The 144,179-nt window shown below is 42.2% G+C and overlaps 2 protein-coding genes across 5 annotated transcripts in view; both read left to right on the forward strand.

Moving 5' to 3' along the window:
- Positions 1-1,914, forward strand: part of EPCAM (epithelial cell adhesion molecule) — an 8,156-nt gene extending 6,242 nt beyond the window's left edge. For both annotated transcript variants that reach the window (XM_038395851.2, XM_043511900.1), the window contains exons 8-9: positions 134-175; positions 1,365-1,914. In XM_038395851.2, coding sequence (XP_038251779.1) covers positions 134-175; positions 1,365-1,406 — 84 coding nt within the window. In that variant the 3' untranslated portion in view covers positions 1,407-1,914. The remainder of the gene's footprint in view (positions 1-133; positions 176-1,364) is intronic.
- A 17,034-nt stretch (positions 1,915-18,948) lies between these two features.
- Positions 18,949-113,385, forward strand: MSH2 (mutS homolog 2). Of its 3 annotated transcripts, none has more exons than XM_043511901.1 (16): positions 18,949-19,337; positions 28,003-28,157; positions 29,338-29,616; positions 31,205-31,351; positions 33,665-33,807; positions 37,237-37,377; positions 63,536-63,735; positions 74,012-74,121; positions 88,288-88,411; positions 90,362-90,512; positions 93,991-94,088; positions 96,649-96,894; positions 99,136-99,340; positions 99,729-99,976; positions 103,000-103,172; positions 113,003-113,385. In XM_043511901.1, the coding sequence occupies exons 1-16, from the start codon at positions 19,100-19,102 to the stop codon at positions 113,171-113,173; spliced, it is 2,829 nt and encodes a 942-aa protein (XP_043367836.1). In that variant the 5' UTR covers positions 18,949-19,099; the 3' UTR covers positions 113,174-113,385. The 3 variants fall into 3 exon arrangements, with proteins under 3 accessions (XP_043367836.1, XP_043367837.1, XP_038252834.1); XM_043511902.1 differs by lacking the exon at positions 113,003-113,385 and adding an exon at positions 100,088-100,200 and having other exon boundaries at positions 33,665-33,814; positions 37,244-37,377; positions 103,000-103,154; XM_038396906.2 differs by having other exon boundaries at positions 18,969-19,337; positions 33,665-33,814; positions 37,244-37,377.
- The last annotated feature ends 30,794 nt before the right edge of the window (positions 113,386-144,179 follow it).

Consider the following 144,179-nt stretch of genomic DNA (forward strand, 5'->3'; position numbering starts at 1 on the left):
GGGTAGCAGAATTTTTTCTTTCCCTTCTTTAAGGACTCAAGGTTTGGGAAACTTTAAAGCACAGAGCAGGCTTGAGGCTGAACACTGAATTGTGATGCTTGACTTAATTGTCTAACCTATCTGTCTTTTACAGGTTATCACTCGGAAAAGGAGAAGCAAGTATGAGAAGAGTGAGGTAAGTTCTAAAGGACTCAAAACACTTCATTTAGAAACAGACTTGTGTGGAGTTTCAGTATCCTCAGGATTTTTCTAGGGGGAAAGATTTTTTTCAACTAAGGCAAAATTTGCTTTTGTATGGGTTGCAAAATGTCAAAGATTTGTGTCCATATACAAGTGACTCTAGTTGCAATGACTTAGTGTGGCCAGAGCTCATGGTTTTTAATGCTTGGTGGCCGCTTGTAATGTAATAAACCAGTTATTGGAAGTCTGTATTTCTGTTTAGCTACGTCCTTTCCTAATATCTACAGGATTATGACTATATACAAGTAATGTACTTGGTGCTAGGGGCAGTCTGATGCCAAGAACTTTTGCCTGGTACTTCTGTATCTTAAGACTGAGGCCTCAAATGAGGGAGGCACAAAGCATCTAGCTTTAAAACTTCTGCTCTCTGCCAAGCAGAAGGGAAAAATTCAAATTTTGGGTTCCTTGAAGTAGTACTGGCAAGCCTAGCATTCTGTGATGTCGGTGGTGGTGGTGGTAGCAGCAGCAGCATCACCAGACTTGACTAGATCTCCTGGTTGCAGACTCTAGTCTATGTACTGATGTCTAAAACTCTTTTGGAAAAGGGAGGAGTAACTCTAAAAACTTGTCATAGCATTGTGGCAGACCTCTTATATGAGCAAGGTTAATGCATATTTGGTGCACTAAGCCCAAACATTTATGCAGGCATTAAGTTTCTGCAAAAAGAAAAGGAGTACTTGTGGCACCTTAGAGACTAACAAATTTATTAGAGCATGCTCTAATACTCCTTTTCTTTTTGCGAATACAGACTAACACGGCTGCTACTCTGAAACCTGTGATTAAGTTTCTGATAACTGAGTTAAGCCCATTCATAATTGTTTGCAGCATCTACTAACAATAGTTAAGTTAAGCCCCTGAGTAAGTGTTTGCAGGAGGAGAATTTTATTTTCTGTTCGGCTGAGTGAAATGAGGCCCTACACGGTGCATGTCAAGCTATGGCCATGAATTATGTAACCATGGGATGACAATGGCTGGCTATGATACGGTGTTTGGGGCAGTGGCAGAGCTAATAGGACAGGGGAGTGACTGCCACCACCTCCCTCCCCACAGTGGCCTTTAAGGTAAATATAATTGTCTTCCAACATCTGTACCATTAATATTTTTCTCCTTCCTTCCCCCTCCAGGCAAAGGAAATGAATGAAATGCAAAGAGAACTAAACCCATAACTGAAGTCAGTAGAAGACCAATTGTGAACTATCGAGACGGCAAACAGAACTGAAACAAGACTGAAAGTGTGGATTTCAATTTGTATGTTTGTGGTCTATGGGGAAAAAATTATAGTGATCTCTCAAATTCTAATGAGCATAGATAGGATAAGTACTAGTACCACTGTCGCCAATCTTGGGGGGAGTGGGTGGGATACAAGTTTAATTTGGGAGCTGGCTAACTCTTCAAGAGATTGTAATGATCTGAACTGCAGAAGTGTTGCAGTACCTTGCACATCAGAGTATACACTTATTACAAACTTCCTACTACAAATGGAAAATCTAAATACACTTTATTTTTTTTTGAGGCTGGCCTTGTCAGGATATAGCTACAGAACTCTGAATACCTGCTATCTGGCTCATGTATAGTTGAATATGGCTTTGTTTTTAAGGATGTCTGTATGTACACTGTCTTTGATACATTTGCTGTAACTTTTTTGACTTGAATTTAATAAAATTCTAAAACAAATTGTCAGCTCCCTCTTTATTGACTTTATATTCTGCTAGTCTAATTACATTAATCATGCAGTACTTCAGTATTGTCCTCTGTGCTCCAATTGTAAAAATATCTACAGAAGAAAGTAAGCAACCCAGACATACATGTGCTCTAATCTTCCCATAGATTTCAGAGTAGCAGCTGTTAGTCTGTATTCACAAAAAGAAAAGGAGGACTTGTGGCACCTTATACTAACAAATTTATTTGAGCATAAGCTTTCGTGAGTTACAGCTCACTTCATCAGATGTATTCAGTGGAAAATACCACACAAACTTCCTTGTGGCTGGACTTTACTAAAACTAGACAAGCCATTTACAACACACACTTTGCTTCCCTACAAAAGAAAGGACACTAAATTATTTAAACTACTACATGCCACAAGGGGCCACAACAGTGATTCCCTTAACCCACCCAGCAATATTGTTAATCTATCCAACTATACTCTTAGGACAGATTCTTCTGCTGGGCTATCTCAGGGCCTCTCCTTCTGCCCCTCCACCCCACAAACATGATACAGTTCTGTGGTGACATAGAATCCTATTTTCAATGTCTCAGACTCAAGGAATATTTTTGAACATACTAACCCACAGAGACCTTCCTATCAAGACTACAAGATTATTCTGGGTGGACTCCTGAAGGTCAAAACAGACTGGACTTCTACATAGTGCTTCCACCGATGTGCACAGGCTGAAATTGTGGAAAAGTGGCATCACTTGCCCCATAACCTCAGCCATGCAGAACACAATGCGATCCACAGCCTCAGAAGCAACTGACATTGTAATCAAAAAGGCTGACAAAGGAGGTGCTGTCATCATGAATAAGTCGCAATATGAACAAGAGGCTGCTAGGGCGCTCTTTAACTCCACTTTCTACAAGCCATTACTCTTTGATTCCACTGAGGGTTACCAAAAGAAACTACAGCATTTGCTCAAACTCCCTGGAAAAAGCACAAGAACAAATCCGCACGCACACACCCCTAGAACTCCAAGCAGGGGTATTCTACCCACTACCCAAGATCAATAAACCTGGAAATCCTGGATGGCCCATCTTGGGCATTGGCACCTTGGCAGCAGGATTGTCTGGTATGTAGACTCCCTCCTCAAGCCCTGCACTCCCAGCTATCTTTGAGACACACTGACTTCCTGAGGAAACTACAATCCATCTGTGATCTTTCTGAAAACACCATCTTGGCCACTATAGATGTAGAAGTCCTCTACACCAACATTCCACACAAATATGGTCTACAAGCCGTCAGGAACAGTATCCCTGATGTCACGGCAAACCTAGTGGCTGAACTTTGTGACTTTGTCCTCACCCATAACTATTTCACATTTGGGGACAATGTATACCTTCAAATCAGTGGCACTGACATGGGTACCTGCATGGTCCCACAGTATACCAACATTTTTATGGCTGACTTAGAACAACGCTTCCTCAGCTCTCGTCCCCTAATGCCCCTACTCTACTTGCACTACATTGATATTGTCATCTGGACCCATGGAAAAGAAGCCCTTGAGGAATTCCACCATGATTTCAACAATTTCCATTCCACCATCAACCTCAGCCTGGACCAGTCCACACGAGATCCACTTCCTGGACACTACGGTGCTAATAAGCGATGGTCACATAAACACCACCCTGTACCAGAAACCTACTGACTGCTATGCCTGCCTCCAGCTTTCATGCAGACCACACCACTCGATCCATTGTCTACAGCCAAGCTCTCTGATACAACCGCATTTGCTCCCAACCCCTCAGACAGAGACCAACACCTACAAGATCTCTATCATGCATTCCTACAACTACAATACCCACCTGCTGAAGTGAAGAAACAGATTGACAGAGCCAGAAGAGTACCCAGAAGTCACCTACTACAGGACAGGCCCAACAAAGAAAAGAACAGAATGCCACTAGCCATCACCTTCAGCCCCCAACTAAAACCACTCCAGCACAGCGTCAAGGATCTACAACCTATCCTGAAGGATGACCCATCACTCTCACAGATCTTGGGAGATGAGCCAGTCCTTGCTTACAGACAGTTCCCCAACCTGAAGCAAATACTCATTCACCATCAAGTACTCACCACACAACAGAACCACTAACCCAGGCACCTATCCTTGCAACAAAGCCTGTTGCCAACTGTGTCTACATATCTATTCAGAGGACGCCATCATAGGGCCTAATCGTATCAGCCACACTATCAGAGGCTCGTTTGCCTGCACATTTGCCAATGTGATGTATACCATCATGTGCCAGCAATGCCCATCTGCCATGTACATTGGCCAAACTGGACAGTCTAAGTAAAAATAAATGGACACAAATCAGACGTCAAGAATTATAACATTCAAAAACCAGTCGGAGAACACTTCAGTCTCTTTGGTCACTTAATCACAGACCTAAAAGTGGCAATTCTTCAATGAAAAAACTTCAAAAACAGACTCCAACAAGTGACTGCTGAATTGGAATTAATTTTGCCAACTGGCTACAATTAACTTTAGGCTTGAATAGAGACTGGGAGTGGATGGGTCATTACAAAGTAAAACTATTCCTCCTCTTTTCTCTTCCTTCCCCTCCCTTCCTCAGATGTTCTTGTCAATTGCTGGAAATGGCCCACCTTGATTATCACTACAAAAGGTTTTCTTCTCCCCCACCCCAACCCCCCCCACTCTCCTGCTGGTAATAGCTCACCTTAAGTCACTCTCATTACAGTGTATATGTAACACCCATTGTTTCGTGTTCTCTGTGTATATACATCTCCCCACTGTATTTCCCACTGAATGCACCCGATGAAATGAGCTGTACCTCACGAAAGCTTATGCTCAAATTTGTTAGTCTCTAAGGTACCACATCTTCCCACAGAAATTCAAGTGCCATGTCTTGTGTGTACCTAAACATTGTTATTGTATTGGCCAATCACCTTTCTGGCTGGGTGCAAACTGTTTAAGCTCTTGTCTTCTGGGATGCTTGTTGCAGACATGATATCAACATGGCAACCATTTCCATTTTAAATGGATAAATTGTATCAAAGCCAAAGACTACCCAGTTGTTAAATACTAACACAGTAAATGCATGTGTAGCTTTGATTTGTGGGGAAGGGGGTCTTCATGTGCATATAATTGTACAACTGCATTAAAAAATTCAGATTCCTATGACATAAGTTCCTCAACCCCTGCTCCTTCTCAGTAAGGTGTTCAGTACTTTATCTGGACTTGCCCTTTTCATACATTAATTTAGCTGTGCCTATCATGAGCTTGCATAAATCATAAGCATGTAATAATCTTTCAAGTGCCAAAAATCTTGGGCAGGATCTAATATAAAAATGGCTGTCAAACACCTCAAAATGAAAAGTTTTAAAAAATGTCTTTTGATTAGTAATACTTAAGGTTAAGATTTTTGTCATGGTTATTTTTAGTGAAATGCAGGGACAGGTTGTGGCAATACACAAAAATTCACAGAAGCATGCGACCTGTTCTTGACTTTCACTAAAAATAATGGGGGAGGGCTGACCACTGGGGGGAAATGAAGCCTGAGTTGCTGCTATGGGATGGGGGGGGGCAGATAGCTCCAGTCCCTGCCCCCACCACCACCACTGCAGTGGACACTAAAGCTGAGGAAGTCAGAGGTTCCTTAAAGTAACAGAATTTAGTTATGAATTCTATCCTTGGTAATAATCAACACTCAGCAGAACAATGGGGGGTGGGGTGGGGGGGAGAAATACCATGGGGAAATAGTTTTACTTTGTGTAATGACTCATCCATTCCCAGTCTCTATTCAAGCCTAAGTTAATTGTATCCAGTTTGCAAATTAATTCCAATTCAGCAGTCTCTCATTGGAGTCTGTTTTTGAAGCTTTTTTGTTGAAGTATAGCCACTCTTAGGTCTGTGATCGAGTGACCAGAGAGATTGAAGTGTTCTCCAACTGGTTTTTGAATGTTATAATTCTTGACGTCTGATTTGTGTCCATTCATTCTTTTACGTAGAGACTGTCCAGTTTGGCCAATGTACATGGCAGAGGGGCATTGCTGGCACATGATGGCATATATCACATTGGTAGATGCGCAGGTGAACGAGCCTCTGATAGTGTGGCTGATGTGATTAGGCCCTATGATGGTATCCCCTGAATAGATATGTGGACAGAGTTGGCAACGGGCTTTGTTGCAAGGATAGGTTCCTGGGTTAGTGGTTCTGTTGTGTGGTGTGTGGTTGCTGGTGAGTATTTGCTTCAGATTGGGGGGCTGTCTGTAAGCAAGGACTGGTCTATCTCCCAAGATCTGAGAGAGCGATGGCTCGTCCTTCAGGATAGGTTGTAGATCCTTGATGATGCGTTGGAGAGGTTTTAGTTGGGGGCTGAAGGTGATGGCTAGTGGCGTTCTGTTGTTTTCTTTGTTGGGCCTGTCCTGTAGTAGGTGACTTCTGGGTACTCTTCTGGCTCTGTCAATCTGTTTCTTCACTTCAGCGGGTGGGTATTGTAGTTGTAGGAATGCATGATAGAGATCTTGTAGGTGTTTGTCTCTGTCTGAGGGGTTGGAGCAAATGCGGTTATATCGTAGCGCTTGGCTGTAGACAATGGATCGAGTGGTATGATCTGGATGAAAGCTAGAGGCATCTAGGTAGGAATAGCGGTCAGTAGGTTTCCGATATAGGGTGGTGTTTATGTGACCATCGCTTATTAATCACATAAACACCACCCTATATCGGAAACCTACTGACCGCTATTCCTACCTACATGCCTCTAGCTTTCATCCAGATCATACCACTCGATCCATTGTCTACAGCCAAGCGCTACGATATAACCGCATTTGCTCCAACCCCTCAGACAGAGACCAACACCTACAAGATCTCTATCATGCATTCCTACAACTACAATACCCACCTGCTGAAGTGAAGAAACAGATTGACAGAGCCAGAAGAGTACCCAGAAGTCACCTACTACAGGACAGGCCCAACAAAGAAAACAACAGAACGCCACTAGCCATCACCTTCAGCCCCCAACTAAAACCTCTCCAACGCATCATCAAGGATCTACAACCTATCCTGAAGGACGAGCCATCGCTCTCTCAGATCTTGGGAGATAGACCAGTCCTTGCTTACAGACAGCCCCCCAATCTGAAGCAAATACTCACCAGCAACCACACACCACACAACAGAACCACTAACCCAGGAACCTATCCTTGCAACAAAGCCCGTTGCCAACTCTGTCCACATATCTATTCAGGGGATACCATCATAGGGCCTAATCACATCAGCCACACTATCAGAGGCTCGTTCACCTGCGCATCTACCAATGTGATATATGCCATCATGTGCCAGCAATGCCCCTCTGCCATGTACATTGGCCAAACTGGACAGTCTCTACGTAAAAGAATGAATGGACACAAATCAGACGTCAAGAATTATAACATTCAAAAACCAGTTGGAGAACACTTCAATCTCTCTGGTCACTCGATCACAGACCTAAGAGTGGCTATACTTCAACAAAAAAGCTTCAAAAACAGACTCCAACGAGAGACTGCTGAATTGGAATTAATTTGCAAACTGGATACAATTAACTTAGGCTTGAATAGAGACTGGGAATGGATGAGTCATTACACAAAGTAAAACTATTTCCCCATGGTATTTCTCCCCCCCACCCCACCCCCCACTGTTCCTCTGATATTCTTGTTAACTGCTGGAATTAGCCTACCTGCTTGTCACCATGGAAGGTTTTCCTCCTTTCCCCCCCCTGCTGTGGGTGATGGCTTATCTTAAGTGATCACTCTCCTTACAGTGTGTATGATAAACCCATTGTTTCATGTTCTCTGTGTGTGTGTATATAAATCTCTCCTCTGTTTTTTCCACCAAATGCATCCGATGAAGTGAGCTGTAGCTCACGAAAGCTTATGCTCTAATAAATTTGTTAGTCTCTAAGGTGCCACAAGTACTCCTTTTCTTTTTACTCCAGGATAATGTGTGAGGTGTTTAAAATGCTCACAACAGCAGCGGTGAGCTGAGAAACCTCCATGCTTGCCGTGGTATGGCGTTTGCATGGGTAACCCAGAAAAAAAGGTGCAAAACGATTGTCTGTCTTTGCTTTCATGGAGGGAAGGAGGGGTGACCGACGACATGTACCCAAAACCACCCTCGACAATGTTTTTGCCCCATCAGGCATTGGGAGCTTAATCCAGAATTCCAATGGGCAGCAGAGACTGCAGGAACTGTGGGATAGCTATCCACAGTGCACCGCTCCGTAAGTCGATGCTAGCCACAGTATTGAGGACACACTCCATCAACTTAATGTGCTTAGTGGGGACATACACAATTGACTGTATAAAATCGATTTCTAAAAATTAACTTCTATAAAATTGACCTAATTTTGTATCGTAGACATACCCTTAGGTGCCACAAGGACTCCTCGCTGTTTTTATAACGAAGCCTGTGTTTCTTTGTTTTCTTAGGGATTGTTTACACACATTTGCTGTATAGTTTTAACTATTTTGATTTAGAAACACAGAGAATTAAGCCCCCTAATGTAGATGCAGTTATACCGTTATAAAGGCACTCATATCAGTGTAGACAAAGATAAGCTATGTCAATGAAAGCACTTTTAAACTAACAAAACTGCATCCACTCTAGGGCGTTGTATTGCTTTAACCATATCTATTTCTAAACTGAGATAGTTAGAATGGTACATAACCATTTAAAGAGCTGATCTACACACAGTTTATTTGCATTGTTCAGAACTGTTTCAACAATTGCTTTCTACTAATCTCTTTTTTTAAGCAATTGGACTGGGCTTTACCTAGTTTTGTCTCTTTACTAAGCAAGCACTTGCTAGCAAATGGTATAATTATATACAGGTTAATATGTGTAGGGATGAGGGAAGAAAGAAACCAGAAGTGAAAGTGCCTGAGTCCTGCAGCCATGCTGAGGCAAACCTCAACAGGACTGTTCTTTCTCCTCCCATCCCAGTGTTTACATCTATGTGTTGGCTTTTAGCTTAGAGAGACTGACAAACAGGCTTTTACATAAAAGCCAATGAAGCCAACAAACTTCAATATAAGGTGTGAGGTCATGCGTTACTTTATGCACATTCAGACTTTTCATGCTTCCTTCACGGTAGTTTTGAAATGCTGGAAGAGCTGTTTGCTATGGAAACATATCTGAAAGATGAGTTACCAAAATATCGAGTGTCTTCCATTTTAGCACTTTCTGTGCCTTAGCCTAGTTTAGAAAACTTGTTTCCTTATTTCCTTTTTTAAAAGCTATACTAAAAGATTCTAATCACCATATCCAGTTATATGACACACATTACATATTATCTTAATTTTCCATTTGCACAAGTTCCTTGGGCTCGGGAGCATGTATTTTTAAAATCTCTGTAAAAAGTGTAAAAAAATATGATATTTTATAAATCTTTTTAAAATAAAGATTAAAAAGGTTAGATTAGGACAAACCGTAAAGCATGGGTTTTTTAAAATTGGTTAATTTAAGCAATGCTGTGTTTTGCTCCAAGCAGAAACATAATTAAATATATAGAACTGTTATGGTATGGCTGGAATAGCAGCCCCTTGTGGAACTTCCCAGCAGCCTGACAGGGCCACAGGTATTTTGGATGCGGGGTAAGGGAATGGAGCAGGAAGTCTCTGTCCCCTGCATCCACTGAGCATTCCTACAGTCTTAACCTCTTTGGTGAGCTGGAGGAGATTAGCCCCAAAATGTTCCCAAGCAAAAAGTAAAGTCAACTCACTATTGGGGTCATTCCCCCAGTGTCCAAAATAGTCCCTCTCTCCTGGGGCTAAGTTCTTCTCCCTCAGTGGCTACCCTGACTGTCAGGCCTGTTTCTCCTCCAGCAAAGCTCCCTTCACACAGATAGACAGAGCTCTATCCTGTTGTCTAACCAGTCAGACCGAAACTACAACTATTTCTTGGATTTTGTGGCATAACAGACTCATTTCTGAGTCTATGACCACCATCCACTGTACTTTATATCTTGTTCATGACTTAAGAGTCTCGCATCGGTACTCTTAAAAAATTGCAGAAGAGCTTTTTATATTGGGCCACATTTTCCTTTTATTCTTGATAAATGTTACAAGGAAAATGTTGTTACTTTAAGACGTCTGAGTTTTCTATATAAACACCTCCTTTCAGTGGTACAGTTTATACAGTTCTAAAGGATATGATCTATCATTTCCTGGACCTTACATATTATGCATAATCCATTTTATGTGTTAATTAGAAATTAACTACTATTTAATCCATTTAGAATTGTAAATAAAGCCACTTCACTCTTCCTCTCAGGCCTTGGATTATATCAACATTTTCAAATGTTGGGCGTACTTCTCGGAAATTTTTGCCCTTTGTTTCATTTGCCTAGAGTTCTTGACATTCCTTCCTTAGCTCATTTTTGACTAGGTGTTTAAATTCCAGTTTTCTTACAGGGATTCCTAGAACAACTTATTCATGGTTAATAGTATTTTTTACCTGTGTGTCCACCAATTCATTGCCTGTTATCCCTATGTGTGCTGGGATCCATGCTATTATTAAGGTTATATCCAATTGTGCCGGTTTGATTGTTAGCAGCAATATTTCATTAAGAATATCACTTTTGCTGGCAGACATTATAAATTGCCTACAGCCCTGCTAAGGAATCAGACAGGATGGCGGCAGCTGGCCATACATCTAAAGCCCAATTTAGTGCTAGCATAATTCCTGTTAGCTCAGCGGTAAAGATGGATACAGAATTAGCTAACCTTATGAGTCCCAGTGAGGTCTTCTCCTTTTATTTATTTCATTATATAATTGCATGTCTATCTCAGGGGGAATGGTTTTCCAGTGCTAGAGTATTTTCCCATAGCTATAGATTTTGGTCTCTTTTAATCCTCTCTTTTCATTAAGATCCTTTATCTACTTCTGTACGCTGCTTACATGAGAAATTTTAATCATCTCTGACTTCCTGTTTTTTTTCTAGACCATCATTTCAGCTGGGACAGACAGGGAAGTAGCGAGCCCTGCCCTTCAAACCTCCCTTCCCAGCCTTTTTCAGAGCCATGAGTCTGAGCTGTCCCTGCCTTTAACCATGGGGCCCCCTCCATTTTTCAGTTTAATGAGGAAAGTCATATTATCTAGTTTCTGTCCTGTGCCCTGTAAAGCAGTGGCTTTCAACCTCCATGTAGTTCCCAACAATCATTACATACTAGCTTTGTGTTGTCAAATTCACTATTAACTAGTACTTTGGCCCAAAAGATTAAGTCTAGGATTTTCATTCTAAGAGTCATGGGTGTTTCACTGACTATCTGTAAGTACACACAGAGGTGAAGTAATGAAGGCACCATGTGCAATACATAATGCCCGTGCTTGGTTATAATCAGTTTTTTCAGATTTGTGTTGACTGCTGACCCGAAGGCCTGGCATCCATATGAGTCAATAATTTGTCTAATTAGCACTCTGTAGACTGTTACCACCATTTTCTTATCCACTCCCTAGGATGTTCCAGAGATACTTTTAAGTAAGGTACTTCTACTTTTGCACTTAGCTTTAATATTTTCAGCTGAGTTTGATATCAAATATCACACTTAAGAATTTGTAATTTTTCACTATATTTATAGAACTATAGGTTGTATAGCAATAACTTTGCATCTTTTTGGATTGTCCTTGTTGTGAAGATCATTCCCTTAGGTTTGTCTATAGAGAATTTGAGACCCCACCTGTTTCCCCATTCTGCACTTCTCTTAACAACATCATTGATTCTTTTGGCGGTGCTTTTGGTTCATATGGCACAGTCATCAGCAAATAATGTGATCACTATTCCTATACTCATCTCCTTAGGGAGACTTATTATGATGTTAAAGAGGATTGGGCTAATTACACTTCCCTGTGGAGTTCCATTTGCAGTTGCATATACATTGGAAAAAGCTTTCCCTATTTGGATTTGTATAGTTCTTTTGTTTAAGAAGTCCCTTATCCATCTATACATTTTTCCTATAATAGCCATGGAGGCCACTTTATGAAGTAGTCCCTCTCTCTATATCGCATCGTAGGTTTTTTTCTATGTCCACGAAGGTTACTATCATGAATTCTTTGGTTCTCATGCTTTTTTGTGTTTCTAGCTCTTTCCTTACAATGTGGACAATTGCACTCCTTCTGAACCCACTTTGTGTTCCATCTATGAACCTATTTCTTGCTAGGTGTGCTAATAATCTCTCCATTACCAATCTTTCCATGGTTTTACCTAAACATGCTTTGAGGGAAATTGTTCTGTATGCCTCAAGTCTTGAGCACAACTTATTATGTTTTCTCACTAGGACAGTAATTGCATGTTTCCAGTCCTTAGGTATCAGCCCTGAACAGAGCCAGGTTCTCTCCTTTTATTCCACCTCTAGGCTTGTCATTTGCTGCACGTATAGCAGTGTGGGGCTAGCAGGGCCCAAAGGCTCTCTTCAACATCTCCTCTGTTGGTGTGAGACCTCTCTGCTCCATCACACATCTCCACACACCCCCATTTGTGGTATGCCCCTCCCCCATTGGGTCTTCCTCACCTCATGAAAAAAATCAGCATTCAGGTGGGTTCTTCCAGCCATGTGATGGATGCAGAAGGAGAGGGACAGGAAACACCTCATAATCAGGAGATTGATTTCCTTCATGATGTACAGCCAATATTGTGGGGCATGGTTGGTGACTAAGGTGACGTGACCACCCAAAACGTAGTCCCATTACACTGCCAATGCCTCTCTTTTTTAAATTACAGAATAAACCCTCTCCCTTGGAAATAACTTTCAACAAAGGTAGAGGATAGGATGTTAATTTCTTTCCACCACCTGGAATAAAATGGTTTCTAATACCACATCAGAGGCAGACTGTAGCAGGAATTCTCTGGTGAATTCAGGGTTATACAAGACTGGTTCTTGGCAGAGGTGGGCCTTAAGGGTTTGAAAGGCCTCATCACAAGCCTTCAACTACTGGATCTTCTTTGGGCTATTATTTTTAAGGTGATCCATAACAGGGGCTGTAATCCATCAAAAATCTGGGAATAAACCGTTGGTAGTATCCTGCCAGTCCTAAAAAGTGGCTTACCTGTTTCTTTGAATTGGGCAAGAAGCACTTCTGGAGGGCCTGGATCTTAGCCACCAAGGTTTACATCTTGCCTTTTTCCAGTGTGTACCTGAGGCAGGAAGTCTCATTCTTGCCCAGGTGATATTTAGTGGTATTTAGTCTCAGACCGGCCACCTTGAGGGGTTGTAGTATAGCACTTACATGTTCTAGGTAGTCTTCCCAGCTCTGACTATAGATCATGACGTTGCCCAGGGAATAGGTTGTCACCTGAATTCTCCAACAATTTTGTAATGGCATGGCTGGAGTAGTGCCCTTGATGGACCTTTCCAGTGTCCTGAAGTGGCCGCAAGTGGCCAGCAGTGGGTGGAGAAAGTTTCTGTTCCCTGTGTCCACTGAGTGCTCTTCCAATCTTAACTCCTTAGAAGGGCGATAGGGGCTTAGTCCAGAAATGTTCCCAAGCAAAAAGTGAAGTCAGCTCACAACTGCATCATCACCAGTGTACTAAACAGTTTCTTAGTTGAGCATCCCTCTCTCCTGGGGGGTAGGGGCTTACAGAACTGTAGGACGGTTAACCACTGGCTGATCCAGAGGCAATAGGTTACAGCCCTCTTTCCGGAACAGGGCATTTGCCACCATATTTTCTTTCCTCTTTATATAGAAAAAACCTGTTTTATCACCTTTGTCTGTTTACAGTCTTCAGAACATAATATCAGAGGAAATCCATAATTTCACCTACAGAGTTATTACAAATATTGACCAGTGTGTTATTAGATTTCAAACAATATATTATGTCACCTTTTAAATAAATATCACCACCGCTTTGAAGCATGGCTTTGAATATCATCACTGCTTTGAATCCTTATCGAGCAGAACCTGTCATTGGCCTGGATGTATGTCCTCTGGAATGGTGGTTGGAGCATGAAGGGACATATAAATCTTTAGTGCATCTAGTACATAAATATCTTGCAACTCTGGCTACAACAGTGCCAGGTGAACACCTGTTCTTACTTTCAGGTGACATTGTAAACAAGAAGTGGTCAGCATTATCTCCTGCAAATGTAAACAAACTTGTTTGTCTGAGCGATTGGCTGAACAAGAAATAGGACTGAGTGGACTTGTAGGCTCTAAAGTTTTACATTGTTTTATTTTTTGAGTGCCGGTTTTTTTGGTACATAATTATACATTTGTAAGTTCAACTTGCATGACAGAGATTGCACTACAGTACTTGTATTAGGTGAATTGAAAAATAGTATTCTTTTGTATTTTTACAGTGCAAATATTTGTAATAAAAATAATAATATAAAGTGAGCACTGTACATGTTGATTGTGTTTTAATTGAAATTAATATATTTGAAAATGTACAAAATATCCAAAACTATTTAAATAAATGGTATTCTATTATTAACAGTGTGATTAATCGTATGATTAATTTTTTTAATCACTTGACAACCCTATTTTTCCCTAATATTAGTTTTTGCATTTAAAACATATCTGTATGCTCTTGTAGAAAGAGACCCAACCCCTTTCCTTTCCAGTAATAATAATACATAGCATGTATATAATGTATCACACATTTAAAGTATGATATGGTATACTGCTACTTATTCCTCACAGCTCCCTGTGAGATAGATGGATAAGTAGTATTATCCCCATTTTACAGATTTGAGAATCTGAGGAAGAAAGATGAAGTCACTTGTTCAAGGTCACACAGTGTGACAATGACAGACTTCTTAGAAGGGAACATGGGTATAGCCTACCTTGGAAAATATTTGAAAATATGGTGCATACAAAATGCTGTCTTCCAAAGACAAACAAATATGCTCTTTAGAAGTAATCTAAATTGTATTAAGGCCCTCTTCCCTAATTATCTTCCTCACAGACACAACATAAGAGAGAAACTCTTCAGATCATATGCATCAGGAATTTTTGTCTCATAAGTGTAAATGAGAAACAGGCCTTAGTGCGTTTTTTGTAAAACCTTTTGATGTTAATATGGTTATTATTAACAGGGTCAAGCATGATGAGATTGGTAAAGTGAATGAGTTGCTTTCATTGTGAGCCATGATTTATCTATTTCTGTTTTCACATATAGTGGACTCTGATTACCACACCCTGCAGCAGTACTAGACTCTAGACTGCTTGACATATTAAAAAAACCACCTCTAAGAGAATAATATCAGTGCTAGCAATTCATTTGGTGCAAGATAATGGGTGATGTTTATCTTGCCCTTACTAACAATTCCCTAGAGCAGTGGTTTTCAAACTGTGGGCCGCAACCCAATACTGCGTCATGGAATGTAAGGCACCAGGTTGTGGTGGCTCTGGTCAGCACCGCCGACCGAGTCATTAAAAGTCCCATTGGTGGTGCTGCCTGGCTAAGGCAGGCTAGTTCCTACCTGTTCTGACACCGCGCTGTGCTCCAGAAGCAGCCAGCAGCAGGTCAGCTCCTAGGTAGGGGGACCACGTGGCTCCATGAGCTGTGCCCGCCCCGAGCACCAGCTCTGCACTAGGAGCCGGACCTGCTGCTGGTTGCTTCCAGGGCGCAGCGCAGTCTGCAGTGCTAGAACAGGCAGGAAGCCTGCCTTTGCTCTCCCACTGCGCCACCGACCAGGAGCTGCCCAAGATAAGCCCACGCCTCAATCCCCTGCCCCCCCTCAAACCCAGAGCCCCTTCCTGAATCCCAAACCCTTCATCCCAGATCCTGCACCCCCAGTCCCCTACTCCAGCCCAAAGCCCCCGCCCACAACCTGAACCCCTCATTCCCAGCCCCACCCTGCAGCCCTCACCCTCGCACCCCAACCCTCTGCCCCAGCCCTGAACCCCTCCCACACCCCAAACCCCTCATCCCCAGCTCTGTTGGGTGGCGGGCATCAACAATTTTCTTCAACTGGGTCACCAGAAAAAAAGTTTGAAAACCACTGCCCTAGAGGGACAAGGTGCCTGTGCCTGTCTTACAAAGGTGCATTTAGCCCTACCATGTTATCTTCTTTTTTTAAAGGTTAATCCTTAAGGCAAGTTTAACAATTTAATTGACTTTTCATTCTTCTTTGTTTAATATTTGCTTTCCTGTCACATTGGACAATAAATTAAGATTACTTCATTATATTTTGGGGCCCTGATTGAAAGATTGATTTGAAACTGACTAAACATTAAAGTCTCAGTTTCATTTTCTGGTTCTCATACACTATTGTAATGCAGCAAAATGTGTGCTGCAAACTGTAGGGGATTTTTTTATAAACAAAATTTAATTTCATTGTGATTTTTTAAAAAAAATAATTGAAATGTTGGTTTTAGAGTTTGTAAAAGCTTGTTTTTACCAGACTTTACATTTTGGGCTGAATTAGACCTGTCAGTTTCCTTTAACTATGGTTGCCATTTAGCCCTTTGTTAGGGATTATGCTGATTGTCAGTAATTGTGTTGGCCTCCTCAACTGGGGATTACAATGGACGAGAAGCTGGATACGAGTCAACAGTGTGCCATTGTTGACAAGAAGGCTAACGGCATATTGGGCTGCATTAGTAGGAGCATTGCCAGCAGATCAAAGGAAGTGATTATTCCGCTCTATTTGGCACTGGTGAGGCCACATCTGGAGTATTGCGACCAGTTTTGGGCCCCCACTACAGAAAGGATGTGGACAAATTGGAGAGAGTCCAGTGGAGGGCAACAAAAATTATTAGGGGGCTGGGGCGCATGATTTATGAGGAGAGGCTGAGGGAACTGGGCTTAGTTAGTCTGCAGAAAATAAGAGTGAAGGGGGATTTGATAGCAGCCTTCAACTACCTGAAGTGGGGGTTTCAAAGAGGATGGAGCTCAGCTGTTCTCAGTAGCAGCAGATGACAGAACAAGGAGTAATGGTCTCAAGTTGCAGTGAAGGAGGTCTAGGTTGCACATTAGGAAAACTATTTCACTACGAGGGTGGTCAAGCTCTGAAATGGGTTACTTTGAGAGGTTGTGGAATCTTCATCCTTAGAGGTTTTTAAGGCCCGGCTTGACAAAGCCCTGGCTGGGATGATTTAGTTGGGGTTGGTCCTGCTTTGAGCACGGTGTTGGACTAGATGACCTCCTAAGGTCTCTTCCAACCCTAATCTTCTATGAATCACTGAGCAGATAGGTGACCATGTATGTTTGAAGAAATAGAAGACAAAGCTTACTTTTACAAGACGGTATCTGTATTAGTTTATTTATGATGCAAACTTACACCCTGTATAAAATTATGTATTTATACATAGGGTATGATTATGACCCTGTGCATGGTTACTGTTGTAATATGGGCAAAGTACACCCTACTGATAAAGGATATGGGTCATTGGTTTAGATATAAATATTAGAATATACCTCAGCATGAGCTTATGATTGCTCTCAAATCTGATTCAAGATCAATGCAGCATGTACTGGTATTCCCATCACCTGGTACATATGCAGCATGGTGATACTGGCTATGGCCATGTTAGCTCTTGCTGCTGGTTGTTTTGTAGCAGACATTCCCTTCTGTTGCCAACTCTTGTGAGTTTTGCAGCCAGTCTTGCAATATTAAGCACTCTTTTTTTAAAAAACTCCAGCTCCTGAAGTTTTCGGGAAGTTTTCATGGAAAATAAATGTAAATTTCTCATCTTCATGGTTGTGGTGCAACACTTGAAAAAAAAAAGCCTTAAAAAAAGCTCAAAAAATCAGAAGTCAAATTAAAAGACCGTAACACTTACTATTTTTTAAAAAGAAAAGGAGTACTTGTGGCACCTTAGAGACTAACAAATTTATTAGAGCATAAGCTTTCGTGAGCTACAGCTCACTTCATCGGATGCATCACATCCTTTTCTTTTTGCGAATACAGACTAACACGGCTGCTACTCTGAAACCTGTTACTATTTTTTAAAACTCTTTGATTATAGAATGCTTGGGCTTGGCACTATGGGCTCCCGCAGAGCCATGGGAGTTTCATAGATACTAAGGTCAGAAGGGACCATTCTGATCATCTAGTCTGACCTCCTGCACAACGCAGGCCACAGAACCTCACCCACCCACTCCTACGAAAAACCTCACCTATGTCTGAGCTATTGAAGTCCTCAAATCGTGGTTTCAAGGAGCAGAGAAGCCTCCCTCAAGTGACCCGTGCCCCCTGCTACAGAGGAAGGCGAAAAACCTCCAGGGCCTCTCCAATCTGCCCTGGAGGAAAATTCCTTCCCGACTCCAAATATGGCAATCAGCTAAACCCTGAGCATATGGGCAAGATTCACCAGCCAGATACTACAGAAAATTCTTTCCTGGGTAACTCAGATCCCACCCATCTAATATCCCATCTCAGGGGATTAGGCCTATTTACCCTGAATATTTAAAGATCAATTAATGACCAAAATCACATTATCCCATCATACCATCTCCTCCATAAACTTATCGAGTAGAATCTTAAAGCCAGATAGATCTTTTGCCCCCACTGCTTCCCTTGGAAGGCTATTCCAAAACTTCACTCCTCTGATGGTTAGAAACCTTCATCTAATTTCAAGTTTCAGAGTAGCAGCCGTGTTAGTCTGTATTCGCAAAAAGAAAAGGAGTACTTGTGGCACCTTAGAGACTAACAAATTGTCTCTAAGGTGCCACAAGTACTCCTTTTCTTTTTGCTAATTTCAAGTGTAAACTTCCTGGTGGCCAGTTTATACCCATTTGTTCTTGTGCTGACCTGAGGTCTCCCGGGTCTCAGGAAGTGGGGGTGCCAGGCACGAAAGGATCTCCTGGGCACAAACGGGGGCCCTCGGCTTGCTGGGGGCTGGGCAACACTTGGCAAGAAGGTGCTTCTATGGCAGCAGGGCCAGAGGTACCGGGGCGGGGAGGGATGGGGGATAAGCAAGCGGGGAGCAGCGCCAACCCGGGCGGCGCCCCCGCACTACGGTCCCGGCAAAACCCTCCCTGCGGGAGCCAGCCCCGCCCCCGGCGGCTGCCGCAGGATAACACGGAGCCGACCAGGGCTCCTCCCCTTTGATCGCTGAGCGGCCGGAGCACGTGGATCGGCGGAAGCTCCGCCCGCCCCGGGGACAGAACGCGGCACGCGGGCGACGTACGTGCCGGCCGCGCGGTGATTGGCGGAGCCGGGCGGCGGCCGGGGGCGGCGCTGGCGCTGGCGCTGGCGGGAGATTGCAGCATGGCGGCGGCGGCGGCGGCGGCGCCTGTGTCCGCGGGGGAGTCGCTGTGGCCGGAGGGCTCGAGCGCCGAGGGCGGGTTCGTGCGCGCGGTGCTGGCGCTGCCCGCCAAGCCCGACACCACCGTGCGCTTCTTCGAGCGCGGCGAGCATTACACGGTGCACGGCGGGGACGCGCTGCTGGCCGCCCGCGAGCTCTTCCGCACCCGCGGCGTCATCCGGCTGCTGGCGGGGGGCCCAGGTACTGGCGGGGGTCCGGCGGCGGGGGCCCGGCAGGGCGGCGCTGTGCGGGTCGGGGCGGCAGCCGGCCGGGGGGGGGTAATCTCCGGGGGGCCGCTTGGGCCAAGGGCTGGGGGGCAGGGTGGGTGTCCCTGTGCTTGGGGACGCTGGGGTCTTGTGTGTGACTGTAGCCATAGGTTAGGATGTGCTGGGCTCAGCCGTAGAGTCTCCCCGTGCGGGCGCTGCTCACAGGGTGACTGTGAAAGGACGTGGGGGTGGGTGTCCTGCCTAATGCTTGCCCCCAGGTCAGTCCTGGGCTGTTCTCTGCTGGCCGCACAACTCCTACATACCCATTTTTCAGAGTAGCAGCCGTGTTAGTCTGTATTCGCAAAAAGAAAAGGAGTACTTGTGGCACCTTAGAGACTAACAAATTTATTAGAGCATAAGCTTTCGTGAGCTACAGCTCACTTCATCGATGTGATGCATCCGATGAAGTGAGCTGTAGCTCACGAAAGCTTATGCTCTAATAAATTGGTTAGTCTCTAAGGTGCCACAAGTCCTCCTTTTCTTTTTACATACCCATTTGTTATCGTTATGTTGTTACTGTAGCACTGTGCGTCCCTCCCGGCACCTCACAGATTAAGTGAACGTGCCCCCTTCTCGTCAGGCGTGGGTTTGTTTTTGGCTCTTAAATGTGCTCCAGAACCTTCTGATTAGCTGCCAAGGCCCCAGATTTGAACACGCCTGCTGCTGGTGCATAGGATTCTGGGTCGTGGTTGACATTTGAGGGACTCTCTGTAAGAGAGTGAGCAGAAAGTGTGACTTCAGTTATGTATGCATTTTTAACTATTTAGGAAGTTTCAACAGGACCACACATTTTTGCTGTGTCAGTATTGGGGACTAGATAATCATTACAACAGTGAAAATTTGTTAGTTAGCATTATACAGTACTGTAATCATCAGATCACTTTTTTATTTAACTGCATGTTGCCATATTGCAGAGTAAGCCTCTTCACCGTTTCTGCCATGCGTTGCTTCTGGTGAATTTATTAAATTGAGTGAAATCTCAGATTACACATTTAACAAACCACGTATGCAGTGACCCCCATTTAAAAGTACAACTGAGGAAATACAGGACTGGACAGATTAGTTGGAGAAATGAGAGCAATGTGTTGGGGGCTGGCTCTAAGCAAGAAATGTATTGATGCTTTGGGTTCAGGAATGAAAATCTCTTGTATGGTTGCTTAAGGGGATAAGACTTGTGGTTTAATTATGTTCATTTAGGTTTAAAACACTTCTGAAAGATCTTGTGGGCCCTGGTTCCAAACCTGTATTCATATTAGTCACACACATTGACATTAAAAGTCTAAGCACTTGTTTTAGACCAATAAGTGCTTATTTATAGGACTCAAGTATTGGGGGGTAGCTGTGTTAGTCTGTATCCACAAAAACAACAAGGAGTCTGGTGGCAGTTTAAAGACTAAGAGATTTATTTGGGCATAATCTTTCATGGGCTAGAACCCACTTCATCGGATGCATTTATAGATCTCTGGGTTGCTGTAACTTGTGCTCACTGGGTATTTCCACAGTGGACCGCGGGTCAGCTAGGAATAGCCAAAGTATGACACGCTCCCCCCAGCCTTGCACCCAGGGTTGTGGGAAGGGATGTTGAAAATTGCTGTACTGGCTCTACGCATGCTTGGAATTTCCCTAATCTGAGCCATTTGTGGGTGGTTCCAGTTCCCCTAGGTCTGCAAAGTAAGTGTAATGGGACAGACTTCCCCTAAATTATTGTGTGGCACCTGACCTATTTGAAATAAAATGTTTAAAGGTTGGATACCACTGCTTTAGGTGTTTAACTTTAGATACCCAAGCAAGAAAACTTTGTCCTAAATTCATGTAAGCACTCCTCTTTGCCTTTCCCATAATCCTAGGGTGATAGGACACTTGGAATTAAATCGTTCCTAATGTATCCAGCCAATTGTGTAGTGCAATGTTAAACCATGATTGGCAATATTTTTAATGTCTTCCCCCCTCCCCCAATTGTAATAACTAACCAACATGCTTTGAGGCATAGTGCAGTCCAGGTACTGTTGTCTCTAGTGACTGTAACTGAATTCCCGTTTGTGAATTGCATTAGGCTGTTTGCCAAGTAATGCCTTGCAGCAATGAATTTAGCATGTTAATTATATAAGTGCATAATTTTTTTTCCGTTTCCTTCCTGTGTTACTTATATTGTGAGCATCTAGATAAGCCCAAAGAGAATGATATCCAGAAAAATGCTGCAATGTGAGAGGAAAATTTAGGCCATGTCTACACTGACGGTTTTTTTTACTGAAAGTTTGGTTGACGATCAAAAAAGTGCTAAAAAAAAAAATCATTGTTGCGTGTTCACACTGTCTTCCTTTGTCAGCAGAGTACATCCGCAGTTGGGGCAGTAGCATCAACAGTGAGAGTAATGCACGATGGGTAGCTATCCCACAGTTCAGCTGTCTGCCTTCTGCCGCTAGACCTTGTGGGAAGGCAGAGTGGATTGCAGCACATCATGAGTCTGGGCTCAGTGTCCCATGATGCACTGCTTTCCATCCCAGCATTCCATGTGCTTCTGTCTTTGGCTCAAGGCATTTTTTTAATGTTGCTTGTTTTCTGCTCGCCCCGCCATCTGTCTGAAAGAATGGATCCTGCACTGCTATCAAATGCTCTTCTAGCTCTCAGTAGCACATTGCGAACGGCAGTGCAGTTAATTGTGAAGTTCTGATCTGAGCAGGATTCACAGTTGCCTGACCTGCTGTGTGCCATGGATAGAAGCAATACCACATAACTTTTGGCATTCACGGAACCACTGAACACGGTGGACTGTTGCTTTTGGGCAGGGGAACACAGCACTGCGTGGTGGGATGGCATTGTTATGCAAGTCTGGGATAACGAGCCATATCTGCACAACTTTTGGTTGAGGAAAGCCACCTTCTTGGAACTGTGTGCTGAGTTCGCCCTAGCCCTGCGGCGCAGGGTTACCAAATGAGAGCTGCTCTCGGTGGAGAAGTGCATGGTGATCACAGTGTGGAAGCTAGCGACTCCAGACTGCTACCAGTTGGTTGCAAATCAATTTGGAGTTGGGCAGTCAACTGTTGGGGCTGTGTTAACACAAGTGTGCAAGGCCATTAATTGCATCTTGCTATGAAAGACCGTGACGCTTTGCAGATGGGTTTCCCTAACTGTGGAGGAGCAATATATGATGCACACTTTGTAATTTTGGCACCGGACAACCTTGTGACAAAGTACATCAATAGTAAGAGGTACTTGTCCATGGTGTTGCAGGCACTTGTGGATCACTGTGGGCATTTCACTGACCTCAATACGGGGTGGTCTGGAAAGGTGCATGACGCATATATCTTTGGGAGCACCAGCCTGTACAGAAAGTAGCAAGCTGGGGCTTTCTTTCCAGAAAAGAAGATTACAGTAGGAGATGTTGAAATGCCCATAGTGATTCTGGGAGACCTGGTATACCCCTTAATGCCATGGCTCATGAAGCCTTACATGGGAAACCTAAAGAGCAATAAGGAGCAATTCAACAATAGGTTCAGTAGCTTCAGGATGACCATGGAATGTGTGTTTGGCAGATTAAAGGTGCGCCGGTGATGCCTTTATGGCAAGTTAGACCTCAATGAAGATAATATTTCCACGATCGTAGTTGCGTGTTGCACGTTGCCCAATATTTGTGACGGTAAGGAGGAAAAGTTTGCTCAGGGGTGGATTGCTGCTTTTGAGCAGCCAGATACTAGGGCTATTAGAAGGGCTCACAACAGGAGACAGTTCGAATCAGGGAGACTTTGAGGCAACACTTCGAAGATGAGAATCAGTAATGTATGTTGCTATGTTCTGGACTACAATGCTTAATGAAATCAAGTTTTGCAAGGAGGAACTTGTGATTTTTTTGGCCTATGATTCAATATAAACTAATGATTTAACTGCTTTTTTGTTTGTTGCTGCCATGTGTTATCACAATCTGCAGGAAACAGAGTTCATATAAAAAAAAAACCCTTTGCTTTTCTTGCACAAAAAAATACAGCACCACCCACAATTGCTGTGGGGAGAGGAGGTATCAGAGGAGGGCCGACTTTCAGAGCTGTGCATAAGTCCAGCTATCATTTGAAAAGATGTCTGGGGGGGGGGGTGGAGTGAGTGGGAAAGCAAGAAGTCCCAGACAGCGAAAAGGAATTCATGGGTGGAGTTTGGAGAAGTCATGGGAAAAAGTTCTGAATATGCTGATGGGGAGGACAGACAGGCATCTGCTCATTTTGGAGCATTATGAAGGATGGTAGCATCTTGGTTTGCTTCTCCATAACTTTTATCATCCTCTCTATTGCATCCCTGTTGTAAGCCTCATATTCTTTTCTGTCCTGCCTTTTGATTTCCCTCCACTGCCTGTGTTCCCTGTTTTTTGCATATGAGCATTGCATGACCTCCTGGAATGTCTCTTCTTTTCTCCATCTTGGGTGCTTTCTTATCTATTGGAGGTGCTCTGCTGGTGTGTACAGGGTGCCTTGGAAGGCCAGAGCACAAAGAACAATACACAGAAGCATGATTAAGTACATGCAGAGGATTGAAACAGTACAGTAAAATACACCTCTACTAACACACAAATCACTTCCTCACTGACCAGCATGGTGAATTTACCCCAGGGGGAGGGACATTCTACATCAGGAGAAAATCAATATGAAAGGGTCGCAGTGCAGTTGACTAGGGACAATATTCTAAATTTCACACCCTTTTCCACAGACGGGGGTCATTGTAGCAGATACCTCACTCCTGAGAGTGAGCAAGCGTGCATCTATTACACACTTGCAGATTCCGTCCCGGTCCCTATGCCGCTTGCCTGTGTGCTGCTTTTGTCCCTGCGCAAGTGTTTGCAGAATGGCATGGGAAAATTTCCTTCAATGGGGGAAGGAACACAGAAGCTCTGCCAAGGAACCTTTGGCAGAGGATTGGCGAGTACATCCAGGAAAGTTTCCTAGAGATCTCCGGAGGATTCCCATGAAATCTCAGTGTGCATCAGCACCTAGTTCTGCCATACTGCTTAGCTGCACAGGGGAATATCCAGCACGCAGAAATACAGCTAGCCTTGTACATTTCTATGCCCTCAACCCACCTCCGTGCTTCACAAAGCAAAACCAATTACCAGGGGTCTCCTCTCATCCATGGGGCTACTGGTGGTGAAGGTGGGGTCGCCGCCGAAGATAGCATCCAACTCCTTATAAAAATGGCAGGTCTGGGGCACAGCACCGGAGTGGTGGTTTGCTTCCCTCGCCTTCTGGTACATGTCTCAGCTCCTTGGTCATTGCTCTATATTGTAGCATGTCCCAATCATAGCTCTTTTTGCCCAAGCTTCATGAAATCTGCCCGTAGGAATTGAAATTCCTATGGCTGGAGCACAGCTGGGACTGCACAACCTCCTCTCCCGAGATCCAGCAGCTCCGCAGTGGTCCAAGTGGGAGAGTGTCTGCTGTGTGGAACAAGGTCAGCTGGGAAGATGTGATGTGGGCTCTCCATGCCGAGCAAACAGCATGTTGAATTTCAAAAATTCCCAGGGCTTTAAAGGAGGAGGGGTGGACAGTTGCTTTACTGGCTGTAGGGCAGCAGTGCTGGAACTGCTGACCAGAGCGGTCGGGAGGGGAATTGTGGGACACCCTCTTGAGGCCAATTACAGCAATAAAATAAAGTGTGGTGTCTATACAGGCACTTTGGTGTCAAAACTTTTGTGTAAAAAGCCCTATGACTCTTTGAGGTGGCTCTGCTTTGTTGCCGACAGTGGCATTGCAGTGTGTAAACCTCTACTGTTTCATTACCAAAAGCTGCCTTTTGCTGACAAAACTGTGCATTATAGACCGGGCCTTAGTATTGTGCTTGATCAGGAATTGCTTTAAGTACAGTAACTCCTCATTTAAAGTCATCCCAGTTAACGTTGTTTCGTTATTGATCAATTAGGGAACATGCTCATTTAAAGTTGTGCAATGCTCCACTATTATGTTGTTTGGCTGCCTGCTTTCTCCACAGCTGGCAGCCTCCCTATGCGGCTCCCCGCCCCAGTGCCTCCCGCCCACCGGCAAATCCTGTGGATCAGTGCCTTCCCCCTCCTCCCCTGTCTCCTGCCCGTGGCAGTCAGCTGGCTTGCAGCATTTAGGAGGCCGGGGGGAGGAGGGAGGACTTGGTGCGCAGGCTCCCCCTCCCTCCCCTGCCTCCTGAACCCCGCAAACCAGCTAGTTGCCCTGGGCAGGAGGAGGGAGGGGGAGCCTATGCGCCAAGTCCTCGCTCCTCCCCCACTCCTTCCTGCCTCCTAAACACCGCAAACAGCTGATTGCCCCGGGGGGGGGGGAGTGAGGACACAGCATGCGGTGTAAAGGTGGGGGGAAAGAAGAGGCGGGTTAAGGGTGGGGGTTTGGGGAAGGGTGGAGTGGGCGGGCCGAGGGTTGAGCCCTCCGTCCCTGGTGCTTGCAGAGTAGGGGAAGCTGCTGCTGTGCAACGTGCTTCTCTTAGCCTACCGCACCTTTGTCTCGAGTGCCAGTGGGCTGTGCCTGTGCGGGGTAAAGCAGGGGCACCTCCCAACTATAGTACTGTACGTACAGTAAGTTTGTAAACACACAGCAGGTGCACGCTACACCCCCACCCCACCCCAGCGATTCACTGTTGCTTTGTGGCCCGACGGCCCTGCTCAGGAGTAGGGCTCTACACCAAGTGCTTGCGACACCACCAGCTGCCTGCAAAGCAGCTGCGGGTGGTGCACAGCAGAGGCCCTACCTTACTGTCTTGCTACAGAATAAATAACGTTTTATCTGCTCCCCCCTTGGCTGGAGGGAGGTAAGAACACAGAGGGCGGCAGCCCGCCCAAAGCAAGTTACAGGAATAGCGTTCCAGCGCCTGCTTCGTGGGAGCAAGAGGGAGAAGTGGCATAGAGATGCACAGAACCTGGCCCTGCTCCCATGAAAGTCTGTGAAATGCACAGGAACTTTGTCATTCATTTAAAAAAAAGGGGGGGGGCAGGAGGGAAGCAAAACAATAATTTCTAGATGTTTTTTCGAGTTCAGCAAGAGGAGCAGCCAGACAATCCACCTTCTTCCACTCTCTGACTCCACCACCTCAACCAAGCTTCATACTCAGCAATGATGATTGTAGTATTAAATTGCTTGTTTAAAATGTATATAATGCCTTTTTGTCTGGCAAAAAAAAAAAAATTTCCCTGGATCCTAACCCCCCCCCATTTACATTAATTATTATGGGGAAATTGATTCGCTTAACATCGTTTCACTTAGTCACATTTTTCGGGAACATCACTACAATGTTAAGTGAGGAGTTACTGTACAGTGTAATATTACTAGTTCACATTCGGTAAAATAAATCTGAATGGCACAGTCACAATAGTGATAGTAATTTTTCCCTCATTTGTATCAAGAGGGAAAACATTGTTCTGTAATACATGGCTAAACTTTGATTTTTTTTTTTTTTTATTTGCACTGCAAAGACTTACTGATCTTGACAGTGTATTACAAATTCTAAAGCTCATAAAGATTCAAATCCAGAAGATATTAAACATGCATGCATGCATTTATATTCTTCCTTAGTTCCAGGTTTAAACTTAACCAAAACTTAACTCTTGAGTATCAGCTATAGTATTCAAATGCCCTAAAGTATAACTTTTATTTTGAATGAAGGTGACATGTAAAATTTTATTCACACATTTGTCATGTGCTGATAACCTCTTCTAATTATTTTAAAATCAGACTGAACAAAATACTAAACATCATGTTGTATGAGCAATCCTGCATTGGCAGAGAGAGAGCTTAACAGTGTGTGTTTCCATTTCCTCTGATTCGAATGTAACTCATTTGTATGGCTATTTGTTTTCTTCATTCAGAACTCAACCATCTAAAATCCTGCTATAGTTGTAAGATTTGTAGGATAAGTGGGTGGTATACTTATTAAAGATACAAAAAGGAGAGAAAAGCTTCAAATTTGGTGGACTTAAGAGTGAAACCAAGAATTTTGTCAGCTACACATAGTTTCCTTAGGCTAGTGGGCTTTATGGTGATGTACAGGTTTTTTTAAGTTAATGTACATGCTCTTAACTCTTCTATTTTATTTCATTTTTTTTATTGTGGCAGAATTCAGGTCACTATATAGTAGGAGGCTGTCCCTTGAATTAATGTGGATAACAGACCTTTTTCATGAGTTGGTTGATGGAGATGAGTTATTATTAGTAGTACTCCCCTGAAGAGAAAACTGTAGCTTGTTTCCACTGTCCTTGCTCAGTAAGTCTATTGTGTAGTGTGAAAGACATACTAGTAAATCTGAGGGTAAAACCCATATCAAAAGGGAAAAGTAAATCAATTTTATAGATTAGTGAAAATTTTTGAAATTGATTTGATTTCTTTCTGGGTCAATCAAGTTTTCTACAGAATCTGTATCTGTTCTTAACACTTGGAAATCTGCATACTCTTTACAACTAAGTGAGATGTTTTTATTTTGGTTCTTGGAATTTGTGCGTGCTTCTTCCTTGCTTGTCAAAATAACTGTATCCTCTAAAGGTTATTAAATTTATCCTTTGCAGAGCTCTCAATTACAGAATATATGTAAGAAAACCAATAGCTACGTTTATCTTGCAAATATTTTATTCACTTTTCCTCTTCCTGTAGGAAATCAGAAACTCGAGAGTGTTGTGCTTAGTAAAATGAACTTTGAATCTTTTCTGAGAGACTTACTTCTGGTTCGTCAGTACAGAGTTGAAATTTACAAGAACAAAGCAGGAAGTAAATCTACCAAAGAGAATGACTGGTATTTGGCATACAAGGTACAATTTTCTATCTCCATATATGATTGAAGTGGAAAAAATGCAGATGTTTACTATGCTTCTATTCATCCAGTTTCAAACTTCCTTACAGACTTTCAGTGCCTCCAGTTGGCCATATGATTGTGGGGAGGTGGAGGTGTATGTCCATTTTTTTTTTCTGTATGTCGCTGCATTTCCCTGCTACTCCAGGGTGGCTGGATCCTGCACTGCAGGTGTGCCATATGATGCTCTAGGGGGAGCTTCAGGACAACTGCCTTACTATATAGCTAGTGGTTTAAATTCATATTTTTTTCCTGCAAGTATAGTCTTAATAGTTTGAAAAGTTAGAACCCTGTCCATTTTATGTACTGTGAGCATGCAGTATTTCATTTGTCCCTTTGTGTCTTTAAAAAAAAAAAAAAAGCATGTATATACAGCATATTATATTACTATGTTTTACAGCATCAAAAAATCACTATACTACAGGTGTCAAAATGTTTCTATCCTCACACTCCAAAGACAACATTGTATTAATCACATTTAGGCTTTCTTTGCAACCATTAGGACAAGAAATTTTTTTAAATCAAAAGCTAAAACTGTAGAATCTGAATGTCCTGTGGTCCACAAATTACAGGCTGGGTGTTTTGACACTTCTGGATTAGAGTAACATAATTTGAGACTAGAAAGGTAGTTCAAATTAATCTTAGTTTGAATGCAGTGTTGTAGTTGTGTTGGTCCCAGGATAGTAGACACACAAGGTGGGTAAGGTAATGTCTTTTATTGGACCAACTTCTGTTGGTGAGATGCAAGGTTTTGAGCTTACACGGAGCCTGAAAGAGATCTACAGAAGAGCTCTGTGTGTATTCAGAAGCTTGTGGCTCTCACTAACAGAAGTTGGTCCAGTAAAAGATATTACCTCACTCCCGTTGTCTTACTTTAAAAGCAATTTCAGATTTCAATATAGTTTGGGAATCCAATTGCATTGGGAATGAATTTTATTGGATACAAATTTATGTAGTTAGTTATCATATTTGCTTTTATTTCTATTTCAGACTGATTTTAAAGTTTGAGAAGTCTTAGGGTGCTGATTTCACTGAAATGCAAAAAATCCCCAATTTGTTCTACTAACCTTGACAGTGTTTGTTCTGCAAGAGATTAGAAAAAAATTGTAGTGCTGTTCTAAGTTTTCTTTCTCAAATAGGGTTCTCCAGGTAACCTTGCCCAGTTTGAGGAAATTCTCTTTGGCAATAATGACATGTCGACTGCCATTGGTGTTGTGGGTGTTAAGCTATATACTGCTGATGGACAAAGAATAGTTGGAGTTGGGTATGTTGACACTACGCTCAGGAAGCTGGGTGTCTGTGAGTTTCCAGATAATGATCAGTTCTCAAACCTTGAAGCTCTGCTGGTTCAAATTGGACCTAAGGAATGTGTGCTACCAGGAGGAGAGACTTCTGGAGATATGGGAAAACTGCGACACGTAAGTGGGGTGAATATGTGGACTGACTGATTTATATTTGTATTAATTGAGAATGGGAAGAAAAAGCTCTGAAATAAGTTGTGAACTAAGATCGATAAAGGCTAGGAAATGAACAGGATTAATAAATTAACTTGAGGGAATTCTGGATGATAACATGTAATCAACAACAAAAGATACTGATAATCCTGGTCTACGCTCTAGAGTTAGATCTGCGCAAGGCAGCTCATGTCAACGTAATTCTAAGTGTCTAAACTAAAATGTTGCTCTTGCTGATATAATACCCACTATGCCAACTTAATAATTCAACCTGCGTGAGAGGCGTAGTGGTTAGGTTGATATAGTTAGGTCGACGCAGTGTCTGTATAGACATTGTCCTTACATAGACTATTGGCTTACATAGACTATTGCCCAACACTGACAATTAAATTGGTGTAAGCACTCCTGGTGGGGACATGCACCAATAACACATGGAGTGTAGTGGGGACATGCAAAAGTATGTACTTCTGAGGGAATTTTGCGCCCCCCCCTCCAAAAAAAAAATTTTGCACATTTTATTTGTCAATAAATAAATGTGGCTCCAGCATGGCAGTCGGGAGCACAGGCCCCTGGCTGCACAGAGGTGGGAGATCATCCTACAGGATCCAAGTATGGGGGAATCCATGTGTGGGTTGAGAGTTCTGTGTGGGGGAAAATGTGGATGTGGGCAGCTTGGTGGGAGGTGTGGGTGCCAGGGGGATCTGGATGCACAGGGGCTTTCTGGGAGGTTGTGGCGGAGGGGGGGGATGTTGGGTGGAGCTTGCGGGGCTGAGACTCGGTGGTGGGGGGTCCAGGTGTGTGAGGCTTGGTGGAAGGGTTCTGGGTACGGGGTGTGAGGCTCGACCAGGGTATGGATATGGGTGGGGGGGTCCACATGCACAGGGGTTGGGCAGACAGGGGCATAGCTCCCTGCAAAGTGACCCCTCCCCTGCAACTGAGGAAGGTTGGGGGCAGGAAGTGGGTGGGGTATGGAGCTTGCTGCAGCTGGGGAGGTTTCTGGGGGTGGGTCTGAACCAGCCTTGGCAGCTCCTTGCAGGGGAAGAGGAAGTCCTGTCCTCCTCCAGCCCAGCTGGGACTAGCAGCTCAGCCTGGTGCAGGGTAGGAGCCACAAGCCAAGGTTACCCCAGACCTGTAGTGATTGACATCTCCACCGGCTGCTCCGGGTCCCAAGAATGACGCACCCTCACTGCTGAGGGAGGAGTGGGGGGTGTGACTGCTCCTGTGACTTCCCTTTGCTTCTCTGTGAGAGAGCCATTTCTCTGCGGGGAAGCAAAGAAATCTTCAGGGGACATGAATTCTGCATGCATGCAGTGGCGCAGAATTCCCCCAGGAATAAAGTGATTTAATTACTGCAGTGGCTGTACAGTGACATAATTTAAGTCAACATAATTTTGTAATGTAGACATACCGTTAAAGTAAAAACCTATCTTACGTCCCCCTGTATAGTCTAACAGTTGAATACAGATTAACAACTTGTCTTTGAGACTACTCTCAGTAGTTCTTTCACTCTCTTGAGAACTGGAAATGACTTACTATAACTTATACACAACAGATCATTCAAAGAGGAGGAATCATGATTACAGACCGAAAAAAGGCTGAATTCACAACAAAAGATACTGTGCAGGATCTCAACCGCTTGCTAAAATCAAAAAAGGAAGAGCAAGTGACTAGTGCAACATTACCAGAGATAGAAAAACAGGTGAGTAACTTGTAGCTGCTGTAGATAGAGTAGCAATTGATAATGCGTATTTTTTTAAAAATGGAACACTGTCAGTTGTTGACTGACCACTCTGCTTTTACTATATTCCTTTCTTCCTGACTTTGTTTGTTAATGGGACTGTAAACTCTTCAGGACGCAGACTGCCTTTCTGTTTGTCCAATATCTGGCATATTTGAGCACCACCAAAATGTGAACAATACTTTTTAAATGAGATATAGCAATAGTGTATAACTTTGATTTCACTGTACTGGTGTCATGGCTTTCGTAATGCCAATTGTTTAGAGGGGAAGCTTGAAGTCTGTAAGATTCTTTTAAACCTTTCCCTGACTACTGAAACTACATCACCTTGTAGTTGATTCTTTAATGGTCACTTTTTAAAGGAAACCCCACTATTACTAGGAACTACTAAAGCATAAATGAAAAGTAGCTTTAAATTTGCCATTGTGCATTTACAGTTCTGTACATAAGATGGTTATTGAATCCTACTCTTCTTCATGGGTTTATAAGTGGTTTTAGGTACTTATTCCTATGGTCTGAAACTTATCATAGAGACCTCTAAATTAATGCTCTCTGTTTTGGTTCCCCATGGAATAGAATCCCATTTTAAGGTCCTGATGTGACATTCAAAGCTCTTTAAGAAATTGGGCATAGCTGCGTGACAACACATGTGCCCTCATGCTGACTTGCATAACACTTGCTCTCAAGGAAGCAGTCACGTTTTTATAGGAGGAAGCTTGTCATTGCAGGAGAGGGCACCTTCCCAAGAGTTGGAATTAGATTATAGAATTCTATCCCAGAAGGAATAGGAGTGACTGCAGGCCTTGTGCCTTCTTATCTCATTTCCATGACTTAATGTTCCTTAAATCTTTAATTACACATTTAGGTTAGTCATAGCAAATGGAATCGGCCAGCCAGTCCAGTTTCTGCATGGCTGACCTCTGCATATGTGAGAACATCCTGTGTCTTTTGTGCTGTGGCAGCTGTACAGTGACCTTTCTAGGCAAAAATCTCATGGGAGGGCCAACTTGCCTGTCACAGCTAGGCACAATAGACTATAATGCAGGTTAGGAATGGTAAGGGTGGTAAGGAGTAAAATTCTGCATGGGTTACTTAATTTGTTTGTGACTTTTTGCAATAGGTCACAAGTGGGAGGGGTGGTGATCTCATGTTCCATTAATGGCTTCTTCAACTTTATGGCATCTACGTGATGGGTCTCAGGGTCCCCAGCCCTGAGAGTCACCGTGTTACCCTCCTGCCTCTTTACATAGTATCTATACATACAGTTCACAATAAGTTTAGTGATCAGTGTGATTCTGGCTTTCATTTAATCTTACATGACCTCATATCTGGATAAGCACCATGAAAGTGGTGTGCTAGGTATAGTGAGTTTGTCAGGCCTCTTAAGAGTTACTGTTACAGAACAATGAACACTTTGCCTGTTGGCACTGAGGGTTTCGTAGGGTCACTGTTCATGTGTTAGGAAAAGGTATGGTTATTTCTGCTGCTTGGACAGCCTCAAGAGACACAGAAGGGTAGTTCTTTTTGGGTGGCTCAGGGAGTAAACGTGTGTGAGGGTACCATGGGAGCAGCAGTAACAGCTTCTTCCATAGTACTTCAGTGAAAACAGATGCAGACTTAAACACTTGTATAAGCATATGCAGTATTAAATAGTTTCTCACAAAAATATTCCATTCCCCTTTTTGGTCTCATTTGGATTTGAGATGGGAGCCAGGGATAGTACCTTTATCTCCTACCTAACTACTTCAAGGTACTCGGCTTTGAAAGCTAGATGCACATGCAAAGGGTACGTACTTACTTGCCAATCGTTCTTCTCAAGAAGTTTAATCATGTACTTTATTTCCTAATTTTTTTATGGTTTGTTGGCAAACAGCCATAACAAATGTAAATTTTTTTTTGTTTCTGAATATTTTGAACATATATTTAGCACATGCTGTATTTATATACTAAAATACTTTGTATTTTGTGATTTCTAAGGTTCCTGGTAACCAGTTCTGTGGAAATGCATGAGACACATAGGCTTTATCTTCACATGTACTGGATTTTGTAACTCCACAGAGGTTTGATGACCCTGAGTGTAACCCAAGGTCCTAGGGCATTATGAATTCCTGTTTTAGGCTAAAGTCTCATCAGATAATCAGAATTTTTGTCTGCTTTTTGATATTTTTTAAGTTGACGTGGCTCTGAGATGCTACTCTTGGATATTGTCATTCTATAAAAGCATCTGTTGTCAGAACTAGTTTGTTTTACTGTAACACACCTTTGTAACTTTAGGTTGCGATTTCATCCTTGTCTGCCGTTATCAAGTATTTAGAGCTCTTATTGGATGAATCTAACTTTGGACAATTTGAATTGACTAGCTTTGACCTCAGTCAATATATGATACTGGATAATGCAGCTGTTCGAGCTCTTAACCTTTTCCAGGTAAGAAATAAACGTATTTAAACTAATGAACTTGCTTCCAGTTTAATTCAGAAAAGTATACACTTTGCTACTTGGAAATACAGACTACCCCAAAAATCCTTTATAGTGGTGGTGGTGCATAATTGAAGATTCTTATTTTTGGTTTCTATTTTTTTTGTGTGTTTGGCCACTCTAATACTGTGTAATTCCCTCAAAGTCCCCCACACAGCTTGCTTTTTTCATTTCCCCCTCTCCCCCCTTAAAATGCAAATTCGCTGAAGTGGAATGTTTCACCAAATCTATTACAGATTTCGCAAAAGTCTTGTTGAAACAGATAGGTTTTCTATTGGAAACTTGCCGGTGTTCCAGGGACCCTGCTGAGGCTGGCACTCAAGGCTTCTGAGCTCCCATTTTCAAGCCTGGGCTCCCAGGGTCCCTGCTGTGGAGCTGGGAGCTTTTATTCCTAGAATCAGGTTCCAGAGCCACAGGTTTTGGGACAGCCCTGCCATACAGACTACACCGGGCCAGGCATTCTCAGGGCTTCCAGCTGGCCCAGGAGATTGGAAGTGCTGGGGTCACCAGCCTGACGCAGTCTGCATGGTGGGGCTGCCTCTGGGCAGCAAACCCTGGGAATTGGTCCTATGACCTCCAGGCTCACAGTTTAGTGTCAGGGACCCTGGTGACCAGAGAATCCTCGTTCAAACAGGGAGCCCATCAGCCCCAAGAGCTCCAGGGCTTATTGCAGTGGAATCCTTGTGAGTTTCATATCTAGGATTCAGTGAATGACAATGTAGGGGCTTGGCTACTCTTGCAAGTTAGAGCACATTAAATCAGCCCTGGGTGTCCTAATGCCTGAGGTGTTCACACAGGCAAGGCATGTAGCGCGCCTGGACTCCACACCTGGAGCGCCCCTGGTAATCCTCCTCCACAAGAATCCTAGAGCTTGCTGTGTCCTGGCGGAAATGCTAGGGTGTCAATGTGGATGACAGGTTGCATTACTGCACTGCGATTGGCCTCCGGAAACATCCCATAATCCCTTGAAGTCAAGTGGCCATTCTGGTCATTGTTTTGAACTTGGCTGCAGGCATGTGGATATCCCCTTTCAAAGCTCTGTTTCTGACAACTGGCATGCTTATCTGCTCTGGGACACACAGCAAACCATTACTGTGCAATTCCGCTGCTGCAGAGGGGTGGGGGTGTGTGTGTGAGAGAGAGAGAGAGAGAGAAGGGCGGGACAGTGGGTCTGATGTTGATTTTTCCCCCTGCCGCTGGAGCACACCATATTTTGGTTATTCCAAAATAAAATTTTGATCTGTGGCTTGCCTAAAACTTTCAGTAACTTTGCTTTAATTCCAGATTGGAACAAAAGCAAATGTGAAACAACTTCTCCCTAACCGAACACCCTGAGTTCCTGCCAGCTTTACTTGCTATATTCCTTATTTCTGTTAGTATTGCAGAGCAGTATATCTTTCAGAGAACAAGATGGATTCTTTTGTCTTTTGCATCATAGTTGGGGTTAACCAAACTCCCAACTGTAGAATATTGTGACCACCCAAAACACGCAGCTTGTCGTACAGATTTGCGGTTGAATTTGCAGAATGTCAGAGGAGTTGCCTCTCTCTTCTTGTAAACCAAGCAGATTTGATTTGAAAAACACCTAGAAGATTTCACACTAGATCACACTAAACAAGAATCTTGGATATGACAGTTTTCAGATTAAAAATGTGTTTTAAATACAATTTAGCTATTTCTAAGACTTAACTTGTAAGTGATACATTAGCTATAACTTCAGAACCAGAGTAATTACAGGGTGAAAACAAAGCAGTTCAGACAGCAAAATTAAGAACTTCACTGCTTTGTTTTTTCCCTCTCTGTACTTGCATCAGGGGAGCACCTTCAATCCATTTTTCTTGGGATCTTTTTTACCCATGGTGCTCAAAGCTTTGTCCTGGTTCTCGCTGCTATAATTTTATTAAGATGATGTTGAAGTAAAAAGAAAACGGTACAGAGTTTAGGCATAGAAGTTTCTGGTTATCAGGGAATAAGGTACAGATTATCAAGGGGTACGGAATTCAGTTTAGGAGCGGGTGGCGTAAGGAATACATAATCTGCAATCTCCCTGATTGGGGTAAAAGTTTAACGGGTTCAAAGTACAGACATTACAATGCAACATGTTGAGCTGGGATTGACAGGGTGTGTCTAAGTAGGTAAAATGAGTTGGAAATGGCTCTCTCCAAAGACAATGGATGGGACTTAATAAACAGCCTATGCATTTGCTGCCTTATGGGTAAGGCACTTCCTAATCTGTCCTTAGGTTTGTTGCCAGCCTGGGAACAAAGAGTCTGCCACATGGCACTACTGCTTGAATGTCAGGCTTTTCTCTCTTGACTAGTGTTTCTTCTAAATAGAAAATCTGTTATGAAGTCTGCTCTTACATACTTTACAATTTGAGTCGATCACTCTGTGAGGGGGGGGGGAAGTTTCTGACTCATAGCGCAGCTGATGTCATGTAGTTCCACATGCTGCCTGAGCCATACAATTGTAATGTAGATTGGCAAGTGCAGAAAAATAAAGTTTGCGAGGAAACTTTTGAAGAGATGCAAAACCAAATATTTGTTCTGTCGGTCAGTTGACTAGTTATGTATTTTTAAACAAACACTTTAGCTATTACATACAATAGAGTAAATATTTCATATATGTGAAGTGCCAGTGTCTATTATAACAAGAAAGTAAACTGTTATATAAAGTATTTTGGAGTTGACATGACTAATTTTAAAATAGTGTTAGGTCTTGGGTCTGCTTGCACTCAGCTTGATATTTCATAGTAGTATACAGTTCTCCGATATGTTGACTGTGGCTATTGTACTCTGCCAACATAAGGTTCTCACTTCCCAGCATTTTAAACTGATATTCTACCTAGCTGAATTCCATTTCTCTCTTCTGGATACTTTCTCCATTACTATAGGTGTGTCTCTCTCCGATAGTGAAATCAGATCTGAGACTGGATTTCCATTTGAAGCCGTTTGATTTTAATTATAGGTGTGCTTGAGAGGGTGAGAGAGAAGAGATCAAAACTATAAACCCCTCCACCCAAGCTGAAGGCCTTGAAGCAGATGTATCAGCTATTTTTGAGTGTTAAATGTGTCTGTGAATTTCCTGCTGGCTGAATTTTGTATAGCTCATTTAAAAATATAAAGCTGTGCGGGTACACACGGCAGGTCTGCAGTTAATATCTAACCAGAGACTGAAGATAGTGTACTATAATCTGAACAGACCTGGTTTAAAGGTTGTAGCCTATAGTACCACAAAGTGCCATTATTATGCTAAATTTCATTGGGTCAGAAATGTAAAACTAGAAAACTCAAATGTTCTAGCAAGCTGCAGTCGTTTTTTTTTTTTTTTTTTTTGCCAGGCGCTCTATTTTTAAAATTTCTACTTTTTTCTTTCCAGAGTTCTGTTGAAAATGTCAACAGTACACAATCATTGGTTGGGTTATTAAATAAGTGCAAAACTCCTCAAGGACAAAGACTGGTTAATCAGTGGATCAAACAGCCACTTACGGACAAGAACAGAATAGAAGAAAGGTAAACATACATATTGGTATGCATCTGATCACTTCACTGCAAATCCTTACACTATAGATAGGAGTCTGGTCACACTTTTTTTTTTAAGCCAATATATTAATATTTAGCCATATATTTATCAAACACCTTTTCAAGGTTGAAGTGTTGACTTTTTATTGGAAATAGACTAACGAGCACTTAGAGATTTCTGTAGAGGATAATGTAAATTTGTTTACAGAATGTGTTAGGTGGTGCATTATACTTGGAGCAAAGGGCTTTTTTTCTCTAATCGACTTGTATCTAATAGAAGGATTAATGTATCGGGTCACTAAGCTAGACCCTCCCAGTTATAATCCTTTATACTGAATCAAATATCACAAGTTACAGGGGCGTGGAGCCACAGTAGGCTTTACAGTTTTGAACGCTTGAGACTTGGGCTATGTAAATGCAGCAGCCACTTTCTTATCTAAAAGTAAATTGTACACAGCTTGAATACTCCGGTCTCCCAGCCCATTCTGAAAATGCCTCCATTGTGTTAACAGGACATTTAGACACCCGAGTGATCACTTATATAGGATGGCACATCTAGATCGCACCGTTAGGAATGTTACCTTCTGAGTGGAGGGACTTGTCCATCTTTTATAGATGCTTACTATGCAGATCAATACTTATGCAGATCAAATACTCCACACACATAAATAGTCCATTCTATCTTGGGGCTTTATGCTGCAGCCCATCACCATGGTATCTGAGTGCCTTCTATGTAAAATCAATAATAATATCAAAATCCTTGGAGTACTTCATGGAGCTTTTGGCACACTCCCACTCAGTGTGAATAGTTAGTTAGCTTTTATTTCCTCCTAGACATACAGATTGAAGGTCAGAGGATGTGTTTGAAAAGTAACTTGTTTGCCTTGTGACATCTTGTTCATAATCTTTCTATAAGCAGACAAATGAAATTTTTGACACTTCCTAAAATGACTGAGTTATCCTTTCATGTTCTCAGATGGATAGCAGGTTTGTGTGTGTATATGTATATTTTAAAATTATATTGCAAAGCACAGAAAGGGAAGCCAGGAAATTCCGATTTTAACTTTGAAATGGCCCCAGAGGCTGGCTTTCATATGGTGCCTTGCCGATATTGCTTGACATACTTATATAAAACACTGTATATGCTGCAATTAGGGCTGTTGATTAATCGCAGGTAACTCACGCAATTAATTCAAAAAATTAATCACAATTAAAAAAATTAATTGCTATTAATCACACTGTTAAACAATAGAATACCAATTGACGTTTAATAAATATTTTTGGATGTTTTTCTACATTTTCAGATACATTGATTTCAATTACAAAACAGTATACAAAGTGTACCCTGCTCACTTTATATTTTTTATTACAAATATTTGCACTGTAAAAATTATAAACAAAAGAGATGGTATTTTTCAATTCACTTCATACAAGTATTGTAAGTTGCACTTTCACAATAAAGAGATTGCACTAGGAATGTAGATTTCTGTTTTTTGTTTTGTTTTGTTTGTTACATAACTGCACTCAAAAACAAAACATGAAATTTAGAGCCTACATTTCTTGTCCAGCCAATTGCTAAGACAAGTTTGTTTACATTTATGGGAGATAATGCTGCCCACTTCTTATTTAAAATCTCACCAGAAAGTGAGAACAGGCGTGGGACTTTTGTAGCCAGCATTGCAAGGTATTTACATACCAGATATGCTAAATATTCGTAGACCCCTTCATGTTTCAGCCATCATTCCACAGGATATGCTTCCATGATGATGATGCTTGTTAATTAAATTTGTGATTGATCTCCTTGGGGGAGAATTGTATGTCTCCAGCTCTGCTTTACCTGCATTCTGCCATATATTTCCTCTGATGGTAGTCTCAGATGATGACTTAGCACGTGTTCGTTTTAAGACCACTTTCACTGCAAATTTGACAAAACTCAAGAAGGTACCAATGTGAGATTTCTAAAGATGGCTATAGCACTCAACCCAAGATTTAAGAATCGGAAGTGCCTTCCAAAATCTGAGAGGGATGAGGTGTGGAGCATGCTTTCACAAGTCTTAAGAGCCACACTCCGATGCGGAAACTATAGAACCCAAACCATCAAAAATTAAAATCAGCTTTCTGCTGGTGGCATCTGACTCAAATGGTGAAAATGAACATGCATCGGGCCGCATTGCTTTGGATTGTTATCGAGTGGAACCTGTCATTGGCATATCCTCTTCAACGGTGTATGAAGGGACATACGAATCTTTAGTGCATCTGGCATGTAAATAACTTGTAACACCGGCCACAACAGTGACATGCGAAGTCCTGTTCTCAATTTCAGGTGACATCGTGAACAAGGTTGTGGGCAGCATTATCTCCCGCAAATGTAAACAAACTTGTTTGACTGTGCGATTGGCTGAACAAGAAATAAGACTGAGTGGTACTTGTAGGCTCTGAAGTTTTATATTTTGTTTTTGAATAGTTTTTTTGGACATAATTTTATATTTGTAACTTCAACTTCCGTGATAGAGATTGCACTACAGTACTTGTATTGGGAGAATTGAAAAATACTATATTTTGTTTTACAGTGCAAATATTTAATCAAAAATATAAAGTGAGCACTGTACATTTTCTATTCCGTGTTGTAACTGAAATCAGTGTATTTGAAAATGTAGAAAACATCCACAAATATTTAATTAAGTGGTATGCTATTATTAACAATGTGATTAATCGTGATTGATTTTTTTAATTGCTTGACCACCCTAGCCGCAATGTCTTTAGAACAAGGGGTAGTATAACTACATGGAGTAGTATAAGAATGAAAGTTCTAAGAACTCTTATTTTAATAGAAGAAGTCAGACCTCCAGTGTATGCTGTCTAGGAACTTGCTTAAAGCAAGCCTCCTTCATAAAAATGTTGTATTAAATATCTGTCTGAAATATTTGTCCCTAAGTTGCTTGAACGTCAGATGATTTTCATAGACTATTTGCATGAATTTAGGATTGCACCTATAGCTGAAACCTCATTTTTATTTTGGCCACTTGCAAACCAAGATCCATATTGACCCTTTGGATTTGTGTCCGTTTTAAGAATGGTGGTGCCAGTCACAGTTCTATAGCTAAGGTTGAATTCCATTTTGCACTGAAAAAGGCTAAATTCTTTTTTTGTCTGAAAGACTTTCCCACACGCAGGCTGAGTACAGAATGACTTTTTTTCTGATAATATACAAGCAAATAGTTGAGTTAAAATTTGATATTTTAAGGAATTTAGCATCTATGGGAATCTCTTCTTTGCCTGAGTGACTCTAATGTAGTGGTTCTCAACCCGTGGGCTGCTTGTGCCCCAATCAGCACGCGGCTGTGGCCCATGTGACATTCTCAGGGCCATACAGATAGTGTGTGTGTGTGTGTGTGTATATATTGTATGGATGCGGTCCCACATAACACACAGAGAGCTGCATATGCAGTCCACAATGGTAAATAGGATGAGTCATACAAAGATACTAAGAGCTAATACAAAACTGATTATAGTGTGTAACATTACTAATTATAAAAATAGCCTGTGAAAGTCCTTGCTGTTTGGCAGACATTTGAAATCCCGAGAAACTAGAAATTCTGCTGACTGAAAAGTAGAGGTTGCTGCATCATGCTTCTTGGTGAGCTCTCATACATGGTATATTTGGCTCATTCCTTGAGTCTGGGGTGCATCCACATCTTTCTGAAAAATCTCACTGTATAATTTCTGTTCACCTTTCTTAAACAAAAATGTTGATTCCACTGACCTATTCAGTCCTATATGCGTATTGTCTTATTGTGGTAGTCTCTGGGACTTGATCTGGGCCCTATTGTGCTAAGCATTGTACAAACACATAAGTGTCCCTATCTTGAAGAGTTTAGTCTAAATATACTGTAGAATTATGCACTTTTAATATTGGTTACCTGGCTGGATTATTTTGAGATGCTTCTAAATTTTGCTTTGGTGCCTCTGTAGTTTACCTTGGTTAGGGAAATTAATCCCAGCTCTAGCAGCCTCAAACTATTGTTAATCTGACTACTAGATGTTGGAATTTTATACCATTCAGGGAGATTTGGATGATGAAATCAAGGGGTTCAGATAGAATTTCCTTGTTCACTGAGCTTCTAGTGATTCATTCAACACCTTTTCTAGACTAAAAAGGTTTTTAAAATTTTTTTCTAAACTAATGGGTTTTATTTAAGGGTTTAAAAACTTGTTGCTACCTAGTGCAATGGGTTTTAACACCTTTCAAAGTATTTTAACTAGTCAGGGCAACACTAATGGTTTTATTAAGATACTATGAAGAAGTTTTCTCTTAAACTTTCTCTCAGGACAGGAAAACATAATTTATCCCTGCAAAGTATTGACAGTTAACACTTCTGCTAGCCACAGTGATAATGTAACGATGCTCTGGAACAGTTGTCAGTCAAGGTTGAAGTTGGAATCTTTCAATTTTCGTTTGAGATCAGCCGTCAGTGTTGAGGTTGAAAGGTATTAGCCTGCATCTACACCACGGGGGGGAAAAAATCCTGGTTAGGTTAGAGGTAGCGAACTCTGACCTAATCTTAGACCCCTTTTGAATTTGGACAAACCCTGAAAGTGCACCTGATGGCTACAGAGAAGTTTCCAACATATAGATTGATCGATGGACGTTTCACATCAGAACGTGACTTGTGATTGGTTTACAGTACAAGCTACTATAAATAATGCAGGTGAAATGAGTGGTCATTTTACTGACATGAATAGGACTTGCTGGCTTTTGCAATAAGCCTCTAGTTTAAAATATAGATATGCATTTTTATCTGATGACAAGGTGACATAGTAGCGCTTAAAACTGTTTGAGCATTTGTATTATAAACCCCTTTTCAAGAATGCTTAATATAGTAACTCCTCACTTAACGTCATCCTGGTTAACGTTGTTTTGTTACGTTGTTGATCAGGGAGAGAACATGCTCGTTTAAAGTTGCACAATGCTCATTTATAATGTTGTTTAGCAGCCGCCTGCTTTGTCTACTGCTTGCAGGAAGATCAGCCCCTTGGAGCTGGCTGGTGGGGGCTTGGAACCAGCCTGGACCAGCAGCCCGCACTGTCTGCTCCCCTAAGTTCCCTGTGCGGCAGCCGCCAAGCAGGCTATCAATTGCTGGGCAGTTCAGCTATTTCCCCCCCACCCCCCCGCCATGTGCTGCTCCTGCTGTCTGCCTTGGAGTTGCTCCCGGGAGCCTCCTGCTTGCTGTGCAGGGGGTGGGGGGAGGGAGAGGGGTGCTAATGTCAGGGTGTCTTCCTGCTCCTGTACCTCATCTCCACAGAGTGGGGTTGTGGGGGACAAGATACAGCTCAGGACCGAGGGAGCTTGCTTGCAGACGCTGCTGTCTCAACTTGCTGATCTACTTAAAAAGGCAGTGTACTTGGAGTGGGGTCAGCATACTTAAAGGGGCAATGTGCATCTCTCTCATGCACAGGCGCACACACACACCCTACCTCTTCCTCCCCCCCCCCACAGGGTGTATGTCTCTGTCTCTCTCTGCCATGCTGTATCTCCTCCCTACATTCCTGTTGCCTTGTGGAGTATGAGGCTACATTAACAACAATGACTTAATCCTTGAGGGCTCAGCTGAGTGCTAGTTCATCATTTAGCAGTAAGGCATTCCCTGAGAAATATTCCACCCTCTTCCACTCTGACTCCACCACCTCAGCCAAGCTTCACAATCATCGTTCCTGTGTACAGTATTGAATTGTTTGTTTACAACTTACTGTGCGTGCGCGTGTGTGCGTGCGCGTGTGTGTGTGTGTGAGTGAGAGAGAGAGAGAGAGAGAGAGAGACACACACACACACATCAATGTAGCGTTTTTCAGGAACATAACTACAACGTTAAGCCAGGAGTCACTGTATTCTAAAAGTTGCTTCAGGGTTACTTACATTTTCATTAGTTGGTTTTTGCTTCTAAAACCAAAGTTTAAGACATGGACTTCAAGTGTTTTAAAAAACAAACAAACCGCCCCCCTCCCCCCCCAAACAAAAGCTTCATCAGCCCAGCACAAAACAGATCAAACTAGTCACTTTTATGACTGTCCTTTACAAATCACTGATTTTAATTTTTCCATGTGCTACACATGGATTTAACTTTTTTTTTAAATGATTGTCAAGTGATTTTACCTGTATTAATTTGGTTGGACTGTAATATTATAGGGAATAAACAAATAACTTTGAACAGAGACTCCTTCTAAAACCAGTAGTTTGTGCCCAAGGGACACGTATCGGTGTTTGGGTTGGATATATGCCTGAAAGCTGTTTGCTTATCCACACTTATCCAAACTACTTTGGTCCAGAAATTAGATAGCCAATTTGATTTAACTTGGGTGGGAAACGCTGTTAATTTATCCAAGTAGACTTGACCATCCTTAGTATGACCCTCAACACTTCTAATTTTGTTAGGCTTTCAATAGTATTTTCATGAAAGATGTAAATGGAACACTTTAAACATTTAGTATTTTTGATTGTGCGCCAAAATGAATAAATGAAACTTTTTTAACTTAAAGCCCCAAACTCTGAGTTAAAGTGTAAATTGTCTTGACTTGTCCTCTTGTTTGATATTTTGTACAAAAGTAAATAGGGTTGAATTGTCTTTTTCTTAAAAAGCCTGATAGCCTAAATAGGTACTATGACATGTCCATACCCAACCAATATTGAAGGATAAGCAGACTTTCATTGAGATTTCCTGTTCTAGCATTGCTCAGTACATGCCACCACTTCAGTAGCAGGTAAAAGCTAATAGAACTGTATGAAACTAATGGGCTTCATTTCAGAAATTCAAGTAAACCTTTTTTCTCTTTTTCCACCCACGCTGTTCTGCACCTGAGTCTGAGGTTCAAAGAAAATAAAACAGGAACTTGGCTGAAACTGTCAGGTTTTTGTCTGGCTTTTAGGCTTTGTTATAAAAATTTCACACATCTTTAATAGACTAGGGACATCATACTGCCCCTCTTCTTTTGTTCCGGCCTTCCAAGGTTAAGGTATAATAACTTTTAAAAAAAAAAAAAAATATGGAGGCTTTGCTTAAGATTTGTTTCTAAGAAACCAGGAACTAAAACAGACTTTGAACGCTCCTGCCCTCCCTTTCTTGAATGACAGAAGTCTCCAGTTAACCTTTTAAAGACTGAATGACTTAACTGCATGTCCAAATAGTAAACAGTAATCATTCAAAGATAATTGCTTTCTGTCATGGTGTCCTTTGTGATTAGAAATTTGAGCTCATTCACTTAATGTAAAGGAATAGGAGCCCTGCATAGTTTATAGATTATTGCAACCACTCTGTTTAATCAAACACTGAATGAAAGTTTGAATATCATAAGCAACCTAGAGTTGCCAGTTAATAGGGCACTGACAAGTAGTTGAATCTAGATTACTTTTAATTTTTATAAGTCCTGATATAAACATTTTCATTAAATCTATGAACCAAAAAACCATTCTCCTCTAGGATTTGCAATATACATATGGAAACATTGTGCTAGTTCAGTAAAACCAGAATCTGAATCTGGTTAGTTTGTTCTTAAATTGTACAAGCTCAGTGAAGTGCAAAGAGTAAAAAACAAAGGTATGCATCCGATGAAGTGAGCTGTAGCTCACAAAAGCTTATGCTCAAATAAATTTGTTAGTCTCTAAGGTGCCACAAGTACTCCTTTTCTTTTTGCAAATATGGACTAACATGGCTGCTACTCTGAAACCTACAATTATCCTTGGAGAAGTAAATTTTAGATTAAAAGTCTAAAGTGCTTTGTTTAGTAATACAAGTGTTTCAGTGACACTTCTTTGCAAATCTGTTTCTCTAAACCGTCTCAGCAGTTTGAAGAATCTGTAGTTATGATTTTGTTATGCTTTAGTATTTACCTAAATGAAAACTGGCACAAATCACCAGGAGTCCTAGAAAAGTATGATATTGAGAACCAGTTTCAACCGGTTCAGGATTTTTGTGAAGGGTTAAGGATGGCGCAGTTTCAATATGTGAAATGATAAACTGGCTAGTTACTATACAGTACTTCGCTGCTTGGTTTTTTATTGTAATTATGGAGAATAAAAATAGTCTCTTCTGTTTTGTCATATGAAAAATGTTGCTTTTAAAACTACTAATTTTTTTTTTTGTTCTGTCATGAACATATTTAGGTTTCAGTGGACAGGCAAACGTTATTTAGGTGTTTCATTTAACAGGAAACTGTCTTCCAGTCAATAACTCTCATGCATATCTAATAGTTTCATGTGTATAAATTGTTCGGTATTCAGTGGTTGGGCTTCAATGTGAAACTGAAGGCTCTTCGCTTGAATCCTAAGTATGATGACGACAATCTCTGCTTTTACGCTGTTCAGCAGTACTGCCCGCAGCAGTCCGTATTAGTTGGTGGTGTCATAAGCTAAATGAGTAACACTGAATTATATAAAACTCATTTATATTACTGTACGTGGTTCATAGTATAGCGGGGGCAGCTTACATTTCCATGGTAATTTATACAAATTTTCAGTCATAAAAACTGAACTGTTGCATCAAGAACTTTTTATTGTTTAAATTAGACATTATTCCTGGTGGGATTCTGTGCCCAAAAAATCAAAATTCTGCATATTTTATTTGTCAAAATGTAATGTAATATCATACCAGTTTCAGTTGTTTTGGTAATTTATTTAAACTACAATACAGAAAAAAATTCGCAATAAGTATTTAGCATTTCCTAAACACATGAAAGTTTAAGTTACAAACATTTGGTAACTAATACTCTGCATTCCAGTTATAGTCCTGCATTTTCATTTAAATTGCGGAGTATCAAACAGCACAGGGGGGGAAAAAAAAGTAAATGTCATTTTAAGTTGCTCAGACTTTCACACATGAAAGTCATAGTTTTGATAATCATTGTCCTGGACCTGGCTGGGTACCTTGGGAAGTGCTTGGTTTTGATTGTCCTGACATTTTGACTGCTGGTAAATATTTTATTTGCCCTCAGTCTTTTTTTTTTTTTTTAAATTTATTAAATGGGTCTCTAAATTAAATCCTGAGCTGTAATCTCACCCCATTGTGCCACTTTGGCACAGGAAAAAAGTGATAAAGCGCATAGATCTTCCTATCTGAGTATTCCCTTACTGTCATTTATAATAAGGCTCCTTTACATCACTCTGGCAATGTAGGGGCCTTAAAAGTTTTACAGGTTTTATGCTCCTAGGAGAATTGACTGAGAATGGGAATAGCTAACAGTGTTACTACACAGGCAGGCTGCTAAATTTCTGCCTGCCTTGTGCATAATAGTTATTTAAGAAATATTTTATTATAGTAGTCTGGAAACCCAGATTTCAACAAAAACAAATAAAATTTGTTTCAATAAAACAAAAATTTTAAATACCTTTTCTTCCCATCCTCTACCCTCAGTAAGAAATTAGTTTTATTGAAGACTTTTTGGAGAAAAAGGTTGGAATGAAATTTTCATTTCCATAAAAACCAGATATCTAAGTGCCTAATATAAAATAATTTTCTAAATCTTGCAATTTACATGTCAATACAACAATATAAGGAGCCTGGGGGATTACAGTGGATGAGAAGATGGATAAATTGTTGGATATGTTGTTGCCAAGAAGCCAATGGCCTATTGGGCTGAATTAGTAGTTGCAGTGGCGGAGGTCTAGGTTAGATATTAGGAAACACTATTTCACTAGGATGGTGGTGAAGCACCTAGTGGTGGTGGAACCTCCATCCTTAGAGGTTTTTAAGGCAGCTTGACAAAGCCCTAGCTGGGATGATTTAGTTGGTGTTGGTCCTGCTTTGAGCAAGGGATTGGACCAGATGACCTCCTGAGGTCTCTTCCAACACTAATGTTCTTTGGTGGTAGAGTAGTGGGATTGGAAAGTAGCCCAACAAGTAGAGCCCTGTGCGATTGGCGATCTGCAAAAATGATCCACAGATAACCACATCGGCAGATTCCAATATCTGTGCATATAAAGCAGATATCTGTGGATTTCCAGGGCTCTACCAACAAGAATGTTCTGAAATTACTTATTTGCTTTGTATCGTATCATTGGAGGATACAGGGTTGATGTAGGAAATGTCTGGTTTTTATATGTTGATAAAGAAACTGCGATTTAAATATGTTCTTGCTTATTGAGATGTCAGAAATCAAGCTTACTGTTCAAATGTGTAGAGGAGCCTATCACTGTGAACCAAGAAGTTAGCTGCTTCTTTCTTCTCCCATACCTTTCATTCCCTTATCTGCCAAAAAATATCATTTGGCTAGGGCCCTAACAAATTCATGGTCCATTTTGATCAATTTCACAGTCACAGGACTGTGAAATTTCAGGGTTTCAGATATTTACATCTGGGGGGGCGATCACGGTATTGCCATCATTCTGCATGGCTGTTTTCAGAGCAGGGTAGCTGGAGAGCAGCAGGCAGCGCAGACCCAAGGGTCACATGGGCGGGGGCGGGCTGACCTTATGGGTGGGCGAATGCCCTGGGTTCAGGCGGTGGTGTGGTCGCTCCCCAAGCACAGCCAGCTCAAGGCCCTTTTACTCCCCAAGTGCTGGACCAGGAGCTGGGGAGGGACAGGGCTGGGTGCCAGAACCTTTGTAAAAGTTGGCGGGGGAGGACACCGGTGCTTGAACTGGGAGGGCTGGGGGACATGCCCCCCACTTTTAAACATGGGTGTAGTTTGGGAGTGCGGGAGCAGGATTGCCCTCCCAAACTGCAAGCCTCGGGTTGGCATAGAGTAGTGCCAACAGGGGCTGCACCGTGCAGCAGCGTTGTCCCTCCAAATGGCAATCCTCAGGTAGGTATGGATTGGCACCTGCAGGGCTGTGCTTTGTGCTGAGGGAGCCGCACAAGGCTTGCAGTTTGGTGGGGGTGAGAGGCAGTGTTACCCCCCTGAACTACACCCATGTTTTAAAAAAAAAAAAAAAAAAAAAGTGGGGGGAACTTGGCCCCCTGTCCACCTGGTTCTGGTGCCATCAGCAGGGGGCGCTCCAGCAGTAGTTAAGTTTCTTCCTTCCAGGAGGCATCACACACTAGCCTGCAGATTTCCCCACTTTCCAGCCAGAGTTTAGTTCTGTTGTCTACTTGTTTGGACCTTCCTGTACAATCACCTTGTTTACAAGCTGCTCCAGAGTGTCTGCCTGTCGTAGCTATCACTGGCCTCTTTGCCAGCGACGGGCTGCTTCTGACCCCAGCTCCCAAGCTTGTTTGGGTTTCTCACCACAGCCAGTGCCTAGACTACTGCCTCCAACCTGCTCTGACATAGCCTCGCTGTGTTTCTATCCTCCTGGACCAGGTATACCCAGGCCCTCTCTTGCCTCTGGCTGTATTCTATTTTTCTGTGCTGGAAGGATTATGAAGTCCTCTGCTGGTACGAGTTAACACAATGCCCAGTAAGGAGCTGGCATGTTCGTAACAATTCGATACTTGCAGTATACTATGTTAGAAGGGTACATTCTGTCAATGAAATAGTCTGTTACCTTGGTTTAAATAAAGATTATTTAAAATATCTGGGTTTAGCATGTATCCATTGTAATAAATCACATATTCTATATAAATGGCAAATTTAGCCTGTGTGTGTATCTTTGTTCATCAGCTTGTAAATGAGCTATCTGGTGTAATTTGAAGCATTTTTAGCCTAGAGACCAACACCTGCATTTAATGAAAAACTTTCATGGGAAAAAAACTTTCTGAATTTTCTCTGATAGAGAGGCCATATAGTTAAACTGTATCTAATGATTAATGACCAGTGTTATTGCATGTGTCTTTAATGCTGTATTTCATTAGCTGAAAATTAATATTTAACACTATTATCCTGCATTTATGATTTTGTTATTGTAGGATTACTTTAGCTAGTTCTTGGTGGTATTGACACTTGGCAGTATCTAGTTGGAGGGTGGACCTGAATAAAACACATGGTCTTCTACAAGCCTTTTTATTTGAGGAGTGGAGGAGGAGACTATTGTTTTCTTCCTCCTTTAGTGCATCCTTTTTTTCCAGATTAGTTCAGGTCTGTCTTTGTATTAAAAAAATTACTTTATCCAGAAAATTTTTCAAACCTTCTAGCATTTATTATCACAATTCCCATTCCTCCAGCTTTTTGAGATGAGGAAAGTGAATCACCTTCAGATTATAGTCACAGAAGCTACAGTGGATGGAGTTAGTGATTTTTGCAGTGTCACAAACCCATAGTTTCAAACGCCACACCTATAATAGCATACTTTAAACACCCAATTCCTGATTTATTAGTGCATATGTTTTCTTTGTTCTCTTACCTTGCTTTGTTTTTCAAAATTGTTTTCCCTAAGCTAGTTAAGTCGTCTTTCCTTGACTTTTCTTACATCATACTAGTGGCATTCCCTGAAAATGGGAAGAGGACATTGTGTGCTACAAAAGCACTGGGAATTTCAATCATGAGCTGGGGAAATAGTGGTGACCTTGTAGTAAGAAACATGCTAAACTAGGAATGCAAGTTTTTTGAAGACTTTTATCTCACTTAAGACAGTTTTGATCAAAGCCTTGAGCAAGTGTGTGGGGAGCGGGGAATGGCAGGAGAATTTTGTGGGAAGAACTTCGACGGTTTAGAAAGCTTCTAGGAAAATTATGGAGTCCTAGATTGCACAAATTGTTCTACGGTAATGCCTCTAGAAGGGAACTTTATTTACCAAGGTGCAGCCTGGCTGAGCAACCCCACTGTAGGATGTAAGACTACTTATCCTCCCACAATCATTTGTATCTACATGACACAAAACATGGGCCAACACATTAAAGAGCTTTAGAGTGAACTGAGAAACTGCTCTGTACAAGCTCAGCCCTTAAGGATGCACAACTTGAGAGACTAAACTTCATATACTTTTTCTTTTACTTGCATAAGTATTTACATGTCAGTCTATAGACACAATATAATAACTTTATCTTTAATGATGGATTCTCTTAGTGCATACTGAAGAATTTTGTCAGCACTAATGAAATTTGGTTTTAACTTCCTAAAGTCTTAGAGGCAACATTTTGATATCCTAAATTGACCATGTAGAGTGTATTTAGAAAACAGTATTTTCAGTTGTTGGTATAAAAAACTTAAAACAAAAAACCTTAGTAGAGAACTAATACTCAAGTGTTTCATCTTGAAAGTACTCAAATAGCTAATTGATACTATATTGTAAATACTGCATGAGGCTGATTTTTTACCTTTTATGTAAATGACAATGTTGCCCTCTGCTGGAGATTCCAAACTCAATCAGAAATTAGAGAAACATATTTCAAAGCACAAAACTTTAGATGATATTTTAAGGACTGACTGTAGCAGCATAGGTGATGCATAGGAGTGCTTCCCTCTGGTTTGAAATGGTTTCTATCATATACAGGGTTTACATTTTGGTTCAGTGGCTCTCAGCACTCTCACTGTACAAATTGTTCCAGCACCCTGTGTAGCAGTGGTGTCACAGGATAATGGTATAAAATCTATTGGCGTCACACAACAAATTGTAATGATTTCTCTTGTATTGTTGCTTTTCATACTTTTTTTTTTCTTTGTAGAAAATAGCTTCTACATACAGGTCTAAGACTGTCAGTGTTTTGTTATAACTTGAATTTATAAAATATTCTTTGCAGGTCGTCATTTAAGACTAAATGATTACTGATTTGGGATATTAATCAATCTTTTAAGATTTGTGCATTGGTTTTGTATGGGACAGGAATGAAACCTCCCCTTAATATATGGGCTGAAGCATACTGCACAAGCGTCATTTTCCAAATATTCCCAAAGTGGAGTCCCATGTAGCGTGTATTATGGCAATCTGTGCATTGGTGCATCTCTCCTTTGGGAGATAGGGCCGAAAGGAAAGGGCTGTGTGTTGCTCCTCATATTCCTTTCAGTAATTCCAATCAGTGCGCCTGTGAAAGAGGCAGGGCTGTGGTGTGTCTGAAATGTTTGTAAATGTGCCATTTGTCTAGAAATCTGCTCTCCCCCCCCCCCCCCCTTCCCCATTACACATCTGTGCACTTTAGATTCTCATGTTTTTTAAATTTAACTGTTGGGATGATAATGGACAAAATGGCCTGGAATGGACTATTCTCAGTTGCTTTGAGCTGTTAACACTTGCAGTATGTTCACCCCAGTCTACCCAGCAAACTGACTACAGTTTAATGGCAGATAAAACTATTCTTGTGTATAGTTTGCAGATACATTGAAGTTTGTAAAGCACATTGGGATCTACCAGGATGAAAGCTGCTTTATACATGTAAGCTTGGTGTATACTGCTTATTCAGAAGTTTAACAACTGGACATGGGTTCATTCTCTGTGCTGGTTTTTCAGTTTGTAGAGTGATAAAATAGCAAAGTACAAAACATCTTGGCTGTTTTAAGACTATATTTACGTCTATTTCTGGATGACTCACAAAAAAATTGGTTGGGTGCAGGTGCAGCGAGTTCATGGAATAGCTTGTGATATTTGCTGACAGCTCAGCAGAAATGCAATGTTCTGAGGTAAGTCATGTTTGAAAGAACTAGCTTATGGCAAAGTCATGCCAGTTTAAAGAAGAACCCTCATTCAGTCTGCCATACTTATTGACATGAGAGCTAAAAGTATTAACCACTTAATTGCAAAAGTGTAAAAACCCTTAAATTCTCAATGCTAGTCCTGTATTTAAAGATATTCTCCTATTGCCTTCTTAGCTTTGAATGAACTAATCATTAAGATAGTTGAATACATTGCAATGAAGAAAATATTCCCTTTACACCTGCAAAAGAGGCTACTACTATTGAACACTTAGGTTTTTTTAAGCTCTAACTGCTTGGTCAGTGACTTCAAACAGTTCAGTGGTTTGACTTTCTTCAGAACTTAGCAGCAAACACGTATGGCTTATTTTTGATGTGTTGAAATTGTTTTAATAGATTATAATTTAGGTCTTAACATAGGTTGCCATAATTTCAAATTTCATTTTAAATACGCTTATTTTTTAAAAAGTGTTAAATTTAAATCACTTACTTTAAAAAATCTGATGTGATTTTCCTTTTTTTTTTTTTTTTTTTTTTTTTTTTTTTTTTTAAATCACCAGTTTTTATCTACCTTGGTCAAGCCTATTAAAGACTGTTGGGCATTTTTTTTTTTTTTACCAGACACTTCCACATGTGCTGCTTTTTACATTCAAACAGAAACCCACAGTATCTATTACTATTATCTTTATTTCTGTAGGCAGTCTTTTTAACCTTGTGTTTCTGTAATTTGGTTTGCATACATATCAGTCATGCTTAATGCTTTCCTGTCAAATTAAGAAACCTTATATCAAACGATAAAAGCTTAGAAATTGTGTTGAAAGGTACTAACAGGTTATGTCAGCAGTGAGTCTTATACCATCAACCTTGCAATTAAAAAAAAGGCCCATTGGCATAGCAACAGAGGAAGCAATCGTGTGTGTAGGGAGAAGCTTGCAGACCTCCTCTCAATTGAGACAATCCATAGAAAAGACATGGAAATAAGCATACTGAATTCATCATGTCTTTTCATGGTGTTCTGTGTTTAAATTAGTCATGATTTTGTAGTGGTACATCAGAGTGGTGTGTTGTAGGAACAGGGGTGAAATGGTGGCAGTTGAGTTGTGCCAAAAAAGTGGAGATACTGATTTCCTTTAGAGATCTATAAGATTAGTACCTATTGATATTCAAAATAGAAAGAATTAGTTTGGACTAGTGAAAGGGAAAAACCTGTGACAGAATGGTGCTGAAAGCCCTTTTTAAATTCAGGGAGAATGACTTCAGTTTTCCTTAGTTAAGGGTATGGACTAATGTGACTTGAAGATTGTATTTAAAAAACAAAGAAACATTCTTCTGGTTGTTGGGTTTTTTTTTTAACTAAAGGTAAATAAACCACGAGCTAGGTACCAATGCAGGATGTGAATTCTCTGTTTAGTACCTTTTCCTGTTGAATCAAAATTGTTTCCCCAGCTCTGTGGTGAGAAACATGGTTTCACCTGCCCTCCGCCTCTGAGGTCTGGTCTGCACTACAAAGTTAGGTCAACGCAAAGTGGTTTATGGCAACCTAATGATAGTCATAGTCATAGACTTTTTAAGGTCAGAAGGTACAATTATGATAGTCTAGTCCGACCTTCTGCACAACACAGGCCACAGAATCTCACATCATCCCCCCCCCACACTCCTGTAATAAACCCCTAACCTATGTCTGAGCTACTGAAGTCCTCAAATCGTGGTTTAAAGACTTCAGCATCTACACTACAATGTTTCTCCCGCTGATGTAAGTCTTCTGCTACATCAACTTACCACCACTTAATGCTTAAGTCAACATAGTTAGATCATCGCAGTGATTGAGAAGGCACTGCGTTGCTTGCATCGACTTAAGTAGCTTCCAGGAGGCTTCCCACAATGCCCCATTGTGACCACTCTGCTCACTGTTTTGAGCTCTGCTTCCCAGCGGCCAAGTGTGCAGAAACGAGCCCCATCCCTTTTAAGGCCTACACATTTTTAAAATTCCATGTACTGTTTGTTCAACATGGAGAGCTCACCTAATAACTGTCCAGCATGCCAGTTACAAGCTCCAAATGTGAACCTGCCTGGGTGTACCGGAGGTGGTGGATCTTCTGGGTCTGTGGGGAGAAGAGGCTGTGCAGGCACAATTCAGATCCAGTTGTAGAAATGTGGACATCTACGAGCAGATTGCTTGGTGTATGGGGGAGAAAGGCTACAAGAGGGACCCGCACCAGTGCAGCATGAAAGCCAGGGAGCTGCAGCAGGCATACCAGAAGGCCAGGGAAGCAAGAAGTTGCTCTGGTGTGGTGCTGCAGACATGCCATTGTTACAAGGAGTTACATGCTATCCTCTGTGGTGACCCCGCCACCACTCCCAAGACCTCTGCGGATACATCGGAGGAGTCAGAATCACAGGCCAACACTCAAACCTGAGGACGCGAAGGGGGACAGGCGACCAGGGAATCCAGTGTCGTGGCAAGCGAGGCGCTGTTTTTAACCCCAGAGCAGTCCAGCTACTTGCAACACTCCAGCATGGCGACCATGATGCCAGGGAAGGAACTTCTGGTAAGTACGTGGTTTGCACTGATATTTCGGGGACACATCTTCTCATTTACTAGTTTTTTATTTATTACAAGAGGTAGTGAAATAGCTACTCTACCTCCGCTGGTTACCTGCTTCTCATTGTCTGGCCAATTAGGCAGAGGTAGCCCTGTGAAATATTTTGTTTGTGTGCACCGTGATGTCTCCTGAATCCTCCATAGAGATCTTAAGGAGACTTCCCTGGAGGTACTCAGCAATCCATTGCCAAAGGTTCTGTGGAAGGCTGCCTTATTTCTGCCACCGCGGTAGGACATTTTCCCATGCCACTCAGCAATTAATTTGGCAGGCATCATTGCAGCGCATGAGCTAGCGGCATACAGACCTGGTCTGTAACTGGACACATGCAGCAGCTGTTCCCTTTCTGCCTCCATTACCCTCAGGAGTGAGATCAGCTAAAGTTACAGCTGCCTGTGGGGAACGGTGCCAGTAATCAGTTCAGTTGCCTGAACCTCAAACACTAGTGCTCTTGTGGCTGCTTCCCCTTCACCCCCGGCTTGTGCCAGCTTGCTCCCTCCCCTCCGGGCCATACTCGCCATGGCTGGGATAGCCATCACAGTCTATAAATACCTGGTTGAAGTGAAAATGTACTGCATTAAACTTGCATGGATTAGGGAGTGATTTCAGTATAGCAGGTCTTCCATATACCTTGACTATGCACTCACACTGGCACCTCTGTGCATTCTCTTTTGCAGCTGCAAATGTGGCCTTCCCCTCTCCTTCCACACTAGTGAAGCGACTGAGCCAGATAAGGAGAAGAAAGAAGAGAACTCGGAATGACCAGTCTCTGGAGCAGTAGACATTGAGCAGAGGGTGTGGAGGATCACACTCTGATGAAATAGACATGGACATTGAGGACAGAAGAAAAGTTCAGAAGAAGGAGTGATGTACAGCAGGAGATGATGGTGCTTCTGAAGAAGCAAACACGTGCTGAGGAGTCTGGTTGACCTTCAGGTGCAACACATTCAAGCTCACTTCCCTCTATAGCCTGTCAAACTGTGTTCCAGCACCATCCTATTCTTCGCCCTCCCCCCCCCACTCTCTCTCTCTCCATGTCGTTTCAGGGGCTGGTACCCTATTTCAACCATTCCACCCCGGGGGAGAGTACAGACTATCACAGCCACACATACTCTGATCTGTGCCAGGCGTGGGGGGGTGTGTGTGCGTAAAAAAGAAATGAACTTGGAATAGGAAAGCACATTTGTATTTGTAAAGTTTTTCTGTTGTACATATATTTGTTGGCATGTATTTGCACTAAAAATCCATTTATTGAAATTGAATTAGTCTTTATTCAAAGCACAGGGAGAAAGGGTGTGTGTGTGTGTGTGTATGTGTGAGAGAGTAATTCGGAGTCAATAGCAATAGGTGCATTTGCAAGGTTATATTACTCCACACACAGCACTCACAGCAAGGTTCAGACCAGCGTGCTAAAAACACATTGACAGGCACAACACAGAAAATCAACTGAGGCTTATTATTAAAAGCCTCGTTGAGCCATATAGCTCCGCTATTGAGCTCTTCTTGTAGCCTTGGTATCTGGCTGCTCAAAATCTGTGGCCCAGCCAATCCGCCTCCATGCCAGCGGAAACTTCTCCCCCTTTGCTTCACAGGTATTATGAAGTGCGCAGCAGGCAGCCATAACTATAGGGGGGTGGGTGTGTGTGTGTGTATTTTTTACTGAGGTCTAACTTGGTGAGTAGATTGCACCAGTGCCTTTTCAAATGGCCAAAGGCACTTTCAACAGTCATTCTGCACCTGCTGAGCCTGAGGTTGAAGCGCTCCTTGCAGCTCTCGAGGTGTCTGGCTTGATGAGCCACGGGAGTAAGGGGTAGGCTGTGTCTCCCAGGATCATTATTGGCATTTCAACTTCTCCAATGGTGATTTTTGGTGGTCCAGAAAGAAAGTCCCTGCTTGTGGTTTTCTGAACATATTCTTAAAGATGTGTGTCATGCTCCTTCCTGGACCATCCTGCGTTTGTCTGTAAAATGTCCCCAGTGATCCACCAGTGCTTTCAACACCATAGAAAAGTAGCCCTTTCTGTTGATGTACACGGTGGCAAGATGGTCTGGTGCCAAGATAGGGATATGCATGCCATCTATCACCCCACTGCAGTTTGGGAATCCCATCACGGCAAAACCATCCACAATGTCTTGCATGTTGCCCAGAGTCACAGGCCTTCTTGGCAGAAGGCAATTAATGGCTCTGCATACTTGTCACAGCAACCCCCATGGTGGATTTCCCAATGCCAAATTGGTTGTCAACTGATTGATAACAGTCTGGCATCACAAGCTTCCACAGAGCAATCACCACTCGCTTCTCCACCATCAGGGTAGCTCTCATTTTGGTGTCTCTGCACTTGAGGGCTTGGGCAAGTTCTGCACACAGCTCCAGGAAAGTGGCCTTGCACAACTGAAAGTTCTGCAGCCACTGCTCCTCATTCCATACATGCTTCACAATGTGATCCCATCAGTCAATGCTTGTTTCTCAGGATCAGAACTGGTGCTCCACCATTTTCAGCTGCTCTGTGATTGTCAGCAGCAACCAGGAATTGTTTCTTTCCATGGCTTCCAGCAAGGCTACTTGAAAGGAATTGTCATATTCTGCATAGCGGCTCTGGAAATGCTTCAGGATGAAGTGCATTGTGTTCTCAATGCTCACCACGATAGTGTATGCAGGATCTGTGCTTCTCTAGGGATGGCAGATGTGCAGGTTTGGTTGGCTTTTGAAAAGAGACATGAAATATTATGGGACGTAGATAAACTTAGGGAAGGGAAAAAGTGCATCATGGGTCATTCATGCCATGTTCCCAGTCACCCCTGCCTGAATGTTCTGCCCCCAGGAGGCATTGCAAATGCTTCCCAAAACATCCTGCGCTAGATGGTGGTGAGTTGCACAGTGGGATATCTACCCACAGTGCACTGCTCTCTGCATCGATGCAAGCGCTACTAATGAGAGCACACTGCTGACACAAGGAGTGTAGTGTGGACATGCACAACCGACTGAATTACTTTGGCAGCTGTATGCCAACATAACTTAAGTTGACTTAATTTTGTAATGTAGGCATACCCTTAGTGGGAGACAATATGTCCTACTTTCCACTTTTCCAGTGTGCCTGAACACTGTTTTCTCATCTGGATCAGAGTAATGTCCATCCACTTGAACAGTCTATCCTAAAATGTAGATCTTTATTGAAATCCAGAAATTTTCACTTAAAAATGTTGGCTGTGGAACCTTTGTGTGGGGGCAGTGCTGCTCTTTTGGATGTTTAGTCTTTACCCAGGAGCAGATTGAGGCAATCCAAGACCCTAGACACATCTGCCCCCATTAGGAGTAACAGTGGCAGAATTTCCCCTCCCCGCTTTTCCAAGAGGCTGGGGCAGCGGCATGGGGATCCCTTCTTCTCCCTCAAGGAATCAAGGGAACCCTTTGTCCCTCAGATAGAGGTGGCAGCAGGGGAACCTCCCTTTACTTACACCAGGTGCTGGGTCTGCTGGAGACGAAGATAAGACCTAATGTAGGGGGAAGATCTGCCTACTATGGGGTTCTTGTACCTTGCTCTTTAGCAGGGGTGGCCAACGTGTGCCTGAAAAGGAGCCAGAATTTGCCAGTGTACGTTTCCAAAGAACCACAGTATTATGTCAGCAGCTCCCCCACCCTGCCTGCCAGCTGCCCCGCTGATCAGCGCCTCCCCTCCATCCCTGTGCCTCATGCAGCATGCAGAAGGCTCTGGGGGGGGCAAGGAGAAGAGTGAGGGCGTGGCAGGCTCGGTGAAAGGGATGGGAAGGGACAGGGGCTTGGGGGAAGAGGTGAAGTGGGGGCAGGTTCTGTGGCAGAGGCAGGGGTTGAACAGTGAGCATTGGAAAGTCGGCACCTGTAGCTCCAGCCCTGGAGTCGGTGCCTATGCAAGGAGCCGCATATTAACTTCTGAAGAGCCGCATGCATCTCCAGAGCCACAGGATGCCCACCCCTGCTGTTTAGTATCTGTATTAGCCGCTATCAGACAGGATATTGGACTACATGGACCTTTGGTGTGATCCAGTCTGGGGTATCCTATGTTCTGAAGAGTAATTCAAGTAGGAGAAAAGTCATATAGCATTGTGTAGTGGTTTATAACATGGGCATGTTTTCACTTGTGACACTGTAGGATAAAATCGCCAAATTAGTTTTCAGTTTTGACTTAAGCAGGAATTTTTTTACCTCTTGTAAAAGGACAGATTAATGTATCCATCTCATGCCCTCGCTTGTATCCTTAATGGTGGTTTTTATGAAGAAAAGCTCAGCATTAAGCTAAAGCTGACACAGCTTCCAGATTAATGCATATGAAAATGTTTGTTTTGAGTTCTGTCTACTCAAACTTTATCATTATAGCACAGAGGTGGGCAAACTATGTTCCGTGCGCCACATCCGGCCTGCGGGACCCTCCTGCCCGGCCCCTCCCCTGCAGCCTCACTCACTGCACCGCCAGCGCAATGCTCTGGGTGGCGCAGCGGGGCTGCAGAGCCCCGCCTGATCCAGTGCTCGGTTCCGCACGCTAAGGGAGCAGATAGGGTTGGATAAAGGTCATGGGAGTTCAGGGGAGTGGTCAGGGAATGGACAGGGGTTGGGGCAGTCAGAGGGTGGGGAATAGGGGGGTTGCATGATGGCAGGGGTCCCTGGGGGGTCAGTCAGGAAGGAGGGGGGTTGGATGGGGTGGTGGTGGGCAGTCAGGGGCAGGAGTCCTGGGGGGCAGTCAGGGGACAGGGAGAAGGGGGGGCTGAATGGGTGCAGGAGTCCCAGGGGGGCAGTCAGGGGACAGGGAGAAGGGGGGGCAGAATGGGTGCAGGAGTCCCGGGGGACAGTCAGGAATGAGGGGAGGGCTTGGATGGGGCGGTGGGGGGGAGTCAGGGGCAGGGGTTCCAGGGGCGGTCAGGGGACAGAGAGAAGGGGTGGTTGGATGGGGCAGGGGTCCCCGGGTGGGGGAGGGCTGTCAGGGAAAAGGAGGGCTGGATGGGGCAGGAGTCCCCGGGGGGGCTGTCGGGGGGTGAGAAGCGGGGGGGGAATAAAGGGGAGGGCTGGCCCACGCCGCCCCCCTCTCCTAACTGGCCCTCCATACAATTTTTCGAAACCTGATACAGCCCCCAGGCCAAAAAGTTTGCCCAACCCTGTTATAGCAAGTCAGGTTAATTCTTAGAGTAGTGACAGATTTAACAGAGAGACCTTAATGGCTCCCAGTCTACTTCCCACTGTGTCTGGCTACATGCTTCAGTTTTTAACCTGGGGGGGCGGGGGGAAATGACCATGTAATTAACTGGTTTATTTCTAAATAAAAAATGTGAACAAACTTCCCCTGTGTATCTCTTTCCAGGATATCTAAGAGCTTGTCCTCATTTAAAATCTAGTGGCCTAGATCTTAAGTCATTACAAATTTATGAAGAGTAATAGTTGAGTCAAGAAATAGAAATGAAGGTTAAGATGTATTCCTTAAAATGGCTCATTGATTTTGTTCGGTATAACACTTTGGCTTTATAGGAACACTATGGATAGAACGCTTCGTACAGCACACAAATATCTGCATTGAAATCTTCAAATACAAAAATTAGCGATGTCGAGCGATAAATATTAATCATGCGATTAAAAAAGTTAATTGCGTGATTGATTATGCTGTTAAGCAATGATATAATACCATTTATTTACATATTTTTGGATGTTTTCTACATTTTCAAATACATTGATTTCAATTACAACACGGAATACAAAGTACAACTGACAAGAATGACCCTCATTTGTGTGACTTCATTGAAGCATGAAGGGACATATTAATCTTTAGCGCATTTAGCATGTAAATATCTTGTGATGCCAGCTACAGTGTCATGTGAACACCTGTTCTCACTTTCAGGTCACATTGTAAAGAAGCAGGCAGCATTATCTCTGAATGATTGGCTGAACAAGAAGTAGGACTGATTGGACTTGTAGGCTCTAAAGTTTTACATTATTTTATTGAATGCAGGGTATTTTTATACGCAAGTCTACATTTTGTAAGTTCAACTTTCATGATAGATTGCACTACAGTATTTGTATTAGGTGAACTGAAATACAATTTTGTTTTTACAGTGCAAATATGTCATCAAAAATAAAGTGAGGACTGTGTCTTCACTGCGGTGAGTCAACTGCTGACACTCCCCCGTCGACTCCGCCTGCTCTTCTCATGGCAGTGGAGTACAGGAGTTGATGGGAGAGAGCTCGGGGGTTGATTTATCGTATCTAGACTAAATGCTATAAATCGACTCCTGCTGCTCAATCGCTGCCCAGCAATTCGGCGGGTAGTATAGAAACACCCTAAGACTTCTGAAAGCATGCTCCATACCTTGTGCCATCCAAAATCCGAGTGGGACTTCAAATTCTTAAATCCTGGGTCAAGTACCGTAGCTATGTTTAGAAATCTCACACTGATATCTTCTTTGCATTTTGTCAAATTTGCAGTGAAAGTGTTCTTAAAACTAACAACATATGCTGGGTCATCATCCGAGACTGCTATAACATGAAATATTATAGAATGCAGAATGCAGGTAAAACAGAGCAGGACACACATAGTTCTCCCCCAAGGAGTTCAATCACAAATTTAATTAACACATTTTTTTAACGAGTGTCTTCCGCATGGAAGCATGTCCTCTGAAATGATTGCTGAAGCATGTGAAACTTATGAATCTTTAGCTCATCTGGGACATAAATATCTTGCAACGCCAGCTACAATAGCGTCATGCGAATGCCTGTTCTCACTTTCAGTTGACATTGTAATTAAGCGGGCAGCATTATCTCCTGTAAATATAAACAAATGCGTTTCTCTTAGTGATTGGTTGAAGAAGTAGGACTGAGTAGAGTTGTAGGGTCTAAAGTTTTACATTGTTTTGTTTTTGAGTGCAGTTATGTAACAAAAAACCTCTATTTGTAAGTTACACTTTCATGACAAAGAGATTGCACTACAGTACTTGTATGAGGTGAATTGAAAAATCGTATTTCTTTTATCATTTTTATAGTGCAAATATTTGTAATAAAAATATAAAGTGGGCACTACAACACAGAATACAAAGTGTACAATTGAAATTGATACATTTGAAAATGTAGAAAAACATCCAAAAATATTTAATAAATTTCAATTGGTATTCTATTGTTTAACAGTGTGATTAATCATGATTAATTTTTTGAGTTAATTGCATGAGTTAACTGCGATTAATCGACAGCCCTAATAAAAACCTATATTCCCTAGACCTTGGGTTTTCCAGCAGCTCTTGCTCTAGAAGCTAAGCTTTATTTAAGAAAGTGACATTTCTAATAATGCTAGCTGCAAAGATATCTATTAATATGTAATTCAAACCATTATAGTCTGTTGCAAGCCTGCAAAGCACTAGCAATAATACAATGAAAGTTCTGTTCCTTTCTCCTCCCACATGCCTCCTAAAGCAGTATTAATGCTGAAGTCTAGTCACTGCCCACTTGCATGTTGATATGATTTAACAAGAAGCTAGGACAGCTGTGTTTTGTTTCAATGTCGAGTCCCTATAAGTAGTTCAACTCTCCTCTTACGTAATATAAATAAAATGTTACATAGTTCAAACATATTAGAGCAAAGAATTATACCTAACATTATTAATGTGACCAATGAACAGTTCGGTGTACAGGGAAGAAAAATAGTTTTTTTCATTGCAAATGTAAGAACATACAAAATATGGAAAGATGTTAATGGGGAGTGACAAGTACTACAGTAAAAACTATTCTCAAAAGGAACTCATAGATACTATACTACCTTGTGTAGAAAAATATAACTCAGTACTCCATCACTTGTCATAAGATGGCAGAACCTCTACTGGCTTTACAGCCCAAAAGAATATTTTACATATTTTTACAAAATTTCAAAAATCAGGGGAAAAAAAGGAGGAGGAGCTGATTTTTGGAATTTCATTTTCTTGTTCCCAGATATTGTGCTGATAAAAGAGGATGGAAAATGCTTAGTTACCTTGCTGATTTTCCAAGGGTCTTGTATGAGTACATGTTAATTGGTCGTGCTTTAAATGAAGACTGCTGTGACAATAACAAACTTGTCACTGGACATGCTAACTTTACATAGTTGAAGTGTGTGTCAGACTAAAATTCTTCTTATGTGAATGCAGTTAAGCTATTATCAAATTTAAATCTCCGAAAAAACAGCTCTTTTGCAGATTAAGGTTCTGTAAAAGCTTTGTAAAAGGATTTTCCAAAAAGGGGATTGTCTTTGTTCTGCTGCTTTGTTTTATAAAGAAGGCTTAAGTTTTGTTTAGTGTTCAAAGTGGCTTTTTCCCTGCTTATTAGAAATATTAGGAATGGCAAGTCTTGTCTTCCCTAATTTTGCTGGAGGACTACTTTTGTGTTTTTGTGGGAGTAAGGGTTGATCTCAGGTGTATTGTGAGCTTTCTCACCTTTATTGCAGAGAGGGAATCATAGGACTGGAAGGGACCATGAGAGGTCATCGAGTCCAGTCCCCTGCCCTCATGGCAGGGCTAAGTATTATCTAGGCCATCCCTGACAGGTGTTTGTCTAACCTGCTCTTAAAAATATCCAATGTTGGAGATTGTGGAATCTCCTTGGGCAATTTATTCTAGTGCTTAACCACCCTGACAGGAAGTTTTTTCCTGATGTCCAACCTAAACTGCCATTGCTATAACTTAAGCCCATTGCTGATTGTCCTATGCTCAGAGGTTAATGAGAACAATTTTTTTCCTCCTCCTTGTAAAGACCTTTTATGTACATGAAAAACTGTTATGTTCAAGGGTGTTTGAATCTCTAAAGAGATCCCATCTTTCAAACATTTAGTAGATACTGAATTGTACTTTTTTAAAAAGCAGTTTGGACTAAAAAAAAATCTCACTTGCTTAGCCTTTGTTTTATGTAATGTTATAATTTCACTAGTTCTTCTGCCACCAAAAGAGTGTTGGTATTGGGTGTCACTAAACTAAAAGAGCCTTCTACACTTCCATTTTTGCCGTTCAGTAAAGCTTTCCATTATGACCTACTAATAACGAAGGCGTGCCAATTTGCAATAATTCTTCTTTTGATCTTTTATGTAGGTTAAATTTGGTTGAGGCCTTTGTGATAGACACAGAGCTACGGCAGTGCCTTCAAGAAGAGCTTCTACGTCGCTTTCCAGATCTCAATCGGCTAGCCAAGAAATTTCAAAGACAAGTAGCAACCCTGCAGGACTGTTATCGAATGTATCAAGCTATTAACCAACTGCCTAATGTTGTACAAGCACTGGAAAAACATGAAGGTAACATGCCTTCCGCCTCTTGTTTTGAACGTTTTATGTCTTGTGACATACTGATATTGGCAAGAAGTAGAGAATGGATTTCAAAAGATGACTATGGTAGCCTGTTTTGATGAAGGGAGTAAAACTGAAAGGGAACTTGAAGTGTGTTATAATTCTAGAACATCAGAGATACTTTTCAGATGAATTTAGCAAGTGAACAGAAAATAAAATGTCTCAAATGGTGTAGTATCCCTTTTGCAAAAACACTATATAACTGATAGGTAGCCAAGATGGAAAGTTCAATCCTGTCTGCTAGGGAGAAATATCCCATAAGCCAGTCGGTCTTTAGAATTCTCTCTTGAAATATAAAAATAAATAAAAGAATATAAGTTTTCTTCTTTGAAAGTAATACTGTAGTTAATTTATTGTTGACTTTTTTGAAGGAAATATTTTAGTTGTGGAATGCAGTAACTCTTTAATAGTCTGTGTTTAAATCCAAAAATCAGTTTCCCAGGAACTGAAAATGTTAGTGGAATAACTGGTAACAATTTTTTTTTTTTTTGCTTTCTGTTAAAAATTAGTGAGGCAACATGGTAAAGCTTTCCCACATCTTAAGGCAATAACAGCTGGGTAGGCAGTCTCTGATTTTTATTAGAATGGAATCTTTTATTACTTCAGGCAGAAAATATGTCTACTAATGGCATAATGAATAAGAGAAAAATGAAATTGAGTATTTCTATCTGATTTTAGCTGAAGTTCAGTACCCATAAACAAAAATAGGTATCTTTCTTGATAAATTGTAGTATTGTGTGAAAAGGGAAGGAGAATACCATAAAATAAGGTATATTGTCACAATTGTGGAAAATGGGCTTCCAGATATGAGCCTAGCATGCAGTGTAAAATGTAATCCATGTAAACCTCTGTACGAGCGTAGAAAATCCATATTGCTACTAAAAAATGTAAAATTTGATTATATAGACCACCATATATAAAGGTAGGTTTTGGCTCAGAATCTCACTAAAAATGTCCTTGTTACAGAACAAGGCCTTACAAAATGGTGGTAAAGTCCTTGTAATATGTATATTTATGCATACTGTAGAGGTGAAAGAGGTGTTTTGTTTTTCAAAAATGCTGAATACCAAGGAATTTTATCCCCAAAATTACTAAAAATCTGTAGTCTGGAAAAAGGAGAAATAGTGGGCCAAATCTTAATTGCCTCTATTGATTCCAGTTAAGGGATGTGGCCCCAACTATTTTAATCTCATGGAGGTCTTACCATGCCTTATGGGATATCATGACTAAGACAAGTAAAATGCTCACAATTAAGTGAGTGTTTTAATAAAGAAAGTAATAAAACCAAAACACAAGTAAGCAGTAAACAATGTTTCCAGAAGAGTTACAATTTCTCCTGTATGTCTCTCTGTAGAGAATTTTCAATAGAGATTACACCTTTGAGTGTGTCTGCCCTGGTGGGGACATCCTTCTCTAGGTAAATTTAAGACCACAGTATATTATTCCACAAATCAGTTGTGAGTCCTATCTTAGTTTATCTTAGAAAACAGTTGACAGAAAAGTTTCCTAGGAGTTCCTTTAATTAGCTTAAATATCTCATTTAATAAAATAAGCAACCAAAAACAAGCATCTGAGCTATTATTCTCCAAGTAACATGTGTATGAAAGTAACTGTTTTTACTAAATTTTAGGAGATACTTAAACAAGTTTGTAAAAAACTAAAATTACCATAATAAATTATATTTTTTATTAATAAAATCATTTTTGATCAAAATTTTGGCTTCTTAACCCCCACAGTACACGCACAGATCAAATTGGGGGGGAAAATAGTGCATAATCTCTTCTACAAGGTCTGTCCATAACCCAAGTACTGCCAAAACTAGATACTGGATTTGTGGTCTTGGCCCCCTCTGGCAAAGATCTTTGTTTCACTTAAAGCATGTGTGTATTAAGATGAACAAGTAATGCTTGTTAACTTGTTTTAAAATAATATTAAGCAAATTTAAATCTCTGCTAACTTCACGTCAGTTTAGATTGTATTTAGTTTACACCCCGTAACCAGATTTTTCCTCCCTAAATTAGAGGCGCTGTACTTGAGCCTTATATTCACTTACAAGATACTGTAGCAAAATATACTCTCAATGTACTATGCAAGAACTAAAAATGGAACTAAATATTATTCAGCACTATCCAGTCTAAAACTGTTGCTCTGGCTGAATTTACCCACCTCTTCCAGGTGCCACCTCTTCCAGGCTCTTCAGGCACTTACTCTTTATTCTAAGGATTTATTCCCACCTCTGGATGTAACCTCAAAGTTAATGTTGACCTTATTTAGCAGCCTGCACTTTCCCTTCTCCCTGGGATGGAGCGTGCCTTTGCCTAGACTGTCTGTCAGATGTAGCTTTCATCCGCTTTGAATACTGTAGTTCTGTGCATTCTGTCACTGTTTTATTTTTGTTTTTCACTATTGGCTTTTTCTTTGAATCAACAGTATTACTCTGACATCATTACAGGTGAAAATCCATACATATGAAATCAATTGAGGAGCAAATTATATGGCAAACTCCCATATCTACTAAAACAACAAGGAGTCCAGTGGCACCTTAAAGACCAACCGATTTATTAGGGCATAAGCTTTCGTGGGCTATAAACCACTTCATTGGATGTATGGAGTGAAAATTACAGATGAAGGCATTATTATACTGACACATGAAGAGAAAGGAGTTGCTTCACAAGTGGAAAACCAGTGTTGACTGGGCCAATTCGATCAGAGTGGATGTAGTCCACTCCCAATAACAGATGAGGAGAGGTCAATACCAGGAGAGGCAAAGCTGCTTTTGTAATGAGCCAGCCACTCCCAGTCGCTATTCAGGCCCAAATTAATGGTGTTAAATTTGCAAATGAATATTAGTTCTGCTGTTTCTCTTTGAAGTCTGTTTCTGAAGTTCTTTTGTTCAAGTATAGCTACTTTTAAATCTGTTACAAAATGTCCAGGAAGATTGAAGTGTTCTCCTACTGGCTTTTGTATGTTACCATTCCTGATGTCTGATTTGTGTCCATTTATTCTTTTATGTAGGGACTGTCTGGTTTGGCCAGTGTACATGGCAGAGGGGCATTGCTGGTATATATATCACATTAGTAGATGTGCAGGTGAATGAGCCTCTGATGGTGTGGTTGGGTCCTATGATGGTGTCACTAGAAGAGATATGAGGACAGAGAAAGCAATGAGGTTTGCTACAGGGATTGGTTCCTGGGTTAGTGTTTCTGTGGTGTGGTGTGTAGTTGCTGGTGAGTATTTGCTTCAGGTTGGGGGGCTGTCCGTAAGCGAGGACTGGCCTGCCTCCCAAGGTCTGGAAGAGTGAGGGATCATTTTCCAGGATAGTTTGTAAATCATTGATAAAGTGCTGGAGAGGTTTTTAGCTGGGGGCTGTACGTGATGGCTAGTGATGTTCTGTGGTTTTTCCTTGTTGGGCCTGTCCTATAGTAGGTGATTTCTGGGTACCCGTCTCGCTCTGTCAATCTGTTTCCTCACTTCCCCAGGTGGGTATTATAGTTTTAAGAATGCTTGATGAAGATCTTGTAGGTGTTTGTCTCTGTCTGAGGGATTGGAGCAAATTTGGTTGTATTTTAGGGCTTGGCTGTAGACAGTGGATCCTGTGATGTGTCCTGGATGGAAGCTGGAGGCATGCAGGTAAGTATAGCAGTCAGTAGGTTTCCAGTATAGGGGGGTGGTTATGTGGCCATCACTTATTTACACTGTAGTGTCCAGGAAGTGGATCTCTTGTGTGGACTGGTCCAGGCTGAGGTTGATGGTGGGATGGAAATTGTTGAAATCATGGTGGAATTCCTCAAGGGCTTTTCCATGAGTCCAGATGATGAAGATGTCCTCAATGTAGCGCAAGCAGAGTAGGGGCATTAGGGGACGAGAGCTGAGGAAGCGTTGTTCTAAGTCAGCCATAAAAATGTTGGCATACTGTGGGGCCATGCGGGTACCCATAGCAGTGCCACTGACTTGAAGGTATAAGTTGTCCCCAAATCTGAAATGGTTGTGGGTGAGGACAAAGTCACGAAGCTCAGCCACCAGGTGTGCCGTGGCCTCATCAAGGATACTGTTCCTGACAGCTTGTAGTCCATCTTCATGTGGAATATTGGTGTAAAGAACTTCTGCATCCATAGTGGCCAGAACGTTGTTTTCAGGAAGATCTCCAATGCATTGTAGTTTCCTCAGGAAGTCGATGGTGTCTCGAAGATAGCTAAGAGTGCTGGTAGTGTAGAGTCTGAGGAGAGAGTCCAAATAGCCAGATAATCCTGCTGTAAGAGTGTCGATGCCTGAGATGATTGTGCAAAAAGTTTGATTGTTTTATATGAGAGTGACAGCCATAGGATATTTCATTTATTTGCAGCATACCTAAATAATCATTTGTAGTAGGTGACATTGTTCTAATTTTTCTCACTACTTGCCTGCCCTTGGTGAAAAATATTGGTATGGGCCTAATGATTGCGGATAGGTATAATTCTGTTATGATGTTGTCATTCAGTCTTGATCTTATTATTTCCTATCCATTTGTTTATTGAGACTGGAAAAGCTTTTAACTCATTGAGAGATGGAATGTCAAAAGAGTTTCTGGTAAGTTTGAGAATCTGACACATTTCAGGACTTTGTTTCCTGATTAATGGTTCTTGGGAAGTATATCAACCATACCATTAAGTTGGCATCAGTGACTACTTTTCCCTGGAGGATTTCTTTATATTGCTGGTCTTACTTTTATGAATTTTGTAAGTTATATAATAAATGCTGTTTCTAGCAGCAAAAAATTTAATTTCTTAATATTTCAAGATTTGAGATGCAAAGTGCTCTTACCTTTCAACTTTCTGTGTAGTAATGCAGTATTTTTAATTTTGAGTTAATAGGTATAATAAAACCTTTTGCTATAGTAAATTGAAAATTGTGGCAATCGTGAAACTGTAGTTTAATTTAAAAAGATGAGAGCAGAGGTGGGTGTTGCAATGGTTTAATTCCTTTCCTTTTCACCTTTGGAGATGTTATAGGTCAATTCTTCTCTTCCTCTGTATGTGCACAGCTTACTTACTTTAATAACAATGGGAATTACATGCAGAGAATATGTTGATAGGGTCATAAAATGAATGGCCTTTGAAATGAAGCTGTAAATGCAACACTGTGACAAAGAGTTTAATTTGGAGCTTCTTGATAAAACTTAAAGAAAAGGAGTATTTGTGGCACCTTAGAGACTAACAAATTTATTTGAGCATAAGCTTTCGTGAGCTACAGCTCACTTTATCGGATTCTATCACTGATTCATTAACATGGTGCGTTATGCATATAAAGCAGTGATTCGCAAACTTTTGTATTGCTTGCTATTTGAAAGGGGTCATCCTCTGAGTGCGACACCCCCCCCAATTAAAAGCACTTTTTAAATATATTTAACACCTTTAGAAATGCTGGATGCAAAGCGGAGTTTGGGGTGGAGGCTGACTGCTCGCGACCCCCCCATGTAATAACCTCGCGACTCCCGAGGGGTACCAACCCCCAGTTTGAGAACCCCTGATATAAAGAGTGTGCATATGAAAACTCAGTGTTCACCGGGTCTTAAGCCTTGTATCACTATGCCTTAGATTTAAGTAACGAAACTAGAATGAAAATGAATTTTCATTTAAACTAATTTTAAAAGTATCTGTTTTGATATGATTCATATGCAAAAGAAATCCAGTATTTTCTTAATCTTAAATTTGACTTTTATTGTAAAATTATATATTTTTTGCATTTAGACTTTTGGAAAACATGCTCATCTAAATTCATTATTTAAGTTGTATCATTAAACTTTCTTCATTCTTTTAAAGAAGGTGAATTTTTACTGCTACTTAAATTAATTACTATCATTTATCAAGTAGTCAGGTATGTCTGAGATTATTGCACTGTATATGCCCCAGCTCTGTTAATCAGTGCATGAAAAACTGATGAGTCACTTTCAGAGAAGAGAAATTATTTGACTCTATTTATCTAATCTCTGCCACCTCCTTAGTGGCAGCTCCTCTTCCAAATTAGTTCAGGTTTGTCTTCGGAGTTTTCTCTTGCATACTAGATTTTTTTTTTTAATCACAATTCATATTCCTTCAGCTCTTGGGAATGAGAAACGTAATTGCCTCCATATAAGTCATACTGTGGGTGGACTGGAATTTGTGACTTTGCAATGTCACAAATCCACAATTTTAAACTCCACACCTAAAATAGTAGCTCACTTCATACTTCCAATTTATTGGTACATATTTCTTTTCTCTTTTCTGCTGTGCTCCCCTGCCTTGTTCTTCAAAGTTATTTTCCAGAGACTAGTTAGATTTAAAATGACTGTCTTCCGTTTCGGCAGCTTCAGCAGTCTGCTAATGAAAGGATTTAATCTTTTACTCAGGAACAGATATTGATCAATTTTTTAAATCAAAAACCAAGCAAAAATAAATCCAGAAGAGAAAAAGAGAACAAAAAAACCCAGCTTTCCGTCTGTCAGTTATGAAACTCTAGGATTGAAGGCAGAATAGCTTAATCTGAGCCCATTCTATTCTTGGCCTGCCAGTGAGAGTTGTGTTAGTGATGGTACTTGATGTAGCCATATGTGCACTGAGACCAACAATTTATTTTGCTTAGCCCATTAAATAGCCTTCAGATGGAAATGACAGGTCACAATGTACTTGATATAGAATGGAGTTCATGATTTAGGATTGAAAGGCTCTGTAATGCTGATAGTGATCTCCTGAACTGTCTAGTCCCCTAGCTTGTGCATTTTTTTAGCCTTTGCTGGCCTGGGTTGGGGGAGAGTATTTATATTAAATTAAAAAAAAAGTGTTAAACACTACTTGGCACCTAGATTACATAATGTCTAACTCCTTTTTTAAAAAGTATAAGAAGCAAATATTTACTACTGCTTCAAAGACTTGTGCATTATTAAATAAAAAAATTTGTGAAAAAGGTTAGGATGGCATTCTAGCAGTTTGAAACTTAGACAATTTAAAATTTTGGCATGTTTTAAGCAGAATACTGACAGTGAAGATCTGCAGAACTCATTAAGTTAACAGAAAATGGTGAGAACTTTGCTGATGTTCACCTTCGTGCTTCAGCATGTGCTTTGTGATGCTACAGTCCAGCAGTCTTTTGGAGCCTGAGAATATTTTTGGAATAGTAACTTTTAAGAAAAGTTCCCCTGCAGGTTGAGGAGCCTGACTGTTATAGCTTTCTCTTTGCAAGTCCTGCACTACTGAGCACTGGAGATGCATGGAGGCAGAAAAAACAGGGATTGGAGTGCACTAAGACACTGCCTACTATCTCAGTTCATGCCACTATTATAGGCAGAAGTAGGTGCAGAGAATATGTTCCCATTTTTCCTTACTGGAAGTGAGCTGCTGCTGCTGTTCTGCACTGTGCACCAGTTTGGGGGAGGGAGGAGAATTAAAAGGGAAACTTCAGGCAAGTCTTGAAGATAATTTCTGTAGAAAATTCCCAGGGAGCTCTCCAAGTCACGGATCAAATACAATTCAGTACACAAAATCAGTAAATCCTTAGATGCACTCCATTATGCTAAAAGCTGTCCAACACCTAATGGGATCTAGAGTGTTCAAACTAGGGGACAAACACTGAAGAAGTGTATATGTTTCTTCCCCCCAGTATGGTTCCAAAGAAATCAGGAGATGAGAGAGTGGTGTTGAGTTTTATGGAAATGAAATAATTTACCTCTCCAGATACCTGAGGACAAAAAGATGGGTTGTGGTTCATATCTTAAAAAAAAATTAAAAATAAATAAATATTTTTTTTAAAAAATCCTGATTCTAGAATTGAGAGAGAGGGCATCAAAACAGAGCCAGTAGCCCACTCTTTTTTTTTTTTTTTTTTTTCAAATGGAGGGTGTTCCAATCAAGTGTTTCAGATGTTGGCAACTGCAGTACTATTATAGGGGAGGGATGATTGTGGATAAACACGTCCTAGACCTAGACCGTTTAGGCAGTAGTCAGTTACTTCTCAGTGGTTAATAATGGTGAGGTGAGGCATGAGTGTGAAAGTGAAATGGAGGGGAAGAGACAAGGGTTTCTCTAAATAGGTTGGTAAGGAAATGGGGAGTTCTGGTAATAGCCAATACATAGTACTATCTTTACATGTTAATGCAGAGGTGGGCAAACTATGGCCTGCGGGCCACATCCGGCCTGCGGGACCCTCCTGCCTGGGCCCTGAGCTCCCAGCCCGGGAGGCTAGCCCCCGGCCCCTCTTCTACTGTTCCCCCCTCCCCTGCAGCCTCAGCTCACTGCGCTGCCGGCGCAATGCTCTGGGCAGCATGGCTGCGAGCTCCTGGGGCAGAGAAGCTGTGGAGCTGTGGCCTGACCCAGCGCTCTGTGCTGCATAGTGGTGTGGCTGGCTCCAGCCCGGCGGCACGGCTGCCTGTCCTGCTGCTCTGGGCGGCAAGGCTACAGCGCCGCCAGCAACCGGCGCTCCAGACAGCGGGGTAAGGAAGCAGGTGCATTGGATAGAGGGCAGAGGAGTTTGGGGTGGTGGTCAGGTGGAGGGAGTGTGGATAGGGGTTGGGGCGGTCAGAGGGCAGGGAACAGGGGGGTTGAGTGGGGGCAGTCATCCCATGGGGGCAGTCAGGAAGGAGAGGGGGGCAGTCAGGGGACAGGGAGAAGGGGTGGTTGGATGGGGCAGGGGTCATGGGGGGGGCAGTCAGGAATCAGAGGAGGGGTTGGATGGGGCGGAGGGGGGCAGTCAGGGGCAGGGGTTCTGGGGATGGTCAGCGGACAGGGAACAGGGGGGTTGGATGGGGCAGGAGTCCTGGGGCGACCGTCGGGGCGAGAAGCGGGGGGGTCGAATAGGGGGTGGGGGCCGGGCCGGGCCACACCTGGCTCTTTGGGGAGGCACAGCCTCCCCTAACCGGCCCTCCATACAATTTCGGAAACCTGATGAGGCCCTCAGGCTGAAAAGTTTGCCTGCCCCTGTGTTTAATGCATTGAGGTTACTTGTGAACATGAAAGGTGTAGATTATGTTCAGAAGTAAACCTCATAATTCTATACTTAATCAGCTGCTGCAGTGTTACAACCTTTGATTCATTTTGAAGAATTCTATGATAATTCATATTATTAGTAGTACTGATGTAATGTTAGCTGCTGTGATTAAATTATACCTCATGGTTGCAAAAATGTAAACATTTATTTACTGATATGAAGTGTTTGCAGTTGGCTATTGTATAGCTGCAGCTCAGAAAATATGCTGGTTTCACAGAACAATAAATGTCTGCAAGTGCTAACAATTCTAGAGTCTTGTGTTTTTTGTTTTTCATTGCTTGTGAATTATTTTATACGTTGAAAATTCTATACACTTTTGTGTGAGATGTGGAATCTTTTATGACTATTGTATTCAGTGTTAGGTCATGTATACGGGACATGCATATAGAAAAATAGATGTTATGTTTTACAATTCAGTTGTTTTTAATGTTTAATGAATTGGCTTCCCATTTGAAATTAGTATTAGCAGATGTAAAGATCTGATGCAGAATGGTGAAGAAGAGATATTTTAACAATATTTCCCAGTGATTCCCAAGGTCTGAGTTACAACTTATAATGTCTGAAGTTTCCTAACTTGTGGGATTTTATTTTTAGTACAAACAATTCACATGGGGCAAAGATAATAGAAGTTTTCAAATGATTTCAATTAATACATCTTAAAAATTGGTAACTTTAGAGGTTAAAATCTCAGCGAAGGCAGTTTCCAAATGTCTGCATCCCCCAACAACACTGGGTGGTATTGAGATGGCTGATGTTCACTTTGTTACCTATACTATGCAGCACTCAATGCAGTTTATTTAGATCACTTTGGGCCACAGATGGAGCTGTCTGTTACGTGGGCCACATCCACACTATGTGTGTGTGTGTGTATGTGTGTGTATATATATATATATATATATATAATATACACACACACACTCTCTACCTGTATGGCCCTGGGGATGTCGCATGGGCCGCAGCTATGTGCTGATTGGGCCGCAAGCGGGCCGTAGGTTGAGAACCACTGCTCTAGTGAGAGACAAATGGTTAGTCTCCATCCAAGGAATGAGGCAGATAAGCTTAAAAATAGGAAGAATTTCTGAAGTAAGAGCAGTCTGTGAAATAACTGTTGTCACATCTCAGTGAAAACTGACAACTCTTTAGTTGCGTACTGGTGCTATTTTGCTTCAGGCTGGTAAGTTCAACTGAATATTTAGAGAAATAATGACTATCACATTTTTTTCTTTGACAGGAGCACACCAGATGTTGTTGCTGGCAGTATTTGTAATGCCTCTCAACGATCTCAACTCTGACTTCTCCAAGTTTCAGGAAATGATAGAAACAACTTTAGACATGAACAAGGTATGGGATAGTATCAGGGGACAGCCATGTTAGTCTGTATCCACAAAAACAACAAGGAGTCCGGTGGCACCTTAAAAACTAACAGATTTATTTGAGCATAAGCTTTCATGGGTAAAAACCTCAGAAGTTAGGTTTTTACCCACAAAAGCTTATGCTCAAATAAATCTGTTAGTCTTTAAGGTGCCACCGGACTCCTTAAAGGTATGGGATAGTTTCTTTAAAGTATGCAGCATCTTGCTGACCTATACTGGTTTGGTTCACTCTTGCATTAACATATTTAATGTGTAATCTACACAAATATTTTTTGCTATAGAACATTTAAGTTGCTATAATTAGGTATTCAAGTAGCCTACTGAGTGTAAATATAAGTTATTTTTTGAGTTTGGATTCTGATAGCTGGGGAGCAGAATGACTTGTGAATGGGAATGCACTGGATAGTTTTTACGTAGACAAACTGTTAGATTTAAATCTGAGTTACAAGGTGGTTACACAGGTGACTTGAAAAGGATGGAAAGCAGTCTCAGTGCCTAGGGTTAACTTTCTGGTATTGCCACAAAGCCAGTTAGATTCATAGATCCAGCCAGTCTCACAAGGCCCTAGTGAGTAAAAGAGGGCATTCAGCCCTACAGAGGATTGAGGTTTCCATGTTACTCTGCCCTAGAATTGGTTGAAAATTGTCAACATTTTAATAAATATTTTTCACAGTAATTTTTGCACCAGCTGTACTGTGTAGCCACCCATCTAGAAGATGGAGCAGTCACTTTGAGCTCTGAAGGGAGTTCTGTCCAGTTGTCCTTAGCTCAGAGAGAATCATTGCAGTGCAAGACATTGACTGTTTTAAATTCAAAAGGAATGAGTAGGGCCCTACCAAATTCATGGTCCATTCTGGTCAATTTCATGGCCATAGGATTTGAAAATTGATTAATTTCACATTTTCACATCTGAAATTTCACAATGTAGTAACCGGGGGAGGGAGAGTACTGACCCAAAAAAGGGATCATGCAGGAATTGCAAGGCTGTTTTAGGGGGGTCGCAGGCTTGCCACCCTCACTTCTGTGCTGCCATCAGCCACAGCTGGGCTCTGAAGGCAGCAGCTAAGGAGCTTCCTGCAGCTGGAGGAAGCTCCCGGAGGTGGAGGTGAGTCTGATCTTCCATGTGCTGCTGGGAGCGTCCCAACCAGAGGCTCCTAGCTGCTAGTCCCCACAGGTTGGGGAGGGACAGGACTTGCTCTTCTCCTGCACAGCCCCTTTCAGGGCGGGGAGATCAGACCCACCTCCAGGTACCTCCACAGGCTGCCTCCGGGTACCTGCACAGCTGGGCAGCAGCCCCAGAGCTTCCTGGAGCTGGAGGAGGTTTCCGGAGGTGGAGGTGGATCTGATCTCCCCCTTGCTACTGAGAGCACCCCTTCCAGGGGCTCTTAGCTGCTAGTCTTGGCTTCACTTCTGCACTGCCTCTGGAGGTGGATCTGAACTCCCCATAGAGAGCGGCTGTGCAGGGGATGGACAAGTCCTGTCCCTCCCCAGCACTGACTAGGAGCGAGGAACTCCCGGCTGGGGCGCTCCCAGTAGCACTGGGAGATTGGATTTCATGGGGAAGGGAATACGTAATAAATTTTTCATGGCTGTGAAATTGATAGGGCCCTGGAGATGACGTAGAGGTTTTTCATTGAACTCAAATAGGAAAATGCTGGAAGAATTGCAAATTGGGGTTTTGGAAATAGAATATAAAATGTTTAAATAAACCACTTTATTGCATGAATGTGCTTGCTTGCTTGAAATCCAAAGCCTGCAGCATTGCTTCTCATCCTCAGAGCAATAGCCAGCAAGAGTGTAAAGATCAATTTAAAAAAGTTAGAAATTTATTTTTTTCCATTTTAAAAATACTTTCACCCTAAATTCATGTAGATGAGAATATTTCCAGGGGTAACTACTCCAGCCAGGTAACATGGCACACTTGAGCAAGCTGTACAAGAACCTTTTTGAAGTATAATAGCTGATTATATAAAGTCTGTTTTAGACAAGTTTACACAGCTGTTTCTCTATACTCTTATGTGGCAGATTGCCAGTAAATCTTCCTACGCTTTCATTTTATTTGTTTTTTTTTTATATTTTGCGGTGGTACTGTAACTTTCCAAACTGAAGCTAGTTTACTTATTTTTAGTTCCCTGTTCAAGTTTCCAGCAGCTTATTCAGAGGCAGTGGTTGGTTACTTCCCAAATTAGATATATTAGAGGGATTTGAAATTGTAAACATGATTAAATAGATTTTAGGTCACCCTATCTGATCCATATATGTTCCTTTAAATAGTTATAGAAAGATGTTTCTCTGCTTCCTGAACTAGTGCTTAATTTCTGCCCCCCTCCCCCCCCCATCCCACCGAAGATGTATTCTTCTGCTAAATTGTGTATAGATGCTACTTTGGATGATTAGAGCTATTCTGATGCTTTACATTCAGATTCCTGCTACTGATTTAGCATTTGTTAGGGTTTTAGATGTGCAATTTCTCTAAAATAAAGCTACCTAAATCTTCTGTTGATAGTATTACAAGTTACTTAGATTGTAAGCTCTTCTGGCACAGTAGAGTCCTTGTCCATAAATTGGGCTTCTAGGTGCTACAAATAATAAATACATGCTTGCACATCGGAGCCTATCCTAAATACTGAGGTTGAGATTTTCAAAACTATGTAAGAAATTTGAAATTTGTCATTCAAATTAATGGGGGATTTTGTCTAAATCCCCTGAAATGCTTTGAAAATTCACCTCTGGTATTCAAAGTACCAAGGCTAGTATGGGAGAGAGTAACTGAATTTGTACTTTGTGTATTGGAACAAATTTTGAAAGAGAAAATAGCTAAGGACAAAGACGTAAATGGTAATTGGGATAAAATACAACATGGTTTTACAAAAGGTAGAATCATGCAAGACCAGCCTGATCTCCTTTTTCGAGAAGAGAATTGATTTTTTAGACAAAGAAAATGCAATAGATCTAATCTACCTGGATTTCAATAACACATTTGATACAGTTCCACATGGGAAATTATTTAAATTGGAGAAGATGGGGATTAATATGAGAATTGAAAGGTGGATAAGGAACTGGTTAAAGGGGAGACTACAACAGGTCATACTGAAAGGTGAACTGTCAGGCTGGAGGGAAGTTACTAGTGGAGTTCTTCAGGGATCAGTCTTGAGACCAAACTTATTTAACATTTTATTAATGACCCTGGCACAAAAAGTGGGAGAGTACTAATAAAATTTGCAGATGATACAAAGTTGGGAGGCATTGCCAGTACAGAGGAGGACCGGAATATCATGCAAGAAGATTTGACATCCTTGAAAACTGGAGAAATGGGATGAAATTTAGTACTGCAAAAGTGCAAGGTCATGCACTTAAGGACTAACAACAAGAAGTTTTGCTGTCAGTTGGAAGAGACAGGAGGAGGAGAAAGATCTAGTATTGGTTGATCACAGGATGACTGAGCTGCCAGTGTGATGTGGTTGTGAAAAAGGCTAATGCAGTCCTAGGATGTATGCAAAATATTTCCAGTAGAGACAGGGGAGTGTTAGTGCCATTATACAAGGTACTGGTGAGACCTCATCTAGAATACTGTGTGCAGTTCTGGTCTCCATTTTTAAGAAAGATGTATTCAAACTGGAAGAGGTGCAGAGAAGGGCCACTAGGATGATCAAAGGAACAGAAAATCTATTTTATGAGAGAAGATTCAAAGAGCTTGGCTTTTTTAGCTTAACCAAAAGAAGGCTGAGGGGACATACGATTACTCTATAAATACATCAGAGAGATAAATACTAGGGGGGGAGGAGAGGAATTATTTAAGTTAAGTGCCAGTGTGGACACAAGAACAAATGCATATAAACTGGCCATCAGCAAGTTTAGTCTTGAAATTAGACAAAGGTTTGTAACCCTCAGAGGAGTGAACTTCTGGAAGACCCTACCAAGAGGAGCAGTGGGGCAAAAAACCTAACTGACTTCAGGATGGAGACTGATAAGTTTATGGAGGGGATGTTATGATGAGGCTGCCTACAATGGCATATAGCTGATGCATGACTTCTAGCAGCAAATATCTCCAGTGGCTGGTGATGGGATGAGTTACTGTTAAGAGAATTCTCTCCCTGTTGTCTAGCTGGTAGGTCTTGCCCTCATGCTCAGAGTTTAACTGATCACCATATTTGGGGTTGGAAAGGAATTTCCCCCTAGATCAGATTGGCAGACACCCTGGCAGTTTTTAGTCTTCCTCTGCAGCATGGACCATGGTGTCACTTGAGGTTTAAATTAGTGTAAATGGTGGATTCTCTGTAACTTAAGTCTTTAAATCATGATTTGAGGACTTCAGTAACTCAGCCAGAGGTTATGGGTCTATTATAGGAGCAGTTGGGTAAGGTTCTGTGGCCTTCAGTGTGCAGGAGGTCAGACTAAATGATGATCATGGTCTCTTCTGGCCTTAGTCTATGAATCTATTAATATTCATAACTCTTATGGACTCTTGTGGAATGTTGTATGTGAGGACATGTCTGGAAGAGGGTACTGTCTCATTTCTGGTGTTTGTGCTATTGGGTAAAATATTCTGACTTCTTTTGAGCCATTTAACAATGCAGTAGCTTTTCTGAAGATACCATTGCTCTTATGAAACTTTTTTCCAGTCATTTATTTTAAGGTAGTTTAGTGGGGTGCACTCACCTCTTATGTGCACCCCATTGGCCAAGTGTGTGTGCCTGCGCGCGCTCGCGCGCTCTCTCTCTCTCTGTCCCTGCTCTGGGATAGAGCAGTGCCCCAGGGATCCCTCCCTGGAGACAGTGTCTTCGCCCTCTGGGGCTTCTTGACTACAGCTCTCCAGCTGGGCCACTATAGTTCAGTTCCTCCTCTGAGGTGCCTCAGTGTCCAGGCCAATTCTCCCCAGTGGCTAATGGAAGGTGCGGGAGGGACCCGGGCCTGCCCACTAGTCCGGGTCCCAGCCCAGGGACCCTGTAGATCGCAGCCGTCTGCCGTGTCCCTTTAACTACATTGCATGGCTTCTCTAATTCCCTGGGCCACTTCTGCGCAGCTCCATGATGTCTTCACCCTTATTTCAAAGCCTTGTCATAATGGAGTCCCAGCAACCAGCTCACAGCTCCTTCTCGCTCTCCCCGGCTTCTGGAAGCACTGCCCTGTCTGGGGTTCTGCAGCTCCATCAGCCAGCCACACACCATCCAGGCTCCTACAGCTCCAGCACAGAACTGAACTGCCTCTGGCCCTGTAGCTCTTCTTGTACTAGGCTGTTTGGCCCCGATTGTCTGTCCCACACAAACACTCTAGGCAGCTTGGAGGACCCTCTCCACTGCCTTTTTTGGGGTGGGGTGTGGCAGGGCCACGGGGCCTAAGAGTGTCTGGTATATATCCCATCACAGGTAGACTAACAGAGTAGCAAATTCCCTGTTGACATATTGCTGCATCCTTCCTCATCTTATTGCATGTCATGAAAACAAGATATGAGCATTTAAGTAGCTATGCAGATTGGAGTTCATGCATACTTTCTGGAGAAAATCCTTGCTACATTCTGGTTTGTCTGTACATGAGTATTTATTTGAAATAATGGAGAAAATCGAGCTCTTGAGTTGAAATGTTTACATGCCTGGAGTAAGTATAAGAAGTGGAATTCTTAAGTTGTATAAATGCAATTCTTTGTTTAAAAAGTGAGCAGTATTTGAAAGTTAGTGGACACATGGAAGTGGTAGTAATAAAAGTGAAATTACTGAAATTTAATTAACACTTTCAGTTTGCAAAGTTTACTACTACTGCCTTGCTGTGAAAAGGCAGTGCAGCTTTTTTTACCTTGTGAGCTTTGGCAGCCTTGCTACAGTGATGTAATTCTAAGATGAAGCTTAATTGGAAAAAGCACACAATGTAATAAGTTCTGCTCCATATCTATTAAATATGCTTAAGTTGAGTACATTGGTTTATATTTTAAATATATCATGTGGAAGTTGCTTGTTATAGCTTAGTTGAAATTCATATGTAATTTGCTGCTTAAAATTAGCAGTGCAGGAACTATGTTGATTTACATTTACGTTTTAGGTTAACTGCTTGTATTCATTTTCAAGGCCCTTCAGACAGACCCCATCTTACCTACCATTTCTCATTCACTATCAGGTGGCCAACGCTTGCCTCCAATCTGCCGATGATGCCAGCTTCCGTTGCTCACTTGTTAAATTTTCAGTCAAACATCTTGCTTTCGCCCATGCTGCCCCTCATGTTTGGTAGGTTCTCCCTGAAAACATCTGCCATGGTATCTCCTTATGCACCTTCTAATTCCTCCTCAAAACTCTTGCCTGCAAAAAAGTATTGTCATGTCTGCAAAAAAACTTGACAGTGGCTAGGCTCCTGTTGTGCAGAGACCAATGCCTATCATGCTGACCACTACTGTTTCTTGTATGCCCCTGCCTGTGCCACTCTGTCTCATGTCTTATACTTAGATTATAAGTCCCTTGGGGCAGGGACCATTGTGTTTGCACAACATGGCACAGTGGGGTCCTGGTTCATGACTAGGGTCCAAAGGCACTATGGTAATACAAATAATAAATAAAGCAAATGTTTTACTCTAGTAATGGGATATGTCTTTTATGTAAACGTAAAACGTAAAATTAGCAGTGCAGGAACTGTGTTGATTTACAATTTAATGATCAGTCTTTCAGACTGCAGTGTCCAGCAAATGTTTGGTCTCTTTATGCCCACAACATCAGGAAGATTATCCATATCATGACAATGAAAGACTGCAAGAACACATGACAGTAACATCAGAAACATTCACAAATAACTACCCAACTGTTTTATTAATAATTTTGTTATGCAGCTAAATAGTGCCACAAGCACTGAAATATGACAGCAGATAGAAACAATGCAAAGTGTTTAGCCCTATGACTGCTATCGCTCACATCTCCTGCCGAGGAACCCCAGAGTGTCAGTCGTTACTTTCTCCTCATTGTCTGTAGTGGTTGTCCTAGTGTCTCCTGGTGCGTTCCCCCATCCCCACTTCCACCCCAGCACATAGGTTAGGCAATATCTTTTATCCTGAGTTACTCTATTAAGGTTGTATACGGTTTCCAACCCCTTTTTCCTTATTCATACTTCCACACCCCACTAATTTAGGGATGTCCCATTTCTCTTTGGCTGTATGCCCTGTGTTGCAACATTGGTTAATGTTTTGTATTCCACCTCTATATCCTAAATATATTTTACCTTCTATTCTTGGGTATATTGGAAATGTACAGTTCATTCACTAATATCAAAATTGCAGTAAGATTATCACCTCTTGAGCAACTGTATAAGCAAAAGAAGGAAGTTAACAAGTTTCTGCCACACATTTGGCTTTAAAGATCTTTGCAATTCTGACTTTCTGAGGAGGCCAATGAAATTTTCCTAAATGGTATTAAATATCGGTTTGTCCTGTAGCCTGAATACTGTGCGACTTCTACATCTGTTTACTGACCAATAATTGTCAATAACAATTGTTCTGCATTTCTTAAGTCACTTGTCCCTGGATGGACATATAAATAACTACCTTCTGAAACTGTTTTTCCACAGAGACTTGTGTAGAACCACTAATTGGCACTTGTGAAGTGTTTCTAAATCCCATGGTTTTGGTGCTGTCAGTGAACCTGTTCCAGGACTCGTAATTCTAGCATGTGACCAGTGCATATTCATGATACTTTTCTCTACTGCTGTAATGTCAAGTACATGTAGCATTATTTGATTGAATCAAATGTGCATCGCTAATATGTTGCCTCTGTGGGAAATAATTGATTCAGATATAAAAGTTAACTTTCCTTCCCAGCATAGAGAAGCTTTTTCTTATGAAGAAAAAAGCAACAACCTGTATTAATTTTTGTTAAACTGTTACGTAACTTCATTGTAAGATACCTTAGATCACAGGTCTAAGATTTTTGGCAAAACTTTCTACTTTATGTCAGATCACTGAGGAAGACTTGAAAGATGCAATTCAATAAAGACGAGTGCAAAGTACTTCACTTAGGAAGGAAAAATCAAATGCACAATTACAAAATAGAGAATAACTAGCTAGATGGTAGTACTACAGGAGAGGATCTGGGTATTGCAATGAATCACAAAATAAATGAGTCAAGCGTGATGCTGTTGCCAAAAAGGCTTATATTCTGGAATACGTTAACAGGAATGTTGTATGTAAGACACAGGACACAATTGTCCTCAGCTGGAGTACTGTGTCCAATTCTGAGCTCCATACTTCAGGAAAAATGCAGTCAAACTGGAAAGAATCCCGAGGAGAGCAACAAAAATGATTTTAAAAAAAGGTCAGTTTTTCAAATACTATGAGGTAAGGTTCAGAAAAGTGAACATGTTTAGTCTTCAGAAAAAAAGACTGAGTGGCGGGGACTTGATAAGTCTTCAAATATGTTAAGGGCTATTACTAATAGTTTGGTGATCAATTGTTCTCTATGTTCACTGAAGGTAGTACAAGAAATATTGGCCTTAGTCTGCAGCAAGCAAGATTTAAGTTGGACATTAAGAAAAACTTTCTAACTGTAAGTGTAGTTAAGTTCTGGAATATGCTTCCAAGGGAGCTTGTAGAATCTCCATTAGTGAAGTGTTTTAAGAACAGGTTAGACAAACACTTGTCGGGGTTGGTATACATTTAGTTGGTCCTGCTTCAGTGCAGGGGGCTGGATGTGAGGGCTTCTCTAAGTCTCTTCCAACCCAACACTTCTGATTCTGAGAGAGAAAACCCTGACCTTTTGGTCTGTTTCCAAAAGTAAGTGGCAATATTCACAATTGATTATTGTAGACTACGTTCAACAGTCCTGAAAATTCAGAGTTGACATCGTGATATCCTTTCACTAAAATAGGTCCTATGCATTTCTATAACAGTAATTTTTGAAGTGTAAAATAGCAAACATGATTCATAGATGTCACTAATTTCCCTAGGTGGTTAGTACTTTATATTAATATTCTGTTCACACTATATTTTTTCAGTCATTTCAGGAAAACTTTTTATTACTGATAATTAAGGCTGCGAGTCTGTCACGGAAGTCACAGATTCCATGACTTTCTGGGACCTCCAGGACTTCTGCAGAGGCCGGTGTGGCTGACCCGGGTGCCGCCTGAGCAGCTCAGGAAGCCCTTAGGCCTGCTGCACCAGCTGCTGCTCGGGCAGTCTCGGGCCCGCACACTTCCCTCACCCCCAGCAGCAGGAGTTTGGGTGAGGGGGGCTCAGGGCTGGGGCAGGAGGTTGGGGAGGTGGTGGGGGCTCCAAGCACTGCTTACCTTGGGGGGGGCGGGGGCTCCATGGTAGCAGCAACATGTCCTCCGGCTCCTAGGTAGAGGTGTGGCTAGGCAGCTCTGTGTGCTGCCGCTACCCCTGCAACTCCCATTGGCTGTGGTTCCTGGCCAATGGGAGCTGCGGAACCAGCACTCAGGATGGAGGCAGCATGCAGAGTTCCCTGGCTGCGTCTCCACCTAGGAGCCGAGGGACATGTCGCCACTTCCGGGAAGCTGTGCGGAGCCAAGTAGGGAGCCTGCCAGCCCCGCTAAACACCGCCCCCCCCAGCAGCAGTGGGGGTCCCAGGCTGCATGCTGCTGCCCAGCACCATGGCACCTCCCCTGTTCTGCCCCTCCCCCCCAAGCACCCAAGATTTAGTCAGGGTTTTTTTCATCTGTGTGCCGTTTTGGTGGTATAGCTTAATTGGCTTTCACTTTTTGTTTAAAGGAAGACGGGTCAATGACTGACAAAAATCCTAGAATTTACAATATATGCTAATAGAGATTTATAACCTTACGCTAGTCGGAGACCATCTGTTGATTTAGGTTTATGCCTTGGGACATCTTCTGTTCTTTTGCAACAACTGTGCTAAGCTCTTACCCTTCAAATCACGTTCCAACTTGATGTAAATGTTTTTATTGCACTTCTGCTAAACAAAATAATGAATTGGATATTTTTAGTGGCACCTTATAAAATGCACTATGTGGGATTTGTTTTCAAGTCATAGGAGTTAATTAAAACGGTTGTTGATTTGCCAGCTGTAGTTGTACTGGAACAGTAACCTTTCCTCAGTATGAGCATTAAAATTTATATCTTCCGGCTTTGCATTTTGTTAGATTTTTATAGGATTTAACTATAATGGCTGAGTCTAATAGAGAATAAGGTATGATGGAATTACAAGGTGTCATAGCAACCAAGTTGCATCAGTAATCCATTCAGAGTAAGCTTTCTGGGGCAGGTATCAAAGAACACTATTTGAAAAGCAGCAGATATATTTGCAGTCCCAATAATGACTTACTCACTTAAATAGCTGTAATAAATATTGGTAACTGGATAACTTTTTTTCCATTCCTGTATTTGATTAGTTATCACTTTTTTCCATAGGCTTGACACTCTTGACTCTTTGACATGTACAAAAAGTGTATTAGACTACATCATTGCCTAGAGGGGTCCTAATGGAATAGATTTCAATTAGTAATGGTAAATATATGCACCTGCTTAAGTGTTTGCAGCATTTGAGCCATAGCTTATTTATTATCCACCCATGTACATTTTTAACATAGCCAAATGTCTCAGAGTGTTTATTAATACACACCAGCAGTCCTGAGAACTAAATCTTGGGAAGCTGAAAAAAGGGCTTTTTTGGGTAGGGTGTGGGGGGGTGAGATGGGAGGGGGCTAGTTAGTTCTTCTCTTGTTTAGTCAACACTGAGTTAGGAGATTTGTATTCAGTCTAATGCCCTGGTAAGTGAATGTACATGGATTAAAACAATGTGACAGTGATATATATATGGCATAAAATGGAACAATTCATGGCTATTTGATCTAGACTTTGCTGACGACATCGCTCTTATCAGTGAAGATGCCGACGGACTACAAAAATGCACAAACCAAGTAAAAGAAGTAATGGAGAAGATAGGTTTGAGATACAATGCATATAAATGTAAAGTCCATATTAATGGGGACTACAGGGACAGAAATCATAATTGAAGAGGAGAAACTGGAGAAGGTGGACAATTTTACGTATCTTGGAAGTACCATCAGCCAATATGGTACTAGTTCCGAGGAAATGAGAAGAAACTGGAAGGCAAATGCTGCATTTGGAAGACTCAAACATCTGGCAACTCAAAAACATCTCCCTCAAGACAAAACTGAATGTGTACAAAGCAATTGTTATCACCATCACAACATATAGCAGTGAGACATAGCAACTTACCAAGAAAGATATGCAAAAGCTGGATGCATTTCATCGCAAATGTCTGAGAAGAATATTGGGAATAACGTATAGAGATAGGAAGACAAATGAAGTCAGAAAAATTACTGGACAAGGCACCCTCTCACAAATCTACAAAAGACATCAGTGGCTGGGACATGTGCTGAAAATGGAAAAAGCGCTTACCAAATACTGCCCTTGAATGGAAGCCAGAAAACGCAAGAAGAAAGAGAGGAAAACTGTGAATAACATGGAAAGAACAGTTCTGAACAACATCAAGCACCTCAACATGAAATGGGAAGATTTGGAGAGAAGGGCAGTTGACAGGCAAGGATGGCAAATGTGGGTAGCCCAGTATGCAAAAGCAGAAGATGGTCTAAGGGAATGCCCTGGTCTGTTTGCTACAGCCATCTGTCCATTCATGACTGTTGTTCATTTATTGTTCCATGCCCGGAATGGTGATCGAAATCTTTGATCTGTTATGGCAGATTCCATTGAAACTAACTGCATGTTTGTACTCCTTAATCTCTGAAGCCAAGTTGACATTTGGCTATATTGGAATAAATAATCCTTTATTTTAGAATTCAGTATCCATTTCAGCAATGAAAAAAATATTGATGTGTTCTTAAAGCTGAAAATGTGTGCACGGTGATGGTGGCTGCCTTTTATTCGTGCTCTTATGGGAAGCCCAGGAGAGAATAAATCCAGTCCTTCAGTGTTTTCCTAGGTTCCATAGTCATATGGCAGAATGTTGCCATAAAAAAGCATTTTAATGTCTGAAAACTATTGGGATTCACAATTCCACATGTTCTTTCTAAAATTTCTCACACCAGACTGGCAGCTGCACGTAGAATGAAGAGAGACTTGGTGAAGGAGAAGAGAATAGCTTCTGTGTTGGGCAACTTTTCTAAATACAGTTAGGGCTACAATTTTTGTAAAAAAAAATAAAGTTTAAACTCTCCAGTGTTCTATTTTGGGATAATAGAATGATTATTTTATTATTCTGAAAAGTTTTATCCGGAATGGCAGATGTGATTGATTGGTTTTTTTGCTTGTTTGGTTGGGTTTTTTACCAAATAGTTTAGGAACTCCTTTGTGTGTGTTTGTTAATAAGCTGCATCATCTAGTCAGTTCAATTTTCACAGTTAAGGTTTATAAAACATTAAATATTAGCTTAATCAGCTTACCTTGGAGAATGTGGTCAAATGTAATAGTTCTGTTTCAGCATCTGCTAGTGAAGGATAGACTAGTTGAGTATAGTCTTCAAATACTTGAAAGTGGCACAGGTGATAATAGATCCGTTTACAGGAGCTGGAGTAGGCAATCAATTTGCTGGCTCCTACAGACTCTTACTGGAAGCAGTGCAAACTGGGATACACTCTTCTAGGTGTCTATGGATATAAACGGTAAAACTTATTTTCATGTTTTGCCTTTTTGTGATTACTGGCTTTGGAGCAGAAGGGGGAAACTGGATTTGGTTTGAAATGGAACATGGAAGTCTTTCAACCTTTAATTTGTGAGTCTGTGTGTAGTCCTAGTTGGCGGGGAATGAGAATCTAGCTCTTCGTAGCTGTTTGGTCTGTGTGAAATTAGTTTCTGTGATGTGGCTGCCGTTCTTGTAGGTGAATGGATCAGTCTTCTTGATATGTCAGGCAGGTGATAGTCAATCCAGATGCAGGATTTTTTTTCACCAAGTTCCATGCAGGAAAGCTTTCTCGGTGCACAGCTTTCAGATCTGGGGGTGGAAAAACTATAGTCAGGATAGTGTAGGCTACCTATCCAGTAGTTTTGCTTGAGCACTATTGTTAGGTAAGGAGAGAGAAATGTGCATGCTTTTGTAGTGGGTGGTCCTGTTTAACTGCAGGACCAGCCAAGGTCAGAGAGAGTAAGCTGACTAAATGGATCTTTGATCTTGGATCTTTGAAAGCTCACTTTCTTCTTTAAGCTTCTTGGGTCTCTTGCTTTCAACAGGCTCCTTTTATTCTGTCAGTGTGAGCGCTGACCTCAGTGCTGTAGTACTTGCAGTGCAATGCATTCTCTTCGTTCCTGTCTTTACTTTTCTTGAAAATTTCTAAGCACTGATTTTCTTGTTGGTATTCAGGCATAGATTTGTGTGTTTGCCGCGTGTTTACCTTTTTACCTTATCTTTATCTGTGGAGGATTTCTTGTTTGAATTCAGTACTGCGCTAAATGGATACAAAAAAATAGCCAAGCAGTGAGCCTATTGTAGTACAGTATTAATATTGTTTGTTTGATTTTTCCAGCCACCACTTTGTGTGTGTTCTATGTATTATGTTGGAACTGCTTGAATCACAGAGCTGCAGGATGACACAAGCAGTGTTTAACAAAAATAAGTACCTGACAAAAAAGAGTGGATTGATAAACAGGTGTAAATCAGTAAAAATCAAATTCCTTTAATTAAAAAAACGGGTAATTTTTCTGTGAAAATAGGTAAAAACTGAAAATGCGGAACACTACATATCCCTAAAGAGAGAACTGTAAACCCAGAGTTCCCATGAGGCTGGAGTTCTAGGAAAAGGGTGTATTTAAGCTATGGGGAAATCTGATGAGACAATACTAGTCCCAGGGGCTAGGCAGTTGAAGCACAGGGTGCCAGGTCTCAGGAGGGACTCTCTAGCACGGGATAATGCTTGGAATCTGTTTAGATTCAAAAAGCTTAGAGTACATGGGACCCAGTGAGGTGAGCTTCAAACACAGCAGCCTGCAGAGTGTCCAGCCAGATGGGGAGCGCTACCAGGCTTTGTATGTGATTCAGCTAAACTCTCACCAGCTACGAATATAATCTGACACAAACAATACTGAATTATGAAATGTTGAACAAAAACTATTAAACCAAATCAAACTAAATGACTAATGTAAAGACATTGAATTTCTGCATAACAAATGTATGCAGCAGCAAAATGGTTATATTTATTCTCATTCTTCTTTTTGTAGGTGGAAAATCATGAATTCCTTGTGAAGGCTTCTTTTGATCCTAACCTGACAGAGTTGAGAGAGAAGATGAACAAACTAGAGGAGAGCATGCAGTCTCTTCTAAAGACTGCAGCCAGAGAATTAGGTATAGTGGGGTAAAACTCCCTTTAATACTTTCTTTATAAAGTGCTTTGAGATCTACTGACCATATAAGAGTAAGGTATTTTTATCTTTAGTTTAATTATTTAATTATTAGACTGCTGGATGATTTTAATGGTGTTATTTAGTATGGTACGTGGAGAGTAACAAGCAGCTTTATGTCCAAATTGCTTTTTGTGAAAGATGGTGTTTCAGAATGTTTACCCAGTTGCTGCATACCTATTACAGGGTTGTACAGAATTTATTTACTGTAACTGTGTCTAGCCTTCTCCTCTGATTTTATTTTTATTGAGACCCTTGGGGAATGTGTATTCAAATATTCTTATGGGTGGGCATTCTGGAAATGCCCATTTCTGTGGTATGAAGGTGCATATAAAATGGAATACAGAATTCTATTAAGCAGAATTAAACATTTAAAGACTACAATTTCTTGTGTGGTACAGTCAATGCAAATCTCACATTGATCAGTAATTTACATGATCTCTTTTAATGAAAATAAAGTGGTAAGAAACTGACAAAATAAATTAATCTAAATTAGTTTTATATTTACATCATGGTTTTGCTCATGTGTCCTTGCTTTTTCTTCTTCTTCTGGAGGTTCCAGATGTACCCTACACACACACTGCTATCAGAATATTCAGTTTTTCTTTATAAATCATCTAGTTAGTTGACTACTTGAGTGAATGAAAGTCTGCTTAGTTTGTTGTTTTTCAAAAATGGTGCTAAACTTATTTCTGGCTACTTTGATTGGTTTTTGGGACACAAGTAAACCAAACTTGTTTTTACTTTGTGCTTCTAAACAAAATATCTGGATGAAAGGGAGTAAAAGACTTGATAGGACTGGAACTGGGGTTTCCACCTCCAGAAGCATGTATCAATTGAGATAAGCAGTTCTTTTAATACAAATGAGCGTAGCTCTGTATGAGGAGTTCTCAAACTTCATTGCACTGTGACCCCTTTCCGAGAACAAAAATTACTACAGAACCCTATGAGGGGGAACTGAAGTCTGAGCCCGCCTGAGCCCCACCCCCTTGGGCGGAGAGGGTGCAAAGCCAAAACCCAAGGGCTTCAGTCCTAGGCAGGGGGCCTGTAACCTGAGCCCCACCACCTAGTGCTGAAGCCCTCAGGCTTCGGCTTTGGCCTCAGGCAGTGAGGCTCAGACTTCGGCTTCAGCACCAGGCCCCAGCATGTCTAAGCCAGCCCTGGCAACCCCATTCAAATGGGTTCCCGACCCACAGCTTGAGAACTGCTGTTCTATATTGATAGTTATATAGACAATACTTGTAATTTGCTTTGTACACATCATATTAAGTTTTAGCTGAATATGGAGGGAGAAGGAGGAGTGAGAAAAATTATTGTTCTTAATTGCTGAGGATAGGACAAGAAGCAATGGGCTTAAATTGCAGCCAGGGAGGTTTAGGTTGGACATTAGGGAAAAACTTCCTGACTGTCAGGGTGGTTAAGCGCTGGAATAATTTGCCTTGGGAGGTTGTGGAATCTCCATCTTTGGGGAATTTTTAAGAGCAGGTTGGACAAACACCTGTCAGGGATGGTCTAAATAATACTTAGTCCTGCCATGAGTGCAGGGGACTGGACTCAAAGACCTCTTGAGATCCCTTCCAGTCCTATGATTCTATGATGTGATGCTTATTTTGTATCCAGCAGCAGGATGGAGCTTTGAGTTAGATAAATGTGCCATTTGATGGTTTACTGAATTAATGGTGGAGGTGAGCAATACATTTCCGAATAAAGCTCAGAAATTTCCTATCTGTAGCACCAAAAACAAGAACATTAAACATGGTGTGCCCAGTATCATTTAAAGGCAACCCAGCTGACAGGCAGTATTCAGAGAATAGGGATAATATGGTGATGTGTATTTCTAATGGTGAAATCATTCATTTCTCTTTTCTTTCCCCACCTTCCTCCTATTGAAAAGGCTTGGAAGCTGGCAAGAACATCAAACTGGACTCCAATTCACAGTTAGGACATTACTTCCGAATTACCTGCCGGGAAGAAAAAGTCCTCCGGAACAACGCAAAATATAAAATCTTAGATACCCAGAAGAATGGTGTGAAATTCACAAACAGGTATTTGGCAGACATAATTAATCTTTTCAGTTATTTGCTTTGAGATGCTAATTCATCCCTTTTTGTGTAGACCTATGGGGGTTGTCTTTCAGAAAAATACTGTTCACATATTACTTCTGGGGGAATTCTGCACCACTATGCAATGCAGAATTTTGCATTAACGTGCATGCAGAATTTCCTCCCCCCTCTGCGCCCCAGAAATGGGTTGCAGTCCTGCTAGCCACCACTAGGGGCAGCTGGACCTGGCAGAGTCTAGCTCGCACATAGATGACACGGCTGGGGGGGAGAGGGGGCGGGGGGTAGAGGGTTCCTGGCAGCTGCAGTTCCAAGCACGCCCTGAGGGAAGGAGACGGTGTGCAAGCCCGGGACCCAGCATCAGGCTGTTTCTCCCTCTGTATCCCTGGGCTCTGGGCGGGAGAGGGGGCAGGTGTCTGCGCTCTGGGGGGGAGGGAGTGTGGATATCTGGGCAAAGCGGGGCCCTGTGGCTGGGCTCGGGGGGGAGAGGGTACAGGTATCTGGGCCAGGGGGCGAGACTGGGCTCAGGGGTGGGGGGGGGAATGGGTTTGGGTGTATTGGCTGGGGGGGGCACTGTGGCTGGATGGGGGGGGTTGTGGCTGTCTAGCCCCTCATCTGGGCTCTGGATGATGGGGGAATGGGGAAGAGAAACAGGAACTGGGTTGTCATAGGGGTTTCTTTAACTCTCTACTCCTGGGGGAATTTTTGCGTGTCTGTATTGTTACGGACATACTTGCTGACAGGTATTTTGAAATAAATTACCAAAGTAATTGAAACTGGTGTAATTATGTAATGTTGTTTTGACAACATCTGCAGAATTTTTAATTTTTTGGTGCAGAATGCCCCCAGGAGTAGCGTGTTTACATATTGAATTGCTTGAGTTCCCCCTCTTCTGTGTAATTATTCTGCTCACAGACTGAAATGTTGTTGAGATAGGCATGAGGGAAGGGAGTGCTGGTGCAGGCCTGACTGTCGCTACCACACTTCTAGCATTCCCCCTGTATCTTGCCAAATATTTTTGCTGCTTTGATTTCAGTCCATTTCTGTTGGATGATTTGGCTGCAATTGTCCATTGTGACAGTTACAGTGAAGGCATTCTTGCAGGCTGTTGTAGAAAACAGCAGATTCTAGTTATCCCTGAATTTTATGTGCAGCTATTTGAGATAATCCTTTCTGTCCTCAAGTATATTTTGCTTAATTAATTTTTCTTGCGTCTTGGCCTTTCCAAATATGCTGGCTTAGTTTGTTTTGTACATTTGTGTAGATGATCAAAACAAGAATGAGGAAATAAACATTAATTTGATTGAAAGATTACAATGTTCTTCAAAACATCCTAAAATGTAAAGCAGTGATCTTTTGTGCTCTTAGTTGTTCTAAATCTTGTTTCACTTCACAATCCAAAATCGATGTTAAATACTGTTAATCAGCTATTGAAGATGCTAAATTTAACAAGGGAAAACATCCTCATATAGGATTTATATTTATAAGTAAGCCAAAGAATCCCTTAGAAAAACTGAACTTTTTTTTGTAACATTATTTTTGAGCATAAAGGCACCCAAAATAGACTGAGTTGACAGTCATGGAACTGAATCTCCTCTATTCATAGAATAGGCACAATCGCAGTGTATGCTTTCCTATACGGCCCCATAGAACCTAACCTGGAGAGCGGAGATTAAAGGGTAGTTTAGAGTTGTATGTAGATATACATTTGTTTGAACAGTGTCTTGAACATCATGTTGTGAAGCTGCTTGGAGTGGCTCAGGAACCATGAGCACCAACCTCAGGGCAGACTGTTAAGGAGGAGGGCACACATCCCAAATTGGTTGAGAGTTCTATACTTAGATTTCACCAACTAAGTACCAAGTGTGAATTCCTCAGGCACTGCAGTAGCCTTAACATGGAGACAGACTGTTCCCTTAGGTGCTCCAGTCCATCTTGCCACCCAGATAAGCTTGCTGTTGTGATAGATGGTCCCTTATATCAAAGAGTCAAATATCCAGGTTACTGTCAGTCCCAAAGGACCAGTCACTTACCCCAGGTCAGTTGCACTTTAGGTCCTACTCCAAGGATGACAATTGTAGCTAATTCTGTAATAAATTAACTAAAAATGTATTAACTAAGAAAAAGAAAAGTTATTTACAAGGTTAGAGCAAGTAAAAATACCCTTTGGAACCTAAGATTAACTCATTTGTGTGTGTATTGGAAGCTGCTATAATATGCAAGCTCTATAAGTCCTCTAGGGTTAACCCAGGCCAAGCACTGGGGATGCCTTGTGTATGCTTAGAAATCTTGCACCTTCCAAGTCCAGGCAGTGAAGAGATGCGGTTTGTTCCTGTCAGGGATTTTTATTCCCTTCCCACAGAGTTCAAGCTGATCTGACAAGTCCCCATGCACATCTCCTCTTCATAGGTGTGGGGGGGAGCAATCAATGAAGTCTTGTCCTTTGATGTTCCACAATGATTTGTCTGGTGTCTGTGGGCCTTCTTTTGTTGGACAGGAATAATATTTCCTGTGGTGAACTAGTATTTAGCACATGCTAGTGCTTCTCTCTTGACCCTGGGGGTTTACAGTTTCAGAGCAAACACATAAATATTACCTTATAACTTGGGATGCAGATATGTGAGATTACTGCCTGCATCAATTTACAAGCATCTCATAGTCTAACACTAAACATGTTTTCATAAACCTAATACCTGTTGTAACAATGCTAACACACAAGTGAGCCAGACTGGTTTCCAGCTATGCGTTTGTCAATGTTCAGTTGAAGCCTAGGGGCCTTGGAATGAGCTGTCTCCTGATCTGCTAGCATCACACATCCATCTAAACCCACCTTATTTGAAGACTATGAATTGTTCATAATGCGCAGTAGCTACTTGAGACTTTATGAATGAAAAAGGTAGACTTCTCATAGTATACACTGCTTTCTTCAAGTGTGCACAGCTCTAATATGGATCTCTGTATGTGTTTGGACAAATCAGTTTGCTCAGTGTCAGGTTTTCCCCCCATCAGATCTTCCACGCATCACAGTTCATTATAGGGTAGCCAAAGTTCAGCTCTGCTTCTGTTCTTTTAAAAAATAAATCCATTCTCTCTCTCTCTCTCTCTCTCTCTCTCTCTCTCTCTCTCTCACACACACACACACACACACACACACACACACACACACACACACACACACACACAGTGCTAGATTTTCAAAATAGCAGTGTACAGACCCATTAAACTACTGCTTAGGGTCACAGCAGTGATCTTCTGTTGGACTGTAGTCTAAACTCTAATCCATTTGGTCAGACCAACATAACCTTAGATGTTCTGCATCTTGATTTTTGGATTGTCCTCCCCAAGTTGAACACCCAGGACAATACCTTGCTGTTAACTGAAAAAACAAAACGTGATGTATTGTAGCAAACGGTAGTACAGACTGAGAGAACATCAACTTGAAATATTGTGATTTTGTTCACAGTAAATTGAGCTCCTTCAATGAAGACTATGTAAGAAGCAGAGAAGAGTATGAAGAGGCTCAGGAAGCCATTGTTAAAGAAATCATTAACATTGCTTCAGGTAACTATGGCTCTGTTAACAAATGAAATGAGCTGAAATGTTTGGAGAACTTACTATAGTTTTTCTTTGTTCCTGTATACGCAATGATCTCTTGTTTGCAGTTGGTTTCAAGCATGAATCCCTTAACTCCCAAATTGTTTGAAAATGGATTGGTCACCTATTCAGGTAGCCAAAATGTTTAACATTCCTGGATGAAGAGTTATAACTTGCCTGGAAGCATAGTTTCATGCAAAGCAATTCTTAAATCTTTAGAGGATAAATTAAAAAGCTCGTGAACATAAATCCCAAATCTAGTGGGGGAAGAAAAAAATGCCGCTAAGCAAGCTTTATTTAAATGAGCCACTAGCCTAGTAAGGAAAGAGCTGAGAGTTCTGCATCTTTAAGCCAAAGAATAGTGAAGAAAATTGTAGAAAGCAATATAGTATAAGTGTTCTGTGTCTTTTATGAATACTTTCTTGACAGCTTTAAGTCGATCAAAGAAATGCTGGTAGTAATTATTTATGTGAAGCACTGCTCCTAAGAACTGGCTGTGCAGTGGGTTTTGAATAATAACTGGTAAACTTGCAAAAAGGGAGAGAGTAACCAGGAAAAAAGCTGCTGATAGGAGGCAAAAACGTTAGGTGCAGAGGGAGGGATAATCAATTAGCATTGCAGCACGTGCGTGTGTTCCTCACGCTGTGTAGAACTACAGTAGGGGCATGTGTGTGTCGCAACCGTCACGTACTTGAGACCACTCTGTTGCAGCAGCAGCCTTGTCCTAATGTTTTTTCTGTCTGTCACTTGGTCTCTCATCGCAAATATATTTTGGGAATAAACAGTTAAGCACAGATATGATGCTGAAAAAGAAATGGAAATTACTTCAAGATTTCTCATTCTGCCACATAAACTGTTCCAGATTATAGGAACTATAGGTCCTATTCTGTATCTGGGTACCATAATTAAAGAAATACAAAATGTTTAGAAGACGGTTGAATCTCTTACTCTCCACTGAAGTTTTATATTACATTTTGTTTACTTATATCTGGAGTTAAAGGCAGCAAAATCTCCCATAATTTTTTTGCATAAAGCTTGTTTAACTCTTATTCTCAATTTCTGTTGTATTCATTTGCTTGACTATAGTTAGTTGCAGTGACCACTTGCATACACTACTACGGTATAGAATTCACTAATACATTGCAAAGCCAGCATTAGTTTGGTTTGATCGGATCGTATTTTCATAGTTTGCAACATGCAGTAGCTATTAGTTATGTCTTTTGCTTTAATATACATTGTGCAGCTGCATGAAAGCAAATTAGGAGGTTGGTAAAAATGGCATCTTCTACAATAAACATCCAGCAGTCATAAAAATAGGTTTCTCTTGACTCATTTGAAGACTTCACTGGTGTGTTAACACAAGCCCACAGATGTATAATCCTATATTTAAACATAATTTTTCTGTGCTCCTTCAGTGGAGGCAATACAATAAAGAACCTTTCTACAGTCTGGATTGAGTATACAATTCTTAACTGGAATTGATCTTTTTTTATAAAAAAAAAAAAAAAAGCCTTCATGCTGTTTTGTACTCTGCTGTTCAATGAGATGTCAGTGAAGCTAGTTAAAATCCAGTGAGAGAGTTCTAATTTCCCAGCGAAGACTGCCTGGTAGAATTTTCTGGAATGAATTTTTTTTTTGCACTGCACTAGTCGCTTCTTTTGACATGTTATACCACTTGTAAATATTAAAGTAATTACAGGTTTGTAGTTCAATCACTATAAACACCCCCAACAAACATTTAATGCTATTAACACAGGTTATAGAATTTAAATAACTACACAGTATGTGCTCTCACTTGACCTTGTTTTCATGACACATCCAAATAGTGGTCATCAGAGATTGTGTGGGAGGAAAAGATTTCCAGCTACATTGTCATTCTGACCATCTATTTTTCCATATTAAAATAAGCCTCCCCCCTTCTCTAATGCCAGTAAGAGGCAACTAGTAATGGGCATGCCTCCTCCCTATTATAGATTGAGAGCATCATCTCTTTGTGGCCCAAGTGGAGGAATCACATGATGACGTCTTAACTCTCACTTCAGATATGGTGTGTGGTGATCTGTCACTTAAGCAGCCGAGTCTGTTTTACACATTTGTATTATCACATACTATTCATTCAATTCAGATTTGTCACTATCATCTGCAATAGGTGGTCTGCAAAATGAATGGAGTTGTTTATGAAAAACATCTTCATTATTGGTTTCCATGTTTGCTTTAAAGCAAAATTTAATTAAAAAAACATGGATTTTGTGACCAGATCATAGTAATTGAGTGGAAAGTATATGAAAGATATGTTGAACTCTGATTTGAGATTTTCCATGCAGTTTTATTGTAAGTTGCAGTCTTTTGTTTTTCATAGTGTCTACAAAATGCTGTGTGCCGCACAAACACAAAAGGAGGGACATGCCTGCCCTAAAGAACTTACCCTATTTTAGTTCAAATTTGTTAAAAGTTTCCCTGTTTTTTATTTCTATTAATATAAATTCAGTACAGTTAAAGATGAATTGTTCTGCTTTTCTTAAAACAGGATATGTAGAGCCAATACAGACAATGAATGATGTGATAGCTCAGTTAGATGCTGTCGTCAGTTTTGCTCATGTATCAAATGGAGCACCTGTGCCGTACGTACGTCCAGTCATTCTGGAAAAGGGACAAGGAAGGATTGTGCTGAAAGGTTCTAGACACCCTTGCATTGAAGTTCAAGATGACATAGCATTTATCCCCAATGATGTTAACTTTGAGAAGGGCAAGCAGATGTTCCATATTATTACTGGTAAAAACTAATTTATATGCAATATATTTCGTTTTCATTTAAACTCAAGAAGCAGTGTCAATTTTGAAGTATTTCTTGTGGAAGATGTTTTTAAAAAAGTCTGTCAAAACCATTCAGTGCTTTATAGGTGGGGGGGGGCAAGGGGGGAAAGAGACTATGTAGTAATTTACTTGTACCAGTGTTGGCATTTGGGGTAGGTTTTGAAAAAAAAGATGAGACTGGCTTTCATAAGCCAGTTTCAGCACCGCTTTATTTTTGTGATAGTTATGGTTAATAAGCATGTGTTTTAAAACAAAAAGTGGCCATGATGTACTTATAAAATGTTTCCTTCTGTGCTGGGTACTTCATACACACGGACTCACCAGTCTTCAAAATGACTAGTCAGCATGATTGTAAGTAGAGCTGTGCTTGTGGGAATGCTGGTCATGGCATTTGGGGTCTGGTGACATTTAAACAGGATTGTTAGGGTAGAGGAGAGAGAGGTCATACAAGATATTTATAAATAAATACTAGAACCTTAGTAAATTCCATAGCACTTTAAAAGATGACAGTGTACGTGTTCACGATTTCTGTGGAGTTGCCATACACGTGAGTCAGTGTTATAACTTAACAGTTAGGAGAATGTTAAATTTCTCTGTTAAAATAACATACAGTGGACTACTTTAAAAGGTAGTATGACTTCTTAAATTAGTGATATAATAAACTCTTGTTTTGGTAACAAATTGTAAGGTGAAATCATTCTTAACACCAACAGCATGATTGGTTTCAGAGTAGCAGCTGTGTTAGTCTGTATTCGCAAAAAGAAAAGGAGTACTTGTGGCACCTTAGAGTAACAAATTTATTTGAGCATAAGCTTTCGTGAGCTACAATTGCCACTGTACATACATGGAGGAAACTGTGGTTTCTGCCTTGTAAGATCCCAGGATCTAACTTGAAATGCATCATAATTCATTGCATTATATTGCCATTCTTGATATGATAATTAGATAGGCCATTCTACTTGAAAATTTTGTCTGCAGTCCTTGTTCAGAAGTTATTGCTAATGTGACTTATCAGTGGAGATGTATAAACGTCACATTAATAGTGTAAGTGCGGATTACTTTACAGGAGCAATATATTTTAATATGTCCAATACACAGTGTAGTTTCTATACAGTGTATAGATGTGTAGTTTGTCTAAAAAGTACTTACACTGTATATATGTACATTTCCTGTAAAAGTTCATCTTTAATATAAATAATCTGCTATACCTTCATACTCTTCTGTTACCAGAGTGGATAAAAATTGATGGTTTAAAAAGTGTGTGTGTGAGGGGGGAGAAGAATGTAAATTAAACACTTATATTTTTAAAATCTGTTTAAATTTGAAATTGACAACCGAAAAGTTTAAGGCCTAAACTTACTATAATCTCTTACAATCACGCACATAAAGAAATGCTGCAGCAATGAGCCCTTCTCAAATTTTGGTTTGTTTGTCTAGCAGGCGCAGAGAATGTTTTTCTTCATTTGGAGGAGTTAATTCAAAGATGAGAAACAGACTGGATGTTGAAAAATCAGGAGAGCCTGTTTTCCTCTTCCTCTACTAATAAAAATTAGGTGGGGGAGGATGAGGTCTGTTAATTCTGAAAACTTGAAGGACATGGAGCCAGATTTTCAAAGGGGGTGTGTGTGTGTGTGCGCGTGCACCTAAAGATGCAGATAGGTGTCTAGTAGGATTTTCAAAAGCTCTGGAGCAAGTTAGATGACCAGAAACAATCGCCAATTCACTAACTACAATTGATGTTTCCTTTGTTTAATAAATCACTTTTTAAAATAGTTTTATATGGAGCAGATTGTGGAGGAAGTACTTGATCTTGTAACTTAAAACAGACTGCATTCATTGTTGAAAGGAAACACTATCAAGACTGATGAGCATAAAATTAAACCCTTCTACCTTTGCTTTAGTTTACAGGTATGTACATGTGCTTCAGATTGTTGCTCATATTTTTGAGAAGTTGGGTTAAAAAAAAAATCTTTAGGAAGAGCTGCAGTCAAGTATTTGCAGTTGCAAGCAAGTCCATCCATGAAGCTGTGCTACTTGTTGCAGCTGTTGGTTATATAGGGAGGAAGAAGTTTTTAAAATGTCAATTTTAGGTTAAATTTAGCTTCAGACCCATTAAGCTTAAGAATCCCTTAAAGCTATACATAATGTACCAAGGAGAGGAAGCTAACTTATTAATTTCTTGTCAAAATTCATTTCTTAGGCCCTAACATGGGAGGGAAATCAACATACATTCGCCAGGCTGGAGTGATAGTTCTTATGGCCCAAATTGGGTGCTTTGTACCATGTGACTCAGCGGAAGTGACTATTGTGGATTGTATCCTGGCTCGGGTAGGAGCAGGAGACAGTCAGTTGAAAGGTGTCTCAACTTTCATGGCGGAAATGTTAGAAACTGCTTCAATTCTTCGGTAAGAGCTGTACCTGCGTTGTTTCATCTAAGCAGGAGGAGGCTACTTTAAAGGATTTCTTTATATTGTACCATTTTTGTTTCTATTACTTAGAAAATATGTAACTTATCGCCAGAGATACTGGTGTTCCTAGATAAGGACAGCCTAAGTGTTTTACTTAATGAGTGCTCATCTTCATTCACACATTGTCATGTGAGTCTGATAAACATGTCTCTTGAGAGATGAAATATGAAACATGAGAAATAATCTCATTTCTTTTTGTGTGTGTGTGTGTGTGTGTGTGTGTGTGTGTGTGTGTGTGTGTACAGTTTGCACTTGGCATTAGACTAAATTTTGAATTTCAGAGCACTTACACTACCTAAACTTTGAAAAAATGTTTTTATTTTAGGACAGCATCTGAAAACTCCTTAATAATCATTGACGAGTTGGGAAGAGGAACTTCAACATATGATGGATTTGGGTTGGCATGGGCTATTTCAGAATATATCGCCAGCAAAATTTGTGCCTTCTGTATGTTTGCCACGCATTTTCATGAACTGACAGCACTTGCTAACCAAGTGCCAACTGTGAATAATTTACATGTTACAGCACTTACCACTGATGAGATGCTGACTATGCTTTATCGTGTCAAGAAAGGTGAGATCTTTTAAATGCTGAACAAGATAAAACTATCAGGTGCCATGGGAGAAGAAAAGGGAGCTTTTCCTGCAAAAAGACGTGAAACTACCTTTCCTATTTTGATACTAGGTCTCAAGCTGTTCTTAGCCATCACTAATGATTTGGTCCATTTCTCTCTGAAATCGGATACCTACAGAGAGCTGCATCTCTGGGTGAATGCAGATGAAAATCAGTATATTTTGGTAATGAAATTAGTTGTTTTCTGATCCCCAGACATAGTTCTACAACACAAATTAAAGCTTTTTGTCTTGTTTTTAATATTGGATTATCAAAAGGAGAAACCGTACCCAAATAATTTCACAGCTCTGCATTTTTCTAATTAACATACTACCTATAACTACTCTGGCATATTTCATGCCTTATAATTTTGTTTTAGAGCAAAAAATTAGAACCTATTTCTACAGGGAGTATTAGAGTTTAGCAGAACAGTTCAGTAAGATAGTAAAAAGAAATAAAACCGTAAGCTCCGGATACATATATCTTAATTAACAAATGGTTCAATGTGTGGAGGCGTATTCACTGAAGATATTGGCTAACTTATTTCTGCAACAATTCATATCTAGTAAAAAGGTTTTGCCCTTTTTAAAAGGAACTGGCAAATGAAGTTGCAAGCCCAAAAGCAAGGATTTTTAATGAATTCATAAACTCAGGTACTGTATCACTGGAGAATGCAAATATAGTACCTATATTTAAGAAAGGAGAAAAAAATTAATTCAGGAAACTACAGGACTAAAAGTTTCACCTCAATTGTATGCAAGGCCTTAAAACAAATTTTGAAAGAGAAAAGTAATTGAAGACCTACAGCTAAACAGTAATTGAGGTAAAATACAACATGGTTTTTATTAAAGGTAGATTGTGGCCAACCAACCTGATCTTTCTTTGAGAAGATAACTGATTTTCTAGACAAAGGAAATGCAGTAGATTGAATCTACCTGGATTTCAGTAAAGCATCTGATAGTTCCATAATTAAAATGAATGTGAGAATCAAAAGAGGAGTAAGGAAATGGTTAAAGGGGAGACTACAATGGGTCCTGCTGAAAGGTGAACTGTCAGGCTGAAGAGAGATTACTAATGGAGTTCCTCAAGAATCAGTCTTGGCACCAATCTTCTTTAATATTTTCACTTATGATCTTAGCATAAGAAGTAGGAATGTGCTAATATAATTTGCACATGACACAGAGTTGGAAGGTATTGCCAATACGGAGGAGGACCACACAATATCCTCCAATGAGATTTGGATGACCTTGAAAACTGGAGCAATAGATATGGGATAAACTTTAATAGTTCAGAGTGCAAGGTCATGCACTTAGGGACTAACAACAAGAATTTTTGCTATAAACTAGACTTATCAGTTGGAAACAACACAGGCGAAGACAGACCTGGGTGTACTGGTAAATCACAGCTGTGAAAAAGGCTAATATAATCCTAAAATGCATCAGGCGAGGTATTTCCAGTAGAGAGAGGGAAGCGTTATTATCATTGTAGAAGGTATTGATAAGACCTCATGTGGAATAATGTGTGCAGTTCTGTTCTCCATTGTTTAAAAAAAGATTAATTCAAACCGGAACAAGTTCAGAGAAGATCTACTAGGATTATCGGAGGAATTGAGAACTGTACTTACAGGAGGAGACTTAAGGAGTTTGGCTTTATTAGCCTAACAAAACAAAGGCTGAGGGGAGATCTGATTATCCCTCTGATGTATTTATAAAGAGAAAACACCAAGTAGGGAAAGGAGTTATTTAAATTAACGGCCAATCTTGGCACAAGAACAAATGAAAATAAACTGGCTATCAACAAGATGGGAAGGGCTCTGAGGGCTAGTCTACACTAGCAACGCTAAAGTGCTGCCTTGTGGGGCATTGTTTACACTGGCGCTTTACAGCGCTGAAACTTGCTGCGCTCGGAGGTGTTTTTTCACACCCCTGAGCGAGACAGTTGCAGCGCTGTAAATTGCCAGTGTAGACAAGCTGTGAGTTACTACTGAGAATTCTTTCTTAGGTCTCTGGCTGGTGGATCTCACCCACAAACTCAGAGTCTAACTGATCACCATATTTGGAGTTTGGAAGGAATTTTCTCCTAGGTCAGATTTGCAGAGACCCTGGAGGATTTTTGTCTTCCTTTGCAATGTGAGGTATGGGTCACTTGCTGGTTTGAACTAGAATAGTGGCATCTCAGAGTTGGTCTTTTAATCAAGTTTTGAGGGCCAGAGGGGGGTAGGGATAGCTCAGTGGTTTGAGCATTGGCCTGCTAAACCCAGGGTTGTGAGTTCAATCCTTGAGGGGGCCATTTAGGGATCTGGGGCAAAAATTGGAGGTTGGTCCTGCTTTGAGCAAGGGGGTTGGACTAGATGACCTCCTGAGGTCCCTTCCAACCCTGATATTCTATGATTCTATGAGTAACTCTGCAAGAGGTTAGGGGCCTATTACAGCAGTGAGTGGATGAGGTTCTATGATCTGCGATGTGCAGGAGGCTCAGATTAGATGATGATGATGGTTCCTGTGGGCCTTAAAAGTCTGAGATTAAAGGAATATGCCATGATGTACCAGCCATCAAAATGTATAAAAATAAACCTCCAAGTTCCTTCATAACTTTGTGTGTGTGTTTTTGGACTTGTATCTTGGCATAGCTAATTATATGCTGCAGAGCTCCATACCAAAATGCTTGGGTGAAATTGAGGAAAGAAAAATGTTTTAAAGCAATTACAAATAGTACTAACATACTGAAGACACGAATTATTATAACTTAAAGAAATGTTATGTACTTTCTTTGCACTATTCTATGCAGGGATGTAAGCAAATAACACGTTTCCCTAGGATGTTATCAAACTTAAACTAAGTGGTTGTAAGTCAAGAAATATTGGGAGAACCTAAATCATATCACTCCCTTCTCAAAAAGAGAAATATTGCAGGGTTTGTTTTTATGATCTGTTAGTCATTGTAAATACTTCTTCCTGAGAGTTGACTTTATTTATTTTTCTCCAGGTGTCTGTGATCAGAGTTTTGGAATACATGTAGCAGAGCTTGCTGCTTTTCCAAAGCATGTAATAGAGAGTGCAAAAGAGAAGGCTCTGGAGCTAGAGGAGTTCCAAACTATTGGAAAACCTGAGGAATCTGAAGGAGAACCAGCAGCTAAGAGATGCTACAGAGAAAAAGAGGTTTGTTAACATAGGCCAAACAAAACCTGTCAGCTAGTCACACTGACTTTTTTCAGTGAATAATGGTTATATACAAACAATACATGATATTGAATAAAAAGATGGTGACTGGCAAAAGCCTTTCATCCTTTCTGTGAACAAACAGGTTGCAGAATTGTATTTTGCTATATTTAGCCACTGTTTAAGTGGGCTAGAAAAATGTCAGACTTTGAGAATGTCATCTTCTCTAGTGTTGTCAGTTTACAGCTCCCCTCCAGGGAGATATACATGAAGCCTTTAGAAAGCAGTGGGTGGAGTTGCATGCATGTCTTCTCACTGAGCAGAACAGTAGGGACTGAAGGCATATATGGGACCATGGCTCCAACTATCCCTCAGTTTTTTCTTTCTCCCATGGGCTGGAGGCCAGAATTGGTTTGATTTTTGGGGGTGCGGGGTTTGTGTGCGCCTTTGGTTGTAATTTAGTTTATATGTCAATTAATAGCTCTTGCATTTGTTAGGTTTGTAGTTTGCATGGCTCTGCAGTTGACCCACTGTCTTTGTCCTGTTATGAGAGTTCATCTGTACTAATTTCTTCAACCTCAAACAGGCCGTTCAGTATAGTTGATGCCAGTAAAAAGTTAGGTTCGATATTATTTTCTAAGTATTAAGAAAATGTGGAATTGGTCAGCGCTGTGCTTGGCTGATGTGGCAACTCATGGTGTTAGATGCCATAAGGTGGTTGAGGGACATCTACATGAACGTATCACCGGACATCAGCAATACCAGGAGGGATGAGCTGGAGTTCTGATGGGAAGCACAGTTGGGAAAGTAACTGAAATACTTCCTTCGTGGATTGTATTTTCTAAATAGACAACATATCCTAAATTCTCTGTTACTGAGGGACAATCTTCACTCCTTAATATATTTTGCTTTCCACAATGAAAACTCTCTACAACTTTTCATGAATGATAGAATCCGAATACCAGGGTACAATATCTAAACTGTATTGTTAAAATTATATTCACCTAAATTTGGGTTATTGCTGATTATGCACTATATATGTATCTTACCTATATGTATCTTATAACTTTTAAAACAAACTTTGTATGTGTGGATAATCTAAGCACTTGTACAGACACTAAATTTTTTTTAACATTAATGTCAAAGATTACCATACCAGGTGTGTGCTATGCAAAATGAAATTAGTCATTCTTTGAGTGCTTGTTCATGTCCATTCCATTGGAGGTATATGTGCTCGCCACATGCACTGGTGCCAGAAGATTTTCCCTCAGTGGTATCCATAGGGGACTGGCTCTGGCACCCTCTGGAGTGGACCACATATGTGCCTGTATAAGGGGCACCACTGCCCTCCAACCCCGCCCCCTTCAGTTCCTTCTCACCGCCAGTGATGGTGCTGCAATGTCCCCTTGCCTCGGCAAGTTTTTGACTATTCCAGTGTGCTTTCTAGTATTTTTTGCTATATATAGTTTGTTGAGAGTAGTTTCCAGTGTAGTTCTTATTAGTTCCCTTAATGTAGCTATAGAAAAAGTTAGTCCCCTATGGAACTTAGCCCAGAGATGGGGCATGCCCCAGTCTTCGGGCTTCAAGCATTGTGAGCGCTGTAAAAAAAAAAAAAAAAAAAAAAAAAAAAAAAAACACACACCTATGACCATCAGCGGTCCGCACCGAAGCTGTCTGAAGTACTTAGGGGAAACCTATATAAGCAACAAGTGTCGCATTTGTAAAAATTTTAAGCCGCGAACCAAAAAGGAGCGGGACATTTGGCTTCGAGTGCTCCTTATGGAGTGGGCCCTCACACTGGCCTCCGAGCTGGCCAGATTGGACTCTGCTCCAAGCACCTCTGCATCAGTGGGGAGCACCCCATCGTCCCAATTTCTGACTGGTGCCGATCCTCATCACCAGTACTGGCTAAGAAGCAGAAGAAACACACTGGGAGAGAGCGGTCTTCCATGTCCCATAAAGGAGAAAGCGGAGCCGAGTAACTACCCACGTGGGGCAGCTCATCCCCTCCAGAGCACAGCCAGGATTTAGCATCACCATCTGATCTGTCAAGCCCCCTCTGGGACCCGCTCGCCACCCGCCCACCACTCTGGAAAGTGGAAGAGGCACCCAGCACTTGGCAGTGCCATCCACACTGGAGCCTTTCAAGCTGCTTAAGGACATATTGTCCCTTCTGGTGCCGCCAACACCTTCAAGAGAAGTTGCCTGCTTGAGAGGCAAGCCCTGTGGCCCTTACAACAATCCCCATCTCCGCAGCACCACTCCCCAGCACCATTGTAGGCGGCATTCCGCCAGCAGTCTCCAGAACTGCGCTATTGTCCCTCCAACACGAGCTGGCTGGCCTGCCAGAGCTCCCGGCACTGCTCTCCGTAATCCCACCGTCGATCACCGGCTATCTGGCACAGACCTCCTGGGGAATGCGGCCAGTCCCCAGAGGCCCAGCACAGGTCTCCTGAGCATCCGCATCACTCTCCAGACTCGCGGCACCGATCCCCTGAGTCTTGATGCCAGTCCCCAGAGTCACACCACCGGTCTCTGGATCGAAGGTACAGCATCTCCAGAGGCCCGTCTCTGGAATCAAGATGAAGATCTTCACGTTCCCAGTCACCGGAGCCCTGGCACAGTTCCCAGAGTGAGGCATCAATCACAGGGCTACCATCCCCGATCCGCCGAGCGCCATCACCAGAGGCATGGCACTGAGCTCTGACATCCTGGCACCAATCCCCAAGGGAAGAGCACAGAGATGGCCAGCATGGAAAGGGCAAGGAGGCGGCAGCGGTACCACTCTGGTCCTCGAGATGAGTCTCTTCCTCCTCAGACTTGGAAGGCAAGGAGGTCACAGTGTGCACAGGCCAACATCACCCACTAGTGGCATTAGGATTTCCCCCGGGACTGCCAGTAAACGTGTGGCCTCAGGGCTAGTGGCTGGCTCTGTGGCAGTTCTGAAATCCGTGGGGGTTCCCTCAGATATCAGAGCATGTGCAGCAGTTGTCTTGGGCGCGTCTGAGAAGCGATCTGTGACAGTCTCCCGTTCACCCCCAGACTCAGAAGAAGAGTTGGAGCAGGGTGCCCGGGGCCAGCCAGCCTCAGCCAAGGCTCCCCCAGCAGGGGAAATGGAGTTGGTCGACTCCCCTGTGCCCGCCTCCTCATCGTCTTCACCTGATGAGGCAGTGGCGGGGCCCTCCCACGTGGTTCCCCAGGATGGCGTCAAAGCTCACCACGAGCTATTTAAGAGTGGCAGCGAATCTAAGGCTGGAGGCCAAGGAATTGTCGGAACCCTCCGACACCCTATTTGACATATTGAGCACAGTAGTCCCTTCTAATGTGGCCCTGCCCATCCCCGAGGGTATGGTAAAGTTAATCAAGGCTTTGTGGCAAACTCCCTCCTCCCTGCACCCCATCTCCAGGGAGAAAATATGTCCCAATTAAAGGCTTCCAATACCTTTACACCCACCCTCCCTGAGCTCGTTGGTCATATCCACTGCCAATGAGCATGACAGGCAGGGGCAACCCAGTTCAACCCCTAAGAACAAAGATGCGAAGAGGCTCGATTTGTTGGGCAGAAAGATTTATTCAACTACCAGCCTCCAATTGCAAGTGGCCAACCGCCAAGCCCTGCTTGGAAGATATCATTGTAACATTTGGCAATCCATGGCCAAGTTTGTGGATTCATTGCCAAAGGGCTGTAAGCAGGAGATCCTGGCCATTCTCGAGGAGGGCAAGACAGTGGTGAGGGCTGCCCTCCCAAGCAGCCTCAGACATGGCAGACTCTGCAGCTAGGACTATGGTTTCGGCCATGTCCATGAGAAAGGCGTCTTAGCTAAGTTACCCGGGCTCTTGGTGGAGGTTCAGCAGTCAATCCAGGACCTCCCCTACGATGGCCTGGTGCTGTTCTCAGACAACAGATTGCATGGTCTAAAAGATTTCAGAGCTATACTATGCTCCCTGGGTCTTTGCACACCCACGCCTGCAAAGAAGTGGTTCAAACCGCAGCAGACCCAGAGATTCGGGAGCAAGTGCAGGTCGGAGCCTTACTGCAAGAAGGGTAATGTCTATAAGCACTGCCAGGGCCAACTGTCGACCACCTCTGCTCAGTCGGGTTCTACCCACCACCAGCTGGATAGCAAGCAGGCCTTTTGAGGGTGTGCCCCAGGGTGACTTGAAGATCAATAGGGACAAGGTGTGAGTCATTATGATCACCCCGGCTTGGCCTTGCCACGTTGGTTTGGCACTCTCATGGATCTAGCGATAGCAGCCCCATGAACTCTTCCCAACTGCCCAGGACCTGCTCTTTCAGGATTGCAGATGATTACTGCACCCAAACCTCTCCTCTCCCCACCTCACAGTGTGGATGCTGTGTGGCTAAATCTTGAGGAACAAAATTACTGTAGTCGGGTCCAGCAAGTTCTCTTGGAAAGCAGAAGGCCCTCCACCAGAGCAACTTACCTGGTGAAGTGGAAGTGCTTCTCCTGTTGGGTGTCGGAGCAGAATATCTCTCTGGTCCAGTCATCACTACAATCCATCCTGAATTACCCCCTTCAATTAAAGCACCAGGGCCTCATCTTTCCATCCATCAAGGTGCACTTGGCACATTGGCCTTCCACCCTCACATCCAGGGTAGATAAGTATTCTCACACAGGATGATGATCAGATTCCTGAAAGGTCTTGAAAGATTTTTCCCGCCGGTCCAGAATCCGGTTTCCCAATGGGATCTCAACCTGGTCCTCTCCAGGCTCACTGGCACTCCCGTTGAGCCTCCTGCTCTCTTTTGCACCTGTCATGGAAGGTCGCATTCCTTATATCTATTGGCAAGATGAGTCTGTGAGATTAAAGCTCTTGCATCGGAGCCCCGATATACAGTACTCTGCAAGGTACAACTGCGTCCCCATCCAGCCTTCCTGCTAAAGGTAGTGTCACAATTCCATGTTAACCAGGATATTTGTCCCAGTGTTCTGTCTAAAGCCTCACACAACCAACGAAGGGAGGCGTCTGCATACCCTAGATGTCAGGCGTACTCTGGCTTTCTACCTGGAGTGCACCAAGTCCTTCCGCAGATCCACTCACCTCTTCATTGTGCTGACTGACAGGATGAAGGGCCTCCTGGTGTCTTCTCAGAGGTTTTCAACATGAATCACTACCTGCATTTGTACTTGCTACGATACAGCACAGGCTGTGCCTCCACCGATAGTGATGGCTCATTCAACAAGAGCTCAGGCATTGTAGGTCACTTTCCTGGTGCATGTCTCTATCCAGGACATCTGCAGAGCTGCGATGCAGTCGTCAGTACACACCTTCACGATGCACTTTACCCACCAAGCCAGAGATGATGCTGGCTTTGGCAGAGCTGTGTTGCAGTTGACACGTCCATGAACTCTTATCCCCTTCTGGAGGTACTGCTTGGGAGTCACCTACAATGGTATGGACATGAGCAACCACTCGAAGAAAAATATGGCTATTCAACTTTCGTAACTGTTCTTCAAGATGTGTTGCTCATGTCCATTCCAAAACCTACCCTCATTCCTCTCTGTTGGAGTTCCAGCAAGAAGGAACTGAAGAGGGGGGAGGGGTGGCGCCCCTTATACTGGCGCATATGCGTGCAACTTCAAAAGGTGCCAGAGCTGGTCCCCTATGGAAACCACTGAGAGAAAAACTTCCAGCACCAGTACATGTGGGGGGAGCGCACACATACAACGGAATGACCATAAGCCACACATCTTGAAGAACATCAGTTAGGAAAGGTGAGTAACTGTTTTTTTTCCCCTGGGGAGGTTTGTAGCCTATACCCATTTAGACTCTCTTGTTCTTTGAGTAAACTTACTATTGTTGATGAGAGCATTACTGGGGGTTAATTTGCTTAAAGACTTAGCTATTTGGACTCTGGAACTTCAGTGTTTTATAGATATTCTGAAGCAGCTTTTAGGTTCAAAGACCATAAGAGAATTTGGGCTGAGACTTTACCTTTTTCTCATCAGACGAAGAAAAGGCATGAGTGTTCCCTCTTGACCTTACGCAGACTCTGGGATGAAGTTGAGGAGGTGCCAATCTGAGAGCAATCTCAGATGTCAAGGGAAGCTGATTCAGACGCTGCCATGGTTCCAGTGGTCTGTTGTCTTTGTCAGCACCAATTGATCATTCAGTACTAGATGCTGCCGTTGATCATGGAAATGAGCTCCCAATTAAAATTTGTTCTCCTTACTTTGTTCTTCCTTTTTCCCCTCTAATAGGCTAAAGCAAGGTTTCATTTCCCAGAATGCCTCCTAGTAATAGGCAACAGGAGGCTTTCTTATAAACGGTCTCTAGTTGGCTTCTCTGCCATTCTGGGAGTCCTTGTGCCAATAGTGATCCCATATTGCCTTTTCACCAAGGGTGCCAGTAATGGATCCACTTTATCCTAGTTACATTGGTGCATATAAATCTATTTGCAGGTCTCCTAGGTTTGTGACATATGGAGATGAATCTGAGGAAACCATCTCCTCATATTGGTGCACATAACAAAATTCATGTGGTGGGGATGGGGCTGAGGGGTTCGGAGTGCGGGAGGCGGCTTAGGGCTGGGGCAGAGGGTTGGGGTGTGGAGGGATGAGGGCTCTGGCTGGGGGTGCAGGCTCTGGGGTGGGGCTGGGGATGAAGGGTTTGTGATGTGGGAGGAGGCTCAGGACTGGTTGCAGGGGGTGAGGGCTCCATCTAGGAGTGAAGACTGGGGTGGGGCCAGGGATGAGGGGTTTGGGGTGCAGGCTGCTCCAGGGCTCCGGTGGGGAGACAGGACTCCCCTCAGCCCTATCTTATCACAGCATCTCGAGGCCAGGGAGAGGTGCCTCTCCCCAGCCGTGGCAGCTCCAACGGGTCTGGGCTGGGCCAAGGGAGGGGCTCCTCTCCCCCGGACACGGCAAGTCTGGGGCAGGTCTGCACTGGGGCTGGCGTGGAGGGGCGCTTCTCCCTGCCGCAGCCGTGAGCTCCTGCATAGGGCTTAATAGGCAGTTGCACGGCTGCGCAGCTTAGAGGGAACTTAGGCAGTAGCTGTAGTTCTTCAAATAGACTTAGTCCAAACCCACATTCCTTCCTATAAATCTTTTTATAAATCCTAATAAATGCATCATCTTATTATGGAGTCCTGAGGAATGGTTGGGGCAACAGTTCCATACAATACTGTACTCCCAAGTCTGAATGTTCCTCCCTGTGGGGGAGCATACACACAGCCTTGTAGTCATGGCCCAGTGGGGTTTCCAGAGTACATACACATCTCAAAAGTATGGAATCTGCAGTCTACTCAACTTAGGTTACTTTTTACCAGTAACTGTTCTTTTGTTGCATCTTAATCAAGGTCAGGGTAAAATATTCTCTAAAATTTTGTCTGAGTTCAAATGATGTTATCTCTTAATCGGATGTAAATGAAATTGCTATAACTGACTGTAGCAAACCTCTCAAAGTAGGGGGAAATGTTTCATTCTTAGGTGTTTTTTAAAAATACTGTTAAGGTTATACCATACAGTGTCACTTCAGAAAGGAAAAGGAGTACTTGTGGCACCTTAGAGACTAACAAATTTATTAGAGCATAAGCTTTCGTGAGCTACAGCTCACTTCATCGGATGCATTCAAGCTTATGCTCTAATAAATTTGTTAGTCTCTAAGGTGCCACAAGTACTCCTTTTCTTTTTGCGAATACAGACTAACACGGCTGCTACTCTGAAACTTCAGAAAGGGACGCAGTAGTACTGCATAGTTTCAGATGTTTTGTCTGTTAACTTACCAGATGCATTAAAATCACCTCTAGAGGCAGACACATGCTATTATATCTGCAAGTCCTTTAGATTGATGAATCATAGAATCATAGAATCATAGAATATCAGGGTTGGAAGGGACCCCAGAAGGTCATCTAGTCCAACCCCCTGCTCAAAGCAGGACCAAGTCCCAGTTAAATCATCCTAGCCAGGGCTTTGTCAAGCCTGACCTTAAAAACCTCTAAGGAAGGAGATTCTACCACCTCCCTAGGTAACGCATTCCAGTGTTTCACCACCCTCTTAGTGAAAAAGTTTTTCCTAATATCCAATCTAAACCTCCCCCATTGCAACTTGAGACCATTACTCCTCGTTCTGTCATCTGCTACCATTGAGAACAGTCTAGAGCCATCCTCTTTGAAACCCCCTTTCAGGTAGTTGAAAGCAGCTATCAAATCCCCCCTCATTCTTCTCTTCTGCAGACTAAACAATCCCAGCTCCCTCAGCCTCTCCTCGTAAGTCATGTGCTCTAGACCCCTAATCATTTTTGTTGCCCTTCGCTGTACTCTTTCCAATTTATCCACATCCTTCTTGTAGTGTGGGGCCCAAAACTGGACACAGTACTCCAGATGAGGCCTCACCAGTGTCGAATAGAGGGGAACGATCACGTCCCTCGATCTGCTCGCTATGCCCCTACTTATACATCCCAAAATGCCATTGGCCTTCTTGGCAACAAGGGCACACTGCTGACTCATATCCAGCTTCTCGTCCACTGTCACCCCTAGGTCCTTTTCCGCAGAACTGCTGCCGAGCCATTCGGTCCCTAGTCTGTAGCGGTGCATTGGATTCTTCCATCCTAAGTGCAGGACCCTGCACTTATCCTTATTGAACCTCATTAGATTTCTTTTGGCCCAATCTTCCAATTTGTCTAGGTCCTTCTGTATCCTATCCCTCCCCTCCAGCGTATCTACCACTCCTCCCAGTTTAGTATCATCCGCAAATTTGCTGAGAGTGCAATCCACACCATCCTCCAGATCATTTATGAAGATATTGAACAAAACGGGCCCCAGGACCGACCCCTGGGGCACTCCACTTGACACCGGCTGCCAACTAGACATGGAGCCATTGATCACTACCCGTTGAGCCCGACAATCTAGCCAGCTTTCTACCCACCTTATAGTGCATTCATCCAGCCCATACTTCCTTAACTTGCTGACAAGAATGCTGTGGGAGACCGTGTCAAAAGCTTTGCTAAAGTCAAGAAACAATACATCCACTGCTTTCCCTTCATCCACAGAACCAGTAATCTCATCATAAAATGATGAAGGTTCCCCACTGGATGTGCTTTGCACAAGCACTTCATGCTAGGAAATCACAATTATAGGAGCCATGGGATTAAGCAGGTTATTGCATTGGAGTCGCATAGTGCAATAGAGGCTTAGGCAGAATCTTGTACTCTTGACATATTGTGTTACCAACACAGGGATTTTGAATACTAGTAAACAATTTGATGCTCTTAATGTTTGGTTTTATTGCACACCACTTCAATTTTAAAAAGTTCTGCTCAGTGGTTTCCTTAAAGGCAAATGCATAAAGCTTTCCTATTTTCATGTGTTCCCCTTGGTGACTGCCAGGCTCTGGTTGCTTGGTAACAACTTGTCCTTTCCTTTGTTTTTAAAAACATTTCTATTTGCAGTTTAGCTTCATAATAGCTGTATAAGTATTCCAGCTGTTGCCGATCAAATATATTGGAATAGTCTCTATGTTCATCTAATGCACAGCTCTAGAGCTAAACTATGGATTGGGATTTAAATATGAAACACACAGAAGATCCAGCCTTTCAAATTAGCAGGTTTTTAAATCTACAGGTCTTTTACGTGGACAGTTACTAACCTCTAACCATTTTTGTTTGTCAACAAAAGATTTCTACCCATCGTTCAGAAGGTGAAAGCACTCTTATTGCTCTGCTACTAATTGCTCTACTTATTACTTTACTACATCCTTTACTTCAGGAAAACTTCTGACACTTAATGAAATTCTGTTCTTGATGCTTCCTTGGTGGGATTGGGGAGAGAATGATCTTAAAGGTTAAATACACTTTCATTTTTCTTTCAGGAAGGTGAAAAAATAATTCAGGAATTCCTTTGTAAAGTGAAAGCATTGCCCTTGAGAGACATGTCAGAGGAAGACATCAGAACCAAACTGAAACAATTGAAAGCTGAAGTGCTGGCAAAGAACAACGGTTTTGTGAATGAAATTGTTTCCCGAACAAAAGTTACTCCATGAAAAAAAGCTAAAATGACACTGCTTGAATTGTTTTAAATCACAAGAGCTATCATTTTCTTGTCTTGTATGTTTTATGCTTTGTGAGGTTTTGTACTCGCTACTGAAGCAACACTTTCTCTTGACTTGTAATTACTTTTTAAAATGAGTACCTATTGTACCTGCATAATAGTTTAGTTACTGCTGTTTTCAATAAAATCATTTCTTGAATATCAGGGAAGTGTGAATAAAAGCCATAGTTTTTCCAGAAAGTCAAACTACATGTAACTTTTACAATGCTGTGTTAGTTAAGAAAACTGTCAAGGTTAGCACAAAATCTACAGCTTCCCTCTACTCCAGTTATTTTTCATTGTCATCACTGATGCTGTACTTGCTGGTCCAAAAGAGTACCCGGGATAATTAGTTTTAACAGGGCTGTATTAGTGATGTCTTTTAGAAAAACATTTGATAAGGAATCTTAGCTAATGAGTAAACATTTAACTGGTTCTGACTATACTCTCTGTAAATGCAAGGGATTGTTTATGCTTGCTCCATTCCAGTGCTAACTCTTTATTGTACTGCCAGTCATGTGGTGGGTTGTAATGTGAACGAACAGGAACTACGATGATGCCATCAATTTACTTTCTTTTGAGAGTTAAATAAACCCAAGTCTCCAGAAGGGAGAAAGCTAATTCATTTTACCTGATCTACTTAACATGCTTCATGGGGGAGCAGGGGGGGCTGTCTTATGTATGCAATGATTTGAATTGAAAGAGGACACAACTGTCCTGTGCATATGCTATTACTGCATCTTACATACTGTGTATCAGCTAGTGTGCTTCAATTCAGTGTGCAGTAATCTCCCTGTGTTGGCAAGCCCTGAAGCACATCAAGGTACAAGTTTGCCTGCACCACTTGCCTAACTCTTAAGACCTTGCTCGTTAGCAATATCATAGAATGTTAGGGTTGGAAGAGACCTCAGGAGGTAATCTTGTCCAATCCCTACTCAAAGCAGGACCAACCCCAACTAGATCATCCCAGCCAGGGCCTTAAAAACCTCTAATGATGGAGATTCCACCACCTCCCTAGGTAACTCATTCCAGTGCTTCACCACCCTCCTAATGAAATAGTGTTTCCTAATATCCAACCTAGACTTCCCTCATTGCAACTTGAGACCATTGCTTCTTGTTCTGTCATCTGCCACCACTGAGAACAGCCAAGTTCCATCTTCTTTGCCCCCCCCCCCCCCCCCCCCGGTAGCTGAAGGCTGCTATCAAATTCCCCCATACTCTTCTCTTCTGCAAACTAAACCCCAGTTCCCAGATATGTTGCTTTGTATCTAAAACTGGCAGTCTGACCAAGCTTTATTTTAAAAAAAAAAAAGTGATGTCTGGCTTTGGGATTATAAGAAAATATATATATGCTGAAGGTGACAGACTTGACTCTTTGATATATGCTCTAGCAGAGATTAAACCAGAATATGTGTTAAGGGTGTTGATAGAAGCGTGCTGTTGAAAAATTGTGTGTGTCTGAGCTATACATTTATTGGAGTACAGTACATATACTTTTATTACTGGAATGTTTGTTTCTAAAAGGGTTATACTAAACTTGAGAAGTTGATCATTTTTACTTTTAATTAAGTAGAAGTTGGAAAACAAGCATATTATACCCTAGTAGTAGTAGATGTAGGAAAAGGTTAATTCGATGCAGAGATTTTATGTACATTGGACTCTGCCACAATACTTTATTTTTGTGTTAATTTAGAATGCAGTATACTTTGTTCCTATTAAACATTGTAAGAAAAAATATCTTAAGTATAGTGCTTATATACAGTATTATATAGTGTCTGTAAAGTAACTAGATTGTCAGAATAGAATTGTATAAAGCAGTGCAGAGTACTGCAATACAAGACCATTTTCTTAATACACAAACATTCTTATAATATAGATACTTGGGAATCTATTTAAATTACTATAGAAATTCATGGGAAGTCACAGGTTTTGAATTAGATCAACCTGTTTCACTATATCTAAAGATCTAAAGCTAGCAGTCCTTTGAAGACTGTAAGTGACATACACCTATTACAAGCCTAGGGAAATGAGTTACTAGCATGTTTGCTTATGTGAAGATCACATGCTTGAGTCAATCTCTTAGTGAAAATGTTGTCATGCTGTTTATGGTCCTTGTGACTGTTAATCTATGCATGCTTTCCTCCTCAACCATGGAAGAGGAGTTTTATTTCTGCAGCATGCCCGCTCAGCTCCACCGTTGTGTTACATGGGCACTCCACAGGATTTCGGCTTGGAATCTAGAGTGGGCAGGGTACAAGAACCATCTTGGTTCCTCCCATATTCTGCCCTCCAAATCCCACAAGAAAGGAAGGTGTAAGCAAATACAACCTGAGGCTGTATTAATGTACACTGCCTTTCTGTGTGCACTTGAAACATCCCCTTTGAGGGGCACCAGCAGCAGCTGTGCCAAGGGAACCCCCAAAGGACAGCTCCTTCTGGAGCCAATGCTGTCTAGGGTTATGTGAGAGAAATATAGTCAGGAGGTCTGTGTCAAGATCAGGAAATATACCCAAGAGCATGGGCCACTTCTGCGGATGCTCCATTGCAACCTGTGGATTAAAGGTGGGGAAAGCCCTGAATGCTTCTGCAGGATGGAGGAACCCTCCAACAGACCTGTGAGTAGGAAATTGTGAGTTGAACTTTGCAAAGTTTCCTCCCATCATGCGGGTTGTTCCTCCTGAAGGGGAGAACAGTACCATTTGTTTTAATTTAAATCAGTGACCCTCTGACTGAGGCTCAAGAGCTGCAAGTGGCTCTTTAATGTATCTCCTGCGGCTCATTGCAGCATATACTAAAACACTGTGTGACTTAATTATTAACCAATTTAAGTTATCTTGAGCTTTTACTATGTTAACCAATTGTTGTTAATAAAATAATACTTGTCAGTCATTTTGCTGTGAGATGAATATATATCTGTCTGACCAAGTATTTTATTAAGGTCAATTGGTTAATAGTAAATATAAATAGTAAATGAAACAACAAATACTCAAAAGAGCCACAGTAGTGTGAAATGTTTATTGCTAATCTGGTTCCTGAACCACTGAGATCTGAGCATCACTGAATTAAATCTAGCTTCTTTTTTTTTTTTTTTTTTCAGAAATGTGTCTGTAATGACAAGAACTGTGCCAGGAACACATCTTAAATGAAACGGGAACTGTGTCAAGAATGCAAAGATTATCAAAGCTTCAGAACTAAATTGTGCCATTATCAAGAAAGCTTGAGGCCACGTCCTGTCAGTCTTGAGTAAAGATGTAATTTTCTTTTTTGCTCATTCACCCCGGTGTTCTCAGAAAGCTTGGCACTGGATACTTTCTGTATATTCAGTATCAGTTTGTAATTTGTGCAGTTGCTTTTCATTTAGAAGGCTGTTGAGGAAGAAACAGCTTTTGGTAAAAGAAAAGGTCAGATTACCAAACGCTACTAAAATTCATTTCTTTTGGAAAATGCCATTTTCTCCCTGATTACTTTGGCATCTGTTCACAAATTAGAATGGAAGAGCAGTGTAGTGTATGTGCATGAATGCAACATCTATTCAATATACATATGAAATACTTGTTTTATTTTTTTATTGCAGTCATAAGCAAGTGAGACATGTAGCTTAAGACAACTGAAAAGAGCTAGAACAATCTGATACAGTGGTATGGAGAATTCAGTGATCAGTTAAACAAGTTAATGAATTAAAATAAAATCAGCCTATCAGTTCTGAGACTCCAGTTCTCATGTGACCAGTAACTTAGAAGTAGTGTTTGCCTTTAAGCTATTTAAGACTAATATGTATAGATTTCAGAGAATAACACTGATCTGAATGTCCAGTTGCAACTGCATGTTCACCTCTAACAACTGATAAATGACTTTAAAATCTGATTTTTGTTGTATGTTGTAACTTAAATGTTTATGGAATTTAAGATGGAGTACAAATATCCTAGTTAAATATGTGTAATTTAACTCCTTGTCCATTGAGTATAATTGAATGCACTGTCATCAACTTGTGAAACTAATGACATTTGTATACTATTTAAATATTCTCAAATAGTATTAATGAGCTCTTTCTTTATTCAGTAATTCACCCCCTGAGTACGTGCATGAGAAGATTTAGACCACCAATCACACTTGGTCAAAACAGCTAGGGAGATAAAAAGATACAGTAGACAGTGTGCACCAGAAAATCACAGGAAACAATTGCACTCTATATTATAGTTTTGGCTCGACAAACAATTTAATTGGGACACCAGTGTGACCTAAAAAGTCTGCTTTTACTACCACAAACTAGTGAGGGGGCCAGCTGCTTGAGAGGACATATGAACAGGGAGTCTTCAGCATAGGGTAACGCTGCTGGTGCAGTACAGTAACTCTTCACCTAACATTGTAGTTATGTTCCTGAAAAATGCTATGTTAAGTGAAATGATGTTAAGCAAATCCAATTTCCCCATAAGAATTAATGTAAATGGGGGGGGGCGGAGGCGGTAGGTTCTAGGGAATTTTTTTTTGCCAGATACGTGTGTATATATACACACAGTTTTAAACAAACAATTTAATACTGTACTGTGAAGCTTGGTTTAGGTGGTGAAGTAAGAGGGTGGGACATTTCCCAGGGCATGCCTTACTGCTAAATGATGCACTAGCACTCGGCTGAGCCCTCAAGGGTTAACATGTTAATGTAGCCTCACAGTCCATGTGACAGCATGTATGGAGGGAGGAGACCCAGCATGGCGGAGAGACACCCACCCACTGTGTGTGTGAGAGAGAGATGCACATTGCCCCTTTAAGTACACTGACCCCACTCTAAGTACACTGCCTTTTGAAATAGATCAGTAAGTTGAGACAGCAGCTGCATCTCTTTCCTGAGCCCTGTCATATCCCACTGTGCTCTGTGGAGATGGGGTGCAGGGGGAGGGAGACACCCTGATATTAACACCCATCTCCCTCCACCCCCCCACACAGCAAGCAGGAGGCTCCCAGGAGCAGCTCCAAGGCAGAGGGCAGGGGCAGCACAGGGAGGGACAGCTAAACTGCATTGCAATTGGTAGCCTCCTGGGCAGCTGCTACATAGGGAACTTAGGGGAGCTGATGGGGAGGCTGCCGGTCCACCCTGGTTCCAAGCCCCCACCAGCGAGCTGCAACAGGCTGCTCTTCCTGCAAGCAGTGGACAAAGCAGGCGGCTGCTAAACAACATTATAAATGAGCATTGTGCAACTTTAAACAAGCATGTTCTCTCCCTGATCAGCAACGTAACAACGTTAATTGGGATGATGTTAAGTGAGGAGTTACTGTACACAAGAATTAGGGCTGTCAAGCAATTAAATTAATCCTGTGATTAAAAATAGAATACCATTTATTTAAATTTTGATGTTTTCTACATTTTCAAATATATTGATTTCAATTAGAACACAGAATACAAAGGGCATAGTGCTCGCTTTGCATTTATTTTTGATTACAACCTAATACAAGTATTGTAGAGCAATCTCTATAATGAAAGTTGAACTTACAAATGTAGAATTATGTACAAAAAATAAGTGCATTCAAGAATAAAACATAAAACTTTAGAATCTATAAGTCCACTCAGTCCTACTTCAGCCAATCACTCTGATAAACAAGTTTGGTTATTTGCAGGAGATAATGCTGCCCATGTCTTGTTTACAATGGCACCTGAAAGTGAGAACAGGTGTTCTCATGGCAGAGTTGTAGCTGGCATCACAAGATATTTACGTGCCAGATGTGCTAAAGATTCATATGTCCTTTCATGCTTCAACCACCATTCCAGAGGGCGTGTCCATGCTGATGATGGGTTTTGCTCAATAACAATCCAAAGCAGAGTGGACAGATGCATGTTCATTTTCATCATCTGAGTCAGATGCCACTAGCAGAAGGTTTTTGTTTTTTGTTTTTTTTTTTAATTTTTGGTGGTTCGGGTTCTGTAGTTTCCACATTGGAGCGTGGCTCTTAAGACATATGAAAGCATTCTCCACACCTCATCCCGCTCAGATTTTGGAAGGCATTTCAGATTCTTAAACCTTGGGTCGAGTGCTGTATCTATCCTTAGAAATCTCTGGTACTGTGACGTTGCACTCTATATGACTTTATAAAAATATGCAATGAGTGTGAATATAATGTAACTGGGATATGCTTCATGCAAAAGGTCTCATGTAAGGTATCTTTACAAAGCTTATAGTCTACTGAATTTGTTCATCTTATTTGTATGAATGTATCATTCTTGTATCTGAAACTAGAACTATAAAACATAACTGAGGGCCTATTGTAATTATGCAAAGTGTGGGCCATTAATGGTGGTTTGGAATCTTGATGACTCCCATTAACCAGAACAATTGACAGTAGGTGGCTCTGTTTTATTTGTAAGTTTTCCTGTATAGAGGTGTGTGCTGGCAAGTGGGTAATGAAGTCTTACAGTGACACATGATGATGTCACCTGAACTGGAATCCATCTTTAACCTGGTGCTTTTCCATTGTGAAGGAGGGGTGGGAACCCAGAGAGGGACAAAGGATTCCCACCTTATGCAAAAGATATACTAGTGGGTGGAACTGAACAAAGGAGGCTACAATCATGAGAAATCCCCTAGCTACCACCTGAGCTGGAACAAGGGCTGTATCGGGGAAAGGATTGTGCCAGACTAGGAAGGCGTCCAGTCTGTGATAGAAGCTTATTGAAACATCTGAGGGTGAGATTTTATCTGTATTCTGTTTTCTTACTGTATTAGACACAGACTTGTGGGTTCTATTTTATTTTGCTTGGTAATTCACTTTGTTCTATCTGTTACTACTTGCAACCACTTAAATCCTACGTTCTGAATTTAATAAAATCATTTTTTACTTATTAATTAACCCAGAGTATGTATTAATACCTGGGGGGGGGTCAAACATCTGTGCATATCTCTCTATCAGTATTATAGAGGGTGGACAATTTATGAGTTTACCCTGTATAAGCTTTATACAGGGTAAAACAGATTTATTTGGGGTTTGGACCCCACTGGGAGTTGGGCATCTGAGTGTTAAAGACAAGAACACTTCTTAAGCTGCTTTCAGTTTAAGCCTATGGCTGTTAGGGGAGGTGATTCAGACCTGGGTCTGGGTTTGCAGCAGGCTAGCGGGTCTGGCTCAAACCAGGCAGGGCACTGAAGTCCCCAGGTGGGAGGGTACAGAAAGCAGGGGCAGAAGTAGTCTTGGCACATCAGTTGGCAGCCCCAGGAGGTTCCTGTGATCCAACCTGGCACAGGTACCTTCTTTGCATTTTGTCAAATCTGCTGTGAAAGTGTTCTTAAAATGAATATGTACTGGATCATCATCCAAGACTGCTATAACATGAAATATATGGCAGAATGTGAGTGTAAAAGAACAGGAGACATACAATTCTCTCCCAAGGAGTTCAGTCAGAAATTTAATTAATGCATTTTTTGTTTTTTTTAAATGAGTGTCCTCAGTACAGAAGCATGTCCTCTGGAATGGTGGCTGAAGCATGAAGGGGCATATGAATGTTTAGAATATCTGACACGTAAATACCTTGCAACGCCAGCTACAAAAGTGCCACGCCAAATGCCTATTCACACTTAGAATAAGAAGCAGTCAGCAGTATCTCCTGTAACTCTAAACAAACTTGTTTGTCTTAGTAATTGGTTGAACAAGAAGTAGGACTGAGTGGACTTGTAGGATCTAAAGTTTTACATTGTTTTGTTTTTGAGTGCAGTGATGTAACCAAAAAAATACATTTGTAAGTTACACTTTCAGGATAAAGAGATTGCACTACAGTACTTGTATGAAGTGAATTGAAAAACAGTATTTCTTTTATCATTTTTACAGTACAAATATTTGTAATAAAAATATAAAGTGAGTACTGTACACTTCGTATTCTGTGTTGTAATAAAAATCAATATATTTGAAAATGTAGAAAAACATCCAAAAATATTTAATACATTTCAATTTATATTCTATTGTTTAACAGTGAGATTAATTATGATTAATTTTTTTAATCAGTTAATTTTTTTGAGTTAATCACATAAGTTAACTGTGATTAATTGACAGCCCTAATAAGAATACATTGTATTTAACTTCCTATGGCAGCACAGACTGAAGTTTGGTTTCCCTGCGGGAGTCTCTTATTGAGGAAATCATGTATATTTGAATCTTGGAGGTGGGAGGGGGGGAGGAGGAGAGAGAAAAGTAAGAACAGGATAAAATTGGACAAGGGCATGAGGCAATCACCAGCTAGGGTTGCCAACTGTCTAATCACACAAACCCAAACACCCTTGTCCCTAGAGGCAGCCAGGGTTCTGCACCTGCTGCCTCTGCCCCAAGCGCCATCTCCGCAGCTCCCATTGGGCACAGTTCCCAGCCTCGGGGCAGGGGCAACATGTAGAGCCTCCCTTCACCCCCCTCCGCAGGGGCCACAGGGATGTACTGGCAGCTTCCAGGAGCAGCGTGGGGCCAGGGCAGATAGGAAGCCTGCCTTAGCCCTGCAACACCACCAGACTTTCAGTGGCCTAAAATCTCCCTGTTTGGCTTCAGTAGCCTCTGGGAGATAGAGCCTGATTCCGGGAGACTCCTGGTCAAACCAGGAGGGTTGGCAACCCTACCAGCAACACAGTTCAAGCTTTAGTTCACAAGTTCTTTCAGAGCTTCTGCGAGGTGCAAATCATTTCGTGTTCTCTAGGAGCTTGATATGCTTTAACCATAAGAGTTGATGTGTAGCAGTGATAACCCTGCATCTTCGGCCTTGTCTACACTGCAGGGTTTTGTCACCAAAAGGCAGTTTTTGGTGACGAAAGGGTGGAGGTTTACACACTGCGATGCCACTTTTGGCAACAAAACTCTTCAGTTTCAGCGACAAAATAAAATCACCTCGACATGGGTGGTGGGTACCATAACCCAGGGGAGGCTGAGCTTCCCCAAACAGTCTGGCGTGGCCCTGCCCATGCTCTGCCCCCCAGGAGTGCCTGAGTTCCCTTGACTCTTTCTTGTCTCAGGTTGGGGCTGGGGCTAAACAGCCTGCTGCCTGGACTCAGGGATACTGGGGTTGGGGCCTGCCTGGTGCTCCAGAGCTGGGGTCAGGGGCACTGGGGCGGCCGGGGGCTGAGAGGCTGGTAGCTGCGGTAGTGGTGCTCTGGGCTTGGGGGGGAGGGAGGAGAGGGAAAAGTAAGAACAGGATAAAAATGGACAAGGGCATGAGGCAACCACCAGCTAGGGTTGCCAACTGTCTAATCACACAAACCCAAACACCTTTGCCCTCCCCAGTCACCCCTTTCTCCCCTCCCATGCACCTCAAGGAGAGGCATAAACTCTTTTGCGTCAAACTTGAAGTGATGCAGCGTCAGTGTAGATGCTGCTGTTGTTATATCACCATAACTGGCCTTCTCCAGTATCCCACAACACCTGCTGTGACCATTCTGCTACTGTTTTGAACTTGGCTGCCTTGCAGGCATGTGGCTCCCACCCCCCGCTTCAAAGCTCTGGGAAGTTCTGACAGCTGGGCATGCTGCTCTGCTCTGGACAACAAAGAGCAAATCATTAATGTGGAATGCTGCACTCTCCTGCACTAGGAACATGAGGATGGCAAGGCTGTGTATGTGTGAGAGAAAGACTGCTCTGGAGAGCCAGGGAGGAAAGCGGGAGCTGATGTCAGGGGTGTCCCTTTCCCCTTGCCTCAGGACTGGTTGCTTTCAGGAGCTGTCTGAACTTGAGACAGTATGCCGACACACACACTCTCCCCCGACACATGCACTCTCCCAACACACTCTCTTTCTCTCACATACACACTCTCCCCACTCTCTTGCACACTGTCACACACACACACACACACACACACTGTCTCACTCTTTCCCACCTCTTCCCCACACACACATTTCAGTTGAAAAGCAGCTGGCAATCTAGTAGGTTCCCCATGGAATGATGGGATTGAGAAACCTGCATCATGTGACACTGTACCTGTCCCATGAGGCATTGCAAACCCTTCCCAAAGCACCCTGTGGCCAGTTGCACAGTGGGATAGCTACCATAGTGCACGGCTTTCTGTGTCGATGCAAGAGCTGCTAGTGTGAATGCACTCTGCCGACACAAGGAGTATAGTGTGGACATGCAACAGTGGTTTATTTAAAGCACTTTAATTAAAATGGCATAACTTTTGGTGACAAAACTCTGCAGTGTAGCCATAGCCTTAGTTTCATTATCTAGAAGATGGAATGTGTACAGAGTAGATTTGGTACAAAAAGTCTGACTTTAGTCACCCATGAGAAGCATGACTCAAGTGGGAAGAAAGAGAATGGTTTTAAATGTTGGTCATTATAGTCCTGCCATAAGCAATTCTGGCCAGCTGTAAATTACAATGAAATACAATCACATTGAAACTCAGCCACTGGCTATGCAAACTGAGCTATCTCTTGCCAAAGAGCAGCACCAAAACTGCAGCAAGCAAAGCATACACTTAAGGCCTAAGGCTTCTGCCCTGTGTCATGTAGCAAAGAGCCTAGTTCAGTGTCTCCATTTCTCCCACCCAAAAACAAATGTATTAGCTGAACTACTCTCTTGTGATTTAAACACACTCCTCTGTAAAAGCTAAATATTGTGGCTGGTAATTCACTGTTTTGGCAGATTGTCTGTTTCTATTAATTAAACCCTTAATGTACCAATTAGGACAAATAGCCTTGCTATTCTGTTTTTTTCTTTCTTCCTGATTTGATGCATGGAAAGGGAGAAAAACCGTAGAAAAATGTAGCACACCAGCAATACCTTAGTAGTACCCTAGGCTCCTAGAGGATTTATCCAACAGTAGTACAATTTAAAAAAATAAGTGAGTATGAGGAACTGAAACTTATAAAAAAAGAAAACTTTCACTAATATTTATTCAAGAACAATAGCTTAGGTTTCCAAGAGCATAAATAAGATGTGCTAAATTGGATATGACCCAAGGGAATAGCTGCAAAAATAGTCTGTGCTCACCCAAGCATCTCCCTGCCAATCCACCTTGTCCCACTGCACATGGCTAACCCATACTTGTCCCCTCAGGTGGTGATGGTACATTCAAATATGTGAGTTTTTTTAATTAAGGGAATGACCACACAAGTGAGATTACCATTGTGACACTGCACCCCATATTCTTTACAGTGACATTATGATATGATTATGATATAATCATAATGCATTTCATGCAAGACAAGTCATGTGAGATGTCATTGAAAAGGTTATGATTTCCTGAATATGATTATCCTATTTGTATGCGTCATTTTTGTATCTGAAGTTATGAATATTGACTATATCTATTTCAAATGTAGTTACACCTGGGTAATGCCCACTAGACCAGATGCTTTTTGTCTAGATAGCTGGGTGGGGAAGGGCCTTTTGGGGCAATAAGCCATTAGGAAAAAACAATAGGCCTTAGGGGAAGCTTATCTCCCACCTGGGGAGCCTTCCTGAGAATGCTACAGACAACCTCCGAGTAATGACTGCTTTGACTCTACAAAGACATGTGATGTGACCACATGTCTCTAGACTCCATCTTGGGATGCCAGTATTTTCCCACAGACTGGTCTGGGAACCAAGCTTTGAAAGAAAGGGTTCCTGCAATATGCAAAAGCTATATAAGGTGTATCATCTGGTGTTCTTCACTCCCCACACAAGAAGACTCCTGAAAACACGTGAGGAACAAAGACTGAACTGGGGAAAGTGCTGGACCCAGGCTAGAGGGATTTTTAGCCTGTGAATGGAACACCTGGGGGTTCCAAGCTTATAAAGCAAGTGCATCTTGCCCCTTAAGAATCTGCAGCCCTGCTTGTATAATCTCTTTGGATATGAATAGCAGTTTCTCACCCTATCTATTTAGTATCTTAAGGTTAGTTTGTGTTTTTTGTTTATTTACTAGGTAATCTGCTTTGATCTATTTGCTATCACTTATAATCACTTAAAATTATCTTTTGTAGTTAATAAACTTGTTTTTCCTTTATCTAAACCAGTGTGTGGGAATCATAATTCAGGGGCAAAAGGCTGTTGCATATTCCTCTCCACATTGAGGGAGGGGGCAAATTTTATGAGCTTACGCTGTACAGTTCCCTGTACAGTGTAAGACGGTATAATTTTGGGTTTATTCTCCAGAGGGGGTGTGTGCCTAAAGAGCTGGGAGTAGCTTTCCTAGGCAGGGGCTGGTCAGAGAGTCTGCTTGTAACTGCAGCTGGATGTGTCCCTACCTGTATGTATGCTGGTGAAGGTGCAGGCTGGAAGGCTTTGTAACGACTTTGTCACAGCAATCCGATATGAAAGGGAGCCCAGGCTGATGGGTTAGGGGTACCCCAGTTCCAAGTGGCACCTCGGGGGGTGGGGGGAGAGGGAACCCATCACAAGCATGACTTAGCCTTTGACAATGTAAGAAAGAACTGTACCACAGCAACTGGAAAACAGCCTGAATAGAAATTGCTATAGTAGGTCAGACCCATGGTCCATCTGGTCCAGTATCCTGTCTCTTATAGTGACCAATAGCAATGCTTCAGAGGGAGTTGCAAAAAAATTCTGTAGTGGACAATTACTGGATGACTAGTTCATAGACAAAGTTCCTTTCTAACCCCTCTATTACTGGTAGACTTATTCCTTGAAGTGTGAGGTGATTTATTTTATTTATTTTAAATTTTCAAAGTTCAGTCCTCGTGCATTTCTGGCTTGTACACTGATATGGTGCTAGAGTCCATGAAAATGTCCCCTTGTACGCTGGAGAGAACAGGGCCTCATTACCCAAAGGCAAATCTTGTAGATGTTAGTTAACTTCTGAAAATATTCTTCCCTCAAGAACTCCTGGGCTCTAATCTTGGTGGAACTCAGTTCAGTTCACAAGAAACATCCATCATTAGCATCTTATCCCACTCCCTATGGCTCAGGGGACTCGACCTGTTCCCCATTGTGCGTTAAGACAAGTTGGGTATTAAAACACTGGGGCAGCTCACTTCCTTCAGCTTTTATATATGACATTTTAAATTTCAGATCAATGTCCGCTTCTAATACCGTTAAGGTTTCTGATATTGACCTAGGTGCTCTGAATGGAGTAGGTTTTCCCCTTCAAAATCAACCAGAAATGCAGAATAAAAAGCGTGCTCATTTCTGTATTCTACTGTTGGTCATTTTTTCAACTTAAAAAGTAATAGCTTTTCAATTCTAATTCTGTAGATATATTTCCTACCACTACATTGTGAGATGGCATTTATCTTCATTATTAGAGATAATGAGATGCCTTGAAAGTGCAGTCTGACAGGTCACCCACACACTAATGAAAATAAATGGTATTTTTAAAAAAAACTTCAGCTTTATCCATATTTCCTAGCCAGCAAGTGTATTAGAGGGGAAATGATCATGCATGTGGATAGGAAAACCTGATGAGGGGAGCCATGGCCATGACCTAGGATTCATAGATATTAAGGTCAGAAGGGACCATAATCATCATCTAGTATGACCTCCTGCACAATGCAGGCCACCAAATCTCATCCACCCACTCCTGCAATAAACCTCTCACCTACGTCTGAGCTATTGAAGTCCTCAAATCATGGTTGAAAGACTTCAAGGTGCAGAAAATCCTCCAGCAAGTGACCTGTGCCCCATGCTGCAGAGGAAGACGAAAAACCCTCAGGGCTTCTTCCAATCTGCCCTGGAGGAAAATTCCTTCCCGACCCTAAATATGGCGATCAGCTGAACTCTGAGCATATGGGCAAGATTCACCAGCCAGATACCCAGGAAAGAATTCTCTATAGGAACTCAGATCCCACCCCATCTAACATTCCATCACAGGCCATTGGGCCTATTTACCATGAATAGTTAAAGATCAAGATTAATTACCAAAATCATGTTATCCCATCATACCTTCTCCTCCATAAACTTATTGAGTTTAATCTTGAAGCCAGATAGGTCTTTTGCCCCCACTGCTTCCCTTGGAAGGCTGTTCCAGAACTTCACTCTGCTGATGGTTAGAAACCTTCATCTAATTTCAAGTCTAAACTTCCTGATGGCCAGTTTATATCCATTTGTTTTTGTGTCCACATTGGTACTGAGCTTAAATATTCTTCTCCCTCTCTGGTATTTATCCCTCTGATATATTTGTAGAGAGCAATCATATCTCCCCTCAGCCTTCTTTTGGTTAGGCTAAACAAGCCAAGCTCCTTGAGTCTCCTTTCATAAGACAGGTTTGTCATTCCTCAGATCATCCTAGTAGCCCTTCTCTGTACCTGTTCCAGTTTGAATTCATTCTTCTTAAACATGGGAGACCAGAACTGCACACAATATTCCAGATGAGGTCTCACCAGTGCCTTGTATAACGGTACTAACATCGCCTTATCTCTACTGGAAATACCTTGCCTGATGCATACCAAAATCGCATTAGCTTTTTTCATGGCCATACCACATTGGCGGCCCATAGTCATCCTGTGGTCAAACAATACTCCAAGGTCCTTCTCCTCCTCCGTTACTTCTAATTGATGCATCCCCAGCTTGTAACTAAAATTCTTGTTATTAATCCCTAAATGTATGACCTTACAGTTCTCACTATTAAATTTCATTCTATTACTATTACTCCAATTTACAAGGTCATCCAGATCCTCCTGTATGATATCCCAGTCCTTCTCTCAATTGGCAATAACTCTCAGCTTTGTATCATCCGCAAACTTTATTAGCACACTCCCACTTTTTGTGCTGAGGTCAGTAATAAAAAGATTAAATAAGATTGGTTCCAAAACAGATCCCTGAGGAACGCCACTTGTAATCTCCTTCCAGCCTGACAGTTCACCTTTCAGTATGACCCGCTGTAGTCTCCTGTTTAATCAATTCCTTATCCACCTTTCAATTTTCATATTGAGCCCCATCTTTTCCAATTTAACTAATAATTCCCCATGTGGCACCGTATCAAACGCCTTACTGAAATCAAGGTAAATTAGATCCACTGCATAATGACAGGTTTCAGAGTAGCAGCCATGTTAGTCTGTATTCGCAAAAAGAAAAGGAGTACTTGTGGCACCTTAGAGACTAACAAATTGAAGTGAGCTGTAGCTCACGAAAGCTTATGCTCAAATAAATTTGTTAGTCTTTAAGGTGCCACAAGTACTCCTTTTCTTTTTAGATCCACTGCGTTTCCTTTGTCTAAAAAATCTGTTATTTTCTCAAAGAAGGAGATCAGGTTGGTTTGGCATGATCTACCTTTTGTAAAACTATGTTGTCTTTTGTCCCATTTACCATTGACCTCAATGTCCTTAACTACTTCTCCTTCAAAATTTTTTCCAAGACCTTGCATACTACAGATGTCGAACTAACAGGCCTGTAGTTACCCAGATCACTTCTTTCTCCTTTCTTAAAAACAGGAACTATGTTAGCAATTCTCCAGTCAGACGGTACAACCCCTGAGTTTACAGATTCATTAAAGTTCTTGCTAATGGGCTTGCAATTTCACTTGCCAATTCCTTTAATATTCCTGGATGAAAATTAGCGGTGTACCTTCTCACTGTGCAAGGCTATGCTGTGACCAATACTCAAGCAACCGATGGGGTTGCAGGAATCTGAGTCAGACAGTTACTAACCCACCAAACCCACTGGTAACCTGACGAAGTTGCAGCAATTGTAACTGAAACCCCCAAAACTAGACCTTCTGGATGGCTGGTGAAAAGTGAAAAACCCACATGGCTATTTTCCAGTTTTTCCAAAGGTGAAAAATCCCTTGCAGACACCAAAACTGGCAGTCAGCCTAGCATCACTAGAGACCCAGCTACTAGATTAAGGGTGGGAAAAGTGGGACTGAAATGAAACCCACGACTACCCCACCCAGGCAGCAAACTCCATCAACCCCTCCTCTCTAGGTCTCCCATCTGGGAGCCAATCACCTGGCCACAGCAACACCACCCTGTTCGATGGTGGTGGTGGCAGCAGCAATGCCTGGGATATACCCCAGATGCAACTGGTGGCCCCTCTCCCACCCATGCTCTGCAGCACAACAAAGGAAAGAAAAGAGAGAAGCCCCCATGCACTGAAGGCAAGTGGTAGGGAAGGAACAGAAAGGGGACCTGTGGAACATTGACTGTGCTGCTCCCAGCTGAGATCCTTCCACTACCTTTGCTCACCTCTCCACTTCTACTCCCATCACAGCCACACCTTAGCTAGCAGTGTGAGCATTTCTAACAAACTGGCTTAAATATTTCTAACTTCAAAATTAATGCTTTTGAGTCATCTTTGCAATGTTTTCTCACTCCCATGCTGTTTCCTGCTTTCTTTTAGTTCTAACAAATGAGCAATAGCAGGCAATTGCTTGACACTCACTCAATATAGTAGGAGCTACACAATAATTAACATGTTTAATTGTAGAATTGCTATTGTGTGTATTGCACTGGCTGAAACATGCTCTCTCCCCTGATTTTATGTCAATTGTTTATTTTTTTTTTAGCACTCATAATGGCAGCATCTAAGGCACTTGCATAACTAACTAACTTAAATAATTAAGATTCATTATAAAATGTAGCTTGGCTTTTCAAAGCAGCTGGGAGCTGTGCACATCGAATAAACGAAGGTCATGATCCTGCACATCTGCATACACCCAGAGGTCTGCCTGAGTGGAATCCCTTTCTGGAGTGGAGTCTAAAATTGCATATTCTTCTATGTTTAAAGCCCTCCTACAACCTAAAGTTGAAAGAACCCAGAAGGGTTTTACTTAACCTGTATACATGCTGTATGTACATCTCCCTTTGATGTTAAAGGGTGTTTAATGCATAGATCAGGGAGAGGAAGGGTGTGCTTATGGTTTAAAACCATTGGTGTGGGACTTGGAGGAGCTAAGGTCAATTCCTGGCTTTACTGCAACCTTCTAGTATGACTTTGAGCAAGTTATTTAATCACTCATGCCTCAAGATCCATCAGTAAAATGGGAACAATAATACTTCCCTACCTCATGAAGGTATTGTGGGAATAATTCACTACAGTTAGGTGCTCAGATACTGATGATGTTATGAGTGCGTAGGCAGAACAAGCCCCAAAGGTGCACTGCACGTGATGAGTAGAAATAATGCATAAGGGAGTGACACTAAATGATTAAATGTTTTGAGATATTTTCACAGTGATTGCTTTGATAGCAATTTGGTCTGTATTTTCTACATATCAATATATGGAGACACAGGATTTGGTAATCACTTCTGTTTATGTAAGTATGTATGTGATGTATTTATTGAGTACTATAACCATTCATATCCCTTAACACACAAAAGTCATGAACGTAGCACTGTGTAGTTGGATAAACTCGGTGATATTTACAATATGCATCTGTTGTTATTTATTTTCAGTGTAGTAGCACATAGACGCCAGGTGTTGTACAAATCAAGACAAAAAGATGGTCTCTGCCCCAAAGATTTTATAGTCTAAGCAAGGACTGCTGTCATCAGTCATTTGTAGTGAAGACACTAATTATTAGCTGCTTTTGGACAACTAGGATTTTAGCTGCCAGTGCAATTGGTAATACAAGTCAATTCATTGCTTTTGGGTTGCTGTGTAAGGTGTAGCTGATGTGTTAGCAAGTACAGTAAATCACTGTAATAAAAGGGAATGGGCCATGTGATTGGGTCAGGTGTATAACCTCTAGTTAACCAGCATGGGGTTTAACTGGAGACTGAGCCCAATTAGGCCATGGCACCTGGAGATGTGTGCACAACTGGTCAAACTCAGCTGGGCCCTCTTAACAGTGGGAGTAGAGAGGAAAAAGAGACCGGGGAGAAGACCCAGATGAAAAGTAACTGGGTGTTTCTTTTCTTGGGCTAAAGGCTGAGAGAAGCTAGGGAGGCCTGAAACTTTGGTGAGCTAGAAAGAAGCCTGGGTGCCTGGGGCACTGGAGCCTGGCAGCAGAGGTAGGTTGTCGTGAACTATGGGGAAGCCAGAGGCTGTGAAGCCCAAAGGGTAGTGATGCTAAAGTGAAAGGGGCATTTGAACTGAAGTTCAGAAGGCTGTGAAGTGGCCCATGAGGAGGGGAGATTCTAAGGAAGAAGCTCTGGGAGACAGCTCTCTGAAATAAGAGCAAGGAAGGACTTTGTAGGCATAAGACTGATGCCCTTCTTCCTCAAGGCTTCTTGCTGGAAGCTGAACATGTCAGGGAAGGCTGCTAGGAACAGGGCAGATCCTGAGTATGGGCAGTTAAAAGGCAAAGGCTGCTGAAAATGGCGATTCTCACTACAGCAAGCCCAAAAGGTTGCTCAGTACGGAGCTGAGACTGAGGAAGTACCAAGACACTGGGAGGTGAGGGGTTCTTGTCATGGCAAGTCCAAGACCGGATTTGATGAAGTACTGCTACTCCCACTAAACAGCAAGTACTAGAGCTGAGATTTCTTTGAGTGGTCTACAGTGATCCCATGGGTCTAAGTAACCCTGAAGATTGGTTACTGTTCTGTGGATTTGGGACTGGCGTACCCCAGGAGTGTAATACTTTTATTAAGATAATGTTGAAGTAAAAAGAAAACGGTACAGAGTTTAGGCATAACTTTCTGGTTATCAGGGAATAAGGTACAGATTATCAAGGGGTGCAAAATTCAGTTTAGGAGTGAGTGGCATAAGGAATACATAATCTGCAATCTCCCCAGTTGGGGTAAAAGTTTAACGGGCCAAAGTTCAAACATTGAGATATGGGGGTATGTTGTCTATATAGTGGCTCTGTTCATTGTGGAGTATAATGAGCGGATACGATGATGAGGATGGATCTACCCTCATTTGGTGGGATTTAATATTCAGTGAGTTTACAGTTCCAGTTCATATGGTCCAATGGAAAAAGCCAGAGGGTCGAGCTGGGAGGCGAGGCAGCCTACTACAGGAGCAGAGCGACTGTGAACAGAAGGTGGGAGACTAGGGTTGCCAACTACCTAACCACACAAACCCAAATGCCGCTGCCCGGCTCACTCCATCCCCCTTACTCCGTCACTCGCTCTCCCCCACTCTCACCAGGCTGGGGCAGGGGTACAGGAGGGAGTGTGGTCTCTGGGCTAGGGCCAAGGGATTCAGAGTGTGGAAGGGGGCTCCGGTCTGAGCCTGGGGCAGAGGGTTGGGGTGTGGAGTGCAAGCTCTGGGAGGGAGTTTGGATACTGGAGGGAGCTCAGGATTGGGGCAGCAGGTGTGGGGAGGGGCCTCAGGGCTGGGGCGTGGGAGGGGGTGAGAGGTGCGGGCTCTCTCCAGGTATTGCTCACCTTGGGCAGCTCCCGCTCGTGACGCTCCTGGCCAGCAAGTCCTGGCAGGGGGAGGGGCTCCCCGTGCTGCCTCTGCCTGCAGGCACCACCCCGCAGCTCCCATTGGCTGCAGTTCCCGGCCAATGGGAGCTGTGGAAGTAGGGGCGGAGGCAGCATTCGGGGGGGGGGGCATTGCCCCTCTAAACTGAGATGAGGCACGGGGAGGTGTCACATGTCACCCCCCCCATTTCTGCAAGTGCCGAGCTGCCTTGTAGGGCTTGCGCTGCTCGGCCTGTCCGGGGCTGGGGGGCTCTGTCCTTCCCCCGCCACGCTTTCCCCGTGGCATGTCTTGGGAGGCAAGATGGAGCAGCTTTCCCCCCTGTGCTCCAGGCTGCTGCCTCGGCAGCTGGATACCACCTCCTCCTGGGTCCTAGTGCCCTCCAGTTTCCTGTACAATGGTCAGGCCCCATGGGAGGGGCGGGGCAAGGGGAGGGATGAGGCTGGGGGGGCGGAGGGGGAGACAAATAGGGCAGGGGGAAGAGAAAGGGATGGGATGAGGCAGGGGACAGTGGGGAGAGGAAGGGGTGGGGAAGAGAAGGGGATATGGGAATGGATAAGGGGAAGCAGGAGCTTGGCATGTGGTGTCCTCTGGGTGGCAGCAGCAGCCCCACCAGGGAGGCAGCTGCAGCAGCCCCAGAGCAGGGACATCACTTCAGCAACCAGTGTCGGAGTGGCCGCCAGGAGCAGCTGGGGTTGCCCCGAGAAGATGGCCTGTGCCCCAGCACTGGCCGCCCAGGTACCACTCCAGGTGAGGGGAGAGAGAGACAGCGAGCCAAGGGAATTGGCTTCAGGTTGTGTATGTGTGTGAGCGCAGGCACGCATGTGTAAGGGGACCGTTGCCCCCTTACTAACATTCAGTGGGGGTGTTTTAGTTGCTAGCTCCCAGTGCTAAAAGGGGGAAGGGTCTATGGGGAATCAGGATCCTGAGACTGACAGTCCCTGGGGACAATGGGGAGAGGCCAATCCAGGGGGTCCAGCAAAGCAGCCCAGAGAGCAGACCCTGTGCTGGGAGAGAGCTGCAGCCCCAGAGCCAGATGGGCCAGAAAAGCAGCCCACGAAGCAGGTCAGTGCTGGGAGCAGAGTCACAGAAGCAGCCTGCGGAGCAGACCCTGTGCTGGCAGCAGAGCTGCAGCAACCAGAGCCAGAAGGGGTGGAGAAGCAGCCTAGGGAGCTGGAGGCAGAGCAGCAGCCGTGCTGAAGCAGGCTGGAGCTAGAGCTGGGGCTAGAGCAGTCTGGAGCTGGGTGTCATGAGCAGCTGGGGAGAGTGTGGGGGGATTCTGGGCAGTGGGCCCAGCACAGGGAGATGCCTCAGCCAGGAGGATCTGCAGGCCAGACTCGGAGGGGGATTGGTAACCCTGACAGGGTGGGGGCAACACTGGGAAGAAGGGCCTTGCCACCTGGAGCCTGAGAGCGTGTGGCCACCACCAGAGCGAGTGTCCAACCCACAGCATCCCTGCAGCACAGCCAGGGCCTGAGAAGGGGCCTGGGACTTACAAGGAACAGACTGTGAACTGCCCTGACATTCCAGAGACACCGTTTGTGATGTTTCCTGCCACAGAGCAGGGTGATGTTTCTTTTAACCTTTCCCATTATTCCTTATTCTTTTTAAAATTAATTATTGATTAAATAACTTGCATTTGCTTTAAATTGTATGTAATGGTCAGTGGGTCAGAGAAGTGCCCAGTGCAGAGAGAGTACCCTGGAGTGGGGACACCCCAGCCTCTGTCCTAGGTGACCACAGCAGGGTTGGGGGTTGAGTCCCCCAGGAATCCTGGGCCCAGCCTTGTTGGGGTTACGAGAACTCTGCCAGACAGGAGAGTGGAAGGGGAGTCCTCAAGGGCAGGGAGGCCACTGGGTAAAGGAAGTGGGACCAAGGACTCGGATCCTTTTGCTAGCTTACTTCACCGGGGTAAAGTAAGGTGAAGCCAGGAAAGTTCCCCAAATAGCGGGACTATTCCCCAGCTTACACATGCACTCATTTTGCCCCCTACCCCCAAATATAGCAGTTAAACTATGCCTATCCCTGAACTGCATTGGATGCAGTCTGGAAGCAGCCCAGGATATGGGCATTCTGTGCACTGTTGTGTTTAAAGGAAGGCAGTGTCATCTAATGGTTAAAGCACAAGATTGGCGGTCAGTTGACCTTGGATACCTTCCTGTCATTAACTCATTGACCTTAAATAAGTTAACTAAAGTCTACTTTGCAGTTTCAGGATCTAATTCTTCTCACCAACTAGGCTTATCTAATTCAGCAGTAACTCAATAGAAGTCAAGTATCAGAAGAGTAGCCATGTTAGTCTCTATCCACAAAAACAAGGAGTCCCATGGCACCTTTAAAGACTAACAGATTTATCTGGGCATAAGCTTTCATGGGTAAACCCTCCCCCCCCCACACACACACTTCTTCAGTTGCATCTGAAGAAGTGGGGTTTTTTTACCCACAAAATCTTACGCCCAAATAAATGTGTTGGTCTTTAAGGTGCCACTGGATTCCTCAATAGAAGTCAATGGAGTTACACTGGTGTAACTGAGAGGAGATTCAGGCCCTCATTGTACTAACACCTACCTTTTTCCCTGGTGAGTCATTATGCCAGTTCATTAATATTCCAAATATCAGTTCACTATTGACTGTGCTCTATAATTGAACTTAATATATACTTGTGGCACCTTAGAGACTAACAAATATATTTGAGCATAAGCTTTCGTGAGCTACAGCTCACTTCATCGGATGCATTTGGTGGAAAATACAGTGGGGAGATTTATATACACACAGAGAACATGAAACAATGGGTTTTATCATACACACTGTAAGGAGAGTGATCACTTAAGATGAGCCATCACCAGCAGCGGGGGTGGGGAGGAAGGAGGAAAGCCTTTCATGGTGACAAGCAAGGTAGGCTATTTCCAGCAGTTAACAAGAACATCTGAGGAACAGTGGGGGGTGGGGTGGGGGGGGAGAAATAACATGGGGAAATAGTTTTACTTTGTGTAATGACTCATCCACTCCCAGGCTCTATTCAAGCCTAAGTTAATTGTATCCAGTTTGCAAATTAATTCCAATTCAGCAGTCTCTCGTTGGAGTCTGTTTTTGAAGTTTTTTTTGTTGAAGGATAGCCACCCTCTGGTCTGTAATCGAGTGACCGGAGAGATTGAAGTGTTCTCCGATTGATTTTTGAATGTTATAATTCTTGACGTCTGATTTGTGTCCATTTATTCTTTTACGTAGAGACTGTCCAGTTTGACCAATGTACATGGCAGAGGGACATTGCTGGCATACGATCCATTGTCTACAGCCAAACTCTATGATATAACCACATTTGTTCCAACCCCTCAGACAGAGACAAACACCTACAAGATCTCTATCATGCATTCTTACAACTACAATACCCACCTACTGAAGTGAAGAAACAGATTGACAGAGCCAGAAGAGTACCCAGAAGTCACCTACTACAGGACAGGCCCAACAAAGAAAAGAACAGAACCCCACTAGCCATCACCTTCAGCCCCCAACTAAAACCTCTCCAATGCATCATCAAGGATCTACAACCTATCCTGAAGGACGACCCATCACTCTCACAGATCTTGGGAGACAGGCCAGTCCTCGCTTACAGACAGCCCCCCAATCTGAAGCAAATACTCACCAGCAACCACACACCACACAACAGAACCACTAACCCAGGAACCTATCCTTGCAACAAAGCCTGTTGCCAACTCTGTCCACATATCTATTCAGGGGACACCATCAGAGGGCCTAATTGCATCAGTCACAGTATCAGAGGCTCATTCACTTGCACATCTACCAATGTGATATATGCCATCGTGTGCCAGCAATGCCCTGACTATAAGAACCTTAATAGAATAGACTGGATTAGGAAAAAAGGAAAGAACTCAGACCATTCTCTACAGACTGCAAGTGAGGCACAAAGCTGTTTCTTGCTCTGTGCCCCACCTCCTGTAGTGTCATGGGATCTAAAGAAATTACATTGTATGCACCTTTGACATGGTTTGCCTTTTCTTTTGAAGACTAGTTGTAGGTCAAGATCTTTATAATTTAACCCCCAATAAAAGCTTACTGTTTAAAAATAACCACTTTAGAAACTGTTAAAGGAATCACTCAGCTGACTTTCTAATTTTTCAAAAATGTGTAGTTATTGTTTCATTCATTTCGACCTATGCATTCCTCCTTCCCAGACATGAGGCTACATGCCTCATGCCTACAGTTAAGCACATCCCTAAATGTGTGTCCTGAATCAGGATCTAAGAGCTCTGTCCTGCATCCCTTGAAGTGAATGGGACTTTTGCAACCTGACATCAGTAAGTTCAGGGTGGCTCCCATGGGCTTTTGACATGTATTTTTATTTAAAACAAAAAACCCCACAGTCATTCAAACAAGGTTAAATCTATTCCCCCAAATCCAGAAAATAACCAAAACTGAAAGTCAAACCCCAACAATTCCCCTGCCCACCCACAAGTACCACCCCTCCTTCTCCTCCCTCCCTGAAAATTCAGGAAAACAAATGGGTTACTTTAAGGTATGTGATGCATAGTCTAGAACAGTCACTTTTTATTTAAGCTAACCTATGGATTCAGCATTTTTAATCTTAAAATTGTTTTTAGACTGTGCAGAGGCAGGAAAAAACATTAACTTCTGTGACTGACTTCCCTGGGGTGCAACCTGCAACTGGGATTCTGCTGAGCCCTCTGTCTCACCAGCTTGGGCTCCCTCCATCACTGTGGTGCTGTGACAAGCTGCACACTTCTCCTGATCCTGCAGTCACACAAGCATTTACACAGGCAGGGACACACCTAGCTGCCTTTGCCAGTCACTCAACAAAAAAGAGAGGTTTTAGCCCCAGCCTAGGACCCCAGAGCTATAGGTAATCTGTACACTCACTATTTATAATTACATAAAATCTAAATTCTATAAGCTCGATAGAATTTGAAGTAAGCAGTCTCACCCTGATGGTACAAACAGACCACCAGTCTTCCATACACAGGCAGGGCTACCTTCTTTTCCACCTGGGACCCCCTTCCCTAGTTCAGTCATTGTTCCTAAAGTGTTTCCAGGTTCCGAGTTGTGGGGGGAATGAGGCCCAGTGATGATGTCACTTCCCCTTTTATATCTTCTTCCAGCTTGCTGGATAGCTCTTTTGCAGTGACATGTGTCAAACAGTCTCCACTGGTATGTGCTATCTCTGAGAGGTTTGCATTGTACACTGTCCCTGGGATAATCCTTGTGTGTTTGTATTCTCCTCAATGGGCCATCAATGTCTGGCCTTTTTATTGTTATACCTGAAAGGCTACTTGTGGGTGTTCCCAATCCCACAACATGTTCCCATAGCACATACATAACAAAACTTCATATACAATGCTAGCACATACAATTCAACAGGGTATTAATATTCAACAGATTAAGACTTTTAAAATGATGCCTCACAATGCATACTTTGTACAAAACATATAGTAATTATATCATCATGGTGAATATGGGGTGGAGAGTATCACTTTAGGACAGTGTCACAACTTCCCTAAAGAAATTAAACAAAACATAAAATCATAGAACTGGAAGGGACCTTGAGAGGTCATCTAGTCCAGTCCCCTGAACTCAAGGCAGGACTAAGTCTTATCTAGACCAACCCTGACAGGTGTTTGTCCAACTTGCTCTTAAAAATCCCCAATGACGGAGATTCCACAACGTCCCTAGGCAATTTATTCCAGTGCTTAACCACTCTGACAATTACAAAGTTTTTCCGAAAGTCCAACCTAAACCACCCTTGCTGCAATTTAAGCCCATTGCTTCTTGTCCTATCCTCAGAGGTTAAGAAGAACAATTTTTCTCCCTCCTCCTTATAACAACCTTTTATGTACTTGAAAAATGTTATCATGTCCACTCTCAGTCTTCTCTTCTCCAGACTAAACAAACCCAATTTTTTCAATCTTCCCTCCTAGGTTTTCTAGACCTTTAATAATTTTTGTTGCTTTTCTCTGGACTTTCTCCAATTTGTCCACACCTTTCCTGAAATGTGGCACCCAGAACTGGACACAAGACTCCAGTTGAGGCCTAATCAGAGCGGAGTAGAGTGGAAGAATTACTTCTTGTGTCTTGCTTACGATACTCCTGCTAATACATCCCAGAATGATGTTTGCTTTTTTTGCAACAGTGTTACACTGTTGACTCATATTTAGCTTGTGGTCCACTGTGACCCCCAGATCCTTTTCTGCAATACTCCTTCCTAAGCAGTCATTTCCCATTTTGTATGTGTGCAACTGATTGTTCCTTCCTAAGTGGAGTACTTTGTATTTGTCCCTATTGAATTTCATCCTATTTACTTCAGGCCATTTCTCCAGTTTGTCCAGATCATTTTAAATTTTAAGTCTATCCTCCAAAGCACTTGCAACCTCTCCCAGCTTGGTATCATCCACAAACTTTATAAGTGTACTCTCTATGCCATTATCTAAATCATTGATGAAGATATTGAACAGAACCAGACACAGAACCGATCCCTGCGGGACCCCACTCATTATGCCCTTCCAGCATGACTGTTAACCACTGATAACTAACTGTCTGGGAACGATTTTCCAACCAGTTATGCACCCACCTTATAATAGCTCCATTGAGGTGGTATTTCCCTAGTTTGTTTATGACAAGGTCATGCAAGACAGCATCAAAAGCGTTACTAAAGTCAAGATATACCACATCTACCACTTCCCCCACATCCACAAGGCTTGTTACCCTGTCAAAAAAAGGTATCAGGTTGGTCTGACACCATTTGTTCTTGACAAATCCATGCTTACTTATTTATCACCTTATTATCTTCTAGATGTTTGCAAATTGATTGTTTAATTATTTGCTACATTATCTTTCCGGGTACAGAAGTTAAGCTGACTGGTCTGTAATTCTCCCGGTTGTCCTTATTTCCCTTTTCATATATGGGCACTATATTTGCTCTTTTCCAGTCTTCTGGAATGTCTCCCATCTTCCATGACTTTTCATATATAATTGCTAATGTCTCAGATATCTCCTCAGTCAGCTCCTTGAGTATTCTAGGATGCATTTCATCAGGCCCTGGTGATTTGAAGACATCTAACTTGTCTAAATAATTTTTGACTTGTTCTTTCCCTATTTTAGATTCTGATTCTACCTCATTTTCACTGGCATTCACTATGTTAGATGTCCAATCACCACCAACCTTCTTGATGAGAACCAAAACAAAGAAGTCATTAGGCACCTCTGCCATTTCCACATTTTCTGTTATTGTTTTTCCCCCCTCATCGAATTACAGGCTAGCTCTGTCCTTGGTCTTCCTCTTGCTTCAAATTTATTTGTAGAATGTTTTCTTGTTTCCTTTTATGTCCCTAGCTAGTTTGATCTCGTAATTTTTATCTAAATTTATTTATTTAAATAAATATATATATTAAATATTTATCTTCTGGATGGAAATGAAATGGGGTTGTGAATCTTAAACTAAGATTGACTAAATGTAGCTTTAGCTCTTACAGATGGAATGTTGATCTCCATCATTTAATTAAATTTTATGTATTGAGCCATCTAATCCCTATTTCTCGGATGTAATTGAAGCAATGAAATTCATTCTGCTGAATTCCAAAGGTGTGCATTGTGTTGGAATATCTATCAAATGTAAAGGTGCTCTGTATGCTATACTAACTCCTCCATGACACTCCAGCAGGCAAGGAGAAATGGTATTTGTTACGAACCATCATGTAATTAAACCACTGGTTATGTGGAAATGAATGTCTGCATGTGTGTTTAAAAACAAAACAGACATGGAGCCTAGAAAGCCGAAGAATGATGTGTTGCACATATATTCCAGTGCTGGTGTAACTTTAACTAAACACTGGCTGAGTTGTGCTCCGTGCAGGAAAGCAATTTTGTGTTCCCAGAGGGGTCAAATTCCGTTGAGGCTAACTGACAGCTAGCTGCAATGACTCTGAAGGGGCTGTCATTCTGGTCAGGCATTGCTGAAGAACAGTGCTTTCTTGCCATGTCTTCCCTGTCTAGAATACTCCATAGAGCCAGTTATTTTCAACCCAGAGATTCCCAGCACTGAGGATATCCCTAGCTGGCCACTTAGAGCAGCTATAAGGCTGCATTGCTCTAATAGAATGGCACATGGCTGTCTTATCCGGGAGGAAAATCTAGCCTGCTGCTTTAAAGCAAAGAAAGTTTTAGTTGTTGATCAAGCTCTTGTCCCTAATCTGTCTGGGATCAATGCAGAGATACTGGGATTAAACAGCAAAGCAAAAAATTTTATGAAGTCAAACAAATTGTCTGGATGTGGTGAATTAGGGGGTTAGGGGCACCATGTTTTATGAATATTATATGCCCCTCAGATTACCTGAGTCATATTAATCAACCTTACTGCCAGGAGTCAAATCAAAGGAGGGTGATAAGGCAAAATCAACTGGATATGAAAAGACGAGACACAATCCTGGAGGAAACCATGGAAAAGTTGTTTTGAGGAATATCCCCTACCTGGCTCCACCAGGGCCAGAACAGTTTACTCTTCCCAAGTTTGAGTCTAGGATCAGAGGGAATCCTAGAACTACAATGTCTTGGGCTCAGAACAGAGGAGGGGGAGTGGGTTGTCAGCAGATGGAAGCTGACACCCAGATTGATGGAGGGAGCATGCTGCAAGCAGGACAGGTAGACTCTCCCGATTCTGAGATGGGAATAAGCCGGACCTCCCAGAACTCTGGGTGGAGAAGTTAAACTCAGGTAAGGAAGTCTGCCTCTAGGTCTCTTGTTGTGGTAACCCATTTTCCTAAAGGCCGTATACCTATGCATAACAAATAAAATGTGCTTTGTTTCTAAGACTTTTTTTCCATATGACTGCAAAGATTTGCTGTCATAGGTACCCAAAGGGAAACACTTTTGTCAAAACTGAGTTGGATATGTCATTAATATGGTTGGGACGGGAAGGGGGGGATCCCGGAGATTTAGTCTCAAAGGGTGCATCGACAGTGGGGAGGAGGGATAAAAAAACAAAAACCTATGGCAGTGAGTCTCAGAGCCCAGGTCAACTGACTCAGGCTTCCACTATGGGGCTAAAAATAGCAGTGTAGGCTTTCCCGCTTGGGCTGGAGGCTGGGTTCATGCCACCAGGCTCCTTGCAGCTACCTCCCTGAATTGCTTCCTACCATGCCTGTCAGCAGGCCTCTCCCACAGCCTCTGTAAATTCACCCTTCTCTCAGGGGCAGGATTCCCCTGGAATCCGCCAATAAATCCCAAACCAAGACTATAAAGTTAAGCCAACTTTTGCCTTCCTCAGGCTTGACCTTTCATGGCTCTTAAGATCCTTTGCTCTGTTCCTCAATTGAGCACTCCCAGGGCTCTCTCCCTGACATCCAGATCCTGCCATTTTAATCAGGGCTCCTTACCACTGGAGCCTGCTTCATACCAGTGGTTTCTCTGTCTCCCTCCTGCCAGCCTCTCTACTCAGCTGAAGAATCAAGGACCAATTCTTCCCCTAGACTTCCTCCTTGATCTTTCCCTAGTCTTTCAACTCTAGTCCCAGAGTGACTGCAACATTTCTCCTTGCAGCTTCTTACTCTGCATTTCCTCTCTTTATAAGAGACACCCAGCTTCTTCCCCAGCTATAATTAAGACAGGCCAATCCTCCATGTACAGGCAGGCCCACATTGACCCTTTCATTGCCTGGGTGAGGTACATAACCCATCCCAGGAGGATATTACCTAAACATTCACAGCTTCCTCTTTGTGCTTCCTTTACCAAGCCCAAATCTAGTTAGCTCCCTTCTGCTAAGGTAGGAGAGAATTGAGGTCCAAATTCCCATGTTAACCTTTAACCCAAAGAGAGAGCAATCCCCATTTACAGCTTTGAACATTCTAGTATATTGGTGGTCTTGGTTCAACATAGGTTTTTTTTAATATATAAGCCATATATTCAGTGAGTAGCAGTAGGTGGCGTGTCCAGTTCATACTATGATGTATGTGTCCTAGACCAGTGGTTCTTGAAGCCGGTCCCCAGCTTGTTCAGGGAAAGCCCCTGGCAGGCCGGACCAGTTTGTTTACTGCCGCATCCGCAGGTTCATCTGATCGTGGCTCCCACAGGCTGTGGTTCGCCACTCTAGGCCAATGGGGGCTGCGGGAAGCAGCACGGGCCAAGGGATGTGCTGGTCGCCCTTCCCGCAGCCCCCATTGGCCTGGAGTGGCGAACCGCGGCCAGTGGGAGCCGCGATCAGGCGAACCTGCAGATGCGGCAGGTAAACAAACCAGTCCGGCTCGCCAGGGGCTTTCCCTGAACAAGCAGTGAACCGGCTTTGAGAACCACTGTCCTAGACACTGAGATTACTGCATGTCTCTTGATCTGCACTATTTAGTGTAAGAATACAAATCAGACTATAGTTATGGGCAATTGTTTGCTGTGGATATAATGAATCAGATGGACTGATAGCTGAACTAGGACTGTCTCCTTTGTAGAAGATAGATTTTAAAAAATATAGATATATTATTGAGAGACATTTCTATGGGACTCATCATCATAGTATGGGGGCCCCACACAACCATTTATCAAGGTAGGGAAGTATTGTTATTGCCATTGTAAAGATGATACAGAGACAAAAGCCTATTTCCCTACATTTCTGAATGTATCTAATAATTGTGAGTAACTGACATGAGATATCCAGGGCCAGATTAAGGTATAAGATAACTAAACTACAGTTTAGGGCCTTGCAATATGAGGGGCCTCTAAAAAAGAAAAAACTGACTCCATGTCAAATTTTTCCAAAATTGATTGATAAATAAAGGAGATATAGGAAAAAGAAGATTCTCTCTAAATATAGACATTTTTGTTCAAATATGACAAAAATGTACACATCTGACTATACAAATATCCTTACCCTACCCTTACCCTTCACTAATTATTCATTATTGACAGGTGGGAGGCGAGGGCTGAGAAAAAAACCCAATAATTGCATGTGTAAAATTAGTATTTCTATGAGGAAGTCTGCTATAAGTCTCCTAAAGCAGTGTTTTCTTGGCCAGCTGCTACTAGTAAAATTCTGACTGTGCCTTCATAACTTATTTAAATAAATAAATAAAATAAATAATCTCACTGATGATAAAATCGGGAAAAATGTGAGGTCAGAGACAGCAGTGTCGTGAAGCCATCCTGCCAAGCTTGTACTCGTATGGGACTCGTCCTAGGAGTGACTTCATAGTATAGTGTCCCCCTTGGCTGGTAATAGCTGGAAGGCGGCCATCTTTTGTTTGTGGTCCAGCAAGCTCAGTTGTATAGTGCCTTCACTCCTGTTTTTCTTCATTTTCTTAAGTGTTAGTGTGTTCTTTCTTCTTTTGATCTGTACATATATACAATTGTTGTTTTAGTGCACACGCCACTTTCTGCTTCATGCACTGTCCATGCTTCACATGATTGAGTTTGCAGGTGATCGTCTTACGGACTTGGATCTAGTGGATCCTGAGGAGGATAAATTTGTTGGCTTCCATCAAGGTTCCTTCCCCACTCTGAACTCTAGGGTACAGATGTGGGGACCTGCATGAAAACCTCCTAAACTTACTTTTACCAGCTTAGGTTAAAACTTCCCCAAGGTACAAACTATTTTACCCTTTGCCCTTGGACTTCCACTGCCACCACCAAATGTTTAACCGGGTTTATTTTTGAGAAAGCGTTGTTTGGAAACGTCTTTCCCCAAAAAATCCTCACCAAAACCTTGCACCCCCCTGCCTGGGGAAGGTTTGATAAAAATCCTCACC

Source organism: Dermochelys coriacea, chromosome 3 (genome assembly GCF_009764565.3).
Source record: "Dermochelys coriacea isolate rDerCor1 chromosome 3, rDerCor1.pri.v4, whole genome shotgun sequence".
NCBI lineage: Eukaryota > Metazoa > Chordata > Testudines > Dermochelyidae > Dermochelys > Dermochelys coriacea.

Coding starts and splice junctions, on each gene's coding strand:
- MSH2 (XM_043511901.1), top strand. CDS start 19,100: ATGGCGGCGGCGGCGGCGGCGGCGCCTGTGTCCGCGGGGGAGTCGCTG. Junction 88,412..90,361: donor GACTGCAGCCAGAGAATTAG/GTATAGTGGGGT, acceptor CCTATTGAAAAG/GCTTGGAAGCTGGCAAGAAC. Junction 90,513..93,990: donor GGTGTGAAATTCACAAACAG/GTATTTGGCAGA, acceptor TTTTGTTCACAG/TAAATTGAGCTCCTTCAATG.